This window comes from Myiozetetes cayanensis, unplaced genomic scaffold (assembly GCF_022539395.1).
Source record: "Myiozetetes cayanensis isolate MyiCay16 unplaced genomic scaffold, myiCay2020 scf5-8, whole genome shotgun sequence".
NCBI classification, from domain to species: Eukaryota; Metazoa; Chordata; class Aves; order Passeriformes; family Tyrannidae; genus Myiozetetes; species Myiozetetes cayanensis.
This window is the reverse complement of record NW_026087742.1, coordinates 94,121,036-94,265,214: the sequence shown is the minus strand read 5'-3', so window position 1 is coordinate 94,265,214 and position 144,179 is coordinate 94,121,036.

Sequence of the window (144,179 nt, the reverse complement as noted above, 5' to 3'; positions counted from 1 at the left end):
GTGGCTTTCTTTTAAATATTAAACTGCCAGAAGGACAATATCTCCTGTGATGAGAAGAATATACAGTAGCAGTTTTGAATTTAAGTCCAAGACAGTACAAACTCTTTATTCCTGTTGTTTTAGAAATACAAAAGATAGTATATTTTCAAAAAAGTGATAATGTCTTTTTCCTCTCTCAGTAAAATCATACTAGTTACTGATTAGTCTTCTGAGTACATTGAAAAATTACTAATTTTAAGTGTTGCCCCTTGGAAATCATGCTCCAAAATGCAGGACAATAATACCTTGGGAAAATTGGAAAATTCAGACAGGTTTAAATAGTCATCAGCTTTGATGTATATGGAATCTATAAACTTATACCCAAATAAAAATACAAATAAATAAATTACACAAATAAATAAATAAATACACACACAAACATACATATATGTGAAATAAGGCTCAGAATATATGTCTTCTTATAAGCAGCTCTCACTATGTGTAGCCTATCAATTCTTGGGCATAAAGAATTAGCTTACAGGACCATATCAGATATTTGACATCTTTTGCACTCTTGGTGGTGTCCAGCAGCTTCCCTCCTACGCTTACACTTCTCTTTTTGAGACCATAAATGCTTCAGATTTCAGCAATAAGGTAAATCAGGTGTCTGAACTTCCTTCTGAGTTGGCCAGATATACCTGTGTGCTGCTACTGTGTTACAGATACCAAGGCTAGCCCCAAACAAGCTGGCATATTTACATAACACACTGAAATGCAGAAAAATGCTCACTGAAATCCTTGGGAAAAGGAGGTTCTTACATTATCACACGACTGCATGTCAGATGATAAGTCTATAGAGCACATAGATCAGATCTACAGCTTGTACAGTTGTACATGACTAATACACATAATAGGCTTAGTTTGCATCCGCTTTCCTGATCTGGTTTATTCATATTTCCCACCTGCTGTCTATGGTAGATTAGAATTAGTATCACACCTTTCTTTGACAGAGTTCATGACACAAAGTCTTCTTCTCACCTAGACCTTAAATTTACAGACATAAAACAGGCTCTGAATATACTGGAGTGAAAGTTACCATTTTTAATAAAAGGTGGTTGATAGAATAGACTACTGATACAAAAAACCTATTCATAGTAAAGAATCACAGGAGGGGTTTGTAATCTTACCTTCTTTAGTAAGTTTTAAAATAAGCTTCACAAAGGGTCATATTTAAATTATAATTTTAAAATATAATCAAAGAAAAACTTGAAATATATTAATGTTGGTTAAATTTACCTCTGATGGTTTATATTTTTAAGTTCTTGTCAGTATCAGAACAATGATGGGCAATACATTGTGTATTGGTAATAAAGTCTAGTACAGGTAGCAAAGCCAGTTGTAAAAATAAATTAATTGGAGGAAATACAGGTACTGTAAAGTAACTAAAAGTAACTAAAAATGGTAAAGCATTTTAATAAGCTTTATTGGCATACATCAGAAACACAAGGACATAATCATTTAGGGTATATTGAGAGATAGTAAAAAAATTACAATTTTTTTCTTATGTTTAGTTCTTGATGTTTCCAGGATGAGGAGTGTATTATAATTGTCATTGATTCATATATTATTTAATTAAGTAACAAGCTTCAAGTGACTAGGAGTATGTGAGTTTGAGTACTGTAAATTAGCTACAGGCTAACACATATTTCCTATGTGCCTCTAATGTATGTATGTGTCATACCAAGTTTTGTGGTGGAGTAATAAGCATTTTGCACAATGAAGAAGATTTGTTACCTCTTCATGAACCACTGGGTAAATTGATAATTTTTGTTCCTTGAAATGTTTCTGCTCTGCAGTAATCATATCATAAGAGTATTATGAGCCAAACAGCCCTTGCTTGATTAGTTTGTTCTAATCACCTTAAACCACTAGGGAAAGAACAATATAAGATGTCTAAAAAATGTTACCTTCATAGGGATGCTCTAATTCCTTCTTTTTAACTATTTAACTTCTCTTTGACCTGTTGAAGCACTACATTGACAACTGTAATTGTCATATATAAAGAAAATTTTCAAGGATCAAAAATTGTCTCACCACCTTTCAAGTGTGTCAGGGTGTTTTTATGCTGCTACCATATGGCTGTCCTGTTTACTTTTCAAACAGTACCCACTGAACTGAAATCAAACAGGTATACAAAAACATTTTACTTTCAAAAAAAAAAAAAACCAAAAAAAATCACAGTATATCTCATTAACTACAATAAAATTCAGAGTCTGTAGCTTACTACATTGCTGTTCAAGTCAGGTTCAGTAAGCATGTAAGATGTCTTTAAAAAATGGTTTTCTAAAGTAAGAGAATGACAAGTTGAAGGCTGTGATTTCTGAGGCTCAAAAATAAGTATAATAGTTTACAAATAAACTTCTTCTGAATCCAACAAGCAGATGTCTCTGCAAGCAACAGACATGTTTCTGTGCGGAGGCACAAGTCTTTTAATTCTGTAATATCAAACAGATCTTCAGCCTTCATATTCGTTAAGATCTTTCATCCTAGAATTTGAAATATTAGCCTTAGGATAAGGTAAAAATAGTGATTATTTTCAATAAATATTTTTTTGAAAATAAAATGTAGATAAGTCATGTTAATAAAACAACCATACCTGGAAATCACATAGTTTTTTAGATGTTAATTTTTTTTTAATAACAATTGACACCTAAATATAATAGACAACATTATCATGGATCCTGCTTCCAAAAAAATGGAGCTACCTGCAATTAAACAGTGGTAACTATGAAATACTTAAGGGCACTGTATATAAAATTTTGCATATCAACAGATGGAATCACTCAGATATGTTAAACCAACACTATGAAATTATTGAAACAAAATGGGAGTAAAGAGAAACAAACTTTTCTTGTTTTGCCAGGGGAAGAGGGACTAACTGCAATTTACAACACAATCATGCCCTAAACTGGTCATCTACACCAGTTTTATAACAAAAGAAAAGAAATAGCCACTTTCAGGTTGTGATTTATCTAAGCGCCATATTCAGGTCTAAAATGGGTTATATAAAATGAACACTAGATACTCTTGTTTTCTTCTATTTACCACTCTCTGAGTCAGATAACATTCTGAAGTATATGTTTATTTTATACATTTCTGAAGTCTTCTTTAAGGCAGACTATTTTCATCATAGGTATCGCTGCTAATTCTCTCCGCTCCTCAAAAAAAGAAGGAATTGTTGAAAAAAGTCCACTTTCATTTTGTAGTAATTTGTAGTTTTTGTAGTAATGTTAAACATTTTTCTTTACAGGTTATGGGTAAAGAATTTTTTGTAACAAGCTTACGTCCGCTTTATATATATTCACATAATAATGAATAAGGAACTCAAAATACATTATTGTAATATTTCTCCAATGTAGGATTTATGACATTTTTTAAAATAAATGTACAGTTCCAGTAGAGAGAGATCAAATGCAGTGTAATGAAAAATTTAATTTCATTATGCTTCTTTGTATTTTGGAAATTACTGGCACACATATTGCTGTGCCTAATGTAGTAGAAAAGTACTGACTCCTCCTTCTCTCTCGATACATCCAGTTGGCCCAATTGTACAAGCCAAATAGTGTCAAGTTATTCCTTATTAGCATGATTTAGAATTGGGATTCAAGTACCTGTATGTGACATGCAACTTATGTGAGGTGCTGAAAATTAAAGGACAGGTTGGAGCTGTTCTAGTTTGTATAATTAACAATTGAAGCCACAGCTTCAATCTGACTCATATTTCTCAAGTCTTAATCACTGGTGTATAGAGGCAATTACTCATTTGTTCTGGCCCAGTGAATATTTATTTATTTAAAATGGAACAGCTCCAACAAGAAAGGCAGAGACTGATGTAGTGTGTTTTAGTGGCAGGGTAATTACATAACAGAATTTATGTTAGTCAATAAATCCCTGCAACAGGGAATCACAAGATAAAACTGTTACAAACGGTCTCAGTCATACATTAAGACAGTTGGCAGTTCTGGGAAACGGCACTCCAGCTGAAACATATTTCTCTTTAAAAACATACTCCACCAGAAATGAAAGAATTGCTGGTATTTTAACACAGAAGTGCTGTATTGCCTGTTTCCATAATCAAACCACCAAGTGAAGATGTCAGATGGGACTTGGAGAGTGGTCTTGATTGTAGTAGCAATACAGTGCCTAGTCCTGAAGAAAAAAATAAAATTTAATCCTGTTACATCTCTTATATTCAATTTTTTTGTCTATTACATCATTAGCTCTTGAGAAGGTAAGACTATCTCTTTCTTTTTCTGCTGTAATTAACATGAAGCAGATCGAGGGGTGTTGGTTGATGTTTTAAATACTAAGGCATCTTAAATAATGTTTTTTGCCAGTGTACATTAATAAAAATAATGCACTGTCATGAAAGTTTACAATATCTGTAAGAATCATTGCCCATTGAAATTGCTGACATTTACTTTAATCTAAGAACTAAAAATTGTTTATAACAGAAAAACTGTAGACCAAAAGTTTTAATTTATGTGCTAGTATCCTACCTATAGTTTTTTATTATTGTTTGTCCAAATTGCCCTTTCTGCAAGCAAAATATATTTCATATAAGAGGAAGGAAACAGAGTAATTCACTATATATTCTTTGTTTAACATACAAGTTCAATATTTTTGAAAAATAATGTATCACTTTTACAGTAAGAACACAGTTTTCTGAAAGAAAGCAACTAAAAGAAACATAGTGGAATTTTCCACAGTTTAGTATTTTATAGTCGTATAAATATATAAAACAAAAATGGGAAAAAGTACATAATAGTTTCAGATAAACCATGCAAATGTGAGTTGACATAAAATTTGTGAACAATAAATATTTTTATTCCCTATATATATGCTTATTGGTTATTTCACATGAATTTGTTTTCAAAACCTTCAACCTTCTTCTTTCCTTTTTTTTTTTTGATACAAATTTAAATTTAAATGCATCAATTTATGATTGATATTCACTTCTACCGTGCAGAATACCTGATATATAGAAAGAGAGGTGTCAGAAATAAAAAGTACTAAGACTCTGGAAATAACTCACATTGTATGATTTTTATAAATGTTTTAGTTAAACACAAACAAATATTATGTAAAGGATCTTGAGCTACATGCAGAGAACTATGAAAAAAACATGAGAGAAAAATGCATTAGTTTCAGGGTAAGCATATTGTTCTTGTAAACTACTGCAGAGTCTGATGGTGTCAGAACATGAGAATGATTTAAGATGACTTAAGACTGAATTGTGTTCTGGACAGTAAAGGAAATTAAATTCATTAGATGTGTTTCACTGAGGCTTGTTTCAAATATTGAGATATTAAAGAAAAGGTATACACAGGTTAATTTCCTCTTTCTTCCTCTCATCAAGTTTTCCAGGTGACGTAGAAGCACACAATTAATATAGGGGGTTCAAGACCACAAGATGATCCAGCAATTTATTCCATAAGAGTCTAAGTTGATGGTCATGAAGAAAGCATTTAGAGATATGTCAGGTGGTGACCACATCTGTGAGCTGAAGTCTAGTTAACTGAACAATAATACGATATCAAAGGAATGATAGTATGGGCAGCACAAGGCAATATTAATGCTAGAATTGCTCTACAATTTTGTCTTCTAATTCCTCACTTATAGTTAAGTAGAATGTGTACTTATACCTCTATTAATAGGTTTAATGACATCATCAATGTTTTATTTCTCTTTCTCAATGTCAAAGATGCAATTTTCTAGCTATACACGCTGACAATGGGCCAATATCTGTTCTTAACTTTCCATCTAACTTTGGCAATTGAGGGCACTGACCTAGTCTGAGTGCTCAGATGCACTCTATTTTCCTAAAAGGAAGCTTTTAAGGAGCTTGATCATTTTAGACTATAAATCAATCCAAAAGGAGGATGGAAGCTGTTGTGGACTGGAGTATTGCAGATATGAGTCACTTAACTGAGGCGTTTTTTAGAAAAGTTGCTGTCATTCAGGCAACAGCATTTGAGGAGCTACTAACACTCACAGGTCATTAATCCAGTGCACAGATTAATCTACTAGAGCCTGTCTACACTGCTCTAGGTAATATTATGGCAGCCAGCTGGATGCCAGCATTGCTCTGAATGATTTGTACACTTTCCTAACGTGTTAATTTCTGAGACAGTGAGCTTTTCTTTCAGTCATCTGTCTGAAGGAAACCTTGCTAGTAGGAGGTAGTTGTGACATTCAAGTGCTTATGATGAGGGTAAGAATATCACCAAATTAAACACAAATTTAAAATTTTAAAGCATTAAACTGTCAAGCTTTGGGACTACTTTTAGTCAAGTTCTGGGCAGCTAAGCCTGGTTATACACTCTGTAACTTTAGGCAACTTTATGGGAGTTGTAGATTTAAAAACCGCTTGTAGAGACAAAGGAGACAAATGGTCATTGTCAGCATGTTAATCAGACCTCTAGAGTTTGCTATACTCTGTTGCATGTTGAAGGAAGACAGGCAGTGACAGTCCTAACTGAAACACATCAATGTGATGCCTAGATATGTGATGAATCCCTTGAATTAGTTGCCACCTTGGGTTAAGCCACAGCACTGTGCCACATTGTATTTGTGTGGGCAAAAAAGGCAGATCTATCCTTCTGCATCTTCCTCTGCTTCTGTGAAAATTTGAAAGATGGAAGGGCAAGAAAAGACATATTAGTAACATACACCCTTTAATCTCCAGATTTGATTATCCAGTACGTGTACCTTTAAAAAGTATTCTAGTATTCCCCCAGTCTGTTTTATGTCATCCGACTTTTCATGAACTTCCTCTGCCTTGTTCTGGAGTGCTTATGTGTGAATTAAAGAGTTCTTTTATTAAAAAAAAAAAAAAAATGAGCTCAGAGACAGGCAGACAAGGATCACATAAGCCTGTATTAAATATCCTGGTTAATGTGGAATTTGGCAAACAAATGTTACCTTTACACACAACTTCCTCTTGACACATTTTATGACTATATACAACCAACAGCACATCTTAAATATACTTAATTCCTGAAGGTGTTTCTTACCATGGAAAGACAGAAATAAAGAAGACATTGAATATTTCAGCCTTCATGTTATGCACCAGCAGGTCCCCTTCCCCCTTCAGCAGCTGGTCTCATTTTCCCTAGCCTTTCTTTTAATGCGGCTCTATTTGTAAAAGCCCTTCTTGTTGACCCTCACATTCCTCAGCACATTTAAGTCCAGATGCGCTTTGGCTTTCTAAACCCCAACCCTCCATGCTCAGATAATATCTTTATACCCCTCTAGGATCATATGTCTCGTCTTGCATCTCCTGTATGCTTTCTTTTTATGTTTCAGTTTAATCAGGAACTCCTTGCTCACCCATGCAGTCCTTCTGCCACTTTTCTTTGACTTCCTACATCTTGGTTGCACCATTCTTGAGCTTGGAAGAAGTGATCCTTGAAAATCAGCCAGTTCTCCAGGACATCTCTTCACTGTCAGCTATTTTGGGTTATAAGTCTAAAAAAATGCAAGCATTCATCAAGGCTTGATTCCCATTCAGAAAAAAAACAAAAGGAAACTTCAGATAACGTTTTGTGCCTCTGTCGTGGTTTTGCTCTGGGTCAGTTTGCTTTCACACCCCCCATACAATTACTAATCAGTTGAGAGAAGGTTTATGCAGACAAAAGAGACTGGATTGGGAAAAAAGTATGAGCATTTATTACTAGCACAATAAAAAACTATTAAAGAACTATATCTACAATAATCTTACTTAAGTAAAAGGTGCCATGTATTTACAGAAAATACTCCTCCCCCTTTTTCTATTAGTCCAAGGAGAAGCAGTTTCTATCTCCATTCTTGGAGTTCCAGCCTTCTCTCCAGTATCTCTGCAGTGCCCTTGTAGCAGCTGGAACTCTTTCTCCTTCTCTGTGTCACCCTCCAGGGTTGGGCCTACCCCCCTCCTGGGCTAAGACCGAAGGCTGGGGGTTACCCAGGTTCTGAAGGGTCTTTTCTTCCATGGACTTGCAAGGGGACACTTGCCTACCATGGATCTTCTTCCACAGGGTTACAGGGGATAATGGTTTAAGAGTCCACCCCTGTTCCCTAAGGAGGTCCCTCCCCATGGGAGAACAGTCCTTGATAGACCTCTCCAGCATGGATCATTCACTTGGATTCCAACTGAGCCATTCTGTGCTCCAGCGTAGGTTTAGTCATAAATCTTCAGCAGCAGTATGGATCCCACACACAGATCCCAGTATCTCACCAGAGCCATCTCGCTTCAGCGTGAGCCTCATCCCCTTCAGGGTCATGGATCTCTCAGACGTCACAACGTCTCTCTGACAGGTCTCGCTCAGCCTCACCTCAGGTCTCTCATGAAGTCTCAGCTTCTTCATGTATTAACTTCTTCCAGTGTAGACTCTTCCACGAGCAGCACAGGGGTCTTCTCACCCCAACAAACTTTCACAGGTAGCAGGGATTATTTTTCAGTCTTTACCCTGCTGAAGGGAGAGAGCGAAAGGGGGGAAGAAGCAAGCCCCTCCACTCTTTGCATTTTACATCTCTTACTGCAGCTTCAGCTGCCAACTTTGACCTTGAAGGCTCCGTTATCTCTTGCTGGAATTCTTTCACAGCGGTTTCTCGTCCAAGCAATCAGTCTTTCTCTAAAGTTTTTTTTTCTTCACTCTCTTACAAAAGAAAAGGGAGGCTTCAGTGCTACACTTACCCCCCAGCCCAAGCTGGGGGAGGAGGGGACCTTGCCCTCACCTGGGGCTTGCCGCCTCTCTCCTGCATGGCTGCCTAATTTCAACTGCGACACAAACCTTCTCTTCCGTTTTCTTAAAGATGTAATTAGCAAAGGCGTTACTGAGAGTTTTAATTGGCTTCTTGTCCGGAACTTCACCTGGACAAAACCCTAGGGGCTGGCCGGCTGGGCAAAACTACCACAGCCTCTTGACGTGAACTTGAGATCAGGATATTTAGGGGTAGCTACCATTATATCAATACTCCGGAACAGATATTTTTGACAAGATAACTTGGATAAATGTACTATATATTGTATCCATCCCTGCATTGCACAAGGTTAAAGATTTAACCCATTTCTTCAGTATTACACATAGTTTTATCTTAATTTAAAGTGTTCATACTTTAGACTCAAATCAGTGCATTTAAAACATATTGTCCTTGGTTTTGTCCCTTTTAATTTTTTCCTTTTTTATCAAGGCAAAGCAAAAGCTGTAAAATGAATGTGAATGATATCTCATCTCAATTTACTTTCATTTACATTACTATATGCACCAGTTTGGAAAGCATTTAAAATCAAGAAATTGTCAACTAACTGACAAGTCAAGAGAAGGACATTAGCTCAGAACATGTTGACTATTAATTGCTGAAAGTCAAAATGAAATTTACAGAGTCAATGAATAGTGAAAGCTGCCTGGAGAAAGTCTCAGGTCATATATTACCTTCCATTTCAACTCTTCCTTTTTTTCCCCACAAATGAACAGTATGTTTCTAGTACCTTTTTCATTTTCATTCCCAGTTTTCAACTAACTCTTTTTTCTTTCTTAAAATAATGTATTCCTTTCCTATTTAATCTCTCTCACTCCTTTTTATTAATGTGTTGCTATATATGTTAGGCAAAAGAATTTTTTTCCCTAACTTTCACAACATACTTTCCAATTAGTTTGCATACTACCAGACACCTAAAATTAATATTGGATAAATTAGTTAAGCCTTTTGAAATACAGAATTAAAATACTAGCAAAATATATTTCAGATGATTATTCCAGAAAACCCCAAAGAAATATTTTAATCAGCTAGCTGTGGTCATGTATGGCCAATTAAAATACTTCAAATTAACCACCTTGAGTTCTTCAAAGTGAGATGAAAACTTGGTCTTCTGAATTTTCACACATGGAATAATAAGCTCAGGATCAGTTGCCTGCAGAAACAGACAGAAACCTGAGGACATCTACCACTGATTTTGGTTAATGAATCTACCATCACCAGAAGTGAGATTTTGATGATTTGATGCTAGAACACTGAACGAGTAAGAACAAAGGAAACCTTTATTTTTTCTGTCTTGGAAAAAAATAGTAGTTCAAATAATTTCTTATGCCTAAGCTTAAGCTTTTTTTTTTTTTTTTTTTTAAAGAGAGTTTATTCATTTACGCAGATTTAGATTTATCCTAGGCTGTCTCTAGCTGGTTGGATTTAGCCTTTACAGTTCACAGTGTTTAATATCAAAGTTCAGACTTTTTTTTCTCCATTTCTTTTCCATGCAATTTAGGGGAAAATGAACAAAATAAAAAGCTTTTTGACGTTTAACAATGACTCCAGGCATACAGTCATTGATGAGACATAGTCATTCCTAAAGAGCTATTCAACCCACCAGGATCTAAGTTGTTCCCTAAAGCCATTTATCTCTTACCAATGCTACAGACTGAACTTTGACAAACAGACTTCTAATTTAATCTTGTGCCTAATTCAGGTGGGATGAAGCAAGGCCATTATGTTTCTTTTCAGGTTCTTTGATTCCAAATTCTTGTAAGCTCTTTCATTCTATGCAGACATAAGCAGTGAACTGCAACATTAGCTGTATATTGAAGAGGAAAATGAAGAGGGCACTCCTGAACATTTGCCTCAGGTGCACAAAAAGAATAAAAAAAAAAAGAAAAAAAAAAAAGAAGGAAAAAGCAGGAAGAAAGGAAGAGAAGAGGACCTTCTTTTAATCAAGCTCATGTCATAAACCTGACTAAGAGCGTGACTGCTAAATCAGCAGAGCTGAGTGCCTGCTCAGGCACATCTGAGTTGCTTGAGAACCTCAGTCCCATTTACTGTTGTTGATCTTACACCAAACACTGAATCTGATATTACCATGGCTTGGTGTTTCACCTTCATTCTTTGTTGCTAATGTTCATGAATATTCACAGACAGGACTGTCAATCTGAAGGTATACCCAGGATTCATTTTGATATACCCAGCATTTCTTTCTATTGGACCACTTCTTTCAGATTAATTTCTCCATTTATTTGCTCTTTTTCGTCACGTTATCATTTCAATAAAGAAATTGTTCTGCAATAGTTAGAAAGAGTTAAATGACTTAGAACGCAGCCTAAAATAAATAACCTTAGAAAGAGGCTGATTGCACCAAATGCATCCAGGCATAGATTAAATGATATATAAAATTGTTCTCATGCAAATTACATTATAGTCTAAATAAAGTTTTCTAGTTGAAGGCCTCCTGATTGATTTACACTGTATGTTTAGGACAAGGTTGAGCAGGGCTACAATGAAGATTATTTGATCTAATCTCCTTTGTAGATATAATAAGACAGCTATTTTTGCTTGGGCAAAATGTTAAGTGTAAAAAGCTGAAAAATTTTAATTATACCCTCCTATTAAAAAAAAAAATCACTTTTCATATAAAACTTACTTAACTACAGGTATCTTCTGCAACCTACTGAATATTATCTCAAAAAATGTCAGTGATTAATTGCATGAGTGTTTGGTAAAATCATTAAAAGCAGAGTTAGTAGAAAAAGCTGATTGAAGGCTTATACTCAGCATGATGACCATATTGTCAATCAGGTCTCTGAAACTACAGAAACTTCATTATTTATCAGAAAAGTTTTTCTCTGCAGCTACAATATTTTGGCACAGATATATAGAGATACATGTAGAGTGAATAAGCCTTAAATCAGAAAAAACATTTAATGATTTTAAGTAATATTTTTACTTTACAGCAAGCAGAACACAGACAATGTAAGACTCTTTAGATAACTGCAAAATTGTAGAAAAGTCAAGTTTTTATTGAAAATTAATAAATAAATTGACTGACATGTTAGGTCTTTAATATACTGAATGAAAGATTAGCACATTTATGATTACAAGAATATGCAATAATCGTTTTTTTCTCTAAAGTTACTGAAAATATTCGGGGATACATTTGTGAAAATAAAGAAATAAATGTTTAAAGTCAGAGGGCTAATTCTGGAATGGTAGCAGTATTGAAGTTATCTCTGAAGTAGACTAGAGAGATGAAGAAAGGCTGAATTTTCAGGCTGAGAAAGTTGAGGCTGTTCAGCCTGGAGCAGAACCTCACAGTATCTGAAGGGCATTTACAGGGCAACTAGAGTGGAACTGTGATGATAAGACAAGGAGTAATGGTTACAAATGAAAGGGGAAATTTAGGTGAGATGCTAGGAAGAAATTCTTTACTGTGAGGGTGTTGAGATACTGGGACAGTTTGCCCAGAGAGGTTGTGAATGCCCCATTCCTGTCAGTGTTCAAGGTTAGGTTGGATAAGGCCTTGAGTAATGTGGGCTACTGTGGGGTGTCCATGCCCATGGCAGGAGAGACTGGGACTAAATGATCTTTAAGGTCCTTTCCAACTCCTTAACATTTTATGATTCTGGAAGGATTCTTGGGAATTTTTTCCTTTTTTTTTTTTTTTTTCTTAATTAACTACATCTTGCCATGGACACAATAGGAAAAACTCAAATTTATATTGTTGAGACAGAGTGGTTGAAATGTTTGGACATTTGAAATAATGTCAAAATCATCAAAGTCAGTAGAATTAATGCAGATCCCCTGGTGGTGGAAGTGAGATTTTTTACAAAAATTAAATGTATACAAGATTGAAACACTAGGAAATGGAAAGTGGCTGTTAAAAGCTTGCAAAGGAAAGGTCAGGAGAAGGAACTACATTTGATAAATCAGATCATTTACACTATACCCAAGTGGAAAGGTTTTATTAGATGAAACAGAGGGTGAACTTTCAGATTTCTGTTGAGTTAAAAGCCCTATTAAAAAAACTGTGCAAAGAACATAACTATTTCTTTTCTTTAAGTTTTCAAACCATTTTATGTTGTTCAGTTAAAAGAATTATATTCTCTACTTGTTATACTGCATCCAAAATTCATACAGCAAAAAAAATATATTTTCAGTGTTTTATAGTAAAAGGCACTGAATGAATAAAAATCTGATCCTGTTGTGCCTTATATGTTGCTCTCCTACAGAATAATGGACTTCCTGAGGTTGGAAGGCAGCTCTGGAGATCATCCAGCTCAACTTGCCTGCTCAGACCAGTGTCAGATACCACTGTCAGCAAGTTTCACAGGATCATGCCCAACTGGAGTTTCACCATCTCCATGGATGTAGACTCCACAAAAAATTTGATCTGATTTGACCACTCTCACAGTAATAGAGATTTTTTTCTTTTGTTGAAATAGAATTTCCTACATTTCAGTTGTGCCCATTACGTCTTGTCCTGTCACGAGGTGTCACTAGGCATCACTAAGGCTCTCAGTCGTCTTTACTCTCTCCTATCAAGTATTTATACACACTGATGAGATACCTGCTGAGCTTTCTCTTCTTGAATCTGAGCAATCCTGGTTTCCTCAGTCTCTTCTCATATGAATGATGTTCCCTTGTCCCTTTGTGACCCTTAAAAAGACTCTGTTCAGAGTATCAATATCTCTCTAATATTGTGAAGCCCAAACCTGGACCCTGCAGTTCAGATATGTCTCACTGGGGCTGAGTAGAGAAGAAGCATCAGCTCCCTCAACATGTTGGCAGTGCTCTGTGTAATGCAGTCCATGATAACATTGTCCACATTTGCCACAAGGACACATTTACCTTGGTGTCCACCAGGACCCCTGAGACTTCTTCTGCAGAGTTTCTTTCTAACTGGTTAGAACTCAGCATGTATGGGTGCATGTGGCTGTTCTTCCCATCATCAATGAATTTGCGAAGGATCTGCTTGGGCCCATCACCCAGGTGACTAAGGAAGATGTTAAACAATATTGGCTTAAGTACCGATCTCCTCTGGCCTCCAGCTAGACTTTGGGCTATGGTAATTCTTTAAGCCCGGCAGGTCAGCCAGTTTCAAGCCCAACTCACTGTCCTGGTGGACAGCAAGCTGCCCATGAGCCAGCAGTGTGTCCTTGTGGCCAAGAAGGCCAGTGGTATGCTGGGGTGTATTAGGAAGGACATTGCCAGCTGGTCAAGAGGTATGATCCTGCCACACTACTAAGCCCTAGTGAGGATGCATCTGGAATGTTGTGTCCAGTTCTGGGTACCTCTGAGCTCCTGGAGTGTGTTCACCAGAGGGCCAAGAATATGATTAGGAGACAAGCATGATTAGGAAGAAACGTTGAGAGAATTGGGCCTATTCATCCTCAAGAAAAGACTGAGAGGGGACCTCATCAGAGTAAGTATCTGAAGGGACAGTGTCAAGAGGATGGACCCAGGCTCTTCTCATGATACCAAACAATACGACAAGAAGCAATAGGCAGAAACTGATGCACAGGAAGTTCCACCTGAATATGAGGAAGAACTTTACTGCGTGGTTGCCCAGAGAGGTTGTGGAGTCTCCCTCACTGAAGATTTTCAAGAACTGTCTGGATGCAATTCTGTGCAATGTGCTCTAAAATGACCCTGCTTAGCAGTAAAGGTGAACCACTGTGGTCTCTTTCAGCCTTACCCATTTGTGTGATTCTTTGATTCCCTCCTATTACATGGATGTTACAATGAACCAAAGTTGGTATTTCTTACAGTCTTTGTGTGAATGATTTCTGATTTCAACTTACTATTTTTTAGACTATGAATATCTTTTCATAAACTACCCTTTGCACATTTGGCAGTAGTTATGTTTTATGTGTGCTGAAGTATTAAATATCTATGAGTATTCTTCAATTGATAAAGTAGTTGATATTCTATGGGGAAAACTTCATAATTACTCCTGATGTGTACAGATCTCTTACAATTAATAGAACTAAAGGAGTCAAATGTAAGAAGAGTGGCTGTCCCAGTTTAAATGAGACAAGGGTCTTTTGCTGAGGATGGATTAGGAGGAAAAGACTCAAACTTCTCTTTCCAAGCAATTATAAATCCAAAATTAAGAGGCTTCGATTGAAGGAAAACAAATTATGGAAAAGGGAAAATAACAGCCCTTTATTAAAGGTATGTGTGTATTAACAGGAACACGAAAAAACCCAAGTAAAATAACTAAGCAATACTCCTATACCCACCAATAATCCCCTTTAAGAACAAAACCAATAAACCGGCAAGAAGAAAATCAAACAGTTCAATTTTTTTTGCACCCTTTGATGCAGTTCCAACCACAGTCAGCAGGGGGCGCCGTTGGGTCACTGGAGAAGCAAAATTTGTAATGTCCTGTATCATTCACCAGGTGGTGCTGTTGGGTCACTGAAGGTGCAAAAACTTGTAGTGTCCTATTGTAGTCACCAGGTGGCGCTGTTGGATCACTGGAGGAAGCAGAACTTGTAATGTCCAGTGCCCATCACCAGGCGGCGCTATGGAATCCCTAGTCACCGCCCCGTGGGATGGGGAAAAAAAAAAACAAAACAGTACTCTCCAGGTACAAACCAAAAACCAAAAAAAAAAACTCGGTTCCCCTTCCCTTCCCACACTGGGGAAGGAGAGAGAGAGAGGGACTGGGGGGGGAAGGGGGAAGGAAAAGAAAAAAAAAACAGTAATAAAACAGAAACTTCTCCCAATGGAAGAAAACTCACGAACTTCAGCTGATTAAGATTAGTGTTAAGCAGGGCCTGCAACCAGCAACAGCTGAGAAGAGAACAGCAACAAACTCCACTCTGACAGGAAGAAAAGAAGCAAACTAGGCAGCTCTGCAGCTTACAGCAGGTCCTCACCTCACTGCCACATACACACCAGCCACACCTCCCTTCCCCCCTCCTTCCAGCCCCACACACCAGCTCCCCCTCAACTCTTCCCCCTTTGTTGTCAAGGAGACTAATCTCTCGGCTATTACTGGGCCAGGCTGATTCTTTTGTTCACTTAATGGGCAATATACAGAGCACGCGCACACACACACAACACACACGGCAGGGGGAAGGGGAAGAAAAAATTCTTTGCTAAAATCAGAACTATGACAGTGGCTTTTGCCTACTGTATGGGTTAGGCAGTTTATATGACAACATGTATTGGATCTGGATAGTGTCGTGTATTTAAGAATCAAAATCTGAGGTTCTAACCTCCTTGATTCTCACACACTTGTTCTCCTTTCACCTGCACACTCAACCACAGCATCATGTTCTCTAGGTCTTGAATTCCCTTTTCTCCTTGAATTCTCTCTTTTTGGTGGGGAGATGGCTGCCAGACTGGTGAGACTGAGAAGAAAGTTATTAATGACGTAGAGCTGCTCATAGCTATCAGTCTTGGACATTACTCATCAAGGTCTCTGGTCTTTTCCTGGCCTTTTCTTCCATGTTCCTCCCTGATCTCCACACTTTTATCCACTTCCACGATCTTCCCTCCAACCAGGATGTTTCTTTCTGTGTCCCAACCTTACTGAGACTACTCTTACTGAGAACCCCTTTTCCAGCACCAGCTCTTCTTTATGGATCCCCAAGTCCTTGGTTTTCCCAATTTAAATGGTCCACTTTTTATTCCATTCTTTGAATAAATACAACAAACAGATTGAATGTTTTATGGTCATCCAAAAGATATGACTACATACCAACTGCATGCAAATAATACAGTAGTTCTGCAAGATGACCCCATCCAACCAGAGGTCCTTCACATATGTAGGGAGAGGACAGAGAAAGATGGCTAAGAGGAAGATAAAACAGCAGCTTCAGGAAGAATACTCAAACTTGCATGTAAAACCAGAAATGATGAAGGAGTTGAGTAGGGTATAAATGGGAAATGCATTCAAATTCCTCCATAAAGACTACTTAGCGAATCTGATTCAGAGTAAAATAAAGGATATACAAAATGCCTGATTAAAGAGAAATGCAAGAATTATGCAGGACCAAGTTAAGCTATGCATGGAATGTTCCTAACCAGAATTCTTGACATATAGAAGAAATTCAAAGGAGGAAGGAACTAAGTATCCAAGTCTTTTTGGAAACAGGCTGGACTTTTCAGGGAATCTTTAAAATAGAAAGGGATGGGGACACTTGTGAAAAGGACTTTATATCTTCATTTTAGAGATGTAAGATGTAGAAATGCAAGATCCATGGCTGCATGAAATGGCTGAGCCATTTAAAATAATAATATACAATATTAAACATGAATCTTAGGGTATTCTGCTTATCTCTTTTTCATGACATAAAGCCACACTGATGTTCAGCCTGCTAGAAAAGTCAGAGTCCTAAAAAAGCCAAAATAAACCTCAAACAAAGACCCAACCCAAAGAAGAGTACACAAAACAAACAAGAAAACAACTAATAAATGAAATTATTTAGAAATATATAAGATGCATAGATATAAACTGAGGTAAAAATTAAAATGCACGTAAATCATGCATTTGGAAGGAACAAAAGACAGCACATAAAACAAATAAAACAAAGGTTAAGAAAGACAAGAGCACTAAAGATGCAGTAGAGGAAGAATCTAATAAAATTATATTCTATTCTGTGAAAGATTTTTATTTACATATCAAGAAAGATAAATCCAAAAATTCTTTGTAACGAAATTTTTAATAGCAAAGAAGTAGTAAATATGCACTATTATCCAAAAACTAGTTTCACTAATTTTTAAAGGCTGCAAAGTATTTCCAGACAAAGTATTAAACTGTCAAGTTTTTTTATTTACAACTTCTCCCTGGTGATATAGGGCTTAGGAGCAATCCTCTTAAAGGAGAAAATGTTTCTGTTTTCCTGTTCCTTCCGATGATTTGATGAACACAACCATATCACGCTCAGCCCCAGGAGGCAATTACAACTCAGATTCAAGGCCCTGTTACTCTGCTGTCTTCTTGCTCCAGCAGCAGGAAATTAACCCTGGCCTATAGTAGAATTCAATGCTATCACTGTTCATGACCAGCTCTGTAATTGTTTGAGTCTCTGCCTCCATTAGTTGACAAAGATAATACAATCAAAAGTGGATGTAACACTGACAGTCATGAAAACAGCTGGGCAGCTGTGGGTTTTGTGTGAATGTACTAATCTATTTACATGTGATCACATCTGTAACTCTATGCTATACAAGTGAAACTGGAGAGAGGTTCTTTGACAGTTTTTCAAAATGTTAAGTAGGAGGTAAGAAACATATGTGTTTCTCTAGTTATTCAAATTCATAATAATAAAGAAAATTAATTTTTAGGAAACATTTTCTTCCCTTGGTACTATTTTAAACTGTCATGTTATTTATTTAATAATACTATACACTTCCCCATTAAGTTTGAATTATTTTCCTCACATAATCATGACAGAACAATATGGGTTGTTTTCTTTCTTCATAATGCAGCTTTTTAACTTTAAGGCATTCAGTGGTTAATACCCAAACAATGAATTTCTGGATGTTTCTACTCCTCTGTAAGTGACATCACCAGACTTTTTATTGTCTGCTCAGAAAACAAATCATACCTTCAGCCAATGCTCATGAGTTCTGAAACAGGATGCACTCTCTCTGTGTCTGCAGGTTGGAGCTGTAATTCAGATTCAGTTTGACAAATGTGTCAGAAAATATGTTTTATTAGCACATAGAGCATACTGTTAAAGCTAGTGCAAACTGCTATTCAGGAAGTCAGAAGCAGTCAGGTTTCTGGCTTGAGAAGGAAGTAAACATTTAATATCTAATCTAAGACAATGGCACACTTTTGCAGAAAACAAAGAAAGAACCAAACAAACCCAACAAAAACGGTCAAAAAAAACCCCTAAGCAAACAAAACCCCAAAGCAAAACCAAGCATTAACAAGAACCTAAAACCCACTAAAATTGTTATAATTTTATAATTCTGTTTGGGAAAAAAATACTAAAACAATGTGCTTACATATTCTGCTTGTTTATAACAGGGATCATAACACAAATTAACAAAGGACTAGTTCTTTAAAGAGATACATAAAGAAAAAAAGAATGAAGCAGAAAAAAATATAAAATCTGAAAAAGCATGAAGATCTACTTTAAATGTTTCTTCGTTTTCTGTTTCCACAACATAACTTCATTCCTAGATTCAGCACAATGAGACCCAACATCAGACAACCAGTCCCAAAGCTAGAAAGTACACCAGAGCATGGCAGTTAAAGCTAAATCATATACCTGGAAAAAAAGTCTCAGTCCTCCCACCATGCAGTTGTGTATGGTATTTTTGTGATTCCACACCCCAGCCTCCCCCCTCTTCCCAGTTCAGACACCTGAACACAACAAAACATTATTATAGTCTAAAAGGAAACACTTAATTTCATAATTTTTTTTCTAAATATAAAAGATATTACATGCCCCAGTTACTCCAGTACCTGAAGGAGAAGATCCATAAAGATAGAGAAGGCCATATTGAAGTGAATCGTAACATGACACTGGAGACCTGTCATAGCAGGGTTCCACAGGGCTCCATCTTGGGCCCTGTGCTCTTCAACATCTTCATAAATGACTTGGATGCAGCACTGGAAGGAAGACTAAGCAGGTTTTCAGATGATACAAAACTGGGAGAAGCTGTTGACTCCCTCAAAGTGAGGGAGTCCTTGCAGAGAGACCTCAACAAATCAGAGGACTGGGCAATCACCAACCATATGAAGTTCAACAAGGGGAAGTACCGGATTCTGCACCTGGGATGGGGCAACCCTGGATGTTCCTAAGGACTGGGGAATGAGATACTGGAAAGCAGTTCAACAGAAAGGGACCTAGGGGTCCTGGTTGACAGCAAGTTGAATATGAGTCACCAGTGCCCTGGCAGCCAGGAGGGCCAACCGTGTCCTGCGGGCCGTGGGGCAAAGCATCACCAGCCGGCCGAGGGAGGGGATTGTCCCACTCTGCTTTGCACCAATGTGGCTTTATCTTGAATATTGTGTGCAGTTTTGGGCACCATAACATAAGAAAGATATTAAGCTTTAGAGAGTGTCCAAAGGAGGGCAAGGAAAGTAGTGAAGGGCCTTGAGGGGAAGCTGTATGAGGAGCATCTGAGGTCACTTGATCTGTTCAGCCTGGAGAAGAGAGACTGAGAGGAGACATCACTGCAGTCTACAACTTCCTCATGAGGGGAAGAGGAGAGGCAGGTATCAATCTCTTCATTCTTTTGACCAGAGATCCCAACTCACCAGTGACTCTCACAGGTGCTTGTTCCTGACTTCCTACTCCAATACACTGGAGAAGGAAGGGAAGGAAGGGAAGGAAGGGAAGAAGGGAAGGAAGGAAGGAAGGAAGGAAGGAAGGAAGGAAGGAAGGAAGGAAGGAAGGAAGGAAGGAAGGAAGGAAGATAAATATGAACAGTTAAGAAATTAAAGCCAGTTCACAGAATTTTTGAATTTCCTGAAATACCCGAAACTTTATTACCCATGGGGTTTCATCAAGCTGCTAAGTATTTAATTTATGAAAAATGCTTTCTTATGATAATGATTTCCTTCTCTCATTATTTGCCTATCTATTCTGATTATAAATTACTTGATAAAAGTGTGAATTCTTCCTGCAAGTACAGTTCCTAGATCCTAGAGAGTTATTTCCCCTTGGGAACCTTGAAATGATATCCTTTTATGAAAAGAGAGTTGGTGTATCTAATAAGGAACTTTAGCAAACTTAGGAATTTTTTTCCCTAAAAAGAAGGTTTTTAAGAAGTCTTGGTAAGAATATATTCCTTGTTATGAAAATATCCTTTTTGCAGTTCACTGATGTACTAAACTACTGTAGCACATTTAAATATTTTCCCTTCTAAAAGGTAGTGTTCAGAAACAGTGTTAACATTTTGATTAATGAAAGAAATAAAGTAATTTGTTTCAGGTCATGTAGTCTCTGCTGAAAATTTAATACACACGCACAAAATCTCCCCTCAGAAAATATCAAAATTTAACAAATAGTGACTCTACTATTATGTTGAAATAAATTTTCATTAGGAAAGATGAGAATAACCAGCAGCTGAGTTCCAAAATAAAATGATTTACCTTGACTATCCTTCTAAAGCTCTCCTACAGGAACTGAGAATTTAATAAGACGTTATTAGATTAAGCTTTATTCTTTGAAAACAGATACTGAATTACATGGGACTCTGATTGTAATCATCTGTTAAAAAGACACGTCAAGACAATCAACTCCCTCCAGGAAATGTAGAGCTGTTTTATATGAAAGAGTCAGATTATAGTATTGCAGGGAAGAAATAATTTTTGTGAAGAAGTAAGCTGTCATTTTTCACTTCTGTAAAATTGGTTACAATATCTTCATTATGTGAGCTATAGTTTTTCTTAGTTTGGACACACATTTTTCAGCAGGATTTTCTCCTGTAAATGTGTGCCTATTTTCAATGAGACTTATTACAATGCTATTAAAAATGAAAGACGCATACATATACACCTGATATTCTCCTGGACAAAACAGTGGATTTTCTGCAACAAGCTTACAGAAAACAGGAATTAGTGCTTCAGCAGGTGAGCTTTTTTTAAAAAAGGTGGTTTTTTTGGACATTAATATGAATGTGCCCTAAAAGTTCCCAATATATTCACTGAACAAAAAAAATAAGTTTTTTATTGATAACATTGCTAAAATTTCGAGGATAGTTCAATTTCAGTTTGTTAGTCTATCTAAAGCATATAAATATATAACTCTGCTGTGAGTAAGGAGTAAGCAAGGAAGACACATTTCTCAAACTACCTGAGGACACTCCACATTATGTCCATCCATTCTTTTTTGTTCCTATGGATGACTCCAGTCCCTACTCATTATAATCTGAGATGTCTAAACTATGAAAACTGAGTTTATACTGTTACACCTCTGCTATTTTATGAATATGAATTATTGAAGCAATCAGATAAATTTAAACTAATGAGTTGCTGGAAAACTGTTTGCACCACCAAGGGTTATTGTTACTCATTTTTTCATCTCCCCCATGAATTCTTAATAGGAATCACAGAGGTGAAGCTGAGAATTTGCTTGATTACTGCATCTACCAGAGGTCATTGATTGAATTCATATAAAATTTTAGTATATTTTAAGGAGAAATATATAAACAATTGAAGGTATGGATAACATGGCACTTGATGCAATAGTTGTTTTGGTTTTTTGTTTTGTGTTTGTTTGGTTGGGGTTTTTTTTGTTGTTTTTGTTTAATCTCAACTGCTGCATAATATTTATGAGAGAAGGGAAGTCTTCATCAAAAGAATGGACAAAGGTCATTCTTGTACTTTACAGAATGGTTATTAAAGTATGAAAAGTATGAATAGGTCATTATACATAACATAGCTACAAAAAAGAAAAACTATCTTTGTAGTACAATTGGAAATTCAGACACCAGAAGTTTTGTTTTAAAAATTATCTCCCTCTCATTCCTCAGAGGTATCCTATGAAGATTGACTTTTTAAAAGAGGCAAAAACTTTCTTACATCTAAGTTAGTTAGGTACTGAAATTCACTTATTGGGGATCTTTATGAAATTTACATAAATGAAAAAAAACTGTTTTAAATGTTGAAGTGCAGATTGCCACTTCTAAGGATAGTCTATCAGTACTGTTTCCTATGATTGCAGGAGAATTGTCTGAAGAATACAGATTTTGCCTAGAAGATATGCTTAAATCCATTTCAGCAAGACATACACCTAAAATTATTTTTAATATCGAGACCAAGATATTTAGTTTACTTAAATCTCAGTTATTAATTCATTCTCTTTTCTATCAGAAATATTGCCTTGTCTGGCTATATTTCACAGCTAATTGCCAGACTTCCCTTATTTGAGATAAAGGCTTTGTAAAAATTTTATTTAGGTTTGTGAACTTTCTTGAGAGTGTTGGTGCCTTCATAGTTCATGCAGGAAAATTGCTGAAAACAAAGACTCTCCCTTCTAAGAACCATTTCAAAGTTTCCTCATTTTTGAGTTTTTCAATAACTTGTTTTATTTATTGCATCTCATGGTATTCTGTCTTAGAGTGTAAAACAATGGCATGAGTCATAGTCACTAACAGAGGAATTTCCATGATCAAATTCACTTGACTGCTAAATATATTAACTGGAATAAATCTAACATCATGGATTTAAACAGTTTCAACATAAACCATAATTTAACACTATCTTGCAAGCACAAATGGGTCTGTTTACTAGTAAGATGATATTTGCTCCCTGTGTAATCTGAGAAATTATAAATACAGCCTAAGTATACACTGGTTTTGAACACAAATTATTCTATCACATGTATTACCAGAAGGTCTGCTTGTGAAGAGAAAACACAGTCCAGTGTGGACAGTTGGAAGAATCTGTTGGATCAAGGCCTGTTTTATAACATTAGCAAGTAAATGTTTTATCATTTCATTAATATAAACCAGCCTAGGAATACACTGAATATTAACTCTATGATAAATACGCATACTTTATAGTAAGGACCTTTTTTATATATTTTTGTATTTTCAAATAACAAGTTATACTTCCTCCAATTTCTAAGTTATAATAAATCAAGATATATGGGCAAGAATATGAATAATTTACATATGTTTACACTTTAATTAAAAAATATTCTTAGATTCTGTGAGACTCATGTAATTAATGTGTAGAGAATGATGGTAAAATAGTTCTGTAAATGCACTAAGTAAACTTGCCATTGAACAGAACCTGTGAAGAAAAGGTTTAACACTGTATTTGTACTGCTCATGTTAACTGACACCTAGACCAGTGTGTGACATAATATTTTCTAAGATGTTGTAATTAACTTCACATTTAGAATATTTATACATGATTAGTAGTTATCAGCAGCTTATTAATGATCTTTTTATTTGATAGTTAGCCAACAGGTTCTACTTCACAAATGCCAGAACTAATAATGGAATATCAACAATGTGTGGAAGCTCAGCCAGAGTTATCATTTTAAAGTGCGCTTTTATATTGCATTGTACCAGATTCTGGGCTGATGTGATGTAGATGATTCATCAAGAAAGATGGGATCCAGAGTGCTACAGTTCTTTATAAATCCATGTGCTTGAAAGGAGACATATTGTCCCTGAGCTGTCTAGAGAGTATGGGAAAGCTCTGACAAGATTGCAGACTGGCAGACAAAAAGAGTATTTTACAGAAATATCCCAAAAGCTGTTAGTGAAGAATTGTTCGGATTTTCAGATACATTTACTTAGACATACAGGTGTTTCAAATAATACTTTCCAGCAACTATGTGACTTGATCATTGTTTGACACTCTTTGTCTCCCTGCTGAAGGACAGAATCTCAAAGATACTAAGTAGAACTTGGTGTAAATCATGGTTAGATTAATGAGGTATAACCAAGTTTCTAATCTGTAATTGTTTATGGATTTGGACTGAGAAAGGGTGTGGGTCTAACAGAAGCATGGAAGCTTTTGATGAAGATAATGAAATATGGGGAGAACCCAAAGAGTTAATTGAATTCTTTAACAACCGAATATTGAAAATAGGTGGTAAAATCCAAATCACAGAAAGGCTGATGCAGGGTGAGCTTAAAAATCTGCTCTTTAATTAAATTTTATACTTGTATGTATTTGCACATGGTTTTTAATGCATATATATTTTATACATTTATTTTTGCATTAAATTTTATAAAAAGTTATAAATAGGTATCTTTATACTTATGTTACAACTGAATAATATTTTATGTTCTATTTTATTGCACTGTATTTTAAAAAATTTTTTTTGGTTGACATTTACTACTGCTTGCCATGAAATACAAATAACTACAAAATTTTCACTATTTTCTCTGGTTTCACTTCTCCCAGATGCCATGTTTTTTGACCACATCATTCATCTTGTTATTTTACACCATTTCTTGAATGTATCTTTGACTTAGGCCAAACCTCTTTAGGTCCTCACTTCTGTCTTTGCCAGTTCTTCAAGGACCAGCGTTTGCTGTCCAACCCCATACCTAAAACTCTCATCTTAGCTCTTGTCAACTTGTCAATTATTGAACCATCCTTTTCTTTCCTTTTTGTGAAAACTGCTGTCTGACACAGCTTTTGCCCATTTCAAATCAGATTGCAGTGATTTTCTCTACCTTGTCACTTTGATAGTTTCACTCTTTTTGACAGTCTGCTACCTTCCACTTGTCCATGGTCAAGCACAGCCCTTTGCTTCAATTGGAAACATATCATGGATTATCTCCAAACTACCCAATATCTCTTTCACCTTCAGCATTTGGAATTACACTCTGTTAAGGTACTTTCTATCACCTTGTACTTGTTTACCTTTGGCACCTTATGCTGCCCCTCTCACTGGGAATGCCACAACACCATCCCACAGAATTTTTCCAGACTAGTTACTTTTTTCTGTATAAATTTCCCCCCTTCCCTTTTCTGTAAAACTTACATAATCCCTAACACTGTTTCAGATCTACTGTGTTCAAACAATTGCCAGTCATACTCACCTGTTTTTTCTGCAAATCACTTATAATACAGACCTATTTTCCACAATTTTGTTCTTGTACATTGATGTGTAAACTGAGACCTTGACCCCTAGGTCCTATGGTGATACAAAATTTAACATGGTGAAAAGCACTATTTTACTTTTCCAGTTCTTGTAGCAATGTGGTGTTTGGAAGTCTTCAGTTAAAGCTATGATATTTAAGAGGAAATAATATGTTATCTACTTTTTTTTTTACAAAGACTTGTTTTTTAAAGGATTCTTTACTAGGATACATACTTGGGAACTTACATTTCCCCTGGGGCTTCTAACAAAAATCTTATATGTGGAGACCTAAGATGGGAGGTCTTTCTAATTCACTAGTTAGTGCATAAACCAACCAGGTGCTGGCAATAAAGATGATGGTAAGCTGTTGATCACATACGATCCTTCACTGTTCTCTTGCTGTTCAGTTCCCCTTGAGCTCTCATTCTTGTCCACAGGACATCAGGGTCATTGAATAGCACAAGTACTCTATGTGAAGCTCTCAAATGCCAGAAGTATTGCCAGCTGAATCCTCATTTCACAATGTAGTTTTCTGTTTTCTTCTGTGATGAAAAAACACAAATGACCATCCATGTGTGCCTTGGAGGTTGATAGCATGACTTAAGTAGGTCAGTACTAACTCTGAACTCTATGACACTATGAATAGAGATGTAGATATTGTTGTGTTCTCATTTATAGCCACATACACAGCAGTAATGAACATTTATTCCTGGTGCATTTCCTGAGTTGTATTCAATAAAACCCAGCATTTCTTTTCCAGGAGAATTAGAAAAACTCCAGTATTCACCAGAGTCCCAGGTGTTAGTATTTATTAGACACCAGCATTAAGTCCCATGGCACAGGAGCCAGAATTGAGTTCCTACTCCTCTCAGCAGGTAGTGTACTACCAAGCACACATCATTGGAACAAGAAAAAAAAAAATCCTGGGAAAAATTGTGATTTGGAAAAATTGTGATTTTAAGAAATTATGTTAATATATAAAGCAAACAGCATATACATGGACAATACATGTTACCTACCTAAGATACATGGGTACAACCACATATAGTTTCTCTATAAGGAATATCTACAAGTAACAGAAATTAAGGTTAAGGAGAAGTTGAAAAGATAATTGTTTGATGTATTATATCTCTTGATTAGTGAAGAGACTTTTCTTTTGACAGTAACATAACAGTCTAAGTTATGAAAGTGCAGCAGGGGAAAAAAGGATTTACACTTTACAGTTTACTGAGGACTCTTATGAATGTAAGAACAGCCTGGAGTCATCCTAGAAACTTCTGCATAAAAAATGGACAGACTACTAATGAGCATATACATTAAAAAAGACAAACTTAGATTGCTTCTAAGGATTTTCTGTCAGTCTTTATGCTATTCCTTCATCTATTCTGTAATTACCTGTATAGCCCAAAGAAATAATCAGGAGAGGTTTTATACATTAGTGTCTTTGCTCTGCAGCAAGCAAAGAGAAAATGAAAGGATACACAACTTTTCTATAATTGCCCCAACTTCTGAATTTTATTACTTTTAGGAATGAAAATGAAAGCAGAGTACATCAACAGCAGGGTGAGAATCCTCTTGGTACATGGTATAAACCTGTACTTTTCAGCTCAGAAGATCAAAACCAGTCATTGGGTAAGAAATATAAATACAATATATATTCTTGAGGGAGAACTAAATGTACGAGGTACTACATGCACTACGTGCTACTACAGCACATGTCCTCTAAATTCAGCAGGATCATTTTGAATCTGATGAGTGTTCACTGAATTAGTTTTGCAAAAGTTGTGGATTCAGCTTACGCAAAACACATAAATAAAATGTTCCTGTGCTGTTTGTCTATGCAATGGACAACTACCTACCTGCACTTCAGTATGTTCTTTACAGCATATACGCACCTATCCACAAGACTTCACAGACAGAGATATGAAAGCTCTGACACAGTACTATACTTCTTCTGCATCAAGCAGTGTTTTTTCCTATTATGTATATACACAGACACATTATGTTTAAAGTACGTAAATTGGTACCTTAAGGATAGGGTAAGAAAATAGCTAAATTTTGTCAAAACCCGCATGTCTTTTTTATAAAATCATGACAAATCCATCAACTACCCTTTGACCTCATAGTATATCATATACAATATAGAATGTCCTGTAGTGCTATGAGACAAAAGAAAGCTGAAACAAGAAGAGATTCAGAAAAGTAGAGAGCATTTCTTTTGTCTTTTATATATTACTGACTGTTTCTTTTATATATGCAAAACCAAAAATATAATGCTAATTTACTATAATTAATCATATAATGGGGTTATAATAGATGTAAAGAATAAAATGGTATATTTTATGGTAAAACTGTTTTTTTCAGCTTACAAGGAGAAAGCTTAACAGGCTCTTAAAATGTGTTTATTTGGTTTTTATAAGCTTGTATTGCAAACAGTCATGAATTGCTGTCCTGGTTTTCACTGGGGTAGAGTTAGTTTTCTTCCTAGCCAGTACAGTGTTATGTTTTGAATTAGTACAAGAATAATGTTGATAACACACTGATGGTTTAGTTGTTGCTGAACAGTTCTTACCCTAAATCAAGGGCTTTTCAGTTTCCCATCATCTGTTAGCGAAAATCTGCACAATAAGCTGTGAGGGAGCATGGCCAGGACAGCTGACCCAAACTCCCCAAAGGGATATTCCATACCATAGAACATCATGCCCAATATAAAAACTAGAGGTACTTGGCCAGGAACTTCCAATTGCTGTTTGGAGACAGGCTGGGCATCAGTCAGTGGGCAGTAAACAGTATTGTGCATCATTTGTCTATCTTGGGGTTTATTTCCCTCCCTTTTTGTTATTCCCTTTTCATAATCATATTATTGTCAGGTTTTATTTCAATTATGAAATTGTTCTTATCTCAACCCACAGGTTTCACTTTTCTCTTATTCTCCTCTCCATTGTACCAGAGTGTCTGCGTAGTACTTACCAGCTGGGGCTAAATCATGTCAAGTGTCCAAATGGTCACTTTTCTCACTTAGAACTCCATTTGACACATACATTTCAAGGTACAGTTCAGATTTTACAGATGTCTAGGTTGAATATTTAGTACTGGAAATTAGGCTTGCAGAATTGTGAATTGTAATTGACTTTTTCTTACACTAAGCTATATGAAGTTAATAAAAATGTCATAGGAAGTGAAAAAACAGATATGTGTTCATGAATAAAACATTTTGATTATCTATCCTTTACTTGTTATGAACACAGATGTGACATTAAGATATTCCAGAAATACGTAATCATAATTGAGTTATCTTTCACTTCAAAGGCATTTTGTGTTAGTAGACCTTGTTCTGGTTTTATTTTATTTTATGAAATTAAGAGATTCTATAAATCATGACCAGATTTTGATAAATCCATGTTCATTTCCCAGATCAGACAGAGTGTAGTTATCTATAAATGAGTCCTTTTATAAATAGATGTGACTTACTTTTTTCTCTCTCTCACTATATGTGACATTGATTTCCATTGACTGGAAACTTTTTAGCACTAGGAAATTTATTGAGTAAATATTCATTTCAAGATTTCAGTTTATTTTAAATCATCAAAAAAGAAATATTAGTACATTTAACGTTTCATAAATTGAAAGTAATTTTACAAGTCAGGCTTCCAAAAGGGGAAAGCAATAGTCAGAGAAATAAATCTGGTTAGTTTTTGCTAATATTTCTATTTAAGTTGGCTTTTCAAGCTAAAATATATCATTCACAGGTCATCAAGGAGGTAATTCAGATTCATATTTTTCTTTCTTCCACTCAATATTTTTCTTCACATTTAGTCTGATCGTGCAGAATTCACTGAGTTTTGCCATTAGCTTCAACAAAATCTTTCATGTCATTTCACCTTTAAAGTGATATTTTAACCTTTTTATACTTAGTCTGACATAAAGAAGCTCCTAGAAATAATTATTTGCTTTGATTTTGATGAGGGCTTTTCTTTTTTTCTTTTCAGAGTGAAACAACTGTTCAGTTTGGAGAGGTGATTTGTATCCACATCTGATCCCTGTTGTCCTACAGACCTATATCATCTCATCTGATTTAGATGTGTTCATTGCTACTGTATTCCAGAGAATAGAGAATCCTGAAGTGCAAAGATATTGACAAACAGATATAATACTTTTTTCCTTAACTTCTCTCATATAATTATTTGTACTCTGATCAGGGAAACAAACAAAAATTTACTATTATGCTTCTGAAGCTTTAGGTAAGCTGTTCTGGTTAGCTATGATTATTCTATTAAATCAGACCCTAAAAATCATTAGACACAGCAAAGTCTATTAGCATTCAAAGTCTATGTTAATGCAAATGTTACAAGGCAATAAATAGAGACTACTAAAGACCTACCACTTCTACCATGTGGATTCAAATTTGGTTTAATGATTAAAAAATGTTCACAATTCACTACCTAATGGCAAGCCAGCTTGCAGAAATAATACTTTAGAGTTTCTTCTTTCATTATAGTTCTATTATAAGCAATGAAAGAAAGGAAAATTTGGGATTCTTCTGGGGTTTCTGTTTATTTTACCTTGCATTCACCCCCTATGTAAAGCGTGACACCCAGCACTGATTGAAATTACAGTATTCTCAAATTGCTAACAACCTAAAATACACAACTTGGTAAAAAGAAGGAAAGGAAGAGAAGAACACAGACCACATGTCAATATCAAACAAGCAATACAGCATACTCCTGTGCTGTTCCTCTCTTTCTTCAGACACTTTAGGAAACTATAAAATAAAACTGCAGCGATAAAGGCTGTTGTAACACTTAAGGCTACTACTGTATAGTGCTAAACTGAATAAATGAAAGAAAGAGAGGAAGAAAGAGGTAGGAATAATTGGGGTGATACCTTGGAGTTTTGATGTTTTGATTTTTTTAATTTTTGTAGATCTTAGAAGTAGTTATGTAGTAAATGTAGATTTTAGAGTAGCAGCATATTATCCCTTTACCCTTTAACACACCAGCTCAAACCCCTGTTACCCATTCCCATATCAATTCCCTAAATTCCACAGCCAGTTTTGTCTCTTTTTCAAGGTAGAATTATAGGGAACATCTTAACCCTACAGAAGAAGATACAGCCATAGACTCAACAACCTTCAGGCCTAAAATTCTAGAAGGCCTCCAAGGATATTACGTGCTCTGAGGAAGATGAAGATGAAGAAGAGGAGGTCCCAAAACGCCCCCAGATCCAATTTTCAAGAGGTGTGGTGGGGGCAGAACCTGGGTGGTAGCTGGACGGGGATTGGGTGAAAATCATTATAAAAACTGTGGACATCTGTATTTTGGGAGGGAGTGCGTGTTGGGGTATTCCAGAAAGCCTGGGGGCTCATTAAAGCCTTTGTATCCTTATCTTATCTTCTATCTAATTTGTCTTGGAGTCTTTTTTTTCCCCACAGTCAGTTTAGGCAACAGGGGAAGAGGGAGGAGGGAAGGGAGACAGTTTTATTCTTGCATATCTATTTCACTTGGGATCACTAGTGGGTATACATGAAAGTTCTAAAATCAGATTAACACATTCTTCTTAAAATCTTTCAGGTGCAATTTTTGTTTTCCATAGTGCATAGCTCCAAAGACTTAGAGACCCATATCTCTATTGATTAAAATATTGTATAATACTTAAATACTGTATATTGAAATTACCTCATTAACTTTAATTCACCATTTGTAGAGTAAAAAAAAAACATGGTCAGAGAAAAAGTATTTAAACAGAATTATAAAAAACTTTAGGTGGCACAGTTTTTTATCTTGCTTTACATAAAGAAAACAAAATCTAACAATGAGAGAATGCAGGCTTGAAATAGATTGTTCCAATTTGTTCATGAAGATGTTCTTCTTAAGTAAAATAAGTTTACATGACTGTGTATATGATGAGAAAGTTCTTCAATACCATGACAGATTACACTTGAGGTTGCAAGGTATGATTGAGACCAAGTAGCACACCTAACAAGTGAATGGAAGGGGATGAAAACCTGCATAGTCTCAGTAATGATATTTAGAATACTTTATCCATGGTCTTTTTATCCCATCTGTTTATTCACATTTGCAACTGAAATGCCCAATCTGCAAAAAACAGATTATAAGACCTAGAGAACTAAAAATATGTATGAAAGGAATTAATCTGCTCAATTGCAAAAACATATCAGCCCACAGATGCAATCAGTTTGGAGCTGTGGAGAAATGTTGGTGATGCTAGCTTCTAAAATCTATGTATTTTATGACCTATGGCCCATCCAGCTACATATAGAGATTTCTTAAATTCACCACAGAAATCATACATGGCATTCTCAGCTTCTACAATGACATTAAGAATATTAAGCTTCATTTTTCTTTCAATAACATGAAAGATTACCCTTTAAAAAAGTTATATATACTTGTTATCAGGCTGCAAAGGTGAAACTGATTCAAAAGGAGTGAAACCAGTACACCAAACAGAAATCATAGAATATAAAATATTCACTATTTTGTTGCAAAGGGCTAAACAATCAGCTCCTCCCACCCTAACAGTATAGTATTTTTAATTCCATTGCACAGAATGAGGTTCTACAAACAAACAACCCAAACAAAAAGTATTTGGCAGGGGAAGATATTTTTTTCTCAAATATTGTGCAGGTGGTGAACAGGGAGCAACATGAATTGTGAGCCAGCAGAACATCCTTAGTGCTAGTGAAATGATGAACTACTGTAAAAATAAGTACTGATAACCGCAGTGAGCTCTAGTAAAAGTTCACCTAGAACAAAAACTGACCCAGTATGGATGTATCCAGAAGTGACTCAACATGCGTATGAACAACAATAAACTGCCACTGTGACAAATCAAGGCCCACATTATGAAATGAAACCTAATTTCTGATAATCTGAATTCTGTGAATGTTCACATCATCATATCAAATTAAAACAATAACAATTCTCCAAGAAACCAGCAATTCAGTTGCTTCTAGTAAATGGAGAATAAAATAATTATTACAGTTACTTCATTATAACTTTTAGTTGCCAGACAACATTTAAAACCAGAACACAAATGGACTTTAATTAATTTAAAAAGAAAAAGTACTCAGAAGATAAACTAAATGAGCTTTTACTTTAAAAAGAGAGCTGATGTACTCCTAATATATTCCTGTTCTGCAAGTCTAAAGAAGTATTATTTGTATTTTAAACATGTACATTTTCATCAAAGGAGTGGTAACAACTAGAGTACTACTGGCTGCACAGACTTCTTGTCAGGAGCAGTTACTTTCACTGCTTAATGCAATATGAAGATTGGTAGGAACAGGAGGACAGCCATGTTTAAAGAAAGAAGGTTTTGATAGATTTTGACTGTTTATGTGCGTGTAACATACCTCAGTAGAGACCAGGAAGCTGTAATTATGAAAAGTTAATTTTGTTGTCAATTACAGAAAAAATTCTTCTAAGTATGTAATACACTTTGTTCAACACAAAAAGAAAAAGGTTTCCTCACAAATAATAACAAATCAAATGCTGTGTTCTGCTTTGTATACAAAACATGGCCAAATATCATATTATTATGCAAAGACTAAATTTTTTATCTTTAAAAATAGTTTTTATGTTTTCATTCACTGATGCTCATTTTCAAAATCTACTTTCTGCATTAAAAAATTAACACAAATACATGTTTGTTTTCAGATGCGGTCTATTTCTGTAACTTCTTTCACTTTCATGTAGTCTTTGCTGTTTTGGTTTTATTTTGTTTCTTTGAATCAAAAGAAAACAAGTATAGCTTCATTGCCTTTCTTTTTTTATTTTTTTTTCAGCAAACCAGAGATTTTGAGTATTTGCAAGAGGATATTATCATTGATTATTTCTTCTCTACAAGCACTGTTGTAGAGTCAGTTTCTCACTAATTCCATGAACACAAATGTTTTAACAAAATAAAATAATCTGAGATACTGGAGTCCTATCATCAGGGAGCTTCTCTGGAGGAATAAACTCAGTCTCCACTCTCATTCCAGTAAAACAGTAACTTGTCAGAAACTATGAGGATAAGTAATCCTTCAAGCGCTGTATATTATCTATGGAATTTAAGAAATATTTGCTTTACTGTTCATAGATCTGTGTTTATGAAGAGGCCTCACCTCTGCTTTCTGGTGAACTTTGATTCTCAGAAAAAAAATGGAAGAATTCATTACCTAACGAATATCACGTAGGAAGGATCAGTGATATCAATATAACACATAAGCATTAGCAACTTCTTTCTTTCATATTACTTACCATTTGCGTAAAATCCCATTTGAATAATACAATATTGCAAAGTCATATCAACCTATAATCCTCTATATTCAATGCTGGCAGTTCAAATACAGAATAAACCAGTCTGGTATTATGAAGTTTGTTTAATATGTAGTAAAACTGAAAAAAGGTTTTTCACCATGTACTGAGGGGATTACTACGTGTAAAACAGCAAAAACATAAAACAAATACTAATATGAAGACAAGACATCAACAACTGTGTTAATATTTCTCAGCTTTCTACTGCTCGTGGATAATAACTTCATGCATGATATGGTCTGCTAGCTGCCCATGCAAATTTTCAATACCTTAGGTGGGGATGGGGGCAGGGAAGAGGAGGAGCAAAAAAAGAAAAAGAGAAAACCCCACAACCTACTAAATACTGTCCATGCTGGAGAACATTCAGTCCCAAATGAAAAATGATTTTGATGAAGAATTTCTGGGAGGTGCCAGAAAAAAACAATTGTGAAAGGGTTAAGATACTCTGATGTGGTCAGATGTTGTGTCTGCAGTGACAGACATTCTGCACAAGCCAAAATGAAACACTGCATAATGTTCTGAGCTAAGGAAATGGACAGTTAAAAATCAATCTGTATCTCACATTCTCAGCTCTGAACCTGAAAATGACAGCTATTATCCAGATTTACATTTTATCTCAGCTAGAATAAAGCCAATAAATCACTGGGCTTTTGGCTGCTCGGATAATTACGATGTGAGTGGTTAGTATGAGTTGCACTGGGGGGAGACGCTTTCAGAGGGTTAGAGCACAGAGTGGAAAGACTGACAGTGAAAAATGGGTTTGATTTCCTTGTGTAGAAGAGAGCTTGTGACATGCAAATCACTGAACACAGTAACCTATGCTGAGACCCCTCAGCCTCCCTCATCAAATACCCAGACAAGGCAAGTCTGTGTGGTGAAACATCTTTACAGAGGTGATATCTCAGTGAACAACCTTTTGGTTTAAGGGGACAGTGGATTTCTAAATGGTATATTAAAAAATAGTCTCATGTGTCTTTGCCAGAAGTGATTTCATCGTCACTGTCTTCAATACAGTTTACCAGTTTGTTTCTGTGCAAACAGAAACACTTTGAAATCTAAATTCTCTGTTATAATTAGTTTAATATACACTCCTAATCATATCTATGTATCAGATTCCTAAGTAGCAAGAAGGAAGGAGGACCAGAAGGAGGCTGGAAGGAGGACCTGGGAAACTACAGGCCTATCAGCCTGACCTCAGTGCCTGGCAAGGTTATGGAGTAGATCATCCTGAGTGCAATCACACAGCACCTACAGGATGAACAGGGGATCAGAGCCAGGTTTAGGAGGGGCAGGTCATGTCTGACCAACCTGATCTCCTTTTATGATCAGGTGACCCACCCGGTGGATAAGGGGAAGGCTGTGGATGTGTCTGTCTGGACTTCAACAAAGCCTTTGACACCGTCTCCCACAGCACACTCCTGGAAAAGCTGGCAACCCACGGCTAAGACAGGGGCATTCTGTGCTGGGTTAAGAACTGGCTGGAGGGCCGGGCCTGGAGAGGGCTGGTGAACAGGGATGCATGTGGTTGGTGGCCGGTGACCAGTGGTGTCCCCCAGGGATCAGTGCTGGGCCCAGTTCTGCTTAATATCTTTATTGAGGATTTAGAGGGAGGGATTGAGTCCACCATTAGTAAATTTGTAGATGGCACCAAGCTGGGGGGGAGCGTCAATCAGCTGGACCAGATTGGAGAGATGGGCTGATTCCAACGGGATGAAGTTCAACAAGGCCACAACAACCCCCGCAGCACTACTGGCTGGGCACAGAGTGGCTGGAGAGCAGCCAGGCAGAAAGAGACCTGGGAGTTTGGATTGATAGGAAGCTGAACATGAGCCAGCAGTGTGCCCAGGTGGCCAAGAAGGCCAATGACATCCTGGCCTGGATCAGGAACAGTGTGGCCAGGAGGAGCAGGGAAGTGATTCTGCCTCTGTACTCAGCACTGGTGAGGCCACACCTGGAGTGCTGTGTCCAGTTCTGGGCCCCTCAGTTCAGGAAAGACATTGAGGTGCTGGAGCATCCAGAGAAGAGCAACCAGGCTGGTGAAGGGACTCAATCATAAGTCCTATGAGGAGAGGCTGAGGGAGCTGGGGTTGTTTAGTCTGGAGAAGAGGAGGCTTAGGGGAGACCTCATCACTCTCTACAACTACCTGAGAGGAGGTTGTAGCCAGGTGGGGGTTGGTCTCTTCTCCCAGGTAGCTCTCAGTAAGACAAGAGGGCATCATCTCAAGCTCTGCTAGGGGAGGTTTAGGTTAGATATTACAAAGAAATTCTTTACAGAGAGGGTAATCAGGCATTGGAATGGGCTGCCCAGGGAGGTGGTGGATTCTCCATCCCTGGAGGTATTTAAGAAGAGACTGCATGTGGCACTGAATGCCGTAGTCTAGTAACTGTGGTGGTAGTGGATCAAGGGTTGGACTTAATGATCTCAGAGGTCATTTCCAACCCATCTGATTATATGATTCTAAGAAACTTATTTATACACATTTCTCAAGTGTATTTGGATAAAGACGTGATCCAAATGTTTCTAAGTCTGTACTGCATAACTGCTCATTTCATCCTGTAACAAATTCTTTCCTTCCTCAAACATTAATCATGGTTCTGTTTTACAGCAAATGTAAGGTGTGTTTCACAGCTCCTCTCCATAATTGTCCTGGCTCCCAGTCTGAACTGCATCTTCCACACTGTTTTCCTGCAGGACAAAAATGTTAAAATAGAAGAATTAGCTTTATTGTTCTATATGATTATCTAGTTCATACTTTAAAATTCCAAGAAATATTCCTAAATAAAAAAGGAAAAGTAAATAGATTTAAATATCAGAGTACTATTTTTCAACAGCTCTACTCCTAACCTTTTATGAACTGCCTTAATTTTATGCAAACAAACCTGAAAATAGGTATATTTTTATTACTACAAATTTGATAAAATATTTTAAATACATCTCATAATTCATCTAGTTGAGCTTGTCTTGGGCACCCACAACAGTGGGATGTCCTTACTGTCACAGTAGAGATATGCTATTTGTCAGATACAATGATTCATTATAATTATATATTTATATATTGTTGATTACATATTTCATTAAGTTCCTTTCTCTTTATGCTTTTTCTGTTGTTATTGTTCTTACTGTACTTTATTACATTACATAAGACCAACTTTTAATCTTTTTGTAATAAAGAACGCTTCTGACAGTGACTGCAGATGCAGCTATTTATTCCTACCTTATTTCTTTCTGTTTTACAAAGACTATGGGAAACACCAGGAATCTTTCAATAAATGTAGTAGGTATACATTCAACTGCAAAAATCGTAGCAAATTTTTGTTTAGTGTTGAACACAATATGATATCAACATCAGTTTATTGTATGAAAAGACAATAACTATTTGCAGAGTACATCAGGTAAAAATCTGCACTAAGGTAAAGAATAAGTGTGTAGATCTCTCCAGTCTACTTGAAAAGATCATTAGTTAAAAAAAAAAAAAAAAAAAAAAAAACAAAACAAAACATATTTGCTTCTGTTGTGGTATTAAAATATCTTTATAAAAAAAAGGGGCAAGCATCAAATGTGAAAGTTCTGCAGCTTTGCTGAGATTATACACACAAAATCTCTGTAGTAGTTAGAACTGGATGAGATCATACTAACTGTAATAGAAGCTAATAAAACAGCTAAGCTATAGGAATCTAAGACAAAGCCACTAGAAGAACATGAAATAATGCCATTACAGAACTACCTAAATATCAAGGAATGATAAAACTGAGAAGAGGAAGAGCCCTTAGCTAGGATGGAAAGGGGAAAAGGTTGAAACCTAGCAGAAGACGTGAGAAAGATGGGCTGTATAGAAAGAGAGGATTAATTGTGCTGAAACAGGAAATAAAGTTAGACTTAAATATCATGGTAAAGAGCATCTGGGAGCCAGAGCAGAGTAGGTAGAAGAAAAAATTGCCCTTGATCCTTCTGAGATCTTTATTTGCTTGAGTACAGTCATGATGTATTCAGTGCTGAGGCACATAAAAGATTATAAACTTTGGAGCAAAATACAGAGAAAGCACCTCCACCCTTTGTCTGTTTGAATTTTACACAGAAGAAATAGAATAGACAAACAACAGAAAAACACTGGCAGGCATTTGCATACACTACTGCCTGAATGAACAGTTTCTCACTCCTTTGTTAGATCCTTTTCTGAAAGACAGATATAAGAATAATAGTGTTTTTTCTTCATTTCTGGAAATTATAAAATAGACACAAAATTAATCTAGACTGGAGGTGATTTTAAATGTTGTGTGCTCCAAAACTCCTCTTAATATCTGGTCATATTACGTCAGATTACTCAGGGTCTTATACAGGTTTTTAATATGGTAAAAGGTGCAGATCCCGCAGCCTCTCTGGACAGATAGTTCCAATATTTGATTATTGCCTTTGTTTTACTATTCATTTAGAATTTCCATAGTTTCAACATGTGTCTACTATTGTCCTTTCACAAGCACCTCCAAAAAGCATGTGCCTTCATATCTGCTACACTTTATTATTAGGTCATTGTAGACAGTGGTAAATTCTTGCCTTCACTATGCTTTTTCAAGAGTTGAACGGTCCCAGCTCTCTCAGCTTCTCCTTGCATGTCAGGCACTCCAAGAATCTTGTTGGCCTTTCAGTATGTCAAATGTATTTCTTGAACTGTAAAGTCCACAGTTAGATGAATGTATACACAATAGGCAATATGATATGAAATCATATTCCCCAGAAAGATTTCCAAAACCAATGCAGTATGCACAGAATGAAACCAATATGCAAAGAACCTCAACAACTCATAACTGATAACTCACTTACAAAAAACCCCTAATGGTTTCACCCATTAGTAAAAGTAGAAATAGCAGCAGTAATAGAAAAACCAAAGAATATTCTCTAAAACCAAGTATATTCTCTAGTCTGTATTAATTGATGCCTTTAATTTCCTAATTTAATAAGAGATTTCTTTTCCTTTGGTTTCCTAGCTTCTTAATTAACCTACTTTTGAATAGAATAAAGAATTTTGACTTATACATTAACTCCATAGATATGGATATTCTGGGGCCACAAATGTGATATATTCATTATTGGGAATATACATCACACTAAATAGGATGAAATTATTAAGAATATTTATAGTATTAAAATGGGCCATAAAGACCCCCTTGAGAAATTATATTATTACTCCAAATTCAGAATCTAATAAATCTTAACAGGTAATTTTCTAGAACAACACAACAAAAAACAGCAATGGTATACATTTTCTTGCTTCAATTATATCTGAAATTTTTCTTCAGGTTTTCCCAAACTTTGCTAGTCAGTTTGAAGTAATAAATACCTATGTACACCATGGCTGAAAATTATATTGTACTTTGAACTAAGCAGTGTGCATTTCTATTAAGCAACTAAGACTCTATTGTGTTCAGGAACTGAACATTAACATGTATGAAGATTTTTAAGTAAGCATTGCCTGCTAAATTATGCTAATGTTTACAATTTCTGAAGGTTTGGATTAAAAGAGTGGTGTTTCATGAAACTATACTTAGTTGATGTACCAAGCATAATGAGCTACCACTTGTAAGGGCAGCTAACCATGCAGGGTATTCAGAATGAAATTAAATATTTCTCTTATCTCACAGATATTCTGGGAAAGATCAGTTGACAGTTGTGTGAGTTCCAGTTAGCAATCTACCTAATTAACACATGGATCCTCTAAAAGCTCTCACATCTAATATTTACTTTACCAGTGTATTTTTTTTCTTAACTCATTTCATTATTATCAAGGTCTCAGTAGGGTTAAAAGCAACAGCTTGACCTTCCTTCAGTATTTGCTGAAATTGATAAAGTTTGGCAGACAATTGTAAATAACTCAAGAATGTTATTCTAAGGAAAAAAACAGAGACACTTGAGAAAAGTGACAACTTTATTAGTGGTGCAATATTTGTTAATGCATAGGCTAGAAGTTCAACAAAATATTTAATCTTATCTTCATCAGCAATGTCTGATTAAAATAAAATTGTGTTTATTTAATTTTTGTCTGAACTCAGAGTGATTGGTACTTGGTTTAAAACTCTTTGTTAACAAAAATAATTTTCAAGTAATGTGATATTATAATAAAAATAATGGCCAGTCTTCGCGAGCAAAGATCCGGGGAAGGTCTCTACAGCTTCCAGCCTGCGCATTGGATTTTTTAGGTGAGACACAGTGTGCGCGGAACTGAGCCCACCCTTTAATCCTAAGGTTCATCTGCCGGGGCCAAGCGAGCTTGGACGGTGGCAGCGAGGTCCTTAGGACGTAGATGGGTTGCCTTTACAGGGCTACCGAGCTCCATCTGCCCGGGAGTGTCCCTGACCGGGACTCGAACCCGGGCCTCGGCGGTGACAGTGCCACGCCCTTAACCACTAGATCACCAGGGGCTCCACTAATGTGATATTAGCATACTATTTAATTCATTGGTTACTTTTTTTTTCCTTTTTTTTTTTTTCTCATCAACCTTTTCTGGTAGGAAATAGGTTTTATGTCCAGGAATTTTCTGTCTCTTGCTGATAAAATGACAAGACAAGTTCAGAGATATTAGAAATCACAGAACTCCAAAACCTAAACCAAGTCAGTTTATACCTCTTATAACTGAGGATATCATAGCCAAGTAGGACAAAGCGATGATGTTATATCAACGTCTTGTGACCTTAAATGTGTAAACAAATCATTTTATATAGAATTTAGAAGAACTCTTCTGAATATTTCAATCATGTTTTTATGCAGAAAACACATAATTTCAAGATTACTTTTACATTTTTTTTTCTTCTGAAACCGCTATCATTTTTGAAACACGCACTCTATTTCTGATAAATAACTCGAGAAATAGAAGTGTTTTTAAAGAAATTTGTAAGAATTAGAAAATAACTCTTTTTCATCTTTATATTAAATTAAAAAATAATAAAAAAAGAAATAAAAATATAAAGGTTTCTATTCAGGAATTCCAAAGTTATTATTTTCTACAAATGCAAGTTCCTTTTTTATATGAAGATGAATTTCCTCACTCCTTTCATCATGGTGTATGTGCAAGCATCAGAAAAATCCTATTATTGCTACTTGTCAGATTTTTTTATTATCCCCTTAGGAGCACATAATACCAGAATTTCCTTCTGCATCCAAAGAAAGATATTCTGAACAGCAGTATTCTAAGGTATACATTTTTCTCACGCTGAATAAGCAACGAAAAAATTAATGGAATTATAATCAATTATTTTGACTACCAATTTCCTTGAGTGTGGTTGAGCTGAGTGAGTAATTTGCAGTGAATCATTCATGGTATTAATTTCCCTCCTTTTCTACTTATAGAAGATGAACAGGCCATTCCTAGTTTATTTGAATTTATTTCTATCTAGAACAGAATCCTTCTGAAACATGTGGAAGAACAACAAAATTTGTGTCTGTGGAAATGTATGTTACAAATATACTCACAAGGTTTCCAAATCTATATGGATTAATAATACTCATCCAAAATTCAATCTCAGATATTTTAATCTCACCAGTAATTTTATATACATGAATAATAATATGTAAAATACAATTGAAACACTCATATGCACAAAGTTGAATATGTGCACAAAAACATGCTGGACTAGCACTCACACCCTGGGCCTTGTAGCACTGTAGTACAGCATTATTTCTCCCCTGGTCCTTTGCAATCCACTTTCCGTCAGGAAAACCACCTTCAATTACTGAAAATACCTTGCTATGCATCATTAGATAAATGCCTTTTTAATAAAGAGAATCCAGGTGTACTAGTAAAATACTATGATTGAATACCTTTAATGTCTCAGCTTCATTAGGCAGTGACAGGCTGTCATGCTCTTTTCTTATTTATTCTGGTTGAGTTGCCATCCGTTTCCTGTGGCTATTATTGATGACAGATCATTTATTACTCTATGAGAATACAAATATGTTTCCATCATTGTCTTATACATTTTCTCAACCCCACAGATTTTTAACTTAGAACTCCACATGCTCTCTTGAATAATAATATAAATAATTATAATAAAAAATACATATACCTCATTCTTCTAACTGAAACACAACTTAAACACATGCAAATGCAGAATTAACGATTAAGTTCCTAACCATGTTGCAACAATATTTCCTTTTGAAATTATTTTAATATTTGATACTTTCTCAATTGATAGTAGTAAGCTAAGGCTTCACCTTTTTGTTCACATTAAGCTGTTTGACTTTTCTACTGAAATTAAAAATGTGAACGTGACAATAAGAATTCCTATTCAGAGGAAGATTAGTGAAGGACAAAAGAACTATAGATCCTTCTTAGAGAAAAGAAATTTTCCCCACAGTGTCTGCGATGTTATTCATTAATCTCCATAGATACTGCTGCAGTAATGAGTGGCAAATTTAGCATATGAAAAAGATAATTTCAATTATATTTTTCTTTACGTTAAAGTTAATTTTAGCTTAGAATATAAAAATCTAAGCCATCTACTTCATGACAGTAAAGGCAATACTGATTGCTTTAGAAGGTAAGGAACTGCCATCCAGCTTTCAGTGTTCAAGAGTAATGAAACAACTGGTCGTTCAGTATACAGTGTCCTCCAAACAATTCTACACAGAAAGCTGGATTAAATCCTGATTCCTAAAGTTAACGTTTTTAACCTTCTCTGAGTTTTCTCACTCAGAAGAATTGTAAATTATTTTTTTTATTACATAGACTATGAAATACAATAAGGAAGGATACCTTTTTTTACATAAATCTGGAGTGTATCCAGCAGAAACTTTACATTTTCTACAACCTTGTGGAGAAGAAGGTAAAATGTAACCCAATCTGATGGCTAAATTTGTTTTGGTATGCTATTGTGTCAGTTGTGGGATTTAGTATCCAGGTATCAGAGTGGGGCATTTGCTTGTTGTGAGTCTAAATGTTATATATGCCTAGAAACAGTTCAGTGGGAGGCTACATTGATTAGACTGATGAACTGTGCTTTGTTTACTCTTAATGCCATCAAATTACACTCAAGTGGGATGGTGGCAGCAACTTCTTTCTCTTCTTCACCTACACATGAAAAGAAAGACACAGTGTGGTGAGCTCTGTTTTGAATAACCAGGTACTACTGGAAAATGAGTACTGATATCTCCTCCACCTAGTGAAGGGGGCTGCATGAAAAAAACACTCTTCTACCATTTATGGCCACATGTATTAACACCACAACTCCTAATGCATGAAGAATAAACCAATCCAGCCCAAAACTTAATCCATCTGCCTAGATGGATTAATTCAATCTCTGAGGTTGAACATCACTGCAATCAATTATTAGGATAAGGTTTCTTCTTCTAGAAAAGATCATCCAAGTCTCTGAACTCTTCAGAGTTTATTGTAAACATTCTATATCATTGAATTTCACCAAAATAAAAATTATGTACTTGTACACAGCTATCCTAAAGTCACCCTCAGAGAAATTCTGCAGTGACCAAAGAGGAAAGTCCTGATACTCTGAACATCAGCATTATCACAGTCTAGTTATGTTGTAGCTGGCACTTTATTTTACTACTAATTAATGAAGCACAACAACTTAATCTCTATGCCACAATTGCCAAGCTAATTACATAACTCTTAATTTCAGCAACTGATGAAATAAGTGTTCCCTTGTCTTGTGAAAATGGCTAATTTACCTTGCAGGAGATAGTTGGAAACATTAAGACACAGATTCATTGTCATGTATGCAGATGCAGTACTCCCATGAAATATACCAGGAATATTACAGATCAGTAATATCTACCTTAAATAATTAAAAACAAAATCCAACAGAGCAGGGACAGAGTAATATATGCCCACAGCTTTTATATTTTTCATTAAATGAATAGACAACAATGTACTTTTCATGTTCTGAACTTACATGTTGTAAGGACCTGGTGAGAAATATTTTTCAGCAGCAAATTTAATTGCCATTTTGAACTGATGTTATTTTCAGAGCATAGTTTCTGTAATTTCTGCTTATTTGGAAAATCATCTTTCTACTGAATCTGCACAATGAAAATTACAAGTCTTCCTAAGATACAATACTATTCCATTTTGTAAAAGTACATTTCTTAAATTAATTTTCCTTGAACATATAAAAATTCATAAAAAGTGAAACATAAAGGTTATTTACAAACACTAACAGATAACATGGTAAAACCTCATTTCGCTATGAAAGCCAGATAAAAATGTTGTGTTCGAGTGTTCAGTGTATTTTAGTAAAACATCTTGAAGAATTCTACTGTTTAGAGCAGGAAGTTCTCTTGTTGTTCTTCTGCAAAGTCAACAGTTGTAAAGAATGAAAGTGTCCTTAATTTCTAGTCTAATTATTTAGATGTTCAATTTATTTAAAACTGAAGGAAAAAACTATCTCCTCAGCCCATACTAATATAATTTTTGTTTTTCACTGAGAATTATAATGATAAAACATTTTCTGAGAACATTTTCAATGCCCTTGATTTACTTTTAGCACTCATTCTTTGAAAAATGCCAGAGTAAAATATGTCCTTGCAAGGTAAATGTGAGAGGGTATTCTTCTCAAGAATGCCAAAAGAGTGGAAGGATTAAAAAAAAAAAAAAAAGGTTTATTTCAGATGCAAGGACCACTTTTTTACTGTGTAGTTTGCATCAGGTGAGTTCCCGCCCACTCAGAGTCCCTTTTTAGCCTCTCCGTTTCTCCTCCTCCACCTTCTCTTGTCCGAGGCCTTGTACATGTCTGCAAACATGTTGTCTCTCTGCATATGACAGAGAGAGATAGCTTGCTCACAACTTTTATGCAAACCTTCTCTGAACTGCAAAAGGAAGGAAAAACAAAATCTAATCTGTTTGCAAAGGCATTTTGCAGTTTTTCCAAGCAAAAACAAGTTCTAGCTTTCCATTACAAACTCTTGCATGATCACATCTATCCCTACGGTCCTTGTCATCTAGACTTTGTGTCAAAACACATCTGGCTAAAACCTCTGAGTAACCATTACAGGTACTTCCGTTTCATAAGAGAAATCAAGCTCAACATTTACTTCTAGATTTTTTCGTTTGCTTAATGCTTCCTCTAAGTCTCTTCAAGTTTCCTTGATAGTTTCCTCAAGCCTGGGTACTCATGATCTTCTCTTTATTCACTTAATTTCCCCGTAAAAACACAATTTGGTAATAAAAAATCAAGAAAGGTAAAGGGGACTGCTCATGTTCTTAAAGTAGGAAAATAAGCTCTATGATAAAGTAGTCAGTTCTTTTGACTTATTCGTCTAAGAAAGAAAACCATCATCTTTTAATTGTCATATTCACTTATGTTTTCAGCTCCCTTAAGTACATTTTAGAACAACAGACCTGATTGTGAAATGAATTGCTTGTGAAATAGAATATTTTGTGGGGCTTTGCTTAAGGCTTGGTTATGTCTGCCTTCCCTTGTGATCTACTTTTTAAAGTAATTTACTATACATTTGCTATTGCTAAACCTTCTCTGTACAGCTAAGATAAAGGAGTGCTGTTGTTGTTGAAGAGTTACTCACATCCTTCTCACTTTGTTTCCTTAATTCTGAATAAGTAATATTTTATTTTACTGTCCTTTATCTCACTGCTTATATTCTGTAAGATTTTAAAAAAAAAGTAGAGGTATAATACATATTCAGACAAGAATTATAATAGCTCTGACTGACTCCAGAATCAAACCTGAAGTGTGCTTTCAAATACACTCCTTTGCTGTATTGGGTCAACCTTATTCCAGCCCACAAGGATTTTGAATTATCAAGACACTGAGGGTAAGATTAAATTAATAAATTAGCACTAGGTAAACAGCAACAGTATATTTTCTTTATGTGCTATCATGTTTCTCACATATTTTTTTATTAATTGCAAAACTAAGTAACTAAAGAATCCTACTGATTATTTATCTCAGTTATGCTGACATCCCTGGTATTGAGATAATAGCTTGTCAAGGGGTGCCATCATGTTTCAATTTACCTCAAAAAATGTTTTCATGTCTTCATACGTTGTGGAAGGAACATAGCTATTTAACACTGGTTGATTATGGAATTACAAATCAGAATGCATCACCTTTAAATGCACAAGTCATTTAAGGTGCCTGCTCTTCAGTGGCATTTCTGATACTACTTATGAGCCATTATGAAATGAGTATTCTTAAACCTGTAGACATTGTCACGCATGACAGAGCTTGGAATTTTATAATCTTTCTAATTTCATAGGTTTCTGCACATTAATGAAGTGATAAAATGAACACTTCTGCTTCAAGACTCTTCTGGCTAGAGTTCTGCACTGCCTTTTTTATTACTTTGCCTTTAGTGATAGACAGGTTGTACCAGCCAATAAATAGGTACTGAAAGCTCATCTTTGTTTGCAGTTACACATCAAATATGTATACATGCAGAAAAACAACTCAACAAAACTAAATACGACAAATCACACACCCCCAAAGAAAGAAAGAAAGAAAGAAAGAAAGAAACAAACAAACAAACAAACAGAACCAACAACAAAACCCCACTGAAATCAGTGCAATCATGGTGGTAAAATAGATACATAGATTAATGGGGGAGAATAACACATTATGAGCCAATTGGAGCCTGAGGACTACACTTAGGGCAAGGACTGTTTCCTGTGACCCTTTGGTACCTATTAATTTATAAATGTATACCTTTATGTGGTGACCAGATGTGATAATGTCCCATAGCTTCTTTATGTTATATTGCCAACAGGAAGTGGTTTTGATGGGAAGAATAATCAAGTTATAGCTAAGCAGATTTTGGACATAATCCCTGTATGAAAAGAAATAAGAACTTTGTTTATTCTTTCTTTGAACGGTTTTATGTTTCAGGTAATATTTCCTTATTTTTAGCCAATATTTCCTAAAATATATGTGATTTTAAGATTTAATTTTAGAAGCAATATAGTTAACAGTCTATGATCCATGAAGAAGAATTGAAATTCTGTTAGGAAATTCAAAATATAAGATAACCTTCAGAGTATATGAGCTGGGTGAATATAATTAATATCTCAGAAACAAAGTACTTAATTTGATTCATTAATTATAACAGTGAAACATTGTAGCTAGTCCTGGCAGTCTAACTTCAGGGACATTTTGTTCACCAGTATATAATTCCTATTGTTGGATATAGATAATATTCCCCAGAGAAAACAATTGATCTTCTCTAATTGAAATGAGCTTCTAGAAGGAAAGCATAAAAGATTAAGTGAAATAAGGGCTAAACTATTTTCAAACACTAGTATGCTTGATGTTTGAAAAGTAAGGAAAAGTTATTTTCTTATAAACTAATAATGATAAGCAAAGACTTATATTTCCTGTATTATGATTTCAAATTTAAGCATAAGTAAATTTACTGCCATAGCTCAGGAGATATATGCAGAAGGGACACCAGCATAAGAAAAAACGTGTGCTGTGAACATGAATACATAAGATATGCAGTAATTCTTGTTTCCAGATTCTGTATTGTGCAAATTAAATACTCATATTTTTCTATGTTGTTAAACAAAGAAGTAAAGTATATTTGTCTTTCTCAAATATTTTATTTCCTGGTATCATGATGTTAATTCAGACACTGATGCTGCAAATTAATTGAATAATGTTTTATTTCTAAACATAGGCTTTATTTCAGAGGATGGAGAAATTTAGAGAATATCAGTTAAAAATACTGAGATGCCACATCCCACTTGGGCAAATGTGGTTTCTGGGAGATGCTGAACATCTTTTCCAGTGTCTGATTTTTTTCCTAAAAATAATTTCTTTTATTATATAGAAATATTGGTTTATATGCTTTTTTTCCAGGTTGTCACAGTGTCTACAACATCTAAAAGTACAATAAGACTGTCTAGATCAAAATGAAGTAAAATTTAAGGCCCAACTTTATCCTGCTTAGCATTTGATTATCTGTATGTCGGAAGTCTGAGCCTAGGGAGTCTGAAAAGTTACCTAGATGTCTCAATTCTACCTCAAAAGATACAGATTTTCCCCAGCTTAAGGTGAGAAGCATTTAACAAGCCATGATTTAGAGGCAGGCAAGAAATACCTAAAGAGGCCCAGTCCCTGTGTAAGTTAAAATATGTTCCTCATCTTCCACTAATGAGAGAATTAGAACCTAGAACTTTCCAAGAAGAAGGTTCTAGCTGCAGGGCATTTAGGGACCATTTTGGACCATACTTCTTGTCATCAGACAACAAACAACATCATCAAACAACAAACAAAAAGAGTTCAAGATCTCTTCTTCCGTATTATTCATTTACTAGATGGTGCTACATGCCTCATCAAACATGAGAAAAGTAAAAGGCCAAACTGAAATGTCACAGTCTAGATGCCAGTAGGAAATGCAGAAAAAAATACAAGCCAGAAAAGTGTCTTAAGGGATGATGGCAATTATAGAATCATAGAACTTTAAGGGTTGGAATGGACTTTAAAGATCATCTAGTCCCAACCATGCCTACCATGGGCAGAGACACCTCCCAGTAGACCAGTGTATTAGTATATTCTTATTTCCCAGTCTGTTCAGAATATTTGTTGTGAAATCTCTCATAATGAATATTTGGAGAGGATACAACAGCAAGTAGGTTACAAATTTAAGCTTAAGGGTTGTGACAGAAATGTTCAGTGAATCTCAGCTGCAATGCTATAGTAAATGCAAGAATTTCTTTTTCCTGGTGAAATCTCTCAGAACTCCCATACCCCAGCATAAGAAAACTCTGCCTGGTGTACGGCAAATGCTTTCAGAATATAGTTTCTTACTGAAGATATATTAATGGCTATATGGTTAGGTTCATTTGTATGTCCCAGGTAGTCATTCCTAGGTAGTCTTTCTTATAATTCCAATGAAACTGATGGGTTTTAAGTATCAATTCCATCCAGTGACGGAATTAAATCCTTATAATTTCTGACTCAACTGTTTTTCCTTTTCTTACACTATTTCTAAGTAGTACCGCACATTGCATAAGTCTTTCCTAAGAAGTTGTTGCCCTGCCAGGAAAGGAACAATTTTATGCTCCTGAACAGCATATGATGAAAGAATGGATAGACTTTTCAACTAAGCTGATATAAGAATTGAAACAATCATATTCAGTGTCATGATTTTGAACAACTATGACTACATTTTCTTAGACTTTCTTTTTTTGGCTCTTTGAAACCACAGCATTTTGTGCCTACTGTGAGCTCCACTTGACTTACTTTAAAATTGTAAAGTTGCTGTCCAACTGAGAGTACACACTGAGTAGTTTAATGAGGATGGAAGCCAGTAACAGTACTTAGGAGATTCTAGCCTTGTATGGTATATATGTGTTAAGGTTTAACCCCAGCTGGGAACCAAGCACCATCCAGCCACTCTCACTTCCCCCTGGTGGGATGGGGAGAGAATCAGAAGAGTAAAAGTGAGAAAACTCATGGGTTGAGAGGAAGATAGTTAATGGGTAAAGTAAAAGACATATATACAATCAGAGCAAAGAATGAATACATTCACCCCTTTCCATGGGCAGGAAAGGATTCAGTCATCTCCAGGAAAGCCACACTCCATCACATGTAATGGAAACATGGGAAGGCAAATGCCATCACTTCAAATACCACCCCTTTCCTCCTCGTTCTCCCAGCTTTATGGGTTGAGTATGAGGCCATATGGTGTGGGATATCCCTTCAGTCCTTTGGGATCAGCAGCCTCAGCTGTGACCCTTCCCAACCCCTCGTGCACTCCCAACCACCTTTCTGGTGGGGTTGGATGAGGAGCAGAAAAGGCCTTGGCTCTGTGTAGGTGTTGCTCAGCAGCAATTAAGACACCCCTATGTTATCAATGCTGTTTCTAGCACAAGTCCAAAGCATAGCGCCACACTTTGCTATTGTGAAGAAAATTAACTCTACCCCAGAAAAAACCAGCAAAATAGCACATCTTTCCTTCTCGCTAGGTTGTAGCTTCTCACTTCATTTATTGGTAAGATTGTTCAAAGAGTTGGTGGTAGTCTGATGGACAAAAGTCATAAAAAATAACTCTCTTTCTTTTAAACAATCTTGGTAGTATCCTTGCTGTACTAATCAGCAGCATGATATTCTGCATGTCCAGATAGTAATATCTAAGTTACTATTTGACAGCCACAGAATCCTAAGAATATTCTTTCCTCTTGGATATGTCTCTCATAGTCCCATAAACTAAATCAGAAAGTTTTGCAAACAGAATATTTTTATGCTTTCCCCCTACTGGTTAATGAGTGGCAAGGAGAAAAAAAGATGATTTTTACTTATTTCTTACCCACAATTAGAAGAAAGTCAATAAGTCACATCATCTCTTTAAAGAAATTAATGCTTTTCACTTCTAATATCTAAATTTATCTTTTATTGGAAATAGAATTGGTCCATGTCATCAAAGTTTTCTTTCCCATTTCAGATGTTTCTGGCATAGATGAATGAAACAGTAGTAGTAGTTCTTTCCTCTTTTTCCAAAAAGGGAATAGAATCCCTAAAGCCATAGAAAAAAACAAACAAACAAAAAAAAACAATAAAGTCAACTTAGTGCTTAGAAATAAGTCCCTGCTTCACTCTAGAGCTGTATATAGAGAAATTGGCCAGTGAACTGATTGTTGCTGTTTATTTTTTTGGTTTGAGTTTTTAAATTATTTTTATTTGACAGAAATTATCAGCTATTTAATAGTTAATAAAAAGAATATGACTGTGAATGTTTCATACAAGTCTTGTTTCAAGTTTCCTTTCAACAGACCAAGGGAACTCGTCAATGTAGTCATGTATCCATCTTCCTAGGACTTACCTTCAATTATCCTGTTCAGTTCAATATTTTTCTTTGACTACTATGCTAAAGTCTTTACATTTACAAAGTCCAAGAGAGGTTACATGACAACAGATAAAAGTAAATGATTTTTTTGTTTCTTTCAGGCTGTGATGCTAAATCTTACTTTGTGGGAAACAAGAGAGTGATGGTAAGAAACCAGATTTAAGTAACAAAAAATATATTCCTTGAGCCAGAGGAAATCACACTGGAAAACAGTGGTTTTGCAGCATTTCAATTTCTTTAACAGATGAAAATGTAATTCCTTTCTATTCTGGGTTTTTGGAAAGAAATGGATGGCCTAAATGTGATTCATTTCACTTGACACTGACCTTTCACTGGACAACATAGGATATATGTCTACCATCCTGCTCTTAAATCCCTGTATAACAGCTGGAACATACAGATATAATCCCACATATATTTCATCACTCTTTGTTTGATGAAAGGAAGAAATGTCAGGTTTGAATTAAAATGCATTCACATTACAGGAGCAAATATTATGACATGGAAGAAGTATCACCAGTTACAATATGACAAAAAACATGTCAATAGTTTTGTGATTCCCAAAAATGGAGTGTTACCAAAGTTTGTTTTGCTTTGTTTTGTTTTGTTTTCCTTTTTCCCAAACTGCATGCAGGAAGCTTATTTCCATTCCTGACCTTTTTCTGAACTCTCTGCTCATGATAGCAAGAGACCTTCTAGACTCATAGAATAATAGTACATACCTAAACTAGTTTCATCTTATTTCTCTAAGTGTTTCCATGAAGAACACAGGGTGTTTGCTTTTATTCTACCATGTTGTATGGGTGTATAAAAGGATGAACCAAAAAGTGCTGCTTTAAAATCTCTCTCTCCTGTCTTTACTGCCACTGTCAAATGAATACTACTCTGTGGTCACTTCTCCCTGTTTGTTCTTGAGAGTTTTCCTTCTCTTGGCTATATTTTGATATTTCAGAGTAAAAAGGAGGCTAGTAGGAAGAAGTATTTCCTCTTTTGATGCAATGAACTTCTAAAGCACTTCCACAAAAACAGATGTTTGCAATTGCATGTTAGCTTTATCAGAACTGTGACTGAAGGTATAACCCAGCCCCAGGCTATTTCTCAGGCACAGAAGGAAAAATAATTACAGCTATATGTTTTCTCACTGAAACTGGCTAATATCTCTCATCTTGAGCTGTATGCAGACTTAGTGTGCAACTATGTAAACATACTACTCCTTAATCCTCTTATTTAAGCTTTTCTTCACCTCTTTTACCTAGAGGTCTTTTTTTTTTCTTGTTTATGGAACGTCCAGATGTGACAAAATCAGTGTGTTGAAAAATTACTAGTACTGTTTAATATCTTCCAGAAACCTTGTGTTCTGTGGTCAAAATTTACTTTTCTGTAGCTGCATAACTTGATGTCTTATGTGGATTTTATTTTGTGACAGATTTGTCCAGTCTGGCCCTACTCTTCCTCAGTCATTTTCAGCAGGTGAACTCTCAGGTTAAAACAGAACAAAACAAAACAAAAACCAGACAAACAAACAAAAAATTAGATGTGTGTTATCTTGTGCTTTTAATGGCTGCATTTATTCCCTACCATAGAATTCCAGTTGTCAATGTCACACAGTTATTTCTGATCTTCCTTAGTTAATAATCCTCCTTGATCTTCTCATCAATATACTTTGTTAGTGCAGACTCTTAAAGTCATGGTAATTTTTGAAAATATAGTAAGAATTAGAAGAACAGAATGATCCTTGAGTAACCTATCCTTTCACAGACATTTCCCCTTCACCTTTGACCAATTCCTACATTAGTTTACTAGTTCTGTGTTAATTCCCTTTTTAATATCCTCAGTCACTTTCTCTAATAGCACCACATTAAACAGTTGAATGAAACATTTTATTGAAATTCAAGCAGTTTTTCTAGAAAATCATTCCCATCATCAAAGGAAGAAGTCAGTTTATTCCAGTGTAATCTACGTAAGTCCATGTTGCATTTCAGCAGCTTTTACATATAAACAAATGTCTTCTGCTATTCTTTACTCTCATTACAGACTCTTATTTCATGTTTATGTTGCCTTAAGATCACACTTCTGTGTTTTTTCTTAGTCTTTCCGTTCCCTCTCTTTCTCCTCCCTCTTTATTAAAAAGAAATGCAGCACTGACTGCTTCCAGTTGTGAAGTATCATCCTACAGTTAATAGATTTATTAAAAACTGCTATCAAACCCAATCTTCCCTTTGTCAGCTCTGGTACAGAGCTGAGTGTACTGAGTGTTCTAAGCAATGTAAGCTTCATTACCACCTGTTATTTCTGTTTCCTTGCCCCTGTTCTTACGAGCATCCCTGCCTTTCTCTTACATTCAGTATCATCACCTTTATCAGAAAATGAGGCAAAGTATTAATTCCTCTTGAGAAACACCTTTATCTTCTTTCCATTCCATCCTTTTTGGGTTTTATATGGTTGAAGAATCTTCTGGGCTTTTTTTCTTTGGTAATATTCTTTGGATACCATGACAATAAAAGTATAAGAGATAAGGTGGATTAGAAAGACAAATTTCTTGGTGTCTGAACTATGCTTATGTTCATTTCTTCTCCTTGGTGGTAGCAAAATGATCAGACTCTCAGAGAGGACAGACAGGCCTTTTCTCCAGCCTTAATTTAGCACTGAATGAAAACACAGGATGTGATTAAATAAAGCTGTGCAAAATACAAAACCTTGGGCTCATGTGAATTGAACAGTCGGTTCACAGCAAACATAGCATGAGTTTGAGGATAATTACTTCTCTGCAGAGAAACATCTGCTCATTTTGAAGCAAGTGGGGGTGATGCTGAAAATTATGTTAAGTATTAGAAGCTTTTATCAGTTGAAGTTTTGTAATGTAGCCTTCTACCTCAGGCAGCTTTCTTTTCCTTCATACCAGCATTTCTTTTCTTCCACAAAAGAGCTTGTCAAGGCATTTCTCATTTAAATTAATCTTTAATTAGTGCCCATATTCTTCACTTTCTTCTCATCTGTTCCTAGAGGAACATAAAATGTTCTGAATGCCCTTGAGTTATATTCCTTCATCCCAAATTTTTCTTGACCCAACAGCTTTGAAAGTATTGATGTGTCTCAGTTCTTAAAAAAAAAAAAAAAAAAAAAAAAATTGAAATACTTATGTGTGTTTGGGCTAACAATTTTTTAGTAGATTTTGAAATATTTTTACCAAAAGTCATCCGTTCCAGTAATGAGAATATGCTAGCAAGGAAAGAACAATCACTAATCATGAGCAGGGACTGTACAGCAGAGGGTAAAAACTGGGTTCTGTATTCTCAGGTGAGTTTATGCACTGTTGTGCTTTTTAAGGTGAAGAAAAAGGCCTAATACTAAAGAAAATTGCTGAATACAAACATTCTGACAAGGCAACTGCTGATGTCTGTGCTATTTTAGTTTCTGCGTAAAATATCCAAAAAAGAACCAGACACCACATTATAAACCATTTTCAAGCACCATGTTTACTACATGCAAATGCATTTCTGTTGTTCATTGATTATCATTTCAGGCTTCATTTCACAGAATGAGGTCATACCAGGAACTAACTGACCTTTTCTACTATAACAACTAGGACAAAATTTGACTAAACCACATGGTGTAATAGGAGACACCCAGACATGATAACTCAGAATTAATATAGGTGCAGTTTTTTTCAGACAATAAATAGCCAGTACACAGTTTCAAGGATGATAGAAAAAAAAAAAAAAAAAAGAGAGACATTCTAAGACATATTTTTTAATACCCTTGGGTTTTGGGTTTTCTTTTAAATTGAGAAGTATGGGAAACATTCTCCCCTTAATCCGATAGGATAGATTAGAGAGGATATTTGAGTTTTCATATGTAATTTCTGTTTATTGTCTTTGAATCATCTTACTGTTGGTGTTACCTCATCACCTTGGACATTTTGCTCTTGAGATAACCTCTAAACATGAAACCCACATGATCTTGCAGGAACTGTAAAAGAGAACCTGCAGAACACAACTCTGTAAGTGGAAAACTGAAGCTTGTCCAAAGAGAAGTCTCCCTTTAAATATTTTAGCTTGTCCTCATAAGGACAACAAAACAATTAAAAATTGAACAAAGTCCTAAAAGTCATAAGGATATAGCCTAAATTAGTGGTTATATAGCATATTTACAGCAGTAGCTCCAAAGTCAAAAATCTAGAATAGGAGCCCGGATGTATGCATGTATAATACCTACAGGTGAATAAATATGACTATGATGGTCTTGTATTAGTTTCTTTGTCATGATCAACATAAAAGAGGAACAATTAATATTTATATCAAGGAACTATAGCAATGTTGTTTAAGGATTCATTTTGACAATGGGAAAGCCCTCATTGTATGTCTTCATATTTGCTTAAGGCTGCAGCTACAAATATACTGTAAATCTAATGCTTTAGTGTCCCTATATTTTAGATGATTTCAAAGTCAAGACATTTTTATATATAACTGCAGAAGTATTTTCATCAATTAGAGGGCTGCACAATGTCAGTTCATTAAAAAGTGATATAGTAGCTGCTGTAGTTCAGTAAAGTGTCTGGATGCTTATTCTAAGAAGAAAAAGGTTAAAAAATAATATATCTGTAGTAGTAACTCACTAAATAGCCCTGAAGGGTTTATTTATATATATATAAAAATATATATATATATAAGCAGCAAAATTTACCTAAGAAGTCAATGTTAGAATTAATCTGTAAAGTCATCCTTACAAAGTTTTTTGAGGAAAGTTGATAAACCAGGCATTTCAGCTCATTAATTGGTAGTGTCATTGTCACAATGAACATTATACAGGTTCCTCTTTAGTATGCTGGTAATTTTCCCCTCTTTTTCTTACAGTACTAAAAGATTCTAAAAATTTTAAATAGTGACTTTGTGCAACTGCTGACTTACAGAGGAATATACCTTGCAAAACCCAAAATTAATTGCCTTTGAATTGTTATTATTTTTCAGTGTCAGGATCACATTCACAGATGCCAAACCTGAATCCATGGGTTTAAAGCTTACTTCAGTTTTGGATGACCAAAATAAATATCCAACAGGAACTCTTTTATGAATATGGTGTTCATCAGATGGCATAAAGAGTGCTACACATTTATGTCACTTTCTGTGTACCTCTTCATGGAATCCTCTAGATTAAAAACCACTGCCTTGCATAAACATACCATTTTACTAGGTAACATGCAGAATAGTCAAGAGAAGCATTCTTGACCCCAGGCTTTTGCAACCTGCTTCCTAAAAAAAAAAAAAAAACAGAAAGTTTTTCAGCTTGTATGTGACTGAGCAGACTTGTTCTCACTCTCAGTCATTAAAATACAAATTATTCTTTGATTCTGAAACTTTTTATATGATGTATAGGTCAAAAATTTGTGAGCAAGGTCAATGCTGGGTACAAATATTACATAACTGTTCACATTCATACTATGATCTCTCTGGAGTGAGTGGATGTGCTAAACCAGAAATACCATAGTGGCCTGATCTCTGACATCGTTTGAAAACACTCGATATGATGACCCAATATCTCACTGATAGCTCTATTCTTTAATGTAAAGAATGATAATTAGAAATGCTGAGCAAAATTTCACTGAAGAAAGCTACAGTTACTGAACCAGTATCATCACAAAATCTTAAGTTTTCATCAGTCCAGGATAACCAAAAGTTCTCAGTCAGTGACCTGAAATAGGCTTGTGCTTGTACAGATAGCCAGTACAGTCTGAGAATCATCAAATATACAATTTTGCTACCTCAAAACTGGCATGAACTAACATGGACCTCATTAACATGTCTGAGAAAATGAGCAGTTTATCACAAATGTTTGTTTTTCTCCCTAATTCTTCTTTATCTGGATAAATAATGAAAATGTACATCTTAAAAAAGGCTGAAGACAACCTGCTTCTTCTAAACAATATAAGATACAAACTTAAACCAGTAACTATTTGCATTTTTCATCCCTGTCAGGTGGACCCCAAAAGTGTCACAGGAATGTACTCTTCCTGTCAAACCCTATGGATTTACATGAAGTCACATAAGAAAGCTTTCTAAGCCAATCTACATTTGAGAGAATAAATTTAGAAACATAGACATCCATAACTCTTCTCCAGATATCCTGGGACTGGGTGTGTCTGGACTCGTGTTCTTCAATGACTACAGGAAAAGCATATCTTCCATATCAGAGCTGAGTAAGTCCAGGGCCAGGCAGTTGAAGACAGGAAGCCTGGACTAGCAGTATATCAGAAGTAGTATGGCTCTTGCTACAGGGTAAGAAATAGTCTTCCTGTTCCAAGCTATGTTTACTCTTTTCTCCCACCTTATGTCACATTTTCAGCTTCATGCCAGGCCACTTCAACTCCTTCCATGATCTTTTCACTTCATAACATGACACTGTCTTCAGAACGAGTAAAAATACCCCTGGAGGGGGTAAACACATAATTAGTATGTGGTACTGAAACTTCCACCTGTAAAATGCAAAATTATACATACTTGAAGATCTTCCTTGCTCACCTGTTCTTTGAAGACTATTGCTAACCAAATTTTTCCTAAAAAAAGTGTTTTCACTATTAGGGTGGTCAGGCATTGGAATAGGTTGCTCAGGAAGGTGGGGGAATGACAATCCCTGGAGGTGTTTAAGAGGCATCTGGATCAGGTGCTGGGTGATATGGTTGAGTGGTTTAGGGGTTATAATCATGGTGTTAGGCAGACAGACTTGATGATCTTAAAGGTCCCTTCCAACCCTGATGATTCTGTGACTCCATGACTCTAACAGCAGGGGAAAAGCTCAGCAAGTCTAACAGTGGAAAACAGAAATGAGAAAACATACATGATTAAATGTAAGACAAAGAAACTTTAGGAAGAGTCAATCTGTTTTCTGGTTTCCAGCATTAGCCAAAGTCCTGACATCAAAGCAGAAAAAAAGACTTTTTTAACTAGTTCTGCATAGAGGAACACTGAAAATCCCATAAGATACCCCAAAATTTGTGGTCATGAGTGTGCTGTCAGAACATTATTAAACCATTCGTCAGTATGGTTGAATGACAAGAATGTCTCAAATAGCAAAATCAGTGTGTTATCCAGGTATAGGGTTCATATGGAGCTGGTGGAGTCACCATCCCTGTTGCTGTTCAAGAAATGACTGGACTTAGTGCTATAGGCTAGTTAGTAAGGTGGTGATCAGTCTAAGGCTAGACTCAGTCTTGGAGGCCTTTTCTAACTTAAATGTTTCTATGATTCTATGCACAGGGGAGACCAAGGACTTCCAAGTCCAAGTGGTGTTGGGAAGAGGAGTTGTCCTTTGCTTAGTCACACACCTTAGCATGGGCTGACAGTAATCATGGGAAGACTGAGTTTGTTGGTAGCAATTTTTTGAATCATTCTAACTCCATAAAATTGAAGTTTACTGTCTAGCTCAAGTACACTGAAATATCCCTCATCTCTGGGGATGCATCTCATGCCTCTTCATGCTGTAGTAAAGTGCCTTCAGCTTTGTCTGAACCCAGACCTGTAGGTCCATGATGGTTTAGCTGTGAACACAATAATTCCCTATAAATCAAAGGAAAGTCAGATGTAACATCCACCAAAGTCTACTAACTACAGAGAAGAGATCTCCTAAGAAGCTAGAATTAGAAATGTTTATCCACACAGACATATGAGTGACCTTTTCTGTGTGGCTATCTGAAATCAATTTGTGGATGACTAAAACTATTCTTTATAAGTTATTAGTACTAGACACTGCACTCTTTTGTTTTGCATTAAAAATTTACACAACTACCACATTGTACAAGCAAAATGTTATTTTCCTTCCTACAAAGAGGCTATTGTTTACATGCTTGTTTGAAAGGTAGGTATAAAAAGATATTAAAAGATACATAAATCACCTTTGTCCAATGTTTTTCAGTGTATGAACTTTGGTATGGGCACTAAGGTCTTTCTTACAAACTGTGATAGATAATGATAAATATATCTTATTAGAAACAAATTTAATTAACATTCAACTAAATCAGAGCCCTAATGTAGAAACATAGGCATAAACAAGACTATCCATTATACTACCACAAATTCACACCCATAAAACATTCTTGACAAGTCTGCAATTTAGGCCAATTTTCTGTCAACGATTTGTAAATCATTAGCCTATTTGGTAGCTCATTTATTAACTTTAGGAAACCTAAAAAGGTTTAAATATACTTTCAGCAAACTTTATCAGGTACTGTATTCTTCCTTTGCAAGGACTTTTTAAAGGTGGTATCTATTTTTAATTTGCACATTAATATTTCATTTTACTTTCTATTTTGCTTTCTATTTTTTACTTACCTACACTCTTTTTATATTGATTAAATTCTAGGGGGTTTATTTATTTATCTTTCTATAATGTTCATAAAGAAAGATTATGGTATACTTTTTCATTGTTGTTGTATCTTAATTTACACATCAGATATTCAATAATTAGCAGTCTTTGACAGATTCTGATCTCACTCAATATAAGTGAAAAATGTAACAACATCTATGTTTTGCTTTAGTTATTATCTATTTAAGTATTAGCTTGGTCTTCCAGCTCACACAGGGGAGGCCAGATGTAGATGGGACTTATGTCAGTGTGAGATTATCTGTGTAAAAAAACCCAAACCTGACACAGAAATAAAATACTCACAGCCTGACCCGTATTCAGCATGCAGAGTTGCTAAAATCAATTAGGACAATTCAAGGCACCGAGTAGCACTTAATAGGACTTATCCTCAGCAGTATAAATTGGCAGAGCTCCACTGACTTTAGTGGAGCTATTCCCCTATTGTATTAGCTGAAGATCTGGACAACTGAGTAAAAGGGTGACAGAGGTAACTGTTTTATGTTAGATCATTGGCACTGGAGCTTTTCAAATAAATCTTGCTTGTTTCTTTTGACAAATCAAGTATTTCTAAGAGTCTGATAAAAATTAAACAAGTAACTATTTTTCTCCAATACTATCACCACAATAAAACAGATATAAGAAATCTAATTTTTGAAAACTTTAAAACATGGATAAAATTTTTGTAAAAGAAGTGCTCTTAATGTAGGAGTGGGTTGGCTTTCATTTTCTTCATGGTGATCTTGTGAAATAATATTCTTGTAGTAGCATCAGTTCAAAAGATGACAAAAGACATCAGTATAGATATGGCCTTGGAAGTATAAGATTTTTCATGTTTTCCAGAACATTTCAGCGCAAATGTTTGTGGAACAACATATTACAGACTCTCCTATGATGTATTAGGTCTGTTTGAAAGCTAAACATTTCCAGTTAGTCTGGAACACTTTTACATATACCCTGCTGAAACAAAGCCGGTTTGGCATGCTGGGAGAGAGTAGTTCTATGGAAAATGCAGGCTTCCCATGAATTGGAAATAGAACCATTTAGCCAAAGGCAACTGAAATTAAACCTTCCTGAAAGGTCTTTGAATCTTGAGGTGAAGCTAGACATCCCCTCATGCGACTGTGCTGGAAAGATGCTAGCAAACTGGGTGGGAATAGAAGGAGATTTACCTCTTTCTAACTCACTGAGATAAGAATTTGAAATTTAAGCACATGGAGTCGTGGTACTAAAATAATATTCATGGCCTACACCACCTGCCTACATACTCATTGCCTCTCCCATCTTTTCCACTTTTCCCAGGAGTCTAGTCATCTCGGGATAAACAAAATATCTAGTTTATGTGTCACAAAAAGTGAGTGATGAAAGTTAGAGGTTTTATACAGCCACAGTGGAAAATACAGGAGTCCACATAACACTGGGTGACAGTTTTGAACACAGTAACTATGTGGACAAGTCTTCAAGAGCTCACAGCTATCTCAGAACATTTTTCATTTTAGAAAACTGGGAGTTAGACAGAAAGCACAGAACTGTATTTTATGAGGAGCTTCTTTTCCTCTGAAAGGAAATAAAATAATTGCTATGAACCACTTTCTTCATACCTTTAAGCTACTTCCAGTCTGCTAATCCATGAATTGACAGGACAATAAAGAAGAAGAAATAATGTCTTAAGATGTAGCCATACTATCAGTAGGACTATGGAAAGGGAAGAATAGCAAATATTTCAAGGACAGTTTCCTGGGCACATGTGTGTTGTTTTTTAAATATTTTTTTGTATCTGTCCACATTTCCTGACAGGAAATATTAGAATTATGCAGTTTAAGTTAGTAATCAAAATCATTGCATTTTCTTTCAAACTTAGCAATATTTCTTGATCAAGGCAACCTTAAATTTTGAAATAAATCAAAGTTCTGGAACTTGAAGCCTGATGTATGAGAACATAAGTATGATAATAAATGCTAAAATGTCACTAAAGATCATATCATGAGCAAACTACAAGCGATGACATGGAGGAAAATCCTTCTGGTTTATAGTGTCAGTTTTTAATCTCTTAGCCAAGATAGAACTGATTTCCTACAGAAAATTGTTACTAGACATAAAATGGATGACTTTTTCCATCAAGTAGGGTTCCATTTTCACTAGAAGATTTTTTTTAAAATGCTCACCTCATGAATTTTATTTAGTTTATTTATTTTATGTTTTTACTTTGTTTTTCTTTAGCATTAAAGATTCAACTGTCCTATTTAGCAAGCACTGGATTTAAATTATGCAGTCCTATGAAAATGCCAGTAGCTATCAATGCTTTTCTATTTTACTTCTATAATAATATATGAGAGAACAGCAGTGTAATCATAGAAATTTCTATAGCCTCCTGAAAACGTTTTGGGTTCTGCTGGAAATTTAATGTTCATGAACAGATAAAAATTTTTTAGCATTAATAGAACATTGCTTTGTGAAACTGTCACTAGCTCAGCAATTAGTGTGACTGATGTACCAATGCCAAAACTCTGTGCATTCTGGCAGGAAAACCATTGTATTTACACTGGAACGCCATTTTCTTTCCAAACTACAGAAAAACAGAACAAACCAAAACAAACCAAGTCAGGGCTTTTTGTTCAAGTTGCATTTCCACAATAACAAGAAGATGCCTATGAACACAGATGGGGCCAAGTAACTAAATTTCAAAAAAAACCCTCAAGCGTTCCAAGCTTTACCCATATAAACATTCTGAATTATTTGTGTTGAAATAGAACATACTATAGCTCTTCCACAGGTCTATGACTCTTTCAAGCACTACTACTCAGTTCTGAGAAGTCAGAAGGCAGAGTTTTCAGTTAATTAGTTCATTTTTTTCTGAACTCTACTATAGAAGGTAGTTGTATTATCCTAAAAAAATTATTCCTTCATTTTTCTCTTCTGAAATTGTTTTCTTGTGTCTCATGTTTTTAGCATACATCAGTGATAATATGTAGGGAAGTCCAATAGATCCAGATATTGTCACCTATCTTCCTCAAGCCAGACATTTTGGTTCCCTAAACAAGGAACAGAGAGGAGTTCATTTCCAGGGCACTATTATTTGAAATCAACTAGGTATTTGAAAGTATTTGAAAGCAACTGGGCTTACTATAAAACTTATGAATAACCTGTGGCAGCAGACAAAAACTAGTAAGAAACACATGAACACCTGGTTACATATTTAAACTGTTCTTCAAATAAGATTTTTAAAAATTTCTAAAAAAAATCCTAAAAATTACTGCAGTTAAACGGTAGGAGTAGTACCTTAGCTTAAAAGGCCATTTGAATCTGATAATTTAGGCTTGGTTAAGATAATCTCCAGAAAGTTCACTAGAATTTGAACCATCTTGCCAAGTGTTATTCACCTTTACTATTCTGAAAAATACAGCTTTGTTCCTTTCATTTCCTTTCACAATATTGCTTTGCAGATCTTCCTCTTGTCTTATCTTTAATTGTTTCGGTTCTTTTTGTCTCTCAGACCAACCATTTGTTTTCAGTTTCATAGTCTGCTGCTACTCTATCATCTTTTGTTCATCACTGAGAGATTAACTTTCCTCTCAGTCAGCCCAGACTCCTGTCTCCTTTCACCTCCTCAGAAGATTTCTCATCCAACATCCTCATTCCTTTGCTCATGTGCTCTGTCATATGTATATTATAAAACAATTAAATTGATACTGTATAGAAAATACTGTTCATCATGCTGCTACATATTATGCATTGCTTATCATCTTTTCTTCTTCTGGTTTTATGCCCAGGTTAAAAGCTCCCTGAAGCAGTTACCACCATTACTGGTTTTATTAGCAGAGTAGGTAGCATAGTCAGTCTCCTGAATCAAACTTTTTAACATTCCTGAAATGCAAATAGAGATTTTAATAACAAGAAAAATTAAAATATAATAATGCTAATAATAACATTTACATCAAATCTTTTTTGCTTATATCATAATTAAATTATATTTCTGTATATGTTAGGAAAAATGTGTTGTTGTACTCCATTTCACTACCTACACTTACTATGACTTTTCTTAATTATACAAAAAGAGGTAGTACAATTTCAAACACCAAAAGTTATCAAAAATGTAGCATAAGAGAGAAGTCTGCTGCTTTTAATATTTATGATCTAGCTAGTTCTTCTGCTAAAATACTAGTAATCTTTGATTGGCATCTAATAGAAATCCTTTTTTGACTTGTCTGCCTACTTGAGGAACTTGGTGAATCAGTTACTCAGTTGGCTACAAAATGGACTGATCAGACACTGCAATGCAACATAACTAAATTTATTCAAAATCCAGGACTATGTTATAGGGCCCCACTTTTCACTGACTGAAAACACTTTACTTTCAGCTGAGTTCTTTGGTTTACTTCTTTCTATTTAGAAAAAAATTATTTAAAAAATCTGTTTTCACAAAGAATAAACAAATTGGGTGAGAAGTCATTGTTCAATAAATTTTCAAACAAATCCAATGTATTATTCAACTGTGATACAAGACTGGGGTTTTAAGCTGACATTATACATGACTGTTAAAATCTACATTAGAAATCTACATTACATTTGAAAACTGTTTATGAAATTAAATTTGGAAAACACATGGAGGGAGAGCTTTGGAGAGTATTTTTGGTTGGTTGGTTGGTTGGTTAGTTTGGGACTTTTATTTTTTTGGGCTGTTTAATTGTTAGGTTTTTTTCTGAGTTACTGTTTCTTTCTATGGGTTGAAACATCATTATATAAGATGTAACTCGTAAGTCCTTAGTAAGAGATACACTTAGTGATGTTCTAATTATTATTATTGGTGCAAATTCCTGTATAACAATATCTTAGGTGGCTGGCAGTAGTCATTATAGCCCAACTGTCAACTTGATGTCTTATCAGCAAAATTTGTTGTTTTCCTAAAGTCATGACCAGTAAGCTTGAAAAAAAAAAAAATTGCATAAGTCATTTGTTCACACAGATTTAGAGGTTTAAGTGTACCTTCAGATCCTCTGTCAACTAGCTATGTTAAGACACATCAGAGTGTGGACACAAAAGTGAAGACAGAGAGTGTCACACAAGGCACTACTACTGCAGCCTACAGAGATACAGTGGAGCATATCTGCACTGTGCTGTAGCACTGAGGAATAAATCTATGCTTTTAAGGCCATAAACACTTCCAGGCAGATGTTGCCATGTGTGTGCTGTATTTAGCAAGTCCAATTGCAGCGGGTGCTTTGAAATACTGCACATGTGGCTCTGTCTATTTAAAGCAATGCAGCACCAAGATCCTTGAGCTAATTCTAGTCAGAATCAAACCTGTATGACAACAAAGAGAAGTGCAGTTACACAAAAAAAAAAAAAAAAAAAAAAAAAAAAAAAAAAAAAAAACTAACTTGTGTTCTGGAAACATGAACTACACTAAGACAGGGCTTAAGCCAAGCTACAATGTCTAGCTTCTGAGCAACAAGATTGAGTTGACCCAGCTACACACTTTTTTGGTACTACAGCAGATATGTCCTTATCAGTTTGGGAAAATCTGTGCATTCTCTCCCTTCTTGTTGAAGTCAGACACACCTCTGTCTTTTTTTACTTCTTTGGGCATGCTGTACTCTAATAGATATGTCACAAAACTTTGCCTAGGATGCTACTATTTAGATGAGCATCTTATGAAATAACATATTCCTTTGACTACCATTAAAATGATGCATCAACATATATTGAATAACTATAAAGTAGTTATAGGTGCATAAAGTTCATGTACATATCTTTATTGGCCTAGTACACTTTAAAGGTTCTTAAATTAAAAGTCAGTTCTTAGATGTTGAGGTGAGATATTCCTCTTCTTTTTTAGCTGACTTTGGTACTGCAGAGACTATTGCAGAAATGACATATTCAAATGAGTTTCTTCAAACAATAACAACAACAACAAAAGCTGAAAGCTGCTGTCTTTCATACCTTTGCTCTAATTGCTAACTGTCTGGAGAAAAAAAAAAGTATGAGAAATATAAGACAAGACATGAAAATAGTGAATTGCATCAATGTTGGAAAATGTGTGATGCTAAAATATGCAATCAGAATAGCTGAGATTCCTGCTTCTTCTTATTATATACAGCCAAAGTTCTTTACCTTTTAAAAGATAAGGAATCTTTTGGTTTTAAAAGGAAGTTATTTTTTATTAAGATGGCATGCACAAACGCCATAAAAAATTTAGTTAAGGCACAATTTTTTTGTTGCAAATGACTGAATGCTGATGAACTTAAGAGTAAGGAATCCTTTGAAACTCTAAGAATACCAATTTCATAGGCACCCTACTGTCAGATATTACAAATGCATCTTTAAAATAATATCAAAGAATATAAAATCCAAAGAACCTGAAAAAGCAACTATCTATTGTCTGACAGCTTAATGTACTAACAAAACTTAACCTTCAGCATGAAGAAGTTTGGAAAAATACATTCACATTTTATTGAAATTTTTTTTTTTTTAAGCAGTATTAAAGTAGAACTCACTGTCACACTGATGTAACAGAAAATATTTCAAATACTTTCTCTAAATAAGCCTGATATGAATGTTTCTATGACATTTCTATAGTGTTAAAATGATATTTTATTGTATTGTCCTGCATATCCAGCCTAAACGAGAAATTTTATACTTGGGAAATGGTAAGTGTATTTTGTCAAGTAATCAGGAAAAAAAAGGTGTTTTTTTCAAACTGTGGTCATTTTAGTGTTGTAATGAAGTGTTTTTTTCCAATTGTTTGAAGGTGTTAAAAGATTAGAGAGTTTAAAAAAAAAAGTTGAGTTATAGTGAAAAAAAAAGATCACAATCAAATTTCAGTATATAATTTGAAGAAAAAATACTAAACAGTATTTTAAATTTTTCACCCATGAACTAAATCCTACAAATGTATGATGATGTTATTAGACACTGAATTAGAGATGTCTGCTGTGTCAGGATTTGTCCTCTCTTCTGTCACACGGTGGGAGAATAAGTACTTCAGGATGGTGTTAGTGATCAGTAGAGTAAAGACATGGTTTCTCTTTAGCCACTTACTAAGGACACATTTGAAAATCACCAGCTTTAGTGCTAAGGAAAATGGGAAATCATATTCATTTAACTGATTTTTTTCTGTGGTACATAACAGACATTAAAGATTTCCTCCCTGCAGATCCCAATTACTTGATGGTGGCCTGTGCCATAACAATTATGAATATGATAAGAAATTATTAGAAAATGGAGAGATTTCTGAAAACAAATCACTTTGTAGACAGTAATCTTGTCACTCTCTAGAGCCATGGTTTGCTGGGGTTTATTGGTTTGTTTGTTTTGTTTGTTTTGTTTTTTAAATATGAGGCCTTTGAAAAAGGTTATATAGTAGAACTATTGTTTTTTTTATTTACTAACTTTTAATTATGTATCATCATATAGAATAAAGAATATTTACAGTTCAAAAACAATAGAAGTCTACTTCTGCAGCTCAAGAGCATTTTTCCTCCTTGTTATTTTAAAAGCTATTGAACTTTTTCCAGTAGTCATGAAATGGATTTAGAACCAGTGCCATAGTCAAAGTTGGAAAATGGTATTGATTTGATAAAGAAAACAGTAGAAAGCAATAAAAGTGTATAACATCTTGTCTTTCCTGGTAATGGCTCATTTAATGAAGCCAAACTAAGAATAACACTCATGCCAGACACATCCATCCCACTGATAACCCCCAGCAGTGCTCTATCTACAATTTGGGATTTAAGTTTCTGGGAAAAAAATCGCAGTAGTCAGTCTGTAATGCTTTATTGTAAGACATAAATGGTGCCTGCACAAGAAAGGCATCACTATGTGAATGCAAATTATTCTGTTTCTATTGTCCTCAGTAGTCAGATAATTTTAGAAAAACTTTGAATTTCTTTAAAAACTAATCCCTGAAACAGAGTATTTAAAATACACTGACAATGTCTTATGGTTGCCAGAAAGACCCATTCTCTCTTACTGTCTGTAAAACAGATTGACATTTGCACAGGAATATGTGAGAAAGCTGTTTATACATTCAATAAGCATGTTTTCAATAATTCACCCTGCTACTGTACAGTTAAAATCTAAAAATAAATATTGTGCATTTCCAAAACCTGTCCTGATCTCACCCACTGGAAAAAAATGCTTATGTTTAACATTAACATACCTTAAAACACACGTGGTTGACACTCTCCCATGGCTCAGTTCTACTTCTGCAGAATCTTTAGTGATGAGCCCACATCAATTATATTGTATGCCCTTCATTCTTTCCTGTCAGGAGAGGGGCAACTTCACCCAAACTAACAGACACCAAGCACTTCTACCACACGTGTGTGAATTAGTCCCAAAAAAAAAATCAAAATGAAATATGCACTGGCACACCTAACCCTCTAAGGAAGCAATTCCACTTGAAAGTAGCTCCCTCAGTGCCTATTGTGCAAAGTCACTATTTGAAAAAAGTTTAGTTTTCTGGCTCTAAACCAGAGGGCTCTTTGAGGACACATACACACACAAGGTCTTTTTCAATGTTCCCTTGAAATGCTACGCATTTTTTATGTATTTGAAAATGAGAGTAATGTGTGTTATGTATCATCATCCTTTTCAGAACATTCAGAATGCCACATAGGAAAGAAAAGGTCATTATGAAAAGGGAGGTAAACAGTGTATACATGGGAACTGTCGCGGTCGAGGCGGGAGGCGACATGGGTTTCAGGATACCAGCAGCTTTTTTATTGCAACAGTGCAGCTACCTTTATACAGTTCTGGGTGACACATGTACACACAGCGTTGGTTTACCACTATCATAACAACTTATGATTGGACACACAGCCACATGTCTTAACACAATAGGTTAGCATTCCTAACAGGAAACCCACTGTGTGTAACAGTCCCCACTGTCCGTGGTTAACCCTCTGCCAGGTGTAAGAAGTTCCATCTTCAGTATCTCAGTTTACAGAGAGCCCAGAACCAGCTGAGCTCCACCACAAGGAACAGATGTACCTCTTCATAAGCAATGAGTATTTGAACCCTTAGCATTCAACTTGCTTATTTAGGAACATAGGTCACCTTCTCCTAGTCCAGTACTGTGTTTGTATAAGGTGATAAGCATCTCATACTGCATTCTAAAGAAACAAAGAACTTCTGAAGACTTTTTTAAAGAAAATGAGGCCATTGAAAAATAATTTAAAAGGTGTCACAACACAGAGAATTTACAGGGCTACAGAAGATATGGTTGAACTATCTTATCAGAGTCATCACATATTTAACCTCTTGGAGGTACACAGGTTGAATAGATGCACATTATTTTGACAGTAATGCACTTTCATAAAAATATTAATGTTTAAGAACTTCTCACTTTTTGACTGAAGATTATACAAAAGTTCCTAATCAGCTGCAAATGTTTGATCTGTTTGATCCTCATGACAGATTGCATAGTTACTAAATGCCAGCTTTGTTAGGTATACCTGACCACTGTGCAAGATGTAGAGGTATTGTTTTTATAACATGTATATATTTACGTTACTTCCTGTGGTCTGGAAAATGATTTATAAATTAACTTCATGTATCAGTAAACTGTTATCATAGACTTTATGCATAAATATACACTGATATATTTATTTGTTTACACATATCTGCATGTATGCACGCATGCAGAGCCTGTGTTTTCTGCATTGTTTTGAAGTATTAAAGTCAACTTGGTTTACTTTTAGTCGACTCAGTTTAATTTGGTAAAGTTTTTCATTAAAATAATTAGCTGTGCTTCATCTGTAATGATCCTTCCAAAAACTTTGATTATGAAGAATTATAACAATTTTTCATTTTAATGTATTTTATTAAATAATCTTTCAGATTATGTCCAAGACCTGGTCCACAGGCTTTCCAGATATTCTTCTTGCTTTAAAAACAAATCTTTATACTTACTCTTTTTTCAGAAGTAGTATTCTACAAAACAGAGCAAAGGAAAGGCGTAGAGGAAAGAGAGACAAAGAAAGAACAAAAATAATAAAAGTGGCACCAACATAATATAAAAATATAAGCAGTTCTTGCAAAGTAATACAAAAGATTTAAATAATATAGGAAATAGATAAATTAAATATTTTCTAAACATTTTTTTCTCCAAGTACTCACCCTTTGAGAATTAATTTTCTTAACCTTGAGTATGCACCAGGTGGGTTTAAGTACTCTATCCTATACCCTGATAAGATTCATGTCTGCACAAAGATTGTTGAGAAGGACTTTTAGAAAATTGTATTTGCAAATCACACTAATCATATTTTTACTGGAGGTAATCTAGATCTACCACAGAGCTGGGGAGAACTGCAAAGGCATCTCTTAATTTTCTCCCCAGAAACGTATTCCACCATTCGTAAAATCGTCCTAGCTACAAAAGAAGCTGCAAACTGCATATTCATGGCATCAGTATATTAAATTAGAAATAAGACAATATTATGTTTCCTTTTTCTTTGAGGTTTTACTTGAAAAGCTTAGTGATATGTTGGTAGTAAGGGAGTATGTAACAGGGTCTTCTAGCCAACATCAAACATAGCAAAAAGAATTTGTGCCTTACTACTAACCTTGAAATACTAAAACCTCCTAGAAAAGGAAAAGCTTTTATTTGAAACATATATATTACTTTCTATGAATGTACATTACTTCTGTATTTACATGTGTTTAGTGTAACTAATGAGGAAAAATCATCACTAAAAAAAAAAAAAAGTAAAAGAAGAAGAAAGGAAAAAAAAAACAAAAAGGAAGAAACCAAAAGGAATAAAGGCGACATGATGAAAGAGGAAAAGGAAAGGAAATTACTTGTTATTGAGACTGGAATGAATACCGAACAAAATCTTTTTTGACTTTACAGGAAATATTTGTGGATCTACAAGGAAAAGCTGTGCTTTTGTAGTTCTCAGGAGGCACAAAGCTAACAGCAGGAGTTCTGGGTGCTATTCTCTGCTCCTTTGACTCTTCATGCATTGAGATGATTTGGAAAGAAAATAAATTCAAGATGGGGATATCCAATGAGAAGCAGTGTTATTCCTCTCTTCTTGTTCTATGTCTATCAGCCTCAGATTCTTGGCTGCAGGGTGACCCCAGATCAGTCTGATGGACACAGGGTACCTCATGGACTCTCACCAAGACTATTCTGTAGATGAACATCTTAGAAAGACTCTTAGAGGGTAGAAGAGAGAGGTATTTGGATCTTTCTAGGGTCAATGAGGTTTGCATCCTCATATCTTACCTTTCTTCAGCTACTCCAATAAAGGAAATTGTTTTATTCTTGGAATGGCAGCAGTCTGCCAACCAACTCAGTACCATGCCTTTCTTAAGGAGATTTCAGAGTGGGTGAAAACCATTTCCTGGAAACTTTCACACAACTCTGCTTTTCTTTGGGAAGGACTGAGAGGAATCTTTGCACCAGTTTTAGTTTTCAGATTCAGTTAAAGATGGGATGCCTTGCCACAAGTTCCAGATTCTGGTGGGGATCAAGTGTGGGAGCTCTTGTCTCGGAACAGTAGATGGTTACATTTCTCCCAGTTTTGACATTTCACCTATACTCTTTAATAGGTAATAGTGAGAAGGAGAACTCCTAGAGTGCAGTTTATCTCATTCTCATGTAAACCAGCAAATTATTTAAGAATGCCCATTGCTCACTATAGATAGCAAAGGGAGCCTGGAGTGACTAGTTAAGATTTAGACACCTAATATTAGGATAAATGGACCCTTTAGGTTCTAAAATTTTCCTGTTGCTGTGGCTGGCTTTTAAGATGTGCTGAATTTTACTTGAGCTAAACCACACTTTTTAAGTGTGGTTTAAACCACACTTTTGTGACCTACTGGCTTTGTATTCCAGTTCTACAGCATTTGTCAGTATTATTAAAGTTGGTCAGATCCTTTTGAAAACCCATTCGATTTTTTTTGCCTTTTTTTCTTCGCATAATTCACATCAAAACTGTGGTTTCAGTGTTAAAAAAATATATTTTAGTATATTTTATATAGTAGTAGAGTACAATCAAACGCTTCAGGGAACATTTAGAAGCTAAATAAGAAAAATCTTTTATTAGATAAATCCTGAAAAACTCTGGGCTATATCCTTCAGACAAAACATTCTGATCCAAATTAAACTTTTCTTTATCAGTATGAAGTAGGTAGTAACTGCATTTAAGAATACACTGTAAGATCAAAAGGGTTGTTGGTATTTCTGACAGCACTGAGAGATTAAAGCTGCTGGTGGTCTAAAGTGTGAAGCTTCATTTAAGCAGTTAAGGAAGCTTTCTTTAGTCTGTCCATTTGTGATTTTTCTATACTCCTTCTTACCTCATTACCAAGGTATCAGACTGCTTCAAATCCTCTATACATTTATTCAGTCTGCATTTTGAGAGGTAGGCAGCTCAGTGGACCAATTAAAATAAGCTTAAACTGCTGTGTTAAAGGTTTGTAGGCAGCTAAAGATAAATGTAAGTGCCTGTTGGGATTTTGAAAACCACTTATGGGTTAGGATTACAGCAGGACCTTGTGTGTGAGAGAGACTAGATGTCTAACTGCTACGTTAGGCTCTGTTAGCCAAAATCAATTTGAAAGCACTTTGTTTATTCAAGTTTTTAAATTTTTAAAAGTGGATAGAACTTCTCTTTTTCTGCTCTTCTTTTTTCCTCTTTAGCCTTGCTTTGCTTTTCATCATCTTGCCTTCCTTTTCAGAAATAGTTCCACTGCTCCTGTCTCTGTTTCCTACTCTGACAATTACTTCAGACAGAGTAGTCCAACCACTTATTCTTTGGTGTCATCCATATATTGTCTTCCCATTTCTCTTTTGAGGGTCAAATGTGGCATGAGAGCCATAACTGTGGTGCTGACTCCATTCAAGTTGCGTACCCTGCATAAACCTAATCTAGATCCAATACTGTGTGGCTGAGAACAATCTCATCTTTAATCCTCCTGAGATTTCATATACTAAGTATTTGGTGTCAGGCATCAGTAGGATTCCTCAAATTGTTTGAACTTTGGTTAGTTTGTTCACCTTTCTAGTTATACTTTCCATTTATGGTTGTATGCTTACCACAGGAAAATGCTGTTGTGCATAATCATACAGGTATGAATAAAAAGCAAAAAGAATGTAAATATTCAAACAACATCAAAATATGGGAAGTTATCTTGTGGATTATTTAACCTGTTTCATTGTAATATTTCAATCAACCGATTTTCCCTGTTACATCCAATTTTCTTTTTTCACTGCTTACTTGAAATTAAAATATCTTCTTTTTATCCATGTCTGGCAGCTTGGAAATGGATGGTATTCGATAATGACTTAATTTAGGTGACAGTCAAATTGGTAATGCCATTGTGAATTCTCTGAACATCTCATGATGCTTGTGAATCAAATATATGATCACAGTCATGAAATTAGTTTCAATTTAAGAAAATTAAAGACAGGTTCTGAAAGTTCAAATGCAATCTTAAATCCTATGGGTGAGGTGCTGATTAACCAGTATGTCTGGCTGACAATTCTCTAAGAGAAACCTATACAAATCTAGTATTCCAAGTATTACACTATAAAATTATTATTTCTGGAATTGAAAGCAAATCAAATGATATTAAAAGTGTTCAATTCTTTATGCAGTATTACTTAGAGATATGTATGTTCCCTATAAGATTCTCACAGTGAGAGAAAATTTGTCATTAATTATAAATTACATACACATAAAAATAGCCTTAGAGAAACTCTAACAAGGATAAAAAGCATATACTCAAATTTAAGGAAAAGCTTAATCAAGCTTGCTGTACAACACTGTTTTTTTTTTTTTAATAATCTAGGTATACTGGAATTCATTAGAGAATTCTATTCCATGATAACTCTTAATTTTTTTACAGTTGGGAAATATTAATAATAATTAACAACAACAACAACAATAATATGACAATGGTAAGAATTTATACAATTAGATCAAAAATTCTGCTGTAAAGAATTATTTCTTTGTGGTCAGCTGCTTGCGTTTTTGTTTGTTTTTTCTAATGTTTGTTCCCTACCTTAATAAAATTTCTTCTAGTATTTAATAAGTAAACAAAACCAAATGTTAAAGAATTGTTCCTTGAAAAATTCAGGCACCATTTGGGATTGAAAAATGCCATTAATAAAAACAGTTTCTGAAGGAGAAATTATCTTTAAGACCTTTCTTTTTGTACGTATGTCTAAACCATATTTTTATTACCATGGATGAATATATCCTTTACATGATTGTCAGTTTGATAAATACTTTTTCTCACACACTTCCTCTAAAAAAAAAAAAAAAAGAAAAAAAAAAAACAAAACAAAACCAATAAAGACATGGAATAGGTTTCAAAAGTAATCAGAAGAGGAAAAACAATTCTTTCTCCCTGCAAATAATTTCTCTTCTTGCCTTTGAAAAACATACAAGTATGATCTTGGAAGAGTAAAGGTATAGTTGTATGAAAAATGCCTTCAGTTAGGTAAAAGGGTTGTTAAATTTATTATTAGGAATTTTACATCATGTCGTATTACCGTTGTGTTGCACTGGTGTTTGTTACGGTAAATGAAAAGTCTCATCCCCTTACTGACAATCAAATCATATTAAACAATACCAGCTAACTCAACATGGTGCAAGGCTAATAAGATATGATAGAAAATTACTGTTATGATAAGACTTTCAAATCACATTAGGTAAGGAATGCCGTTGCTTCATGTTCTGTTTGCACTTAGAACTGCTACTCAGTATTCATTTTTGCTACATTTATCTATTAGACATGAAACAATCTTGGAAAACTAGGAATGATTTTGCTGGCAAGTAAAAGCTCAAACATGAGAGTTTAAGGTAAAGGAACTTGATTATTTCAAAGTCCAGCCTCTATCAACTTGTCCTTTAATATTTTATACTCAAAAATGTGGTTTGGAGCCAAAGTTCCCTTTTCTCAACAGGGTCAAAGCTTGTGTCTCAGAAGCAATTTTTCAAAATTGATGTGACATAGCAGATGAAGAGAAAACATGCCTTCATGTTCTGTCTCACCTGAGATGTGTACCAAAGCAAAATGCACCAATTCAAATGCATCCTCAAATTTCAGCACAGAAGTATTATAAGCATATTATTTTTGACACTGCATTCTTGTTGAAAAAACTCGGTAAGTGTGGACTGAATGAGTGGACAGTGAGGTGGATTGAGAACTGGCTGAATGGCAGATCCCAGAGGGTCATAATTAGTGACACAGGGTCTAGCTGGAGGCCTGTCACGAGTGGTGTCCCCAGGTTCTCTCCTGGGCCCAGTATTGTTTAACATGTTCATCAGTGACTTGTATGGAGGGGTAGACACCTCCTCAGCAAATTCGCTGATGACACAAAGCTGGGAGGAGTGGCCAATACCCCAGAGGGCTGTGCAGTCCTTCAGAAGGACCTCGACAGGTTGAAGAGATGAGCAAAGAAGAACTGTACAAAATCCAACAAGAGAAAATGCTGGGTCCTTCATCTAGGGAGGAATACTCTATGCACGAGGATAAGCTGTAGACAACCTGCTGGAAAATAGCTGTGTGGAGAAGGACCTGGGAGTCCTCGTGGTCAGCAAGCTGTCCATGAGGCAGAAGTGTACTGTTGGCCAAGAAGGCCAATGGTACCCTGGGGTGCATTGGGAAGATCATTACTAGCAGGTCGAGGGAGGTGATCCAGTCCCTCTACTCAGCCCTAGTAAGGCCACATCTGGAGTGCTGTGTTCAGTTCTGGGCTCTTTGGTACAAAATAGACATGGAGCTCATAGAGCAGATCCAGTAGAGGGCTACAAAATTGATTAAGGGACTGGCGCATCTCTATAATGAGGAAAGGCTAGGGGAAACAGGCCTGTTCAGCCTCAAGAAGAGATAACTGAGAGAGGACCTCAAAAAGAGGAGACTGAAGGGAGAACCTGTCGCAGTCTAACACTTACTCACTGTAGAGGAAGAAGGGAAGAAGGAAGAAGAGGGCCAGACAGTGATCTCTTCTCTTTGGTTATCAGCGACAGGACCCAAGGCAATGGCATGAAGTTGTGTCAGGAGAGGCTTAGGCTGGATATTAGAAAAAGGTTCTTCCCCCAGAGGGTGGTTGGACACTGGAACAGGCTCCCGAGGGAAGTGGTCACAGCACCAAGCCTGAGAAAGTTCAAGAAGCACTTGAATAATACTCTCAGGCACATGTTGTGATTCTTGGGTATGGTCCTGTGCAGAGTTCAGGGCTGGACTCTATGATCTTTGTGGGTCTTTTCTAAGTCAGCATATTCTGTGAATTTCTACAAGTATATTAAAGGAGGGTGCCAAGAAGATCAAGCCAGGCTCTTTTTGGTGGTGCCAAGGATTAGGGCAAGGGCAAATGGGCAGAAACTAATGCCCAGGGAGTTCTACCCGAATATCAGTCCACTGCATGTGAAGTAAGATAATGTGCAGGTACCCCCAAAATGCCAGGCAGTGGAAGGATTGCAGGAAAATTCATTTCCAAAGTTGAGAACACTAGACTTAAAGAATATTTATCTTAACAGCATTTTAAGCACTGGACCTGGGGAAAGACACATCCCCTGTTCTTCTCAGGGCTTTCATCATCCCCACTGTGAGGGCATTCAAACATGTCTGCAAGTAATTATCTTTTTCTCGTACCAGGGAGAGTTTCTCTGGAATTCAGGAGGAGAAAATGTCTAAAACTGTCACTGGGAAAGATGCCTCTGCCAAGCAGCAAAGTCATCATAAGCAAAATAAGCCCTGGTCTCCTCACAATAAATCTTCTGTAAGAGTCTTCTACTCTTATACTGTAAGTGACCATGCACTGGAACAGATTGCCCAGAGAGTTCATGGAGTCTCTGTCAGTAAAGATAATGAAGAGCTGTCTGTTTACAATCCTGTTCCATGTGTTCTGGGAAGACCCTGCTTGAGCAGGGAGGCTGGACCGGATGACCCACCGTGGTCCCTTCCACCCTTACCTTTCTGTCACTATGTGAGTGGTATATGACAACTCACATGGTGATGCCAATATCATCTTTTAAGTAACAATTTCAGTGTAAGACCAATTCATGTGTCCACAAGGAGACATGTGTTCCACAGTCTGTTATGTTCAACGTGTTCTTATGGGCAAAAAGGAAACATATCTTACAGATGTTACTGTTAGTGTAATTGAAATCCTAACAGTGTAGTCAGAGAATCATTATTAATTCAGATGTAATTATGCAGTCTGAACAGTAATGGGGTCTGACACACATTATAAAAGAAAGCTTTATTGAGCCAGTAGGAAAGATGACCAACAACATACTCATACAGAGAATAACCCGATCATTGACAGCAAATGTGACATCATAAGAGATGTTGGCTCCAGTGGACAGCCAAGGAGACTTTGTGTCCAGGGCACCTGTCAGCAACAGCCAGTCTTGCAAAAGCCTTTTGGAGGTGGGCAAGAGTTGGGGTACCCTTTGGCTCCAGCAGAGACAGTGTGATTAGAGAGGATCATATCTTGCAAGAATACCGTGGGCAGCACCCTGCCTACAGTGCCAATACTGGTAAGGGGGAAGGGTGCTGTCTGTTTATGCTGCCAGTGCTGGTCAAAAGCAGGGTGTCAGCAGTCTGCCTGTGCTGCTGGTAGTGGTCAAGGGACAGGGCACCAGGAGGCAAGATGCCAAATTATTAAAAAAGAACCGAAGTGAAAATCCCCCACCATAGTATAGAAAAAAAATGTAGGAAAAAAATTGTACTAAGGAACATTAGGCAGTCAGTGGTAGTTATAACACAGAGGTTATTTATTTGGTAGTCATAGGGGAATTTCATGTATGAAACTTGCTTAATATGTCAGTTGGAATACCTTCTACCTGCCCTGACCAGTTCACTTGAAAGCAGAATGGACATGCCCCAAGAAATATGTTTGCAGCAAAAATATTTTCAGCTAAATGGTCTAATTCTTCCTGGGAACTAGGCTTTAAGTAGAAAGAAAAAGGTTCAGGGCAAAATGTTCTAATGTTTTTTCTTCTCTTCTTTCTTTCTTTTGTATTTTTTTTCTAGTTACTAGGTTACTATAAGGGCCACATTTTTATAGGAGTCAAATTTAAAAAAACCAAACAAACAAAATAAAACCACAAATAAAGTAGATGCAGCAAGGAATTTCAAATCAATGAAAAATTAGAAAGGCTTAAAAGGACTTTGGAAAACACATACAAATAGACTCTGGTGAACCTCCCCAAAAAAAGAAGAAAGACAAGGAGGAAAAAGAAACCAGTTAAGAACTTAGAAAATTCACTATCTTACTCAACCATCCCTATGCTTGTCAGGGAAAACCGTCACTGTCAGTTTCACGACTGAAAAGGATATCAGAAGGGTAAGCATAAGACCTGAAAAGTCAGTAGATAATAAGAATGTGCATGTAATCATTTCAACTGTGTTATTATTAGTATTTTTCTTTAATAACATTATCTTCTTTAGATTATTTATTCTCATAATTAGATCTGTACAAATAATTATTCTATTACTGGATTCCTGAGATTACAATTATAATAAATTCTTGACCCTACACACAAAGTGTGTGCCTTTGCCCTTTTGAAGATTGTGAATGTATCAGGTTAAATATTCAGCCTAAGCTTGTAAAGAATTATGTTATGAGTGAAAGATGGAGAAGTTAGACATTCTACCATTCCCTCTTCCAAACTGAACTATGTGCTGGTACTATGATCGTCTATTGGATCATATAAAGCGTTTGAAGCTACTTTTTTGCCTTTGGCATTTTAACAGGGGCTGCTGCTGCTGCTGCTACTATATGTATTCTGTGGAACCAAGATAACACAAAGAGTAAATGAACAGTGTCTCAAAGACTTCACAACAAGAAAGTCTAGATATGGTTGTACTTACTAGTTTGCTGATAATTTTTTAAGACAAATTGAATTCAATATTGTAATTATCATTAAGTATGTATATTTTACTTTGTTACTTTTTGGATTCTTCCTTTGTTCATTCCTTCTTCAACAGAAGAAATCAGTCATTCCTACAAGAAAAATTAAATTGAACATTTGCAGTTTCGTTTAAGTCTGCAAGCATTTACAACACTCTCTCTCATGCCTATTAGATATTTATCCTGTACATAAAATGTTTTACATCTTCGAATTTGCAGTTATATTATTAAAAGCTATTTTTGTCATGTTGTGCATATGTAATCCAGAGACTCACTGGAAAATCACAGAGAAAACTGAATGCATTTCCTACTGATTTCCTTGGGAATCATTAAATGCCATATGCATTTCCAAATGATGACAGGAGATGACACAACTGAATGTATTTGAATAATTAACTAAATGTATTGAAAAAATATGACACATGATGCTTTTATGCGTATTAACTTTGCAATGCTGTAGCTTTTGGATTCAGAGCATTTGCCACTTCATACTCTTGCCATTACAGTGCTAAGAAATGTAAGTTAATTTTCCACAGTTAAAGGCTCATAAAACCATGCAACTTTTTGTTTGATTTCTTGCCATGTTCCTTCCTGAGTGATCACCTCATTAAGATTATTTCTGCAGTTTATAATCATAAAGTCATTCTTAATTCTAAATTTTCCTTTAAAGCTGCCATGGAGAAATTGCCAATGCAATATCTTTGAGATATTTCTCATCTATCAAATTGTACAGATGTACAATGATGGAACTGAGATACATAGTTTTGCTATTTCCTTGTTGGGTTTAGCTTTTTCTTCTGCTTATTTTAATTTTGGCAGCTGGTAATTTCATGTTTTTAAAGCTCATTTATCATGCATTTGGTGCTTACTAGAGTGTGAACCAGTTTTGAGATCACCTATCACAATTTGGCTATGCTAAATGGATGATGATGAATAAATAGATTGAAAAAAATGTCCTTTAACTTCAGACTATATCTGTTAGTATTTTTTTGCTGCTATTTACATATTGGTATAGAAAGGAAGGAAGTAAAAAATTACTAAAAAAATTGGAAATAAAAAGTAATTGTGTTTCTTACTGATTCTTCTCAAGTACTCAGTCTTGGCACCAACCCTGCTGAATTGTTTGAGTTTTAGCGTAAGTTAAATATATTAATTGATAGTCAAACTCAAAAAATGCTCACTGCCCTTTACATACAAAAATTCAGGATCTGCCTCTAAATTAAAGGGGTTACTTGCTTAAGCTTTAACTGTAAAATCCTGTTTTGTACAGCCTAAACTGCATCTACACCTCTTCTGTTGCTGGTAAATTTCCTGAAACCGCTACTTGTCTGTGTGTAATCAATCAGGTACGTTTTTCCAGTACAGAAAGTTTTTACAGGATTCTGTTTTATTACTCATTAATGCTCAGACAAACATCATAGTCTTCCTGATCAATATAACCAAATAACTTCTGCTACGGAGCTATATATCTACAAAATTAGATTCAAAAATTTGTTTTCCTTCTCAGTATTGGACTGAAACTCTCAGATATTTGCAGCACCCACCCAAACAACCAGATCTCTTCTTTGAAGAGGTCAAGATGGCAAAAAAACTCATTAGATTTCAGGAATACTATCTTCCTTATTAAGTGAAGGAAGGGTCCTTATACTTAAGACAACTTGTTGTTGATCACATGATCAATGAAAAATGTGGGTGCTGAGTGCTGAGAAAGGGGGAATATTAATTTTCCTTAGTATTCTGGCTTCACCCTTGCAGCCCAATATGAAGACTGGTGTGCAGTTAGCCCTCATTAATCTTGGCTCAGTTCAAACATGCCATCTGCTGGGAACTCCAGGTCCTTTAGTACAGAGCTAACTTTTTTATCAATGCAGTCCCTAGCTTATATTGAAGCACAGTTCCTGATATCTCAGACTCAGAACATGGAATTTCCCTTTTCTGGCCTTCAGGAAAATTTTGTAGGCCATTTGTACAGCCCATTTAATTATCTCCTGTCCAACATATCAGTTGGTTCTTCTGATGCTGTAGTCTCAAAGTGTTGTCAGGTATGTTTCTTTACAAGATCAATGTGGAAAACCAGAAATAAACAGTAAGTTATTTTCTCTCTATTTTGACTGAGTGGGTAACTCCAGGATATGATTGGACATTGCTCTCTAGAAGAGAGGGTATGACAATTCAGGTGCAGTGGACAATCTGTGTTTTTACAAAACTACAAGAATTGCTGAGTGATGCAAATTCCAGTCAAGCTGAAGCTGTTGTTGTGAATTTATTATGGAGAGATCTTTATCAAATCTGAACATGGTAAGGCATTTTAGGTCTGGAATAGTAATCTGGAGATATAAATATTTTGTCTTGGGAACAAGCAGAGTAAAAGCTGAAGTGTAGAGAAATAATCCATTTTAGTTTTATACCATAATAATATTCTTGAGAATTAATTACTGAGTTCCAAGATAAGCTTCATTTCTTTCTGTGTTTAGGGCAGCCCAAGGCAACCTGATGTCTTTCTGACAGGAAATAAAAATATTTTCTGTCCTTTGTTTTCAAGCAGTAAAATATTATCTTAGAGATTTAAGTCAAAGTCTATTCCAAGAAAATTTAAAATATATTAGATATTTATCTTACCATCTTCATCACTCGTAATGGTGAAATTATTAAAGCGTCATAATATTATAGAATTGTTACTACATGTAAATATAAAAGAAATTGGATCAGTTCTAGATATCTGACTCTCACAGCCTCTTGATCCTACATGTATGATTTGCAAGAAACTGAAGTGTGAAAATCATGAAAGAACTGATAGCTGGCTTTAAAATTCACACAGTTATACCTGGTTGGTTCTGTAAATCCTTACATATGACTAATAAAATGAATCAGTGCAAAGCAGAAGTAGTATATATTGTATTGTTTGTGGACTGTTGAATAATCTAGGTCATGTAGAAATAAACATTAATAATATATGAAATAGATCACTAAGATACAACTGTTGGTTTTTATCATGATTCAGGTAACTGAGGGTGAAAATCTTGTTGCATTTAATTTGATTTTAGAGTAATACAACTTCAATTACTTCATTGCAGAACTCTTTTTACGCCCATTTAATTATCTCCTGTCCAACATATCAGTTGGTTCTTCTGATGCTGTAGTCTCAAAGTGTTGTCAGGTATGTTTCTTTACAAGATCAATGTGGAAAACCAGAAATAAACAGTAAGTTATTTTCTCTCTATTTTGACTGAGTGGGTAACTCCAGGATATGATTGGACATTGCTCTCTAGAAGAGAGGGTATGACAATTCAGGTGCAGTGGACAATCTGTGTTTTTACAAAACTACAAGAATTGCTGAGTGATGCAAATTCCAGTCAAGCTGAAGCTGTTGTTGTGAATTTATTATGGAGAGATCTTTATCAAATCTGAACATGGTAAGGCATTTTAGGTCTGGAATAGTAATCTGGAGATATAAATATTTTGTCTTGGGAACAAGCAGAGTAAAAGCTGAAGTGTAGAGAAATAATCCATTTTAGTTTTATACCATAATAATATTCTTGAGAATTAATTACTGAGTTCCAAGATAAGCTTCATTTCTTTCTGTGTTTAGGGCAGCCCAAGGCAACCTGATGTCTTTCTGACAGGAAATAAAAATATTTTCTGTCCTTTGTTTTCAAGCAGTAAAATATTATCTTAGAGATTTAAGTCAAAGTCTATTCCAAGAAAATTTAAAATATATTAGATATTTATCTTACCATCTTCATCACTCGTAATGGTGAAATTATTAAAGCGTCATAATATTATAGAATTGTTACTACATGTAAATATAAAAGAAATTGGATCAGTTCTAGATATCTGACTCTCACAGCCTCTTGATCCTACATGTATGATTTGCAAGAAACTGAAGTGTGAAAATCATGAAAGAACTGATAGCTGGCTTTAAAATTCACACAGTTATACCTGGTTGGTTCTGTAAATCCTTACATATGACTAATAAAATGAATCAGTGCAAAGCAGAAGTAGTATATATTGTATTGTTTGTGGACTGTTGAATAATCTAGGTCATGTAGAAATAAACATTAATAATATATGAAATAGATCACTAAGATACAACTGTTGGTTTTTATCATGATTCAGGTAACTGAGGGTGAAAATCTTGTTGCATTTAATTTGATTTTAGAGTAATACAACTTCAATTACTTCATTGCAGAACTCTTTTTACATCTCTATAAACTTGTGTAGGAGAAAAGATACTAATGCCTTTAAATTTATTCTGTGCTTTAATCGTTTTCAAATGCAAAAATTGTTGAAAATTGATCCTTTATGTTAATAGTAGTGTCTCACAATGTAAAAAATCTTGTCAGTATATAAAGCCTCCAGGAAGTAGAATACTATGGAGAAGCACTTTTAAACTCTGAAATTTGAAAGATCAAAGTGAAATCCAAGTTCATAATTTCTTAGTGTTTAAAAAAAAATTAAACACAGTAGGAAAAAAAAAGGACAAACAAGAAAAAGAAAAGTGCCTACTGGTCACCTTATTCATAGTTTCAACACAAAATTTTCTATTAGTTTAACAGTGGATATTTATGTGTGTTAACTTAAATTCAGATGTGAGAAGATATCCATGAATTTCCATTAAGCCATGAGGCTATTTGTATGCACCAGGGTGATGTGGACAAACACTGATTTGGAAGGTTTTGTGGAGAGTGTTTGGCAGAAAAAGTCATCATCAACCCAAGTGTATAGGCTATGGCTATCAAACAACCTGGCTAAAAGAGTACTTGGAATATAACTTACTAATTATTATTACAGTTATTATGTGTTTGAGCTACACTGACAACTATCAAAATAAAGGGCTGACATCTTCAACTAGTTAGTTTTAGTAAGGTTCCACTTCATTGACAAGAAGGAATTAAATCAATCAGTCTGGCAATTAACTACCTGAGATGCCTCCATTTATTTTCTAGTCAAAATTCCACTTCAGAATTCTTTCTGGAAAAAAAAGAGAAAGAATTTATTGTTATCTGAAAATGGTTTTTGTCAACATAGCAATTTTTCTCAAAGAAAATAGAAAATTCTGTTAAAATGTCAGTAACCACTGTCATTTAAAATGTCAAACTTTTTTATAAATAAATAATTAGTTAAATACCTCATAGATTTGCAAAGAAAGACTCAAAAGGAGTACCCTTGAAGCTGTCTAACTTTGAGGTGCCTTTGCATGAGCCTGTATGAGCAGACATAAAAATCTGGGAGGAAGGTATATATGAAGATCATCAGTAAGGACTTCATGCTAGAAAAAGCTGTTCAAGTTATTCAGTGGTGCCCACAGTTCCAGTAATATTGGTGTGCTTCTTCGCATCTATTGTGACTGCTTTAGGGTTAGGTCTCAGTTCACTGTTCCTTTTAATTCAGTCCCAATAACATTTTGTTCAAAAGTCCTTCTGGAAGAAGGACCTAAACCATATTCCCAAGTTCCACTTCTAGATGTTGCTTGAACACTTCCAGTGACAGTGATTCCACCACCTCTCTGGGCAACTTAATTCAGCACCTAAGCATGCTTTCAGTGATTTTGTTTTTCTGATATCTAATCTGAACCTCTCTTGTTGCAACTTAAGGCCAAGGGTTAAGGCATTTCAAGAGGATCTCTCCCTAGTGTATTACTTGCATTTCATCTCCCTATTGCAATCAACCCTAACACCACTTGTTCAATGACTGTCATTGCATTACTGTCAAATACGGCTTCAAGGCCAATGTTTTAATCAGGTTCCAAAAGTATTCTACATGTGTGCGAGAAACAAGTCAGGTTGGCATTGGGGTTGAGATCTTGTCTCTACTGTAACTTAATTCTTTGGAGTTTTGCCACATCTTTCTGGATTCTTATCTTGCCAAGTAACAGAATTGCTACTTAAGACCCTCATCACCATGGGAAGGCCAAGTTAACCAGCTAGAATATTTATAAAGAGCATAAGGTCAAGTTTTCTGCTGATTTAGCATGACTAACTGCTGGGAGCTGGCCTCCAAAATGCATATCCCAGTGCATTTTCCTGCAGTATTGATGGAGGATTGTTATGTAAAATTGAGGAGAGGCAATATCAAATGACCTTATTCGTCAATTATTTATTACTGGGGGATATTCTTGATAGCAGATTGGGAATATATGGGATTAATAAAGGGAGTAGATGCACACAACCCCTGAGTTATTTTCTGTGATACATTTTATTGGAATTCACATCAGAGCCATCACAATGGTAATCCATAACACACAATGTGCTGCTGGTGAAGCCCGTGCCTGGAGGCTGCATCTATAGCCTTCATTGCTCACTCACCCTGCTAGTGTGAAAATGAGAACTGTGGGGTGAATCCTAATAGCTTCTGTCAGGCCTCTTAGGATGAGTGTTTGTATGACTGCATTGACTTCTCATTTATCCTTGCTATCACTACCTATTCATCTCTCTCCTGGCTTTGAAGGTGAAATCCCTTATTCTCCTTCATCAGAGTTGACAGTAGCACCAAAGCTTTCTCTCCTTGTTATAAAACTCTCCTTTCTAGAGCATGGAGACATTTCCTGAGGAAAAAAACATAAACTAAAGCAAATCTGACTTTTGTATAGGGATGCCATTAATGTACACTGGTTTTTAAGCTGATAAGGTATTTAATCCTTTGTCTTTTCTGCTGATTAGACACAGACATAAATTTTCACAATCTTTACGTTTTATGGAAAATTTACAAAATAAGAAAAATTACTTCTTATTGATTTATTCAAAGCTAGAACAAATATTTATCATTGTGTTGTTTTACTCTTTTAAAAAGTTTAGACTTCACATACTTTTAATAAGTGCTCTATTTCTAGGAAGAGCTATGGCACGCCTGACAGCCTATGGGATACAGATGATCAGACTGAATGGAAACTGTAGTTCCATTTTGCCCTTTGAGTCTATGAAAGTTCATGTATTCTAGGATTGTTTGCATTTCAGAGATGCTGAATCTTCTGCTTGTCATCCTTGCAAAAATGGATGTTTGAGCCACGGGACATACAGTATAGACCCTTCCCAAACTTTCCCTCATGTCATTAAGCTTGGTAGAAAACTGTTTGTTGAGTTTCTATGTTACTCTTAGCAGTGGTACAGCTGAGCAGCAAATGACTTGACCTACCTGTAATGCCTTTTAACTTCACTGCTAATGATAGAGAGCAGTTGAAAATATGACTTAGTTGCCTCTCCATGTTTATTTGTAAGTACTTTGTCTCACTAGAAATACTTGTATCTAAAGCAACCAGTAAATGAGATTTATTACAACGAAAAATATAAATTATAAAGCCAAAGAAAGCTGCTTTCATTTCGAGGTTTCTACAAACTGAATAGTATCAACATATTTTTAATATTTAATTTAGCAATATAGTGCAATACAACATCAATTAAAAACTTCCTAACAATTTTTTTTTAGCACAATCAAGAAGGATGTGGAAAATCTCTATCCAAATATTTTTTGTCATGATGGTTCCACTGAAAAACTATTGGCTCATATGTTCTGGCTATAAGCATAGCCAAAGACTTCATTTTGTATTGATGATTTACTAGTGCAATTGTCCAAGTTTACTGCCCAACTGCAATGGTGGAACACCTTCTTAGAGTAAACACTTATTCTCAGTCCATTGAGCTACTCCTACAGAAAAGGAAAGAATATGCATACTGACACGTGCTGTGTACTTAGAAGAGTACAAAGAGAGCTATCTCTTGCATTCCTTAGGGCTCACAGTTCTTCAAAAGAAGGGAAGAGTGAAACAGTTGGCTATGAATTGGGCTAAAAAATCTGCATTTGCCTACTACAAGACTTCAAACTTTACTACTGTGATGCTTAAACAGTATGGCTTTTATATATTCCTATCTAGTTGCAGTTCATGGATGTTCATGAAATTGTTGTGGTTAAAAATGTAACAATGCTTAGAAGTATGGAGATAAAGCTTATTCCAGGGCCTTAACCAAGCAAATAAGAAGAATATATGATGAAAACTATAATTTTTAAGCTCAAAAATAGTAGAAACACAGATCATAGGAATCTCTTTTTCTTGGCCTTGAGGAGCAACCTTGAGGGGTGTCCCTACTCAAAACAAGGATCTTCACACATCTTAGGGAGGTACACTGGAACTCCTCATCATCGAAAAGTGGGATTGGCCTTTTATAGTATAAAGGGATTAAAAGTCAGTCATATACATTTTGCAATTTTATGTTGTCAGACTTACTCAGTAAAATATACTTTACTGCTGAAAAAATGTTATCAGCTATGGTTTCTTTTGCTCGAAATTTCTTTCACTTCTGCATCAGCGCCTGCACGTCCTTGCTGCTTCCAGCCTCAGTCAGGGAGCATCTGTCTTGCATGTCCTCGTGGTGGGTCTGATAGTTTCGTCAAGCCGGCCACACCATTCTTCAACACTAAAACAGCAGACCATTTTTGGTCCACCTTGTCACTGATCAGCAGACCATCCTTGCTCAAGTAATCTCTGAATAACTTGCAAACAAGACAAAGTTTGAGCTGCTATATGCCTGCTTAGGCAATGTCCTGCAACATGTGTAGCTTGATACTCTCCCACTTATACAGAGAGAAGTCATAGATCACAGATCATAAAATTATAGAATGGTTTGCTTTGGAAGTGATCTGAAAGATCCAAACCTCTGGCTGTGATGGGGGAATGAATTGTTTCATTCAATAACTGCCATATGAATACAACTGAAATGGTATTCCGAAAATAGTATTGAGTCACAGAATTATTGGAAAAGTTAGAGGTAGGAAAGATCTATGACAGTATTTAAGATGTTTTACTGCTTCAGGATTATTTTTCTTTTTCCCTACGGGATTGTGTTTTTAATTTTTAATAGAGAGGAGGATTAAAAGTCTTCCTTATCTTTCACATATCATCATACCCTATCTGGAAACAGCATTTGTTTTTCAGAATAAGTGTTTCTTTCTGTAGCTTAATCCTCTAATAGTTCTTATTACTTGTGTATGTTAATAATTTATTCTCTGTCCTAGGTGTCAGTTTATAACTATGTTTCTTTTTTGCCTTTATTTAAAAGCCTGAAACATATTTACTCTGAGTTTCTTAGAGGAGTTTTTGAAATATAGAGGTACATATCCACTGATCTTCAAAAGATTACTAGGATTTGTGCGGAGAGCATCCAATGTTCATTCTCTACTTTTGAGGCAATTCTTTCAGAACATCTAATCCATATTAAAATTTCTCACTGGACTTATTATCTTTCAGCAACATGTAAACTGCAATTACAGTGATATTCCGTGTTCATATGAATCATAATTATCTTCCTATCTATTATCTCCCTATGACTGTGTGCTTTTGTATATACTTATCATCATTGAAAAGGATGCTTTTAACATTATTTGTAGATTTTAACACTGTGTCAATGTGCCCATTAGGAGACATTTATAATTACTCCCACGCAGAAGTAATTGCAATAATGCACATTTAAATATTTTCTCAGAAGAAAAATCACGTCTCTTTTACCAGATGAACCTTAATAAGAATGTACTGATTTGTTTTAGCTCTCCAGATTCTCTTTCTCAAACAACATTGATCTTTTCATTTTATTGTACTTTAGTATTGGTTGCATACTACTAACTGCCTTCTGTTCTACATATTCCCGTACTTATCAAAAAAAATTCAGATTACATTTTAATCCTTCTGCCAGTGGCATAGTCCAGACTGGCAATCTCATTTATCTTTTATTCTTCAATATGGCAAGACCAAGTGGGACTATATTTGTGTTCTCAGCTCTTCATGTAGGCTTCCCATGGGGAGTTTTCACACACGCATACAACCCCTGTTACAACCTGTTCCAGAAGGGCAGGGTAACCCAGGTTCTTGTTATTAAATCCCTTGGCATGGATTAGAGTGAAACAACACTGGATGATCGGTGTTTGGAAATCTATATATGTAGGGTTTATTTTAGAACAATTTTGTTACAAAGGTAAACAAGAATATTGCCCTTTTGGGTGTTATCATCTACAGTAATATAACAATATTAAGGACAAAAGAAGGTTAAGGATCCTAAGATATACAAAGTCACCACACACTGGATCCAGCAATGAAACTTGGTAATTGCAGCTTCTCTATCTGTTGGTTGAAGTGGTGATCACAGTCCTGTCAAAATTATGGTCTTATTCTGTTGGGGCTGGGGAAATACCCTTGCCCCTCTCCAAAACTCAAAGATTTCCTGAGTTATACATTTCCAGTTCAGGTGAGAATGTCTTGTACGTTCCCTGGTATGGGGAGTTTTATAATTGATGATGTCACATCACTTGTTTTCGAAGCATCCCAGAGGAGTTTTCACAGCAGAGCCATCATGTAAGGGTGACCCTTGGCATGCTAAGAAGAACTATCCCACTTTGCAGGATTTGCCTCTTCCCTTATCTGGCAGTCCAGTTTGTAGCTTCAGGTACGCATGCCCTTTGGCACCTAGGATAGTTTGACAATGGCACCCACTTATCTCATCTGAAGGTCCTTGCAGTAGGCATATTCAGGGAGGTTTAGGCTTTACTGGTTGTGCAGCTGGTTTTTTTCAGTTTGCTACAGCTGGAGGTAACATCAGAAGCCTTGCTAAGGAAAGGTAGACAATATTGATTGGTTTCTCCTTTGCCATAGATCCAATAATTTCATGCTAGAAGACAATGAAAGTTTGCAAAGGAGGATTTTCTCATGAGTAATCTATGCTAGTTGTTCTCATTCACATTTTTCTCCTTCACATAGTAAGAAAAAACTACAGCAGAGTTGTTTTGCTGAACTTCAGGAGAGAAAAACTTAAGCTATTCAGGATGTTTGAGAATAATTCAAACCTGTGTCAGGGGAGGTTTAGAGTGGGTAACAGGAACCATTTTAGTACCCAGAGAATGGTTAAATCCTGAAACAGACTTCCTAGAGAGATGCTCAATGTTCTCAGCCTGTTTAAGAAGCATTTGAACATCCTTAATAATATTCTTAAAGTGTTGGCCAGCTCTGAGTTGGTCAGGCCATTGAACAAGTTCAATACTGGATGATTGTTGTAGCTCCTTTTCAACTGAAATAGTCTATTTTATTCTACAAGTAAATTGTTTACTACTCAGTTCCTTTATGTGATTTCCCACATTTACAGAGAATTTTATGCTCATATGTCATAAGAAAAAAATCACTGTAAATTTCTCCTACTCTCAGTGTGGTTATTAAGATTATATTCCTTATGTCACTTTTGCCATTTCCTAGAGACCATTCATCATCCATAAACAGTATACAAAAGACTTATATTACTTTAAATATTCAAAAACCCTCTTTTAATAACTACTATAATATTTCATCAGATTTTAATTAATTATCAAGTAGATACCAACTACTTGAACAATTTTTTTAGCTACTTGGTTGGGATGCAATCTCCTTATTTCTCAAAAGAGCATATCCTATGATTTGAGAGTGGATGATCTCATTATTTTGAAGTAGAATATTCTTGATAATGCATCAATAATCATATGAATTGCAAGGTAATATCCCTGAAAAAACAGCCTGTACAACCCTGGAAACCAGCTCATCATGAATTACAAATACTGTGTACAGTCCTTGTCTACTGGTTGGTTTTCTTTTATAAGTAGTCTCTCCACCTTCCTGACACCCTCTGCCATCTGTGGACATTTTTCAAGCTTTTTGAAATGTTTTACTTCAGACCAGGAATGGACAATACTACACAGATATTTGAAGAAAAAAATTCTGGAAAAGGATCTCCCGTAGTCAAGGATTTCATGTTTAGACAGATCAGAAGAAGGTGGTCTAGACACTATTACCTTATTAATCCAACTCAAAAGAAAGTATGAGTCAGAATTACAATTTAATAAAAATAATATAATAAATACAATTATACAGATGAACAACTGATTTTAACCCAGAACCCAGATGTATAACCTGGTACCCTGGGACACGAACAAAATAATGTTCATTGGCCCAAGTGCCCACGTGGTCCCCCAGAGCCCAAAAATAAAAGGAGAAGGAAAAAAAACAACTGTTAATGAGAGTGATGTTTACAGTCTGGTCAAGAGTGGCAGCTGCAGTCTGGTTGAGAGTGGTGGCGGCAGTCCGGTCCAGGTTCTGGTCCTCCTCTGGATTCCATGAGTGATACCAGAAGTCCCAGGATCTCAAGATTATACACACTCAGGTTCAGGCAGGAATGCCCAGCACCTCCCCCAGGGCAGGGAGTTCCACAATGGGTGATTGTGAGTTGTGGGTGTGAGGACAGGAATATCCTCCTATCTCAAAGGCCTCTTAACACTCAGTTTATGGCCTGAGGGGTCAGGTGTGCTCTGGGCAGCTGCTGCTGCTGGTCTATTGTTAACAGATTCTGGGAAATGACATAGAGGGTGTAGAATACACAGTTTGGGTTACACACACTGTGATGAACTGGTTCCAGCTGCTCTAACTTGGACACAATTTTATTGCCATATTTGCTTTCATACTTCTTTTTTTTATGAGGATCTCAAAAGAATCCTGTGCTTCTGTCCTCCTGGTACAGAACATGGTGGAAGACATCAGGTAGAAAATTACTGGATAAATGATGTGATAGCTGAAGTTTATGAAATCTTTCACTATTTTTGCTATGTACATACCGACTGTCTCTTTCTGCTACATTACTGTAGCCCAAAAAATTTTATCATGAGGGAAAAGATGCTCTTGTTTTATAAACTTTGTGAAAGAACAATGGCAAAAATTAAGATGAAATTGCCAATTCAAATTCAGGTACCTAAAATATTATTTAACTGTCTAATTAAAAAGCAGACAAATCTTGTCATTCTGGTCTAAATTTCCTTTAAAACTTGCAGTAACTCCAGTAAAATAATAGCAATTAGTATCCTTCATGCTACTATAACAGATAGAAATGTTCAGTTATTCTATACAGATAAAGCTGAAAATTTCTACTTTATCAAACAAATTATCATATCATCTGCACAGTGCTTGTAAAAGGACCTCTCCTGAAAGGAACTCTACTATTTCAGAGTGGACTATGGTAATATAATTAACAAAACCTTAAGATAGTTTTAATATTCAATTGCCTGAATGGACAGAAAGCCCTTAAAATGTTTACCTTCCTGGAAAGTTCTTGATTATGGCAACATTCAAAATGGTTGTTTGACGTGTCCACGAGAAGATACACCTCAAAAAATGTATTGAAAATAAGATAAGAAGTGAAGAATGAACTTTGTTTCTTCTATTGGAATTTGTAGAGTACCCAATGAAGGGTAGAGCTGCCTACCCTACCTCAAAATAATGAAACATTTAACAAGATGTGGTATACTGTTGGGGTAATCATGGACATAAGTTTAGATCTCATTAATGAACTTAAATTCATTAGCAAAATATTGCTTAAATAGAAGGTTTGCAAATACCCAGGAATCTATTTTTTAATTAATCTTCCTAAACAGTGGAAGATATTGCATATTAACAATCATGAAAATATCAGACACTGAGAGAACTTTTACTACCTACAGAAATTTCTCTTAAAATGACTGAGAAACACAAAACTAAGGGTGAAACATACACTTGCTGTTTTGATAAGATCTTAAACTCATTCAGAATGAGTTCATAATAGCTGATTGCTATTATGAAATAAACGTTGGCTTGTACATGGCAGTGAATAAGAATGGAAAATACTTTCAGAAGAAAACATATAACATTTTCAGGGAATCAGGAAATGCAATGAACACTTAGCTTAATACAGTTCTTTATTGCCAACATTTCACTAAGCACAACTTACCAAGAAAGCAGGTACCACCAGGCAAGTTGAAGCTTCTTTTTTGGTGACTACAAACTGCCTCTGATATGCGCTTTACCAGAGACAATCAGTGTATCTCCAATATGGATAAAAGTCAGTTGTGAAACTAGAAAAAATGGGTACCATGCCTATTCCGCTCAAGGCCTCCTCAGCAACATAGGCAAAACCGAAATCTACTTTCCCATGGCAGAAACTGTGTCTTTCATACCAAAAAAAAGCATGGTCTGACAAAACACCTTGTCTGGAAAGGGGATGACAAAGTCGTAAAGGCCCATTTGAACTTCTGAGGTTACCTTCGAAAGACTGCAGAAGCAACAATCGAGAATGACATTTCTGAGAACAACATGTCTTCTAGCAGCTCCTGCAGCAGCAACAAGACAGGCCCTGGCAGAGATGGAGAAAGGTTCGGGGCTACGATGCAGAACATTGGACAAGTTTGCTTGTGTTTACATTCACCATCAGCTAAAGTGGTCTCAGTAAAGACATTCTGTGGACTGTATCCAGTTATGATACATACACAGATTCCTATGTAAGGTCTAATCCCAGAAGGCTGAATCTGCAAAGAAGAATAAAGTAAAAAGGATAGCAAATACTCCATGTTTCAACATCTTATATGAAACATCAGCATCTGTTTAAAAGGTTGTGCAACAGACACAATCAAAGTATATCTCTGAAGTGAAAACACAGAATCACAGATACAGAATGTTTGAGGTTGGAAAGAATGTCCAGAGACCAGCTAGTCCAACCCCCTTGACAAAACAGGTTCACCTAGAGCAGGTTGCACAGGATCGCATCCAGGTAGGTTTTTAATATCTCCAGAGAGGGAGACTCCACAACCTCTCTGGGCAATCTGTTCCAAATCTCTGTCACCCTCACAGCAAAGCAGTTTTTCTTTATATTCAGGTGGAACTTCCTGTGTTTCACTTTCTGCCCATTGGCTCTTGTTCTATTGCTTGGCACCATTTGACAAGTGGTGACCTTTACCCCATCCTCTTAACATCTACTCTTAATGTGAGATGCAGTCTGCCCAGACCACTTGCTATTCATTTAAATGCTGAATGGGCTCTCCTAAAACCAACTATTCCAAAGCTACTTGTTGCATAAAGTAAGATATTACAGGATTTTTAAGGGTTGATAAGTAAACTTTTCTTTTTCTTCTTCTTCTCAGTTTTCCCAATAAAAAGCTCACTGTAGAATTATTTTATGAGTTTGTCAAATAAATCTGTATTCTGACCTAATGTCCATAACTCCTGGTTTGTTTGACCTTTATTAAGTAGCTCACTCTCACTTCACAAGTCAAAGGTGATGAGGAAGAGCCTAATGAGCTATGCTGTCATTCTGCCAAATAGAAAAGTAAGAAATAAATTAGATGAAAATCTGCTCAAGCATGAAAGGTTCTAAAGCTTTTATTGTCTTTCGTTTAACTCATAACAAACAATCTGATGTGGTTTGACGTGACCTGCACATTTGTTCTCTGCTAACTCTGAACACATTATTACAGTCTATTTGCGAAGCCTAGTGGCTTCCAAGAACAATTTTCTTACACTGAAATAGAAATAATTTACCTAAATTTTGATTTACTGATGTCCATTGCTTACTTATGTTCTGTTCCCTCACACTCTCAGACAATATTCAAGTTGGAACATATAGTACATGAGGACACACTCTATCCTTCCTTTTAACTGAAAATATCAGAAAACAGAGTAATTTCCAAAACCTTACAAAACCCCCAAAAATCTACAATTCAGTTTTGGCTTTCTCTGTTAGTTTGAGTTTGGTTTTTTGTATTTTGTTGGTTTGTTTCCCCTAAAAATATATATAAAACAGTTAGAACCTCAAAAATTGCTTACATACATCAATTCTGAAAGTTCATAGAATCACATGCTCATAGAAAAGTTTGGTTTGGAAGACCCACATAAAGGTCATCTGGTACAAACTGCCTACAATGAACAGGGGCATCTTCAACTCAATAGGGTTGCTCAGAGTCCAATTCAATCTTACCTTGAATATTTCTGTGGATGGGGCATCCATTTTTCTGAGTAACCTCTACCAGTGTTTCATTGTTTTTATTGTAAAAAAATTCTTCCTTATATCTAGTATAAATCAAGTCTGTTTTAGTTTAAAACCATCACCCATGCTAAAATATCTCTTCTCATTTTTCTTATTAACTCCCTTTAAGTATTTAAAGGCCATAACAATGTCACAGTGAAATCCTAAAATAACTGACCTCATATTTTAAACATCTCTTGCTTAAATTCTGAGGATGGGATATGCCTAAATCAATTAAAGACTTCCAGTAGTTACAGGTTTCATTTTTAATAAGAGGCATTAGTTTGATTTAACCTGGTCATGAACATGAGTTCCGTCTTTACACTCTCCTTCCAACTGAAAATCATATAATTTGCAGGAAGTTGTTTTGGTTTTTTCTCTAATCAGTTGCAGTTTAATTTTGGGGTGGTCAATCATTTTACAAAGTTTATGTATTATTTGCTGTTTAAGTGATGGTATCAGTATCATGAAGGTAATTTGTAAACTGACATTTTGTTCAGTGACTAGAAGTATATAAAAATCCAGTACCTGAAAACAGAAGAGCTATATGAATGGAATAAAAAAATCTTCTGATGAGGAAATAATGATAAATATTCAAATTTGAATTTGAATTTTATTCAAAGGGATGCTGAATAACCCATTTAAATCAATTAATTCAGTCAGATGAAATCAATATCAGAGTAAAAATTGAAAACCATTTCTTGAATTTTTCCAAGTGAATATAAATCTATGTCAAATGATTTAAGCTGCTTAGCAGTTTAAATAGAAGGACAGCTTGATATTACAGAAATTTAAAGAAATATTTTTGGGGAATGTTCACTTATTTAGTTAAATTAAAAGAAAACAAACTAGAGAAAAAATGGGCTTTATTTAATAATGGAATACTAATAAAAATACATTTGGGGTATTTCATAATCTAACATTCTTTCTCTGTGAAAGGTTAGAGAAATATAGCAGAATGAATACTTTATATTGTTAGCCAGTATTAAAATAAAATTGCACCCAAACTAGATTAAATTATGTACCTCTTTCAAGACAAACATGGTAGCTGTTAAAGAAAATTTCAATTAAAAATTTCACAGTTCTTTATTTATGTTGAATTGAATATACATAATCTTGGTAAAATCTGGATGATCAGTAATTTTGAGTGTAATTTGTTACTGCAAAATTCTCTCATTTATTTTAACTAAGCTAGATTTTTTTTTTTAGAATAATTAGATGTTTATCTTCTCCACTGCATATTAAGCTTTCATTCATGTGTAGATTTTATGTCAGAAACAGATATAGCTAAAGTCGTATATACTTTCTATGTTTTCTATCAAAGCCATTGAACATAATTTTAATTATTTAAATAATTAATTTCTACATGCTGTGTTATTTAAGTATGATTTTATTATTTCTAAATATGCTCATTTAATTTAATTATAATGACAGATAAACTTTCTCAAATGGAAATTGTTTTTTCTTTTTTGTACAAAACCCCTCAAGGTCAGTGTATTTTAATGTTTTATCAAAAACAGATACTTTTTCTCTTTTTATCTTTTATTAGTAGTAGTATATTATTTTATTTTTTTCTTTATTTCCTTTTTGACCAGTAAACAAAACTAACTCACAGAAAAGTACTTGACGGTTAATATAAGCTGGAGGTTGCTAAATTCCTACAATATAAAAGCTTTGTCATATAAGGCAGTAACTGCCACAATTATACACAAAGAGTTAATGAGAAAGTCCTTATTAAAAGAACCACAACACTTCAATGGAGCTGGAAAATGGGAAATTCCTTCTATTGATCATTCAGTATACTCAAAAAGTTCTAGAAGGTCACTGTTCATTAAAATTAAACTTATGGCATCTACTGAAATTACTTCAGAAGCAATAAAAGCTTACACCAGTGAAAACACCTAATTGACAGAATTTTTTTACATGGGAGGGAACTGAAAGTAGGCAATTCAAAGATAGAGTACAATGTTTATCAAACAGATAATATGTTTGCTTATACTGGATCACAGAATAAGAACAAAACTATGGACATTTTCCTTTCCTTCTTCAGATATGCTTTTTTTTTTCTTCTCCATTTTTGAACTTTCACAAAGAATACGGATGGCCAAAGGAGTGGGAAACTGCAATACTTTTATATACATAGTACGATGTACAATGTCCTTACAGACAAAATTTTAAATTTTAACCTGTGAACTCATTTAAAGAAATAATAGAATCATAGAGTGGTTTGGATTGGAAGGGACCTGGTAGATCATCTAGTTCCAACCACCCTGCTATGGATAGGGACACCTTTCACTAGAACAGATTCTCAGAGCCCCATCCAACCTGTCTGTGAACACTTCCAGGGATGAGGCATCCACAACTTCTCTCAGCAACCTGTTCCAGTGTCTCACCATCCTCACAGGAAGGAATTTCTTCTTAATAGCTAATCTAAACCAGGTCTCAATTTGAAGCCATTCACACTTGTACTGTCACTACATGCCCTTTTAAAAATGTGTCTCTCCACCTTCCTTGTAGGCTTCCTTCAGATCCTGGAAGGCCACAATTATGAACCTTAAAAGACAAAGGCTGCAATGGTAAGATGATTAAAATTTAAACCTAAACTTTGCAAGTGGATGTTGCATTATATTGGAAACCAATGTAGAGTAAACATTCAAATTCAATATAATATTAATTCAATTGTGTATGCAGCTCAAACTGGAATCTTAAACTTCCTAGTTTCAAATGTACCTGATGTCTGCCTCATGTATTCATTTTTTGTGTAGTCCAAAGTAAATGCCCTACAGAATTAGAAACAGAGAAAAAAAAGTGCTGATTTTGAAATGTCTTCCTCTAGAACATAAATTCCGCTAGAACCTATAATATTTTGGAATTGTCAAAAAAAAAAAAGAACTTCAAAAAACTTATTGCATGAATAATAATATTTATTTAATTACAACTCTCCACATTTATATTAATAACTTCTATTTTTCATTGCTCTTTGATGTTGATTTTTAGAAATGTTGAGTATTAAAAGTTGGCCATAACGTATTCAGAATGAGGGATGCCAGACATCTATAAATCTAGCAAGATAAGCCACTTCAGTGTCTACAGTCTTGCGTGCCATTTCCATAATTTGTGTTTGTTTTTTACTCACCCATGACACATATTGTCCAGCTAAAATGGACAATGAATAGTAAAGTTTGAAAATATTGCAAAAATTGAAAGCAGTTGCTTGCGTATCATTCATTTAAATCACATATAAATTTATGTAAACACATATCAGACTGTACTGGAAAATTCCCAATGTCATTTTCATCAATGCTCCTGGCTCATTCCATTACTCAAGAAGGATGGCCTAAATCCAAATCTAACCTCTGGTTTGAAAATCTGCATTCTGTCTTGACAGAGGATCAGATTTCCTTCCCAGCTTGTCATTCCCTTTTGTAATCCCTGTGTAATGTATATTGGATGTTCAGAATAGTTTGGAAGCTAATCACAAAAGAAATCATGTCACCTGTGCCTCTTCTAAACATTTCAAAAAAGGATCTTATAATACCTTCAATATAACATATGCAATTTTTCTTCCTTTGATTAAATATTAAGTGATGTATTATGACTAACCCTTACAAGAAAGTCGTGGAAGGATGCTTAAGTACATCATAGAATGTGGACTGAGCTGTGAAATGAAAAGAATGCATAGGAGGAAAGCAAATGTTAATCGAGGGAATTGCAAAGTGAATGATGTGATTTATCTCAGCTAATACAGCAAGGAGATAAGACCTCAACTGCTGCCCTACCTGCAGTTTCGCATCAGCCATTTAGTGTGGTGAGTGAGCCGACCCTCCAGGTAATCCTCTAAGACACAACAACTCTGAAAGTTTTTACTACAGCACTCCATCTGGAAATATCCACACCATGAAAGACTCATCAGTTTAAATATAATATTTCAATCCATAAACAACTGAATCATAAGGCTATCATTAGTGAAAAAGATCATGATTAAGTAATTTTTTCAGTGCCAGTATTTTAAACATAGATACCTGTTTGCTATAAATGTTAACATTGAAGGCAACTGTGTTACCTCAGAGTTATAGTCAATAACTTAAAGAACATTTCAATGTAATGTCCAAAGCTTACAAACAGGAATAAATATTAACCTGAGATATCTTTCTGCAACAAGTAATGTACATGATGTGCGCTAGGGTCTATCACGGGGCCGAACCCCACCCGTGATAATATCTGGCAGAGTTTGATCACCTAACCTCTGATTTTTATTAGTGCTAGTGCTTTGTTGCTTAGATGTTATCCATTTTGATAGGTTTATACATCTCAAAGAAAATACTCCTTCACTTTCTTTATTGAAAGAAAATGGAAGTCAGATAAAAGACATTACAGCTATCGAATCTCAGGAGTTTGGCAGAAATTACACAGCATCTTCTGAATACTAAGATCCCAGTACAAATAACACTTCAAGGTAATTCTATTTGGAGGTCTGGTACTGAATATTGTAATTACTCTAGCTAATGTGGATGATTAAATGAAGGTTTCTCTGGAAAAAAAAATCTATTAAGGCTTTGGAACAGTGGAAAACATTACAGAGGGATGTCATATTTATACATTATTATATTATTATGCTATATTATATTTACTATATTATATACATTCAGATTTGTCTTGATACTTTTCCCAAGAGATACTAAAACACCTATTTTTTCACACCTATTATTTCACACTTTTCACTATTTTTTAGAAGTGAGTGTTTATGGTCACAATAGCAACAATAGATACACAGTTTGGAAACTTTGGACATCTATGACACATAATAATGTTCACATCTATATATATAATTTTGGAAGCCCAGAAGATAAGGGGCTAATGTGCATGTCTCAAACACTGATAGTCATGGAGCCAACCAAGGGCTGTTGCATAAGAACATGTTATGCAAATGGGCAAGAAAGGACACAGAAGGGGTAGGACAGCACTTTTTTATGACAAATGGCCTTGTTCTGGCTCCTGGAGATAGGCAAAACCCAGTATGGTGCAAGCTCAGGAGGGAGGTCAAGTAGTGAGGAAGACCAGTAGAGGGGTGAATAGGACTACCAAAGACCTTCAAAGCCCTCCTACACATTTCCAGGAACATCTAGAAGAACATACTGCATATGGTAACTCATTTGCATAGTAAGCCAGAAACTTAGCCCCAGGGCAGGGAAACTGATCTGTAAAAAGGTACCCCCAAAAAGCCTATGTGGTGTCTGGCAAGACCCTGGACACCCTGTCAGCCAGACCAACACTGGACACAGGACTGGTAATCTCCTTTCCTCTCTCTTTATCTCTCTAGCTCTTCCTCCCTAGCTTCCCTTTTTTTCCTTTATTTCTCTTACTACTAAAAGATAAGAAACTAACTTGTACCAATTTCCATGCCAAGAATTTATTAATTCCTGATAAAACTTTGTCATTCATCTTTGACCATGGGCATCTATGAATCTGGGGTGCTTCCTTCCTCTTAGGAATGTGACAATAATGTTTCAAAAATAATGTCATTAACCTGAAGAATATTTTTCTCAGTACAGGAAGAAGACTGTAGAACTTTTTTTATTCTTTTTTTTTTTTTGGAAGAACTTTCCGTAAATTCTGATTTTTTCCCCAGACCCTATTCAAATCATTAGAAACCTTTGATGAAGGTACTGAACTTCTTCTTTAACACATTGAATACAACGTTTGAAATGTATGCAACTTCCAAACAGGTATTGTTTCTTCACCAGAAAACATTGGAACATTTCTGCAGTTTGATCATGGTAGAACTTCAACTACTACTTGCCATGTAAAATACTAAGTGATATAATGGATTTTTTCTTTTCCTGGCTCAGTAAGCTCAGGCTGAGTGCTTTTATTTTTTCTAACTGGAGTCAGATGCTGTGTTTGGGATGCCTAACTGATGTATTGCAGTTCCTAAACAGTAGAGTCTGTCCTACTTGGTCAAGTTGAAGTTCTCTTAGTTGACAGTAATGCTGCCTATACACTCAGTAAGGAAAATTAGATACCTCCAGGGAGCAATTCAGTAAACCTAGGCAAGTTATCAGTCTTTCTCTATTGACAGCATAGAAAAATACATTACTCTACAATGATTCAGTGATTCTGCACTCAGAATGAAACATTTACAAAAGCAAAGACAAAGCCTGTAGTTCCTTCCACTGTGTTGTTAAACAGTATGGGTATTCATAAGTGTTTGCAGCCTTTGAGTTTTATTCTGTAATATATAAAACTCAAACAATAAAATGAGCTTAAGATAGGATTTATTCTTCAGAACATATTTTTTCCTAAATGTACTTGCTGACTAATATAGTCTTAAAGAAATAAAGATTTAATTAATGTTCCACTGATAATTAGACCCTCAATCAAAACTATTCTGTATGGTATTCATGCAGAATGGCTTTTTGATTCTTAGGTAAATCAAAGTGATTTGACAACATGGTAGATGAGTCACTTTTTACAGATACACTCCACTAAGACAACATGGACTCATACATTTGATATAAACCTTAAACATAAAGAGTATGTCATGGAATCAGGTGTAATAAGCAATATTTCATATTCAAATGTTAGAGCCATATTGAAGGATATTGTTAGGTGAAGTGTAATCAGCCCTTCTGCACTCACAAATTGAGTAGAAAATAAACAGTGTCAACTGCGTTAAAAGAACTACTAACCTGTCCTGGCTACTCTCAAGCTTATCACAGGAGGACCACTAGACCATCAAAGGCCCATCTCCACAAATGGACCACACAGGCGGGATGAAAGGAGCAGGAACCCAAACTGCAGATTCCTGAAAAGGGACATCTTGTCCACGCTCTATGCAAGGCTTTTCCAGGACTAGCAGATTCATTATTCAGGTGTGAAACCTACCAAGATGATGGGAGCAACTCTCTGAAATACCTTTTTGCACTGAGGGATGGTTAATGCCTGTAGCTGTTGGGAACAAGGGTTGCAGGGGAAGAGAATTTGATGTTGCACAAGAGTAGTTATGGGATATTTCTGTGAGGAACCAAAAGTGGAATAAGGGAGGGATCTAGGTGATTAGGAAGGAACAATAATGGGCAAATGAAAGGATAAGAGAATAAAAGGGTCTGGTCATGTGTAAGTAGGGGCTGGTCTGTACAGTCTAGCAATGCCCTGCACCTGATCACTGTAGTCTGTCCTGTCTTCTCATTAAGGTCTCTCTTCAGTTATTTTTCCAGTATGAGGTTCTTAAATCCTTGTGCATATGTGTTTATGAGGGGTTTGAGTGCCAACAGGTTGAGTCAAACCATGGGTTCAGAAGACCTGTGTGTCCATGGTGACAGCAACTGGAGACACTTGAATGAGTGAAACCCACTGACAAGCATCAGGGTTGGACTAGGGTTGAGACCCACACGTGCCTGCAATGCAGCACCTGGAGTGAATGCAGGAGTGTGAGTGTGAGAGCACTGGTGAAGAGCAAGTCAGATGAGCTGGGGAGTTGGTGAGGATGCCTGGGTTTCAAGCACGTCTGTGTGTGTGTGTGTGCAGGTGTGGCAGGGTGAGACAATCCATATCAGCAAAAGGAGTGGGGTTTATTATGGCCCTTGTGTGCCATCCGCTGGGGAGAGTGGGATGCTGGTGCATCTTCTGGGCATATCAGAAACCTAAGCCTAGCTGCTGGAGGGATCTATACTGTACATAAAAACAAACACTTACAAACATGTATATACACTTTTTTCATATATATATATATATATATACACACATATATATATTCCAGCTGAGTAGGGTGGAGGTGCACTAGTGAGACTCCTTACTGGACTTTCCTCCTGCTCAGCCAGAGAGGCTGGTGCTCCTTTGTTCATGAATGCTGTGTAAGTGCATCTGTGTTATCTGTGTGGTCAGCCATGTATATCTCTGTATATGTTGCAAACAGAGTAAGCAGAGTAAGCTACCTAACACAAGCTCAGCCTTGCTGCTGGGGAGATTGGCTCTTGAATCATACTAGGAGGGAGTAGGGACTGACACAGGTGGCCTAGCAGTTGTAGGAGGAGGAATCTCCAACATTCCCAAAGCTTGCCAGATCAGATAGTCTTATCAGATGTTAGAGCTTCCTCTGCATATTTTACTTCTGCAGTGGTACCAGACTGCAAGATCCAAATTAGAGAATCCCTACCTGCAAATCACCATGACAGTTTCTGAAAGCTGGTTTAACTGGATTTTCGAGCTGTTATACAGGAACTACAGCCAAAGCAGTTGGTTGGTTGATGTTTTTTCTCTGAACTTCGTGAACTCTAGGGGGAAAATGCAGAACCCCTCCTTCCACTTCCTGAGTATAACTTAAGAAATCTTCATGACACGGAGAACACAAACTAAGAATTTTACCACCAGTGTTCCAGCTGCCTTTTCCCTTCCTTTCTCATGCAGACCATCTGTGTATGACTGTCCATAACAAAATGGGGAAAGGAAATGCAGAAGTTGCAGCGCTAAGAAAGAAGAGCAAATGTTAAATTCAATGCAGAACATCATTGCATTGTTTGTGCCAGCTGCACAGTAATTCTATAATGTAGCTGATGAACGTGGAATTCAGAAAAAATCTGACTACAAGAGCAGTCAGAAATTTCATTAAGCTAAATAGGTGTGCTAGAGAATTCTCTTTCAGATGCAACAGTAGGAGTATTGAATTGCTTCACATGGGGCAGAAAGAAGGGACACAAGTCAGAGCAGCCAAATTTGGGGTACTACCCCGCCACTAGGTGTTTCATGCTCAGACACTGGCCTGTGGACAGGATTGGGGGAATCAATAGGAAGTGGAAATTGGGCTGTGGGATGTAGGCAGGACAGAGGGAGCCCCAGGGCACAGCTGGGCAGGGATAGTCAGGGCTGGTGCTGCCCTCTGGACGCTGGCATTGGAGTAATGTCATGACTGCTGTGGTAAGTAACACATTATTAGCTAATTCATAAGTCATATTATTTATATGGAACAGAAAAGAATGACAATATTTTTTTCATCTAGAGAAATATACATTTCCTTCCCATTAATTCTGCTATAATGAATAATGCAGCAGGAAAGATTCTAATTATAAAATGCCTTTACTTTGGATAGATTTCATACATTTTTTTCCATCTTATTAACCCCAGCACTCCTTTCTTGATGTGGGAGGATAATTTACACTCATTCCTTTGTTTAATTGTGCCACTTACACAACAGGTGCTCTCTGTGGTAGTTCATATCATGTGCAGATCAATGCTGTGGCACTGCTGAACATTCCTATATTAAAATTCTTAATAATATATACTCCTTTCTTACATTTAAATGTAGGAAATAAGAAGTCTGCCTGGAAAGGTTGATAGGATTTGGTCATGCAATATTTCCTTTCTCCCAGCTCATGAATAATCTTTGATTAGATATCATTTCAGGATACACAAAATTCTAGGACTAAGTATGAGATAATGAACAAATGAACACTTTCAAAACATCCAGTCCAGAAACAAAATAGCACCTTTATTAATCTATTTGGTGCACACTATGCCTCTGCAAATAGACATATTGGTTATTCTCTGACACTAATTCTTGGCATGAAGTTATTGTTTGATTTTGGCAGTGTTTGACTATTGTTTGACAATAGTCATCACAATAGTACAGGAGGAAGTAATAGCTAAGGTAAGGTATAGTAGTCCTAACCAGAACGTTACTGCGCATCAAGGAGTGAATGATCCCTGTAACAGCTGACCTGAACAGGTGCAGATCTGTGCTGTATTGTACACACTTCTTGACTTCCAGGTTAACTTTAATGATTAATTCTAACAGGAAAGCCTGTATGCAGCTCCCTTCTGGCCCCTGGTCTTTATGCCACCTTCATGTATCTTCTTAACTTGAAGGTAAGCAGCATATTTACATAAAATGTTCCTCTGCTTGACAGTAGAAATGATCAGTAGAGCTGTTTACCAATAAGGAACTCTTACACAAATCTAAAGATGACAGTGCTGGCAAACAGCACAAAAATGATCTGTGCAGCATGCCACGCCCTGACTACTAGGGTATTGTCCCATTCTGTAAAACTTAGGGTTCTCACCATTTGAAGGAATGTAAGATTATCTAGGCTATCCCCTTACTATTTCTCCTGTTATATCTGATAAATTATATTTTAATCAATAACTGACAGAGCTTGAGTGCTTTTCTTATTGTAATCCCTAACAAGCACTTGTATCAGTGTATTGCATTAAGTATTTGCTGAATGTGCAAGTCCAGTACCAGTACCAGAAGCTACTACCAAGACTTGGGAGTGTGGGAGTAAAGGGCAGCTAGAAATAGATAGTAACGTCTATGGAAGACTTACTGTATGAATTGACAAGCATATAGATACATTATCTTCGTGGACGGTGGTTACAGAAGTAAACAAGGACTGCCTAATGCTACAAATACTAATTTTGCATTTTTACATAGCAATTAATAAATGCAGGAAAGATCTGCTCTTCCTTTCCCCATCCCCCTCTTGTTCATCTTGCATTACAGTACAATGTTTCTCAGCTGAAATAAGACACACTTTAAGACCACATTTATGCTAGTGAACTAGAATGCCAGTGGGGCAATGAGATGAGTGACCTGGATGACTCACACCAATATTATTAAATTTTCTTATCTTCCAAAAAAATAGTGGTCACACTCAAACCATTTATTTGAAAGAGCCTCTGACCCACACTGATTCCTGAACTGTATCCATAAATTGTTAGGGATTCTGTTACTTGGTCACAGGATCACAGAAAGTTTGAGGCTGAAAGGCACCTCTGGATGTCCGCTGATCCAACCACCTGCTCAAGTAGGAACATCTAGAGACCAGGATCACACGCCAATCTTTTTCGAGTATGTCCAAGGATGGAGACTCCACAGCCCCTCTGTGCATCCTGTGGCAGTGCTTCATCACCCTCCAGTACAAAAAAGTTTTCCCTGGTGTTCAGAGGGAACCTCCTGTATTTCAGTGTGTGCCCATTGTCTCTGGTGCTCTCACTGGGCATCACTGAGAAGAGTCTGGCTCCATCCTCTTTGTACTCTCCCTTCAAGCATTGATGAAATCTCCTCTCATGCTCCTCTTCTCCAGAGTGAACAGTGCCAGGTGTCTCAGCCTTTCCTCATAGGGAAGATGCTCCAGGCTTTCAATGATCTTTGTTGCCCTTTGTTGGACTCTCTCCATTGTGTCTGTCTCTTGCACTGTGGAGCCCAGTACTGGACACAGCATGTGTGTCTGAGCACTCACCAGTGCCAAGGAGAGGGGAAGAATCAGCTCCCTCAACCTGCTGGCAGTACTTTGCCTAATGCAGCCCAGTATACCATTCACCTTCTTCAGCCAGGGCACATTGTTGGCTCATGTTCAACTTGGTGTTTACTCCCAGGACCCCCAGGGCCTTTTCACCCAACTCACTTTCCAGGTAGCCAGACCCCAGCCCACACTGGTGCCCTGGGATTGTTCCTCCACAGGTGCAGGACTCTGCACTTCCCCTTTTTGACCTTTATGAGGTTCCTTGCCGGTTCCTTTCTCCAACCTGTCAAAGTCCCACTGAATGTTAATTATGACCCTCTGGCATGTTAGCCACTCCTCACAGTTTGGCATATATCTTGCCCTGTCATCCAGATCAGTAATGATGATGTTGAACAGGATTGGATCCAGTCATTGACTCCTGGGGTACACAGCTAGTCACTGGCCTCCAACTAGATATGGCAACTGATCAGAAACCCCTGGGCCCAGCCATTTAGCCTTTTTTCAATCCACCTTGACATCTGCTTCTCCAGCCTTTACATTATCAGCTCCTCTATGATAACCATGTGGGAGACATTGTCAAAGGCCTTACTGAAGTCCAGGTAGACAATATCCACTGTTCTCCTGTCATCTACCAAGCCAGTAATTTTTCATAGAGAGCAAATGGGTTTGTCAAGCATGATTCCCCTTAGATGAATTCATGTTTTCTACTCCTCATCACTTTCTAATCTTTCATGTTCTTGTTATTTATTTATTCTGCCTTAGTACTTATTTTCATGTGGCTATTAGTTATTTATTAGGGTCACTGTACACCAATTTTAAAATTTAACTGGATAACACTGATTTTATTATTGGTTATTTTGATCACTGAGGCTCCAAGATAATGCTGTTGCTTGGTCAGGACCTCCTACATTATACCACATCCCTGCAGAAGACAGAGGGAAATGAACAGTGGGAAATAGCACATGATAAAATATTCCATCTGTGAACATGGGTTAAGAGTTTTTTCCAACCATTCCTACATATGATAACTTGAAGGTTATTCTCACGTTATCTTTGAGTTATTGCGTTTGCAACCAAAACTGAGCAGCAGTACTTTTTTTCACTGTTTTTTATCTTGGAAAATAATCTTGCTTTTTGACTAGGCCTATTAATAACCTTAAAAAGTGAGTGAAATAGAAAACATTTGACTCAGAATATACAAGTAGTAATATTTTCTTTATCAACAATTTTTAGGTGAAACTAATATTTCAGTGGGTTAGATGCTTTAAAGTCCTATCAAAGGGAAACTTATAATTCTGGTGTGTCTTATGGGAAAAATATTCCATTAATGTCATCTTTAATTCAACACTAATTTATTAATGTTCAAAGAAATAGGCACCAAGAGGTTTTAACAGAGTCAGTACGATAATGAAAGATTAAATAAAAGTCCTTTGGAAGTAGATCTGGTAGTGTTATTTTCTCCTCCTTGAGCAGCCCACTGATTTCAAAATCAGGATGTCATATTAACAGATTTTAATAGCCACAGATCACATAGTCAAGTTAATTATTAGTGGGTGCAATGTAACTCCAATAGGGAAATTTACTTTCGGGGAAGAATAAAAAAGGAGAAGAGAGAGAAGAAGAGGAGAGAAACTGGGCAAGAGGAAGCACAAGGGAAAACGCAGACTCTCACCAGAGGTTGGCCTGGAAAAATACTGACAGGGTGTGTAAGAGACTTAGAGATCATAATTACCTCAAACACTGTTAAGATTAAAGAAGGACTTTGCCCACTGTGGCCAACTGTGTAACGAAGCAACTGCTTGTCTGTGCCCACCAAACCCCACCCCACCCCTACCTCCCACCCAAATATGCCTGTGTGAATTCCTGGAATGTGAACTGTAAGTTAAGCCACCTGATGGGAACTTGAACTAAGGGCTAAAGGAGTGATAAAGAAGGTTGGGGGTGAAGAATGTATCACTGCAAGGAGTCCATTGGGAAGACCAGCTCAGCAACTATGGCTGAAGGTTGGCTTTGGACAACTTTGGCTGAAGGTTGATCTGGTGGGTGAAAGCCATAGCCCACCAACTCAGGACAGGAGGCCCAGCAGCTCAAAGGAAGAGAAAGGCTAAGCATGAGACTAATTAGCATTGGAAGCAAGGGAATCATTTAACCAACAGAATGAGAGAACTATGTAGCCAATGAGCAATGATACTTTTGGTTGCTAAAATGGATAAATAATGAAAAGTTTTGAACGACCTTGGGTCCTCCACCACTGAGAAGCCAGGGTGGAGAGAACCAGCTGGATGCTATCTGGATCCACAAGTGGTGATACCTTTCTACTTAATCTGTCCCTCCTTCAGGCTCTTTCTTTCTTCCTTTCCCTGCCTGCCCCCTCCCCCTGCTTCTCATTTCATTCTCTCTCTACCTCATATTTACCATTAAATAAAATCTGTCCTATTGACTTTGACATATGGTCTTGTTTGCACCTTAATTCATATAGAGGTATCTCTCAATAATCAGACTATAATAATGTCTCAGGTGAGCATTCTCTGAAGGAGGTTCTCTCCAGTGCAAGAGGTGATGAGGAGGAACAAGACAGCAGTGGTAATGATGATGTTCTTGCCTTGCCTTTAGCCCCTAGCACTACATAGTTTTGTCATGATTCGCTCTTATTCGCTATAATTTGTTTCTGTTCATGATGTTGTTAGCACAGATTGGCATATACCAATCACGTGTGAGCACTGAATATTGATTTTCTGTTAAAACTTCTGTGCACAACTACTATTGGATAATGATGGTCAAACATTTAAGCAACTATTGCCTATTTTAGTGTACACTGTTTGGTTTTCTCTGTATTGGAGAAAATTGGATAAAAACCCCAAACACCTAAAATCTGCTAAACAAGAGGAAAGAATAGGTATGTAAAGAGGAGTCACTGTTATGCCAGTCACAGCCATTTCCCACGACAACCCATTGTAACAAGACAGTTGGGCTTGTCAGGTGCAAGCCCATAAGACTAACAACATGAGAATAACAGGATGGGAACAAAAGGAAAAATAAAACCAGAGAGACTCCAGTGAAGCACTTCTACAGCAGCACTGTCGAAAGTTTACAGAGCTACAAAGAGCATGCCTTTAACATTAGTAAGACTAAGGCACCTCAGGCACTCTATAACAGTGCCTGCTATTCTATACTGATGTTCATGATTGTATTTGGTACCAAGGAGATTTTCTCTGTCTGTATTTACTTAGTCTTGTTATTTTTTCTTCTTCTTTTAGGATAAAACCTCACACTTAAATTTCCCTGTTTCAGACAAAATTTTACAAGTTCTACATAATAATATAGAAGTATGGAGGAATATAAACTATTCATTTCATGTAGAGACTTAATTATAATTCAACCTCACATTCATAAAATCTATGAAAGTGGTATCATCTATATGTGTCCAGAATATTAAATATTACTGAAAGATAGCATTTGTAGTACTGACTTAAGTTTTCCTTTTAAATTGACTGTGGATTAAATCAGTACTGAAATAAATAATATAAACAGGACAACTGTTGCATTACACTGAATATTAATGCCAGAATAATCGTAGAAACAAACACCTTGCTCAAAGGCTTTGGAAAATGAATTGCAAGGCAATTAGTAAGGGTTAATTTATTGCTAAGACCAAGGAAGAATACTTAGAAATGCAATGCTTGTGCAGGTAACTGTTCACTTTAATAAATTGATTGGGATTTTTCCTTCAAGTGTGTAATGAGAAAACATTGACATTTGCAGTTCAGTTGTTTGAGAACTTAACATAGTAAACCAACAACTGGCTACATTTCTGAAACTGTTTTCTTTGCTTGGTTTAATGGATTCATTATTAAGAAATCCTGTTTAGATTTTCATTGCATTACTGTTGATGTTCATTATTATGAGAAAGAAAATAAATTTCTATGGACAATGACAGGTTTTACTTTAAGTACCAATGCCAATATACATTTGAAACTTATCAGATACTTCTGCATGTACGAATTTAGATGATATTAGTTTACTTAGCAGAACCGCGAGACCCTGAAGTTTTATTCCTTATTATTCAGAATCTATGTATCATAGAATCACAGAATATGCTGAGTTGGAACAGATGCACAAGGATCATTGAGTCCAACTCCTGGCCCTGCACAGGACTATTCCCAATAGTCACATCATGTGCCTGAGAGTATCATCCAAACACTTCTTGAACTCTGTCAGGCTTGGTGCTCTGACCACTTCCCTGATGCGCCTATTCCAGCATTCACCCACTTTCTGGGTGAAGAATCTCTTTCTAATATCCAACCTAAAACTCCCTGACACAACTTCAGGCCATTCCCTCAGGTTCTGTCACTGGTCACCGCAGAGGAGAGATCATCACAAGCTTCCAGTTTGAAAACTAAGAATGCTTTTTGTTTGACATCTAATGACTATTGTTCATGTATCTTTGTGCTCTGTTCAGATATGTTCTTTTTATCAGTAACAGTGGAAATACAGACCTGAAAGCAAAACAACTTGAAGTTGTTTTTTGTAGCACATGATAGAAAAATATTCTGTGAACTCTACAGAAACAACTCACATTGCATTACTCCCACTTGGTGTGAGTTTCTTAGATGGAAGTGTGCACTGGGCTATGTCAGATATCTGTCAAACACACAGATGTTATGACTAAGATCTTACAGGGTGCTGCTGTAAGTAATGGTGACTTAGATTCATACATTATTTTGTGTTATTTGAACACATGTAACACATTACATATGTTATTTAAGATACAAGGAAGGTAGATAGATTTGTGTTTAAAGCAATCTTTTGCTTTCTTTTCTTTTACCCTCACCTTCCTATACTGACTGTAAGGACAGGGAATAAGAAGCTTTGTAAAAGTTGTTCACTATTATAAAATCGTTATAAAATCCATTCTTGTACATAAGATTTGTACCAGCATAAGAGATTGGTAGAGCTGGGGTTTGAGTATCTCACAAGCCTTGGCCATTTGGTTCAAGAACACCTGATTAATTAATCATCTTAGATTATAACATAGAGAAAAAAGGATTATGCTCTTCAAAGCTGTGAATAAAAACTTGAAGACACTAAGCAGCAAAACTGATACAGGTCCAAATTGTAGTCCTCAGGCAGCTAACTGCTGTGTTCTTTGTATCATAATGTTGGCTGTCACAGTTATGACCGAAAGGGTTACCCAGCCTTGTGTGTTTCAAGATTGTGACTGTGGGTTCATTGGATTCTGAATACAGAAGCTTTTGTCCTCTAAATTTCTCTACTTTATTACAGATTAATAATGCCACACAAATCACCAGTAGCAAATATACTTTCACAGAAATCACTACCAGCAAATTTAGCTATGTTTAATGAAGTGAATACATATTTATCAAGATATTATATTACTACAAGTAATCAATAATAGAAACAGTCAATTATATAGTAACAATCAATAGAACAATAACATCTAAGTATCTGTGTACTATTACAAGTTACCACAAGCTTATCACTAGTGAAGTAAGTTTATTGACAATGTAACAGTGGATATACTTAGGAGAGGCTACTTATATGGGTATATAATATCAGTATCAAGAAAATTAGACAGATTTCAGAAGGGACCAAACAATCTCAAGGAGCAGGATAAGTCAGTCCCAGAGTGGGACACCCAACCATCCCAGAAGTGGGAGAACAACCTGAACTAATCCCAGAAGTATGAGTGCAGAAGAGAACCAGTAGAGTAACAGGCAGACTCTCACTTCAAAAATCATCCACATCACAGACTTTAGAGTCAACCTGTAGTTCCCAGCAAGTATTCAAGATCTCACAGAAAGTTTGTGAAGAGAGTTCAGCTGTGTAAGTACATGCCACATAGGAAGTTTTCCAAGAGAGAGGCATCATATTGGACAAAAATTAAGTAATTTTCAGATGATAGACATATAAGAGTGTATAGGACACCAACACTTCAAGCAGCCAACAAGTGCTCTTAATTTCACCTGGACAGCAAATAGACGAAGTTGTTTTACTTTTCAGATTAATTTTTGCTTTTCCAGACTGATTTCCTCTTCTTACAATTAGAACAACCCATGTCAGTTTCCAATTCCCACTCAGGATGTTTTTCTCTCTTTTCAGACTATTTTTCACATTTTTATCTGTTAGGTTGCCATTAAAGTTGTCTTTGCACTAATCAATGGCACCTCAGGACTTCAGTGGTCTCCAAGAACCCATCTGTATTTCAAAGACGCCAGTTACACTTTTCAAGGATACTTCTGGTTCATAAGCCTAGATTGACAGTCCCCAGACTGGCAGGTGTTTTCTTTGTCAGTGTTTGAGTAGACAACTTCTTCTGATCAGTAATTTTCCTCTTCTAACCTGATCACTGGCTGTTTATGTTAATTGCTAACTCCAAAGAACCTTCTACCACCACCATTGTCTGTTCAGGCAGTGATTCCCACTGCAGCCCTTGTGGTTTAACTGGAGGTAGCAGAATAGGCTTATACTGTCTCATGAAGTGTTCTCCATGCTACTGTGTTTCATAACTGTCTTCCAAAATGAAAGAAGCAATTTGCCAACTAACCACAAATAGAATTGTTCCATTCCTGCGAAGCATGCCTTTTCCTCGACCCTCCTAACCTCGTCTCCTTCCCACAGAGGGAATAAGTAAGACAAGAATGGGAAAGGTAGAGAAAAGACACCCTCTCCTCCCAGTTGTAAAAATTCTGGAATAAGGGCACAGCCCTTGGCAGCTTCTCTTCCGAATGTACATGGCAATAAATCTTATAACAGTCTAGGCAAGGTAGCTGAGTTGCCTAATGCTGAGAAATACAAGAAGGACGCATAATAGGGTGGAAAAAAATCTTGCCAATGTCTGTGCAGAGATATCAGAAAATAAGTTTCTTTAAACCTGGAATAGAGAACTAATTCAGTCGTGCATGGATATAGCAATCTCTGATAAGGGGCTCAGGGGAAATCCATGGATAATTCTGTGAACTGGAAAACAACTTTTTTTTTTTTCTCTTTTCCTTGCATAAAAGTAGGCCCATGATGCATTTCTCATGAGAATCAAACATCTCTTGTGGTGCTTCCTTATGTGAATATGCATTTCACATCCATATGCCTCAGCTTTCTCCAGTTTGATGCTGAAAATACAAAAAACCCCTAAAACTCATGAAAAATGCATGGTTTTTTGCTTTTCTGTAGGTATATAACTAGATGTACTTATTTCACCTTTAAAAATCCATTTTACAACTTTCACTCTCTACAAAAATGATTCTAAGGACTTAGTGTTCTATCATGTTGTCTTTTTGGTAACTGACTGCTGGACTAAAAGCCTTCCTAAAATACTTTGAGATTTTCAAAAGAGGATGTTTTATAGTGGGGAATCAGAAGTCACTCTTTGTATTTTAAAGCACTTCAGTAAGACTCTGATGCCTAGGATCATTATTGGTTTTTTGATGAATTCTGTGGCTTATATTTCTCTATTTAGGTTTTTTTTGCAGATGCACTCACTAGCCTGTATATAAGTCTTTAATATTCATTATGTTTGTAACTATTTTTGGCATGATATCTGGAATTTTAACATTTTTGCTGTAAATTCATGGTATTTCTCTTGTTTTAAGGTCTTATAGCATAAGCATGGAGTTAAATTCTGTTTTCCTGAGAAAGAATTACTTCCAGGATGATGGTGAGTATCATCTTAAAGGCAATGAATTTACACATTAAAGATTAGACGAATAAAACCTTTCCTTTTTTTCCTACTTAAAAAAAACCAAAACAAAAAAAAAGAGGAAAACACCCCATTTTTTTATCTTGTACTGTATACTTACACAACTGAACACTGAACTTTGTGTCAATGCAGTAATTTTTCTCAACCTTATATTTTCTTATTCAGTTTTATGTCAGTTTAGATGTGGAAAATAATAATTGGGAAAAACCTGAGAGTTTTCTTCTTATCAGTTAGTCTCCTGAAAGAGTCCACACATGTTTAGAAACATATGTGTGACTAATGGAATTTTCTTCAGGTGACAGCTATGACTCCATGACAGTCTCCAGCTTTGTAGGCCTTCATGAAGTCACACTCCTTTCATAGACCTGTTCAAAGGGACTGGTACAGCCTATGGGAGGGTGAATTCCTTAGTTCTTGTGGAAAAACTACACTGAAGAAAAAACTTATTTTATTCATATTTGTTGGTGAAAGCACAGCTGAACATTTAAACTATGAAAGTTTCTTCTCATAGGTGATATGTCAGTACGTTATCATACCAACTATCAATTTTTCATAAACTGTGAATGATTTCTATCAATCCCTTTTATTCTATTCAAGCTCTGTTTGCCATGGTTGACTTTTGTCCAGAATTTCCTGCCTTTTATGAGAAAATTTCTACAGTGGGCAATGTTTAAATTCTACCATTTAAAAACATACAACCCCCAGTACAGAGAAAGTGCAAAAGAAAATCACAAGCCAAAGTCAGGGGATAAGCCTCTGCAGAGATAGCCAATGACTTTTGGAAGGACTTCGGAGGAATGAAAAGGAACCTCGAAGTGATGCAAACAGAAACAGAAGGAATTTGTGAAGTGAAGCCAGTGGTACAGGATAAAAAAGCTGTGTGTAGGATGAATTCTTTGTCACCAAAAACATTCACAGTTGTTGGTACTCAGCAGCTTTATGAGAATACAAATTCTTATTATAAGTCTTGCCTTGTTTCTTTGGCAATTTACTCCTTCAGAACTCAAATCAAAAACCTAAGAACAATTTCTTAGCTTCCTTTGTGTTTCACCCACTTCCTAATGGTGTCTACTTTGCTTAATTTTCTAATTTGAGTGTTTATGGTTATATATTTATTCAGCTAGTTTTCGTAGAACCTATTGAAAGAGGAGCATGTTATTGATCTCCTTCCATTGTACAGTCTCTACACATCAATATTAGAGCCTTTATAATTTTAATTATGTGTACCCATAAAGCTGTTATCTTAGAAATTGTACACGATGTCTCTTCTTTCAAGCTAGTAAATCAAATCAGTGCATTCACAATTTAATTTGGAAAGATATTCAAATTGGTAGTCCAATGAAATCTACATTAGCTTGTTGCAAATTCAATCTGAACCAAAAAAAAGAAGGAAAAAAAAAAGAAAACGGCAAATCCCTTCTGCCAGAAATCACTTTATTAATCAGATTAATCTCAATTACTGCAGTAAACCAGTGCCTGTACTAAGCAAAATGCTGTTGAAACAATTACTTAGTCTGAAACTACCAGTGCTCAGTTTATGGTACACAGGTTTAGGAGTTTTTTTGTTTCATTGTTTATTTTGAGGATTCCTGTTTTATATAAAAGAGATTTTTTTTTTCTTTTGCAGTGTGAAAGTACAACACAGACACAGGGACTTAAAAGCTATCCACATTGCAAAACCTCACTATTTGCCTTTGGTTAGAGGATTACTTTATTTAAGTCTTACAGATGCTTGAAGATGGAAATATAAAATAAAATGGAAGGGAATACAGATGTATACAAAAATACATAAATCCTTTTTAGAGAGTGAAACTCAGGTTAGTGCGACTTCAACTTATTTCTGAAGTTTATATTTGGAAACACAGCATTCAGCTTCTCCACTTGCATTTAATTCAGTCTTGTCCTTTTTTTATTTTCTCCAACACCATAAAACTCAGTACTATTTAATTTCTGCAACGTTGACACACATAGGGTACCCCCTTCACCACTACATGAACTGATAAAAGCACTGGCTAACTGGATTCTCTCTCAAGACTGAATATTACACAGTGCCTAACAGTAAACAAGAAAAAAATTTTAACATTTACTTTTGTTTGATTGTTTTATATTTCTCCATCTTGTTTTGTTGACTGCATAATTTACTCCTCAGTTTTATTTTTAGAAATAATAATTACAGTTTTCTTCATTTTGCGTTTCTCTATTTCTTCTCCTTTTTTTTGGTCTACAATTCCCTGATACTCCTGATTTAAAAAAAAAAAAAAAAAAAAAAAAAAAAAAAACCAGAAGGAATTCAGTGTTTAAAAAAAATAGTGTATTAAGTGCTAAAAACATATAGCTTTGATGAGCAATGTTTCATTGGCTGAAACTGGTAACTGAAATGGAAAGTTCTACAATTAAGTTTAAAATGCTTTTAATAATAAGTTATTCATTAAAATGCACATGGTCAAAACTTTTTCTGTCTTCACTATTGTGAATAAATACAATATACTCGCAGGGCAATTGGACTGTTTTCTTTTTAATATGATGAAGTGTCAGACAAATGTGAAATGCTTGCTTAAGTTCCCAAAATAGAAGCTAACTTACAAGATGCAGAATGGGTTTTGCTATGTTGTTAGTGCTTATTTGCTTGGTTGCTTTTTCTGTTGTTTGTTTGGGGTTTTTTTCCCTGTTCTTCAGAAAATAAAACTATCAAGAAACTTAATGATATTTATCAAGTTTAGAAAATACCTAATCAAATGTTCTGTGTTGATATCTACTGTTTTGGTTGAGCAGGTCTATGCAATATTACACAGCTTTTATGTCAGCAGATCTAAGTGAAGAAAAAAATTTGGATATGGGTGTAAATGAGCCATGGACAGACAGTTAGGTAACCAACCTCTTTAAAAAACTTTGACAAAACAAGAACAAATCCTTTGAACTAAGCTTTTTTAGACTGATTTATCTAGTCAACAGTCTACCTCTAGAAAACAGAAGTCCGTGGTGAATATATGCACCACACAAGCAACAAACTTGAAGAGCTTTTTAAACTTTGATTTCTCAAATGTAAAAGTTAAAACACTATTTAAAATATTTACATATTAGATCAGAGAAATTAATAAAGAATATTTTTCTATATTTTGTTTGATAAAAATTATTGTAACTAGAATATATCTATCAAATATATATACAATACTATTAAACAGACAGCATTGAAGGAATTATATTAGCAAAATAGGTAAACACACCTTAGTTTTGATTCTTTCAGGAGTTCTGAAGAGTTTCCTATCGTGGTTAAATCTGTCTCTTATAATTTTAGTGAATTTGAAAAATCACATCAGCATTAGAGAAATAGCATAGAAAAAATGCAGTGTTCATGTAGTAGGCTTAGTAGTTCATGTCAGATTACTGTTCCAAAATTTGACATTAAGCTTTTACTTTGATGTCATGAACTGCTGATCAATTAGAAAGCAAGCTTTAAAGGTACAATATGTCTCGAGAAAAATCAATAACTCTACTTTGTCCTGTTTTAAAGATAGGATGAAAATTTGCAACAGTCAATTCACATTATTGTAACTAACCCCTAGTGGTGGGGAATCCAAAGACATACTAAATGGCTAGTTATGAATGATAAAAGGTTCAACTCAGACCTTCTCACCTCCTTTTACAGACAACCATTGCAAAATAAAAACCTTACTATTGATAAAAGGCTTAACTTAGCATCATGAATGGATATATTCATAGATACACCAGATTCATAGATACATCTACACACCTCACCCCTTAAACTAAACGTAAATCTAATCTACAGAGCACCCAGAGCTGTATGCTGCTGTGGAGGTCAGAATTTAGAAAAATAGAATATTCTTATGGTCTTCCACAACAGTGGGGAATTCCCAATTGGACTTTGATGATCTTTGTGAGCCCCTTTCAACTCAAGATGTTCTATGATTCTACAAATCAATTCCTCAGTCATGCTTTAATTTCAGTGGCATGGATTTTCAGTCAATTTCTGCAGAAGACAATTTATCACAGTCCTATACTGCTGCTTCTGAGAACTGTGCTCTGTGACCAAAGCATATCATTCAACTGGTTGAGATAACATCAAGCAATATATGAATGTTACACTTACAGATAATTGACTTCTATACTTAGATTTTTTCAGTTATTCCATTGTAAAAAACCACTGGCCTAAAAAATACTTTTGCCTGCAGCCATTTTCTAATACTTGGCAGAGATAAGCATTATAATGGAGAAATGCATTTTAATTTATGGAAGTCTCCTCCAATTTTGCTAATAATATTTTGCTTTTTTCTTATTTCTTCAAGAAAATTTTAGAGAACTATAGAAAATTCCTCAGCCTATGGTTGCTGGCCACCAAAGCAGCAGTAACAAAGTTTTCAACACGGAAAAGAAAAAAAGAAAAAGAAAGCCTGAACAAGTCAAACCACTATCTCTTATTTAGATTTATAGTATGACCTTAAAGATCCGTTCCTAGAGAGCAAACAGTGACTGTCCCACAGTTGATACCGAGGGACAAGACTATCTAAAACTCCAACTGTATTACCACCCATTCCTCAAAAGTAAGTGAACCCAAGGAAAATACCTTTAACTCTGATCTAACTCTTTCTTGTATGTTGTGCTTCTGAAGATAAGTAGGAACATGAGGAGTGAATCTTTTCTGTCTAACAATAAAGCTATTTTATCTCTGTTATTTATAAAACAGGTTCAATACAACAACCCTACCAGTAGAGCAATATCTTTAACTTTACATCCACAGAGAGCATCATACTTTGATTATTTAAGTATAAAGGAATGTCAGCTGAGAAACTGGAGTTACTGCACAAATATAACTTCTTTTATATTAAAGCCTCTGGGAATGTTTTCTTCCTGTCAGGTGTACTAATTTTTATCTGATTGTATGACTAAATACTCTTCAAAGTATTATTGAAATGTTGTTATGACATTCACAGTCAATTTTACTGCATTTTGTCATTTGTAAGAACATGAATATGCTAGCATTTAAGAGACCTATAGAAGCCTATGTGTGTTAAGGCAACTAAAGGGACTGCTATTATTTACAAATGCTCAGAGAGGGAGACAACAAAAAGAAAAGGTTTAGAAAAAAGGAAACAGTGAAGAACCCAGAAAGGAATATGGAACATAATATTAGATTTCTGCAAGGAATTAAACTATTCAAATTCAATGGTACATTCAGTGAATGTATTTATCTTACACCTAACATTTAGATCCTGGAAAGATATTTTCATTAATTATGCACCTCATATTTAATTTCAGTTAAAAATGGAGATCACGCAGAGTGGAAAAATAAAATTAAACATATCTATTCACGTGGGTCATAAGTACTCCTTCAATGAATTCTCAATAAATAAATTAATTCTTCCCATAGTCAAAATCTTACATAAATCTTTGAGCTTTGTTTATTTCAAAGGACTCTGAGTGGCAATTAAACAGATCCTGAATGCTTGGAAATGCATGATTAGGATTAGGATTAGGATAGGATGAGGATTGGGATTAGGATTGGGATTAGGATTGGGATAGGTTAGGATAGGATAGGATTAATATAGGATTAGGATAAGGATAGCATTAGAATAGGATAGGATTAGTATTAGGATGGGATTGGGATTGGGATTGGGATTAGGATAGGATTAGGATAAGGATAGCATTAGGATAAGGATAGCATTAGGATAAGGATAGGATAGGATTAGGATTAGGATTAAGATAGCATTAGAATAGGATAGGATTAGGATTAGGATAATATCAACATTAGGATTAGGATTAGGATAGAATAGGATTAGGATAAGGATAGGATAGGATAGGATTAGGAATAGGATTAGGATAGAATAGGATTAGGATAGGATTAGGATTAATATTAGGATAGGATTAGGATAGGATAGCAATCCTCCTGAGCTGACTCTGGCCAGAGATCAGATAGAAAACATGATGTCTTACCTGAAACTATGTTTTTTCAGTATTTGTTTCACAAATATTCTCTTAAATCAGAGTCCAAAATATTTCAGTTTAAAAAGATTATGTAAATCTTTCTTCTCACAGAAAGCAAAATTTATAAATCACATGAGAAAGAGCAAAATATTTTCAGTCCAATATAGAACTAAAATTGGTTGGTTATCCGAAAACAAAACTGGAGCTCTTTGCCTCTTTGATCACCAAGACAGCTCAATACAGCTACCTAAACAAACAGACCAAAATTTAAAGACTAAATGATAAATAATATCTACCTTTATTTCAACCATCCTCTATACATCCAATTTGTGATCCCACTCATTCCTATAAATATATTAATAATTAACAGTATATATAAAAAACATATTATATATTTAAAATATGTAAATATTTCTGTGATTTTATGATTCTATGTATAAAATGCTGCCCATATTGATTTCACTTGAACACTTGGATTTCATCAGACTAAAATAGTGAATTCCAATAGATACATTTCAGTGGTTTAAGAATCTGCTTTTTGTAAGAGGACTACAAGATATTTCAACTGTTTTCTTTCTTATGACTTGACCCTTATGGTTCAAAAGAGTTCCATACTTCATATTTAACTCACCATGCTTTCAGCTCCATCTTATTTTTTTCCACCTAATACTCTGCTGTATAGTCCTTGTAAACTTTCAATAAAACAATAACCAATTAATTTAAGTGAAACACATTTTACAAATAGACCCTCATGAACTAAGAAAAGAGTTGAAAATGGGTGGGAAGGGGAAAGAGGTGGAGAGATCAAAGATTATTAAAGTATCCTAGTGGATGTTAAGACATATTTTCAGTTGTTCAGCTATGAAAAGGTAGAGTCACGCAGTATTTTTTCATTAAGGAAAACCTGAGAAGTCAACAGAGTAATTTTGAACCAGATAAGGAGGGTAACATGCAAACTGTTTTAAAGACAGAAGTTATATACTAACCCTCTACCTTTTTGTCATCATAGTTATTTTAAAAATAATATTTAAATGATACTTAAGTAATTACTTTCTCAAACCAACTAGAGCCACCTCAAGATACTTTCCAAAGGTTTGCTAGCCTGACATCCCTCTGTCTTCAGGTGTGCAGTCCAGAAATTACATATTTCGAACTTGCCAAGCCTCACAAATTCAGAAAAAAAGGCAAGCAAAAGTGTCACCAACTTTTTTCCAAAGAGTAAAGCAACATTTTAACTAGTGTTTAGAGCTGGAAAGCTGATCACATATATAATATTCAGATGCTAGTAATGTATTTTTGTGTGACTTTATAACCCTAGAGGCTAAATAAATACAGTGACTATGATTTATTGAATTCTAGAATACAGTGATCAATTTTCCATTTGTAGCTAATTCAGCTGAAATGATCTCTATTTTCACCTTCATCTGAGTCAGCCAGTTGCGTAGAGACAAACACCTGCTCATTTTCTGCTGCTGGATCCTTATTTCACTCTTGATATTGGAGCTGCTGAAACCATTGCAAATGCAGACAAAGAAGAAATTTTTTTCAGACTCAATATCTTATCTTACAGTAGCAATATAAATGTATTTCATAAAAGTATTCGTATCAATTATTTACAAAACTCCAGAGATGATACATGATACTACATAAAAATTTGCCTCGGCAAATTTTCAATACTCCTTAGAGCATTGAAAACATCTCTTACAGTTTATAGAGGAAAGCACACCTAGCACATTTTGTAGGATAACATAAGGCTGTTCTGGCTACAACCTAAGCAAACACAAATGCAGGTGCCATCTGTTATCAATCTAAGTTCACTGTGGAGCTGGGGAGTCTGATTTGAGTAAAGCCACACCTGAGCTAGTGGTGATGAATCTGCATTTAAATATCCCAAGTCAGTGTTTTGAAATCTGTGTTACAGTTGTTGTTAAAGAGGAGTTGATCTGCTCACAAAGCTCTCTGTACAAATATATACCCTCCATGTAAATATATATTCTTTCATTTATCTTCTCTCCTTGTTACTTACTGTGAGAGACCAGAGGGACAAATTTTTTAAATCTCACATAAAATGAAGATTAAAAATAAAGGATTCTTACAATGAAGTCTAGAATAAAAAGTTTTTTAAAAAATAACTTAAAAAAAACACCCCAGAATACTCCTTAAATTATAGTTTAGGGGGTTTTTATACTGAAAAATTAATATAAAAGGAATAAAAAAATAAGCTTCATAAAAAGAAAAGCAGTTACCACTCTAGATTCACAGAAGTAACTCTGTAGAGGAAAAAGCCTTGGTAGGCTGTTCAAAAGAGTGAATACCTTTCAAAACTTATTATTCTTATTGTTGCTATTATTATTATTATTATTATTATTATTATTATTATTATTATTATTATTATTAAGGATACCTGATAGGTGGTTGGATCCTCATATGTGGAGAAAACATGGATGAATCAGTCAAGAAAATACAATGAAATATCATTCAGGTAGTCTGAAATGCAGGGATATGCTCAAATGATCAGAAAATATGTTGATGCTGGTTTCAAAAGGAAAATAATGCACAATCAATAGTATTACAACAACTACTAATAGTCAAGTAGTAGAGCCTTTATAATTGTAGAATACTGTTAAACGACTGATTTTCAGAAATGCTGTATGTTCATTAGCACAGAGTGCAACATGGCTTCTAATGGCTAAACTGCAGTGACTTCTTATAGCAAGCTAGTAAGGGTTATGAAAATTTTAAAAATACTAAAACATGAGGAAAAGAAAAATACTACACTGACTATGAATAAGATGATTTTAAACAGTGTGTGTTTGCAGCTTTGTTTAAGATTGTAAGTGTGTGTGGAGACTGATACTCATCAATGAAACATAGATTTATATTTTAGCTATATAAATAGTATCTGTTTAAATGCATATATGCATCAGAAAGAGGAAGCCAGGATTTTAGTACTCCTTAATATTCTTGTGCACTTCTTCCTTCCCCAGACTTCTTTCTATGGGGGAAAGAAGGAGAAGGAGCATAGATTTCTCTCTCTATGTTATGTGGAAAGGAGAATCCTCTGGCTATAGAGAGCAAATTTTTATCCCAATGACTATTTGATTCAAACCTCCACTTCAATGATTTTGCACAGAATTTTTATCTCCAACCAGAGTGCTGCATAAGTCAAAGTGACAAAACCTAAAGACTGCTTTTCAAATCTTGTACAATTTTTTTATTTCCATACCAAGAGTTTATATTTCTTGTAAACTGAGGATATCTCAGATTATTGCATCTGAGTGTCCCACCCTGCAAAATATACCTAAGAAGTATCAGAGAGCTACTAAGTTGTGAATAAAATTGCTCTGTCTTGGTGAACAAGGATATTTATAAAGACTGTCTGCTACACAGACTTTAAATTCTGGTGTCAGACATGCTGGGTGGTGTAACATCACCTGTGAAGGTTGGCTGCTATGGTATGTTTCCTTCTGAAATGTGAAAGATTGATGAGGTATGAAAATTTTATTTTTACCTCAATGAAAGATATGCCATCACCCTTCATGGATGAAACACTCCATGATGCCTTCTCTTTCAGGTAATACAAAATTGCTTAATTTTTCAGTGTATGCTTTTAAAAATGGAAAATAATGTTGGCAGAGGTGAGTATTATTAAACTTGTCCTCAAAAATCCCATCTTGTTATATAAATGATGCAGGTACTCTTTCCTTTCAGTGTATCTCAATTTTCTTATTCTGCAAGATGGTGATATTGGGTGCCTATTTGGTTATAGTCTTAAGAATGAAATTATAAAATGCTATAACAAAATGCTACTCTTTTATTTGGTGTATGAGGATATCATACAATGAGGATGTCATCAACCACATTATAAAGTCCATACAATTTTTAGCTAGTCTTGAAGGGTAATAGCCATACTGCTGATCATGTACTTGTGGTTCAGTCTTCTTTTTAATCAACCTTCTCACACTGCTGTCGGTGTTTTCTCCCATTTTTATCATCTCTTAGGCAGAGCAGCAACCTTCTGTTTAACTTGAATTTCTTGTTGCTCAATAATCTAGCAATTTTCTAGTTTCCTTCTATGCTTTCTAGTTTCTTCTTATATCTTCTTCCTCCAAAGCAATCCTGAGCACAACTTTACAATTAATCAGTCTCAGAAGCTAAACAGCTTAATTTAATTGCGTATTTTTCACTGAATTGGATATGACTCTTTACCAATAAAACTTAAATGCATTGATGTTATATTTATTTCATTGTCCTAAAAAAAAAACAAACACAAAAAACCCCAAACAAACAAACAAACAAAAACAAAAACAAAAAAATCCCCTAATGCACCGTATTTCTTAAAACTGTGAACTTGCTTCTTAATTTTTAAAATACATGTTGCATTATAAATCATCTTAGGAACCCAGGAAAATATTGGACAAAAGGAAGTACATATTCCACTCAGCATTTTTGAGTGCAGGCTTCTCTGTTCAGCTCTCCTCCTTTATTTCAGTCTCACATTATCCTAACTTGAGGGTAAGTCTCAGTTTAGTTCAGTTTATGGAAAGGCTTTGCAATGAATAGAAATTCTTATAGGAGCAATGTAATTAGTCTTCAGCCAAGTTTTGCAAGAACTGATCACCTAAACCTGAGGGTCTTACCAGTGGAACTGAAAGTATATACAGTTTATTGATGAAATCGGGCACCTATAATGCAACACTTTAAAAGAGAGGTCAAGAAGATCTTTTTGGGCCAATAAGCTCTGTCCTAGGGAAACTTCATTTTTTTTTTGTGCTGATGAAGAGCTGTTACTTAGGACTTCTCAGTAAACTTGCTCACAGAGAACATACCTTTCTGTTCATCGTACTCCATCAGGTAGCATAGGAATATCAATAGCTATGAGAGAATGGGTTAGCAAACTACTGGGAAACACAGCATTCTATATACACTGTTGGAATCTACTTTCTTTTTTTTTTTTTTTTTTTTGACCCCCTGTTGGCTTTATATACACTCAAATAAACAAAAAACCCCTCTATTACCCAAAATTAATTTCCCTCCAAGTCACTTTCTGTAGGTGTTCTGGGATTCCTCCTACAGCGGGTGTAGAATCCCAAAAAGCTACATTAAAGATATATATCTGTATTGGGATGGGGGCAGAGTGGAGCAGGAAGGAGAAACACAGAGAGAGACAGAAAGAGGTAGAGACACAGAGAAAATGCTAATAACACAAAGAGAAGGATCTAGCAGTTTTCTGCTACTTTTTTCAAGAAAAATATAACTCTCCTTAAAGGAACAACAGTCATGCTTAGCATGACTGATCAGTTAGGAGTTCTACTGTCTTTGGATCACATTTATGCAGAGTTTTTTACTGTTATATCTCAGGAAACCATCACCCACCCTCTTAAAAACTTACCTTCTTAACAACATATAGTGACTATTATAAAACATATTGTTTTTTGGAGTGAAGTGGAAAAAAAGCACTGTCAAACAAAATTTAAAAATATAAAACCTCTAAAAAGTTATTCTTTATTTCTGACCACCCCAGGAGTGATTAAAAATCGTGGGCCTTAGCTAAAATTACCAAAGCTATTGAAGTGGAAAAGATCAACAAGATTCAAACTTGAGACTCTAACCAGTAGCGGAAAAAATCCTGCCTTTGCATAGGACTCCCTTGTATTTCCATCAAAGCATATTAAATACTTAAAGATGTATAATGATATTCCTTAGTCTATACTGTCCTCAATGATGGTAATTTCTTTTGCTTTTATTGGTATTAGAAATTTTATTTCAATTAATTAACTGTATTTCATATATAGTTGTAGCAAAAGTACAGTTTGATTAAGTCAACAGAATTTACTTTTAGATTCTCTAAAAAAAGAAGAAAAAGGTACACAATGTAGAATAAAAGAAAACAGACAAAAGAAATGTGTGGACCTGGATAGGCAAGAAGTACACAAAAATCATTAATCTTGGATTAATCAAATGCAGATGCCTCCATGGTATCATTATAAACATTTGGCAATAAAGTGCATGATAGCCATACTGACCTATCTGGGTGGCTTTGAAGTCAGATATATTCTTTAATGTTCTTACACACTTATGAACATAAATGCAATAGTATTTCAATTAAATATATACATGCATGCTCATATATCTCCAGATACTAAATCCAGATATTTAATCTTTCACCTTTTCTTAATTCGAGATAGTGCACCTTAGAGAAGATGTTTCTTTTCTTTAGCATGTGCATTTGAATAATGCCACAAGAAAGCTTGAGTAATTTAGCTATATTTCAAAAACAGTTTGCCATTATATTTCTTTTTAGAATATCTGCAAGCATTTTAGAGGTCCAAATCCTTATTTTCTATTAAAAAAAAAAAAAAATCTGAAGAGAATCAAACCTTCTGAGTCCCAAAATAACATCAATTCACTCATCCCATATGTTCCTTCCTTAAGGTACACACCACCACAGGAAATTTTCAGCTCAGATCCCTGAACAACATACTCATGAAAAATTTCAAAGAATTGATATAGGAAAAAAGAATGTTATGCAAAACCAGACACCAGAGAGGACAACAACCAAATAAATAGTGAATAGTGGTTTCCCTAGGTAGTATAATACATTGCAGCTTATTGTAGCTTGGCTAAACCTTAACAATGCAGCTCATAATTTTCTGTTCCATGGCATTTGATGGCATCAAAGCAATCAATAGAAAAGCATACACTGTAGTTTAAACCCATCCACACTGGTAACAAAGGTTGACAATCTAATTTAACATCTTTTGTATGCACACTTTAATTACAGTCTTTAATTACATTGTCACTTGGTATTTTTACACAGATTGTTCCTCTTTAAGTCCACAAACTACTTACTAAAAAGCTAAACTGAACTGTGAAATAAGCAGGATATTTGCATCAGTCACTACAGAAGTTGAATTATCTGCAGTAAATGAGCTGAAGTTGTAGAAGGAGAAAGGATCTTTACCCAGAAAATGCTTATGATCAGCACACTGGTGATTTCAGTTCAGATCTGTCTCTGGGATGTCAGGCAAGTCATGTAAATGAGCATTTTTTCAGATGCACACTAACTGTGTATTTCCCATGTTCTGAATAGCACCAAGAGCTGAGGATCAAATTAATAGGCATGCTGAATGCTTAGTAGCAACAACTGTCATTTAGGAGGGCAGTACTTTGGGAAGGGAAAGTGCCGAAAGGATCATCTAAAATTCAGAACCTAGACATTTAAGCTTAATGAACAGATTTGGTGCTAGTATTTTTGAGTCTTTATTATTCATTAATTCTACATTCATTTATTCATTGTGAAAACAACTTTAGTAAATGGCTATGAAGTTGTGAAATTCCACAGTGCTATCACAGTAGAGAATTCCATGACATAATTATTAACTTTATATTTCATATCTGAACAGTGTAAAATAAAATAGGGCAAGGCCATACATGGGGTGAGAAAAACACAAAGTGACTGGTAATAGCTCCTTTGAGATATATTTCTAAAGGAATAATATGGAAGCTTTAATAAAAGTGAAATCTGAAGTTAAACTTCCCTGACTATGCGTGACATGACATGAAACCATTTCTTGTTTCAAATTATAAGAATCTGCAATGAGAACTGTTGTGAGTCTAATTCTATGCTCAAAGATGAGAATTTAGATCCATTTTTGTGGAGTTATGTGTCATCTCATCATCATATTGACAACAGTCAAATTGTACTGTTAGGTATTTTTCACGGTTAGGGTGAATAACTGAGGAGCAGAGAAGAGGAATGACAAAAATTCTTGTGTACTGTTTCACTTTTGTCTATTCCAAACCTATGGGAAAAAAGGAAAAAACAGTACTGCATATATTCTACTCTCCACAGAGAGAAATATACACTAAATTTTCTAAGCTTAGAAAGCCTGCAGCCTCAGTGAACATTTCTATATTTAGCATTGGCATTCCAACTTTACTAAGTTCACAATTAACTTTTAAAGTAACAGTTTTATAATGCAATTCTTGGTATAAACTTGGATTAAGTTTTCTGTGTACAATACAGCCCCAACTGTTCATCACAGTTTTAGGTCAGACACCAATGAGTCAGCATTTTAAATGCTGCACAATCCTTTTTACTGACATATGTAAGTACAAGAAGCAGTGTCTATGTGTCTCTGGTGTTTGTGTCTGCATATTCTTCAAGATCACATAACAAACAAACAAACAAACAAAAGATATTCTGTATAATGTCCCAGATAAAATGTAGCTGCTGAGATTGTTGTGGTTAATCATAACCTTGAATGTATGAGCACTGAGCATTCCCACTACAAAGACTACTAATTTCAGGATGTAATGCAACGCCTAAGTTCAAGTGATGATGTTGCTGAAATGTCCTGATTACCCTTGAAATATTTTAACATGTCAACTAGATGCCTAACCTCAAATTGTTGTCAGTGGAGATACATTTTTCAGCTCCAGTTGCCTCAACTGTACTTCATGCCATTTCCAGTGCCCTGCACCACCTTGCCAGGCTCCAGTTACTGCCCAGGACATGGATCCCATGTACATTAATAGTTTATATCAAAAAACTTCATGCCTCCTACGCCTGCACATATTAAAAATAATTTTTAAAAAAATATGTATAAACCAATATGACTGCAAGTAGGAGACAAATATTTACCCTACTTTTCTAAAAAGTACATATGGAGAGAGAATTATATACAGTTGCCAGATACATGGGATACATCATAAAAATGGCCTTCTCTTTCATCTCTGCTGAACAATCTCCCTTTGATTTTTTGTTGTGTTTGTTTGTTTGATTGATTTGTTTTTGTTGTTGGTTGTTGGTTGGGGTTTTTTTTCTCTTTGAAATTGAACCCTTTATTCCAAGTTTTTGTCATGAAGCATGAAGCACATGATCAGAACACAGTAAAAGGCAAATCTTCAGTAAGTCTTTTGCTTTACTGGCTACCTTTGTGATTTATATGATCAAGTAAAATTCAAAGCATTTGTTTTTAAGGCATCTTTCAACCCAAAACATTGCCTAGGCTGTGTACCTAAAGAAGTCAGTAAATTCAGCACGAATAGTGAAGCTGAGTTACAGAGTTCATACCAAACCCACAGCAATAAAACCTTTATACTGCAGAACTGCATATTCTGCTGAAAAGATTCCACATTTTACAAAGTAAAGCTATTATAGAAAAGCTTCAGAGAGTTTTGTTCTGAATACAGTCATCTGTAAAACTAGTCTGCCTTACTCAAAATTTATCCATAGATACAGGCCTCCAAGGAAGAAAAAAAACCATAAATTAGTTTTTTCGTTCACCATGATGTTCAAGTCTCTTGAGCTGATATTTATGAATGTTGTGGGCATAGACCAAACTTGTCTGCATTCTATTCAAGGACAGCTTTGATGTGCCTGAGGTAGTGTTCAGCTTCTTCTCCTACCTGTTTTGTATCCTTCCCAACAGCCTTCTATCAGGCCAATTACCTGACAGGGACTTATGTGATAAGAGTAGGAATACAAAACAGAACCAGAGCTGAAAAGGCAGGAATACTTGTTAAGCACTGCACAGCACCACATCTCTTTTTTTATTATTATTTTATTTTGTTTTTTATTTCAGAGACTTGGAAAGAAGTTTTGGTAGTGCACCACAGGACAAAATCCTGCAGTTGAGCATGGCAGGACAGGAAACCAAGTGATGAGGTTTACAGAGCGATCCCTCTGTCTCCTTGGAAATGAGGTAAAAAATCAAAGTGCATTTCAAAATTCCTATATCTTCTCTTTATTACTAGTGTTAACGGTGGTGTTAATTTTATTTCTGCATTGTATGTAAGCAAGGCTTACATACAATGTAATTTTATCATCCGCATGAGATTTTTTTCCCAGAAACCCTGGGCAAGTATCAAGTAAATAAATTATAGATTAGAAACTATTTAGATAAAATTAAATCAAAATATTTGGTAATGCTATTATGTTCTGAAGCAAAAAAAGATTCTCAGGATCTCCAGAAATTATGATGTTTATCTCCAAGAGCAACTATTATGTGGGCTGAAGCCCTGTTTCCAAGGAAGTAGCCAGACATTGCTTGCTAGTGGGAAGTAGAGAATAAAATATTTGTTTTCCGTTATTCCTGCACACACAGCCTTTGCTTGTGCTTTACTACACTACCTTTTTCTTGAACCATAAGGGCTTTTTCCATCTTATTTTCTTCCTCCCCTTATCCTACTGAGAAGGGGAAGTGATAGAGTGCCTTGATGAGTACCTGTCAATCAGCCAAGGCCAACCCACCACGGAAGAATCTCTGCATTTCAGGACACATGGCATCTCGAATGAGGACCTTGAGGATTTATATGATTGTTTTTCAAGTTAAATTGCAGTTGCAAAGGAAAAATAAACCCACATTAAGTTTTATAAATCAGATGGAGAGGTGAAGTGTAATTTTCCCTCTCAGCTCTCATGTTTATATATAAAAAGTAAAATAAACATGACAAAAATCACAAGTAAAGGCTTCTTTTGCTGATGACCTTTTACATCAAGTAATTGGTTTAGACAGGTATATACAACAAGGCAGAGCTGGAATTTGTTACACAGGATTGTACATCTACAACAGTTCTCAAAGACTTTGATGCTTAGGACTGATTTCATGTAATGGGTGACCTTATAAGAACTTTCATTGTGATTCATTGTTAGTGTAGAAAGCAGTGCTGAAGTGGTTGGATTATAAAGAACAATTTAAAATAATTCATTAAAACCATATTTCTGAAAGAATTTTTTGTTTGTCAAAACATATTCCTCAGGGAACTTTGATGCAGATGTTAATATTTATTACAGCATGCCTACCATACAGTACCTACCCTACCAGGTTATGTGCAAGGTGAAACATCAAGGTTCTACTGTAATATAAAATGTGATATGAGAAGTACCTGTAATTATGCAAACCCCCATGACATGTAAAGACTGAGAAGAAAGATGAGGCACAACTCAAAATAAGGTCAGACAGAAATAATAGTGGTTCGAGTGGATCTATAACAGTTCTTCACCATTTGTTAGAGACCTGTCCTTAAGCTGTCAGGCTGGCCCTGAGAATCCTCAACATCTTCTCATAGACCTGTTTGGGTGCCAGAGACTAAAAACAAACAAGCCAGTAAACAAAACAAAGCCCCTAAAAATAATAAACACTTGAATTTTGACCTGTCATCAAAAAGTGACCCTATTTGAATTTTAAAATCAATCTGTAAATGGTAAATCGTAGAGGTAGCTTTAACACAGAATACTTTATGAAGAGGTTCATTCACTTTTCCACTCCTTCAGATCTCCAGAGCAAATCGTCATTTTCTGTAGTAAAGTATAGGTAGGGTCTACCATCGTCATCAATGGTAAAAATAACTTTGAATGAGGCACCTTCTGCCTCACGACAGAGTTTTTGAGAAATTGTATCTTGCAACATGTTAACAATATCTTAGAAAGAGAGGGAGATGACTACTAACTTTATTTACCTAGAATAATTTTCTTTCTTACTCCTAAAATAGTACTTGGAAAAAACAGTCATATAACAACAATTCAAGAAGTGAACAGTAGTTACTCCCACTATTCATTACCCCAAATTCAAAAGGAAAACAAGCAGAATTCAGCAAATAAACTGAGGCATAAGCTGTTATAGAGAAAACAGTAAGAAACAGCACTTTGACTGTAATTTATTCATGAAAAGACTCAGCAGTCAACTTTAGTAATTTCTGTTTATATTTTCATTATATTTGCACCATTTGATTATCTGCTCATTCATCCAACATACCTAAACGTGCCTGGGAGATAGTCTCTGTTCAAAACCTTGCATCTTGACAAAGTGGGATATTTCATCCTTCTCTGAAAATATAGTATTAAAACTCATCTGAAAATGCAAGATTATTAACAATACACCAAATCTATCTATAATGTAGAAATTCTATATAGTTTTGTATTTTTTCTCGCTGGTCTGATTTGTTGATGTTTTCTTTCTTTTACGTATTCATTTCTTTAAACTAGTCCCTCTTACTGTAACCCAGAAGGATACACTGAAGAAAAGACAGGGTTCTGTGCTATTATTGGATGAATAACTAAAAGATAAAAGACTTTAACTAAGGTTTTGCTTTGGCCTCTTGCCCTGCTAGCCTAGCATACACCCATAAAGTAATCTTAAAGGGGAAAATCATGAAGAGTGGAATGATAGCAGTTGGGGATACCTCCATTTTTTAGAGTGTTGTAGAATGATAATGCAGGAGAGTCCTATTCTGTGGTCAGGCAGGCTAAATGTGTGATTATATCCCCAGAACAAGGTCCCATAAACTGAAGTTTGGGAGTATTCAACATTAACAGCTTCTTCTATGCCTGTTCTACACCACACAAGGAAAATGCATAACTTCCAATTAAGAAACTGTTTTGGCATGCAAAGAAACATGTGCAAAAGTGCAGAGGGGCACATCTAGAGGCTAATTAACAGGCTTTACAGAAGAGAGTCCTAGTCTGGTATCCTCTGCTCAGGCTGAGTGTTACATTTTTCTGTGCATCTCTGGGCACAGTTCAAAAACAGTAATCTTTTTTCCATTTCTAATTATAAGTTTCAAAGTAACATAAAAGTTATGATCTCTGGCTTGGAAGCTGGTACTGTACAGCTTTTCCTGCCTGCTGCTGTGATAATAAGTGCCCAGTTCAATGGAAAACAAGAAGATTCCCCCCTCACTGGGATGTAATGTCCCCTCAAATTTCACTTTTGTGTTTTCCATTTGAACCTTCAGTGCCTTATGGGTCTGAATCAAGTCCCTATAAAAAAAAATTGAAATCCTGTTCAAATTTCTTTCTCCATTGTTTTTGAAAAGACTTCATCTGTACAAACTTTCAGAGGTAAAAAATTCATTATGATATCCTAACACAGCAGACAACATGGTTCTGAAAAGTGTTTTGCCAGTGCTTAATGTTCCATTGCCCAGATATTTTTCCATTTTTGGTAGATTTAAAGAAAAAAAAAAAAAAAGATACAGATAAAAAAGCAGCAAAACCTATTGTGTAGAAATTACATAGAGCAAAATATATGTAAATGTGAAGAAATGACATTTTTAGATAGCTGGGAATGACATCATGCACTTTCTTGTTTGATCAGGCAGTATTTTAAGGGAAAAAAAAAGTGTACTTCCCTTTCAGCTGTACAAATAACAGACTAATAATAATTGTTGTAGGTAGGAACTTGATATTTTACTATGTCAATGTATGGAATATCAAGACACCAAAGTACCATGAATGATTTATAGGAAACATATGGTTTTGAGAATGGTTTTGATGCCTCTGAAACTGTTTCCCAGGACAACTCAATTTATCTATATAGGTATATACACACACACACATATTTAATTCTTGATCCAATGTTTTACATCCAAAACAAGTAAACATACAATAGAAGACAGAGCTATTTCAGATCTTGATTAATCACTTATGCAAGTACCAGAGAAAACCCCCAATAGCCAAGCACAAGTAATAGTTTGAACTATTAAAACTAAAGTCTAGCTAAGTATTTTAGTGTATTATTAATAATAATAATTAATTGTTTAACATTATTATTAATAATAATTAATACTATTTTCACCATTGAAACAGGTTTTCTGCCTCATGAAACTGTAAACTGATGATTTTAATTAATATCCTAGTTACTAGAGATTATGCATATATCATAGACTAACATAAGAAACATTAATGATTGACCGATCAACCTAATATTTTGAAGTAACTCAGACAAAAAAGTCAATTTATTTTTGTTTTTCCAGTCAGAGTTTCCTTAATAATAAAGTGCTTGATATAGAAGAAGTTTACATACCACTACTCTAGTGGTATTCTAGATATATATCACTATAACTATGTTTCAGACACGCATTCTGCCTGTGACAGTAATTTCTCAATATAGATTTTCTTCTTTCTCTTTGTTTTTTAACCATTATTTATTCTATGTACAGCAGCACCACTTGCTGTCAGGAGTATCAAAGAGCTTTAGAAAAGGTGAGGGTTTTTCTCCCTGCTTTAGCATCCTGGAAGTTTATATTCAAGCATTATCAGAGACCTTATCCAAAGGAAAACTGAAACAAACCTATTGGAATCCTTTTAAAAAATACATTTTTATAGTACTCTACTTGTAAACAGGAAAAGATTAAAAAAGAAAAACAGGGTTTGGATTTCAGTTACGTATGTATTTTCTATCAGGTTTTATTAAACATATGTGTAAGTTTAAAACAATTTTGGTAGTTAAAAGGTCATATTGCAGAGTAATAGTATGGATCAAAAAGTTTAACCTTGAAGCTCCTTAGCTTTAAATAGTGGTGAAGATCCTTAGGCTTAAATAGCGGTTTATCACCATAAACACAACTCCAACAGTAACTTTTTTTTTTTTTTACAAGAAAATGACCCATTTATCCAGAAACTTTGAAATCATGCATATCTCAGTTTACTAGTTTTACCAGTATTGCTTCAAAGACTTTGTAAATGGTTAAAGCATAACTGTAAAGTGTCTCTTCCAAAAAAGTGTTCATTTCTAAATTTCTTCAGGTAGAAAATTTAACATTTTATATCTCACTCCATATTTGAGTCCAGCAAATAAACAATTTTTTTTTTTTTTGCTTTGGTATGAATGTGGAAACATTGAAATTTAGGGGAATAGACCATTTTTGGAAAAGGTTTTTAAGTGTATTTAAGTTTTAGTGAAAAAAACTAGGTCTGATAAAGTAGAAAGAAGTCCTTGAGGAACTTCTAACTGTGGCTGTATTAGCATTATGATTGACCAAAGAATTGGATTTGTAAATAAACAACTGCTTAAGAGTCATCTGCTCCACAAATATTTGGGAGAGTTTTACACAAGCTAGAGGTTGGATATGTACCCATGAGCATCTGGTACACTTTGCTGCACTCCCAGGACACATTCCCTTACATCCATCCACATGCAGACCTGTCCATGCACACTAGGATGACCCTGTGGTGTGAACTAAAGAACAGTAATGGGGCAAAATCGAGAGTTTTAAAACTGTTCTCCTAGTGCAAACTAAACATTATTACTGACACTGTGTCAGTTTCTTGGCCTAGGTTTTTTTTGGCCTACCATTTTTTTTTCATTGTCCAAAGAAGGGCAACAAAGCTGGTGAAGGGTTTAGAGGAGCAGTTCCTGCTCCCAGAGGAGCAGGAAGCTGGGATCCAAGAGCGATCAAGTACTGGAACAGTTGTCCAAGGGAAGTGGTTGAGTCAACATCCCTAGGAGTATTTAAAATGTGGTGCTTAGGGACATGGTTTACTGGTGGACATGGCAGGACTGGGTTACCTGTTAGACCTGGTGATCATAGAGGTCTTTTCCAAACGAAATGATTCTATGATTTTTAAAGACAACCAGACTGAATATTATGTTTCACAGTCATTAATGTTAGGTTGTTTACTGGGGCTTTTTTCTATCATATGTCCAACTGAAAGACTACCTTTCCCCCTTGAAAAAAAGTTTATATCTCTATCTTATGAAATGACAATATAATCATACAAATCTAAACTAATATCTCACAGCTGTATTTACTATTCTACTGCTGCTATGTACACAATTACTTGTAAAATCAGTACTTTTTTTGCTATTACTTTGCTCCAAGACATTAAGTTCAGTCAGCTGTGCTTTTTCAATCATTCTACTGGTATGGTTTGTATGTCTTCCTTCCAGTGGATTTTATTCAGTAGTGATTTATATTTATTACCAAGTCATCTATGAAAATGTTGAACAGAACTATGACCAATACAGATCTCTGTGGAACACCATAGAAATGAAAATTCAGTAATAATTCAGCTGTACATTAGGCAACTGATGATCTACTCATTGTGAGAGTCAATTTTTCATTAGAACATCATATGGAATTAAGTCAAATACTTTGTATAATTTTAACTTTATTTACCAAATCTATAATCTTATGAAGGTTGACAGTGAAATGAGATTTACTTGGCAAGATTTATATTCCAGTAAATCATGATGACTGCTAATAATTATGTTCTCACCATTCAATTCATTACAGTTTAAATTTTGTATTGATTTGTCTACAATATTGTCCAGAACTTATTCCAAGACCTTCCCAGATAATTCCTAGTGCTCTATGAAACTGTGCTTTATGAAGTGCTTAATGAAACTGGTCCTAACTTGCTGGTATAAATTTGTAGATAAGTTATGGGCTTATGCTTAAAATTTGATAGATAAAGACATTTGGTGAAAGAACAGCACAGTCTTTTTTTTTTTTTTTTTAATATATTAAAAGGAAGCAGGGTGTTTTTGAAAAGAAAGCTAGCAGAGGAATGAGCTGCTGATTGCTCTTTCCAGAGTTCTCTTCTCCTATTAGCCACTAGCTGCTCTGTAGCACAGACTGCAAAAAGATTTCAAGACTAATGTAATTCAAAAGCCAATTAGAGAATCTGATCATTTAGGGTATTTCAAGAAACAGAAATTTTCAGGTGTCCACAAATGGTTGCTGTTGTAAACTCTATTTTCCTTGGGGATCAAGCTGGGAAGGACACAATCATCTGAGTCATAACCTATATTTCTTAGAACATCTTCCATTTATTAAGCTGCTATTAGTGACAGAATCCAGCTGTTACTATAAATCATAATTGCTAATATAAGAATCTAATTAAATCAGATGGAAAAAAGATATTAGTATAATTCTGCTTGATATGCAATTTAAATACACTGCTAGAGCCAGCTGTAACACTACCAAAGCTTTGCCATAGATATGCTTAGACTTTCACAGGTAGAAACCACTCTAATGCACTGCTGTTCGAAGCAATCCATCACAAGCAATAAAACTAAGTAAAACAGAGGATTTTTTCATCAAGATCAGAAGGTCTACTTTTTGAATAGACCACACCACAAACAACTCATCAGCAGAAAGTCGTGCACCCTAAACAGCAGAAAGATGAAAGCAGGATCATAACACATAATATTAGCCTACCAGGAAAACACACTATAGCCATACATATGCGTATATTCCAAACTTACATTAAAAAATAAAAAGAAGAAAATAAAAAGCAAAAAACGAAACCCTCTGAACAACAAGCTTGCCTAAGATTTATGGAGGATGGAGTTAGTAACATACTGAAGCAAAAGACTACCTAATAAAACCTGTTGACTTTTACAGAGTATTTAAGTTTCTGTCAAAAAAACAAAAACAAAAAAACTCCCCCCCCAAAAAAAACACACAAAAAACCCCCCCCCCAAAAATAAAAAAACGCACAAAAAACCATCACCCAAACAAAACAGTACATTCTTGTCAGTCAAAAAGAATCCAAGACAATCCTCTTTAATATACATAAGGATTCCTGGACAGGTAACTTGGACATGTATATCCTGATGCTTGTTACCATGTAGGTGTTAAAATAAATGTGTGAATGAAAAATCTGTGTGAGAATCAGTGTGATTAGATGAAATCAACTCATTCAAGGACTTTGTAAATAAACTGCTCTAAAATTTCAGTGAATTTTGCTACTTTAATGACTTATATTATTCATGCTCTTGATATGAAAAGTTTTGATTCAAAGCCATTACAAGGTAACCTGAAATTATGATTTCATTGCCTTGCCTGTCATTTTGACCCTATAAACCAACACTTGTTTTAAAACTCTGCACTCAGTATCTTCTCATACAGGTTATCAACTTTTGCCATGTTTTTAGAATGCCATTCTCAATTTCTTAATTATCTTGCCCAGGTACTAGGCACACACTGAAATTCCTTTATTAATGCTTTGCAGTAGGTACATGAACCAATTATACATCTCAGGCACTATATTAAACATTTTATTGTTTGAATATTCTCATGGTACATTGCATTTCACATGGGTAATGTGAGAGACCACATATGCTGGTGTAAGGCATCTAGGTTGAACTTTGTTTCAGTTATCCCAACCCTTCATTACTCACTTGCAAGCAGTTAATTATATGCACTTCTCAGCCCTTTTCCAGAGGGTATCTGACATTAACTTTCTACCACCATAGGATTCCACTCGAGGAGTTCAGCCTTCTTACTTTCCCTGTGTTCAAAACTAATGCACAACTTGCAAATGAACTTTTAGCCTCACTATACCATTTGACTTAGGCAAAGAAGGAAAAAAACAGGGTAATTCCAAGTATAATACTTAGGTGTTCATTGTTGCAATCACATGGAGATTAAATGTCATGTGGGTAATATGTAGCATCTGGCTGTCATTTCATATCTCTCTGCATTGTGCAATAAATTAATGAAAGCTTTAGGATATTTCTGCTAGATAGCTATATTATCCCAACTGTATTGATGAGGAAATTGTATTAGTAAGGCCAGAAGAACAGCCCATGGTCACAAAACAATCTCAAAATAGAATCATTAAAGAGTTTTCTCTGACAAAAGATCTTTTGACCTCTAGTAAGGGGATAAAACTCCTGCATTGCAAATGAACTCGTGGTTGAACACAATTTTTCACAGAAGCTCATTTTATTTTTGTATTGCTACATCACATATGGTTTTATGTCTTTAGTTTTTCCTCTTCATCTTGTAAACCTTTACCTGTGCAAGAACAGTTGTTCTTCTTAAACATGGCAACATGGACATTAGTAACTGAGGTTATCAAACTTGAGCTTTGCATATGTTGTAGATGAGAAAATTACTAATGCTCAGTGAATAAATGTAACCTACATGGAATACTAGCAAATTACCAAGTTACTGCCAGATGGACCAAATTCCAGACCTGTAATGTTGTGGTTATAATGTGGGGGTGTGTGAGTGTGTGTGTGTGTGTGTGTGTGTACTTGGAAATCTTCACAGGCATGTCAGTGACAACACAGGTGTCCAGAGTCCTAATATAGTCTAACATAGCCAGGTTCAGTGCTTGTATTCTTTCATATGGGCATAGATAGCAGGTGATGCTAGATGTGAAAAATGAGGTTAAAAATGAGCTAGCAAAATATTTTCATTTATGCTTTAGACTGGAAACATTTCTGAATACATACATAAATTTTCAGGCTCTTAGCTCTTTTGCACTTTTGCTTAGGTAGATGAAAACTGTATAGTAGTAATTTTTAATTTCTGCACTATTTATTTACTCCCACTTGCTGGCTTTCAAATTTTAATTTAAATAATAAAGGTTGATATAGTTAGAATATATAAGGACACTGGAGAAAAAGTTAAAAGATATTGTCAAGGTTATATAGCAACCTCACAAAGTGATTTTAATCTAAATATAATGGAATTTTCCATCAGTTGTATCACATGATGACATGACATGTCTGGGTGTGTCCTGCACTGAATTTAATTGACAGAGCTTCTCTAGTGTATTGTTAAGGTTTGATAGGAAAATACTTTTTTTTTCCTGGAAGGAAGATATTTGTGCCAATGTCAATCAACATCATGGGACAATTAATAGTTTTGAGACTGAAGTGAATACACTGGTGAGGTGATTGACATAATTTGCTCTAAATATCAGTGTCTATGGCATCTAAGGTGCCATATCCAAGAAACAGAGAGTGGTGCAGCATACAGGACCCAGGACCTATTTGAGTGTTACTCCCACTCTGGCCAATGAAAGTACCCCAGAATGTGTTAAATGGAATTTATCATAAGTATTTTACATGTACCCTATCTCAGCTTGAATACTTATTTTTACTAAGGTAAAAATTTGGAGTGCAAATAAAGGTAATAAAAATTAATTAATGGTTTGAATACAGAACACGTTGCATAATGTTTTAACATTTTATAGAATAAAAACTCATTCTGTGAAACAATTAAAGATGCTGGTTCTAGGCACTGCATAGAATAGGCTTTAAGCAACGGGCCAAGGGCTAATTTTACAGAGGCTTCATGGCAATCAGTAACTAAGAACTGAGTAAATACATGCAACAATCAGGAAGAAACAGGAATGTGAACATCTGATTAGTAGTGAGCACTGCCCTTTCCAGGCATGACATGAGGCAGACCCCATGAAAATGTAAGCATGCAAATAAGACAGGGATGCAAAAATGAATGTTGACCACACAGATGAGGTGCTTTCTCTCATCTGTTAGTTCTGACTTTCCTCTGTTTTTTGATTTTGTGAAAAATAATGGGGTTTGATTTCTTCATGGATTATTTTATATTGTTACATATGAATATGACCACAATAAGAAAAGTAGCAGGAATCTGTCTCAAGCCAAGATAGAATGGGGAACAGCATTGTGTTGATTTCCTCTGTGACAAAGAAATACAGTGCGCTCCTGTACTGTACTATCCAAGAACCAAGATGTCACTACAATATATTGAACTTGAGTTAGTCCTTTCTTACCACATCAAAGGAAGGAATCAATTTATTTATTTTTATTGTGAATTGATAAAACATATTTCCAGGATTTAAGAACTATAGAGCAAACAAAAGAGCAAAATAATCAAAAAACAAAACCATAACAAAACTACAAACAAATGAAAACCAACCAAACAACAACAAAAAAAAAACCCACACTTAACACAAGAACATAGAGCTTTCAAGAAGGAGCTTTCTACCGAAAAGAAGAAAGCTACAAGGAACAATGAGTGCCTACTTCATCTAAGCAGACACTGCAGGACTGTAAAAAACAAAGAGATGTGCATGGACTGCTAAAATTCACAGACTCAAGACAGAACTGCTATAGTTGTAGAACATCAAATGTGTTCCCATAACAGTGCTGAATTAACTACATAAACAATTTACACTGCCGTCAAAGGTTTCTCTCTTCTGTGAAAAAATGGGCAATTATCTCTGAAATTAGGCATTTTAAAATTTATACATTTTTTTCTTTCTTTAAATAGCTTTGATCAGGAGCTGACTGACAACCCTTTTTGTAATTGTGGGAATGCTAAGGGAAGTATGAGAGGAACACTCCCACAGTTCCCAAGTGGTAAAAATACTAAGTGCACACAGATTTACAGCATTATTCTTTAGTCTCAGGAGATCACAAGACCAAAGAACCAACTAAATATGAAGTTCATTCAAATAAAGAATTTCTCATCCTGTTTATTCAAGGTTTGTTGATTATGATTGAATTTATGTCCAGATACACAAGATCCCAGGAAACAAAATGTGCTCTCAGTTTCCTACTGCTTGTTGGCATCATGATTAAATGTGACTTATTTTGCAGAAGCTAGATTTCAGATGAGTGTAGCAGGTCCAGCATTCCTCTCAAGGAATGACACAGCTTATTTGGTAGGTGAGTAACAAGCAGCTATTTGCTCTAATATAGGCAAAAAAAAAAAAAAAAAAAAGGTCATATATCTTCAGTTAAAGATTTGAGTGTGTTTAGAACTTGGAAGAGATATCTAGGAACCAGTGACCCTGAACAGGACTTTGGGCTCCATGATGGATAATTCTGCACACATAAAACAGAAGGGAATCTACTGAGGAAAAATTTGCTGTGCTGACTTTGATGACCCTGATTCTGCTGGTGTCCCATGAGTGGAAAGTCTAAGCACTTGTCTCATTTCAAGACTTTTAGAATTGTGATAACCCAGGGATCGGGTTGTAGGCAAGAAACAGCAGAAGAAATAATAATGAGAGCTGACCACAGAACAACAGCAGAGTAGCTTACATAACAACAAAAACTGTAAATTAGTGTAGGGGTTACCCCTGGGTTGTCAAGAAACATGGAGATAGCCTAAGTATAGCCTTTAGTATAGCTATTAATTCAGGTTTTTGCAAATAATTGCAGAGTAACAAATGAGCTCTTCTGCTGGAAAAGTATTCTGGCACACAGTAGAATCTTGAAGAGAATCAGCCCTAAGAGGTCAGGCACCTATAAATACTTCTTAACATCTGAAAAACGAAGATAATTTCATTCTCCAGACTCTTTTGTTTCTGTTAGGTTTACAAAGCTATACCACTCCTGCAATTTTTTCAGACAGTTACATAATTGAACAATTTCTAGAATTCTATGACTAATATTTTCAGTAAAGTAATTTTAAAATCAATTTTCTGGTAATACTTTGATTTCTCTGAATCAAGGTTTTGACCTTGTTTTGTTATCAGTTCATATCTTAGTTTCAATAAGGATTTCTTACTGTAAATCACCTTTCTAATGGAACTTAATTTTTTTAAAGATATAAATTTAATTAAAGAGTGCACTCAAAAAATAGTACTATTATGAATTAAAATCTTCTGTTCTTTTTCTTCTTATGGGGATCACTGCAGTAATTCTAAATTTTAGTCTCCATTTTTACAAGAACTGCTATGGAGACAAAAAATCAGCTCTCTAAAAATCACTCAAAAGAAAGAAGCAAAAATTAACCTTTCTTCCCAATTCCTTCTTTGCATGAATACACCAGAGATGGGTCTCCACAGTTCTGAAAAATTTCCTTGCTTGCACAATTTCAGCTGACCTGAATGCTAAAATTTATCTATTGCTTTCTTCTCTCCAGTAACTTCAATTTGCGAAAGAGTTGACCTTGCCTGTAGTTTGGTTACAGCACATTGCATTTGTGACACAACCTGTGTTCAGGATTTGCATAGGCTAATTGCATTCCCACATCTCCACCCTCCCAGGTATTCTTCCTCTGAAATTTGTCAAAAAAAGCTTTTGCTCTAGTTCTGGATTTCTGTAACTTAGTAGCTACTTACAAATTTACCTAATTCCTAAATTTACATAATGTTTGCATAATGATTTACCCTCTGTATCTGGGAGCACTTGTACTCCATATCAGATGTTCTGGTATGTGTATAGTTCATTCTATCATTACTTCAAAGGGAGTTTCTGTTAGAAGCTAGGGAAGTTTGAGGAGCTGTTGGAACTAAGGGAGTTATCAAATCTCAATTATTCCTTTGTCATCTGGTTACTTTCTCAGTGTTGTTTTAATCACCTGTTCCATTTGTTCTCCTATGCCAGCTGGCTGAGTTCATAAGAAGTGTATTTTTTTGTTGCTGATGAACTCTTCACATCTTTGAATATTCTCAGAACAACTGTCAGATTCAATCTATACGGGGATTATCTAGAGAGAAAAAAACCCTTTTCGATCATGTCTGCAGCTGTGCCTTGCTCAGCCGTCCACTGCAAAAGAAATATTACCACCCTAGTTCAGAATACTGAGAGGGAGAACCTACAATTACAAGTAGAAACTATTCCTTTAGGGATTTCTACAAATGGACCCACAAAATAATTTGAAAGCATTCTTTCATTCTTACTATCTCTGATAATCTGAGGGAACTTTTTCTTTGAAATTGATAGTTTACTTGGAGAACAACTTAGATACACCTTTGCACATTTACTCTTCAAAGCAGAAGCCCAAGATGGCAAGCTTTTCAAAAGTCTTTTCCTAGATACCTTCCAGTGAAGATATCATCAGCATTATATCATATTTCTTTTCTAAAGTGAGTTGATGCCATCTATATATGAACCTTACTTCCTTCAAACAACAGTAACTCAAATACTGTTTGCATTTTACCTAAGGACCATCTTTACCAGGTGTTTTTACATTTCTTGGCTATTACCATCAAAGATAAAAGATGTTTTAACTCTTTTGGTTTTTTCCCAGTCTTTAAATGAGGTGTTTCATTTTCATGTGGTTCTTTCATGAGAGTTTCTAACAATGCACCTCCTTCTATGGGTTTTTATTTTCTGTTTAAAGTTTACCTAATTCCTTGCTTTACTAGCTGATCTGGTATCTATTTTAAGTAAAATACAGTTCCACAAGCTTTTAAAGTTTTCACCATGGAATGTTTCTTCCATTTAGTAATGTCACAAATACACTGACACAAAGGAATAAATTTATAGAAGTGACTCACCAGAAGTGCGCTCATGAGCATCCTGTGTTGACAAGAATTGTGTAAGTGAACTGCATTTCCAAGTACAAATTTTGAAAACAAAATAAACATTCAACTGCAATGAAAATATTCAAGCACAGGTGATAGAAAGCAATTCTGTGGTGAGCTAAGCATGGGACAGCTGAATATCACATGCTTCAAGTGCTTCCAGATGTGTGGATGAAATTGTATGGCTGTCAAATCAGTATGTCTTTTCTTGAATGCAGTAACTGAAATCACTATAAAACATGAGTATTAAAGCACATCTGTGTGTGAAATTAATAACTGAATGTACCAGTTCAGTCGTCTCTATCTTTTTTTTCATAGTAAAAATTTCATGGCTCTGTTGGTGTTATGCTACCCAGTGTGGCTTGGACCAAACAGAAATGCAAAATGCATGATGATCATTAGTGCTCCACCCTGTGGTCCCAGTCTTGATGAGCACTTGGGCTAAGCTTCTCTTAAGGTTATCAGAAACACTTTCCGTTCCCAGGAACTTACCCTGTCTAACAAGCTCCTGTTTTTTAACAAACAGTCTTGGTAACTAGTTTTCATTAGCTGAATCACAACCCAAGTGGAATAACATTTTTGCTATTGAACTTTCAAAAAAAGTTCAAAGAAAGTTACCAACCCAAATTGCAGCCAGGATGGAAAATTTGACTAAAACCAAATATAATGCCTGTTTTTAGCAACTCCATAAACAGTGAGATCTTTTGAACTCTCCTGTACCACAGCAAGTTGGAACCAGCAATTGCCCTCTGAGTGGGACACCTCTCAGAGCTAGAAAACTCTCAAGCTTGCTATATGTGGAGGACCACTGCTGACACTGACACCAGAACCTGGGCTGATACTCCCACTCCTTGACTCTCAACCACTTTGCTCACTGAGAAGATGAAAAGGCATCCGACATGAGTACTTCACCGAATTCTAGAGGAATTTTTCACAGATATACCTTAAACATAGGCTTTTAGGTCTGTGTGAGTGTGGATATGTTATAGCAAATCTACTTTGAATGTTACTCTCTTAGATTTTTAAGTTTGTTAAATTCATAAGTGAGTTAGGTCTATAAGTGAGTTACTGTTGTGCTGCAGTAAAGTCTTAAAGAATCTATTGTTAAATTGTTTAAATTAAATTATCAAGTGAGTTAAAACCTTCAGGCCTAATTTATTTGACAAAGCCACTCTGAACCTTGTGACTCAACAGGAGGGTGTCCCTTACTTCTTTATATCTTTATCCTTTCTTATCCTTATCCTTTCCCTGGTTCCCACTCACCCCAAACTTCCACACAGACAATTTTGGGGTTGATTTTGGGTTTTAGATTGATTGGTTTTGGATTTTAGATTTTTTTTCTCCATGTGCTTTAACCATCTAGTAAGTAGTAGAGTGACCCTTGCCAACAAACTTTGTCATGCTGTCACTTTTATATTAAACCTCCTTTTTGCCAATACCTTTGTTGATGATTCTTTAAGTGACCTAACACACTATTTACAATACTCCTATACTGAGAAAATTTACTTTCCACACTAGTCAATAAGATAAAAGCCTTAATTGCAAGTCAAAAGTTCCATGTCTATCCTAGGTTCTACCTGCACCTAAAGTAATTGAAAGTATTTGTGTGCCTCTCCTGCCATTTAAACTCTCTTCCTGTTACCAATGCAGAGGTTTCATGCAGACAATGGAATTGGGAATTAATTCTCAACATTACCATTTAGCATCCAGAAATAATGTACTTGTGGTTGAATGAGAGTTGTTCCATCATGCTTTCACTGTGACACAACTCTCATTCTACCACCACAATTACACTCTTTTTTACATTCGACCACCTGTACACTTCCACTTTACAGAATTTATGTTCTGGCCTCATTTAGAACCATGGAATTATAGATTCAGTAAGGTTGGGAAAAATTTCCAAAATCATTGAGTCCAACCTTTGAACACATCATGTGAACTAAACCATAGCACTAAGTGCCATGTACAGTCATTTCTTGAACACCTTCAGGGACTGTGACTCCATCACCTCTCTGGGCAGCTTGTTCCAATGC